Genomic DNA, 144,179 nt, shown 5'->3' on the forward strand with positions numbered 1-144,179 from the left:
TGTGTCACAGCGGTGGAATCCGTTGGATTACCATCAAGGTTCTCGATGACGAGTATTTGCAATTTTGTCAACATGATTGAACGTCAACTTCAACAGCTGCAGCAACTTAATGTTCTTCAATTCTATAATCAAACAACAACAACAACAACAATAACCACTCCTTGTCAGTTCTCTTTGCGGAAGGAAAAATATTGTAAAGATTTATTTACTCCCGCAATTTTATACAGAATACAGCCGATCATTCATTTATTGTTTTGAGTCCTTCATTGTATCCAAGCTAGCTGGGGTTCAAAGTCGTAAAAATCAAAACCTGCCCATAAAAGGCAGGAACCCCGTCTGTAACCACCACAGCTATCCAAGCACATGTTTCGGTCTTTTACCGAAATGCATCGCTGATTGCACGTCCGTGTCACTCCTCCTGTGAGAAGTTTCAGAGAGAATTTCACCTCGGAGCTGAATTAAAACTCAGATCCTCAAGATGGTCTGAGACTGCAAATTGCAAGCTTTAAGTTCAAGGAGCGTGGTTGTCGCGGCGACCACCACTGTACACGTATCTTGTGTATCTTTTGCTAAGTAATTCTGCTGGAAGTTTACGTGTAAAGCGTGAATAATTTGAACAAAAAGACTTCATAATAAAGTGTATTTTTCCGACTAGTATTATACATTTATATTTCCTTGAAATATAACATCTTTGTGGCAGCAGACTGAACCATAACAAAATCACGTGTATTAGAAATGCTATTATGCTAATTAGATACATGACCTTAGTGATAAATTATGAGGATAAACGCGGTTACCATCACGTGATATAAACATGAGCAGCGGCCTGTTCAGTGTATACTACGAAGCGTGTTCACACACTTACACTTTGGAATACAGAATCTCCTGTACACTCGAGTTTTGTTATTTATTTATTTACAACATATCTACATACATTTACATGTTTGTAAGTTAATGCGAGCATTGAACTCCTTTGATACCATTACACTACCTCCATGATGATACGATACATATACTCAAGAATGCATGTATACACACATCGTCCGCTCGAAGGGGTCCGTTACTTCACACGGGAAGCATACAGCTGCAAGAGACCTTGGCAGGCGAAGATGGTATATAATACACAAAGTGGCGTACTCTTTTACTACGGCTTCCTCGGCTGCGTCCCTTCTTCGATCCCATTATTCACAACTAATTTTTGTTAGCCAACCAATCACTGCCAATGCACAAATCTTCACGTAAAGCGGGAAGTTCACGCTTTTGTAAACACAATAAATAATCTTATGTTCTTAACCACAAACCCAATAAATTGACCCTTCCCTCTAAATCTGCATCGGAGACAGACTCCATGTCGTGATGATCAGGTATGTGCACGTTCAAGTTTCTCAACCTAGTTGATCTTCATTTTTTGGAAACTTATACATATTTGTTCAAGAGAGTATGAAATGCTGGGCTAGCAAGGCTATCATGCGTTTACCTAACGTAAAGATAGATTGAACACTCATCAATTATTGTATTATAGCTTATGACGTCATCATGCAGGCAAAACGTACCATCAGTAATATTTATCGATAGGGTCCTAACACTCGAATGACACAGCTTTAAATATATGCATTCGCTCTTGGTATTGTACTAATTAAAAAGCACACCGGGGTTTTTTGCGCGCGCCGGGTGCACATCATACTCGAGGTGTGAAGTATATTGTACTGAGTCTGTCCTGGCTATCTATATCGAATTCGTTCTATTAGAAAAACTCTCTTCCCGTGTAAAGAATCGAGCTCTTTTAGATGGAAGTCATGTTGCCATTACACTTTCCATCCATAATCATCGTCGGCATGGTACGTCTAAGATGGAAAGGAAAAGAATTCATATTGGAATAAATCCTTCCTAATAATGCCATTGTCTTTACAGTATTATATACTGAACCCACAACAATGGACTATTAAATCTTGAACTGAGGTTAGAAAGAGTCAAATCTTGGGGGAATCTTGAAGGAGGGTGGTAGGAGTTAAAATATTGAAGGAAGGTAGTCAGCCCTTGTTTAGTTGGCAAACCTAAGGGTTTTTTACCCACAATTTTTTCACAATACATACAGTCCTTTTAAATGGGCATAATTTGCCAAGCTTTCAAGCAGTACAATTTTCTTTGGACCAATTTTACTCTGCATTCCACAATACTCACTGTTCTGTCTGCAATGAGCAATTGAACATTTTACAAAATTTGTATTTTTGACACCCCTCAAGCAATTCAACCCCCCCCCCCCCCCCCCCCTCAATTTCAAGATTTAAAAGATTACTAAACTTAATTCTGTGGAAAATGTCAAAAAGCAGCAAGTCGAATCAATATTAAAGCTGGTATTCTTTACCTTTTTAATTCGCTAAAAAATCATTCTCTTGTTTTTCATCTGCTCTGCATTGATAGCTAAGAGTTGTTACAAGGTGTACTTTAGTATTGGTTCATTTAGGAACCATGGTGGTATGTGAGCAGTCAGTACACCTCTGTGTGCAAATTCTCACTGGTGTCTCCTAAGTCATACTATTGTATTTTGTCAAGGGTGATATGTGGTAAATTTTACCAGGGTTTCCCTTCATATATATATATTATATATATAATATATTATATATATATATATATATATATATATATATATATATATATATATATATATATATATATATATATATATATATATATATACACTGAGTCAGTGCTTGATAATGACTATTTACCAGATCCTTTGTAGTCCATTGAAAGTTTGGTTTATAAATTTGCTGAGAGATAAAGCAGATACAAACTTTGCCCTCTAAGTGCTTCAGCTCTGCTTGAACGGCATGGCTTGTTCCATAGTGACAGCAAATCATTGAATTAGCTGAGAAGTTATCCACTCAAACAACATCAGTAGCTATGTTTCAGTCATTTCAATCTACTTTTCATGACGTCTGAATGTTTTTCAATTAAAGAATGTGACAGAGAAAGTGCCAAAAGCATGTTTAACTTCTTGTACATTCTTCTATAAGAAATAGAATAACAAAACGGCGCCCGTGACAATGACACAATGATATTCTTCAGAAAGTTTACAAAAGCAGGATCCTATTACGATACATACTTTACCATCAATGACAACAATGAACAATAAAGACTGTAAGTGGACATTGCATCAGTGGTTTCATAAATAAATAACATACTTATTTAGACTTATGTACATTTATTCAAACAGAAAAAAGTTCTATTTTAATCAAAGCAACTTTAAATAAGTATCGGCAATGGGTAAAACCTAGCACGGAAAATAGAAATCTGTTCATATTCTTGGAATACACAAACACATTTGACAAGTTGTTGGACTATTCAATAGTCTTTCAAAGATACAATATCCTTCAGTGTACATTTTCCACTGTTTATTAACTGTACCTGTATATACCTGTACATACATATACCATTTCATTGTTCAATTAATAAGCTTGGATCAAATTTATGGTGATATTTAATCAGCAAAATGCTGTAGAAATAGTCATTTAATCACTTAAGAATGATTTTACAATATAGGTTACCATTGTTTTTTTGTCACAAGTTATCACATGGGTTTGGTTAACACTTAGTTTTGATGATCAAACAAAATTATTACTTGGTTGTTTTCAATTTTTTCCCCTTATGTGACTGATTCGTGTCAAAATTTCAAAGTTTATCGTTCACAGCCCGAAAAATTAATTTTATCGAAGTTTATACTTTTTGATGATGACCTGAATGACACAAGGGGACATGATTACAATATGGGAATGTCTCTCAATTATGCAGAGTGGAAAATAAAGAAAACAGAAACTACCTTGGACAATTAAAGTTTTTTTGTCAGGGGTTCCTGAATACTTTCATACATAGTAAAATGACTCAGAATTATATGTACACTATCTAAGTCAAATCTGATGATTGGGGAATCATCAAAACCAAACTGAGTTTCTGCTACTTCATAGTCATGTGATCTCACAAGTAAGTGTCAGTTCTCACATGTCAATTTTGGCAGATGATGTTCTACTTGTTAAGAAAATGTACAGTGCAACAGAGATTAATATTTTCTATTCCTGAAGCCAGAGGTGCCACCTTCATTGGGAGAAAGAGAATTACAACAATAGTGATAAAGAGATGTCAAGTAATGTTGAAACAAAGAAGTTAATGGGAATAAACCCTTTGAGTGCTGTAATTTTTTCCCACCGAAATTTTAGTGCAACATTTTTACCAATTTTTATGAATTTTTCTGTAAGTTTTTTGATAATTTTGGACCAAATGGATATCACATTTCATTGGCTACAGTTTTTTATCAAAATTTTGGCAAAAATCTGAAAAAAGTGACTGGGGTATTTCAAAAAGGCGGCAAAAATTGACTTTGGTGCTCAAAGGATCAAGTTGGTTCTGACTCATTGCTTATACCTCCATACTGAGACATGCCACACCACAGAAATGAAGTACAACCCTTCTTGTTTTAAAGGATATGCTTGGAAGTACATACTTGACACATTGGTATGACACAAGGGTTGAGTGGGTTTGCATAGCTTTGGCCAGATACAACATAGGACTAGTTTTCAAAATTGTACCCTAATAAGCTCCACACAAGGATATCTTACATCCAAGGTATCAGAAATGAATTACATACAAAAGCGTTACTTTGTGGAATAGAGGTAAAAATTTTCAACGAAGTTATGAAATTTTAGCGTATGTGTTGGTGAAATACAATGACAGAAAATGTGAATATGGAATAGGCAATGTCACTGTGAAATCAAAGGTGTTAGGTGTCTATGTTATTAGTCCTATACATGAAGATTAGTAATTTGAATTGGAGGTAGAAGGGTACAAGCATAGGCAATGGAAGACTTGCAATAGAATGCAAGACATTGTCTAATGTAGATACAATGGCATGGAAAAACCCAAATGGATTTTCACTATACATGTCAGTATTGAACAGATCAAAAATTGACAATATCGAAATCCTTGCATACTTCTGTTTATCCAGTAGCTATTTTATCTTGTTTCAATATCTGTATTGTCCAGAACTGCTGGTTGTCAAGTACAATGTACAGTAACACTAACACTTGACATCATTCATGAAAACATAAAGTTTTGAAGAGAACAGAAATTTATCAACTTTGGAATTCCATTCAATGTTCTTACATTTGCTGTAAATTTGGAAGCTGCCCTAAATCTTGTCTACCATAGGCATCTTTTATGTCTTATTTTTCAATACATAAATCATTTATAGATTTGCTATAATTATCATACATAATATTTTATGAAAAAACACTACTCAACTAGCCATTTGGATGCCTAGTCCATTAAACTGGAAGAAAATACAACATTCAATATACCTCTAAAAAGCACACTTGAAAAGTTGAAATATTTCTGGCAAATGAAACTAGATACCACATCATTCATTGGTCAATATTACTCCTCTTTCTTCTGGTGATTTCAATGACACTGATAAAAGTCCATGTGAAAATCACTATTGCACAAAACAAACAATACCTGAACTTTTCTGATGTTGAAAATCATTTGTGCCTCAGTAACTTAAATAATTTCTCTAATTTACATCTGAACATACATTCTTCAAAGCCATCATCCGCATGTTGACATTTTGTAACCCTCATGGGATAAAACACTTAAAGTTAGCCTCCATATGTAGACACCAGGGCTGTACGGAGTGAATATATATTACATACACAAGAAACAAAACATGTTTGTAGTTTAGAATACAGTTCCAATGGCTTAGAAATTGTTTCATATCTATATTGGTACCCTGTTTACCAACAGCATATCTGAAGATATCTGCATATTCAAAGTTCAGGTCATAACATCTTTTATACAACATTCATAACAAGATATTTCAGAAAAAAGGATTGGGCTGGACTAGAAATCATGTTATATAATGGTTTACTTAGTTTCTATTACTACTTGGAAATCTTTCTGCAGTTCAGACTGTTACATCACAACCAGTACTCATAGTACACTATGATTTGACCAACATCTTTGGATTAATGCTGAATTTCATTCACAAAGTTCAATTTTAGGGTTATAATTGTCAAACAAATATCTTCTTCATTTCTGAACAACTATTCTAGATAACTCATTTACCGTATATCCCCACAGGTCAGGAAAATTTGCAAGTTAAATTTTCAAGCAGTATTCTAGTACGTATTACAATCCATCTTGTGGAAAGAGTTCTCATCATAATGAGGTCTGGAAATTATTGTTTTACAAAATCAAAAAAGAAATCACCCGTCCTTCACAGCCTCATTAAAATTGCAGTCTCACTACAGTCTCACAAATTATATTTTCAGTTGACAGTCACTGCACTTTTCTGCAATTTTTAGGGTATTTCCTATTCCTATAATCTTCCAATAGTATCACTGTGGTGGTATATTACACCAGTCTACTTTGATATTGTACATAGTTTATGTAAACAAAATAAAAGCAGGCTGACCAGAATAGAAACTTGCCTTTTCAAAGTGAGCAAGATGAGATAATTATATGCCAATATGGACACTATGACAATATTACATATGTGTGTATAGTAATACCAAGCTGGCCTGGATCTACCAGGCCACTTCATAATGAATTTTCTTACAGAATGCATTCAAACAAAAGGGTGTAACAATTTTTACATAGGTAACATACGCAAGAGATCATGGCAAATGAGAAATAAAGCTTATCTCCATAAAAATTGTGAATAATGTTTGAAACGTAATATTTGTGGTACGGTAATTTACAGTGAATGGGTGAAACTGTGACTTTGATATTATAAATTATGTATTTTCCATTTTACGAACCCACTCAGTATGAATTCAATTTCTAAATCTCAGACACTTATATGAATTAGTGCTCATTCATTAGCTGAAAATATTTCCTATAATTGGTCAAAGAAAATTGAAGTCACAGATAATTTTTACAAATTTCACTTTCCAATCAGCGATTTTTCAATGATTATGCTGTGGATATAATTTACATCTACAGAAGTTGAAATAGATTATCTTCTTTTAGAGAATGGTTTTCTGAACACAGCGGCTGGAGAACACAGCATACCGGTACCTGACTCCATTGGTGAACAGCATTTTTTCCTATCCTGTCATTACAAGGTCTCTCACTACAGCATTGCCTGGTTGTAAAGATCAAATGAAACACTGTAGTCTACATTCAGATTCACTTTCAAACTTTATCTGATAAATCATGCAACTAAGATGGTACATTGGTGCTGTGTTCAATTTGCCAACCAAAGATTAATAATGAAGTCCATTCTGACTAAGATTGAAGTTTTCTGTGTTTTGAATTAGGTATATAGTTTACGAGACTGTGAGATTGAAATGATTGCAGATTCATTGAGACAAGTTGCAGAGGTACATATATAGATTTTGATAATTATTTGTTAAATCTCTGAATAACTTACAGCAGAATAGGGATACAGAAGACAAAATACAAAAAAACTCTTTTGGTGCTTTTGGCAATTATAATTTTGATTTTACTGATGTTTGCATAAATTAGTCAATATAATGAACTTTCAGATGGGTTTCGCAGACTGATCAACCAGAACAGACAAATGAATGTTTCATTTTGTGACAAATTTGGTAATTTATAGAAAGGGAAATTATGGAAATATTAATCTTTCATGGCAGTGTTTTGTGCATTCACAAAACCATAATTTTTTGATTGCATGGACAATTTCTCCACACCAACCATACAATATTTCAGCAACAGTGATGGCTCAGCAGTTCTGATGGCTGTAGCAAATTTAAAAAGTGGTAAGTCGCCCATGAAGGTCCTGCAAAGGGCTGAACTGTTGCATAAAATTATTACTAAAATACATTGTAACTGCAAAGTTGGTTAATTTTTTCAAAATTTTTGTTCTGTGTTACAGCCATATCTTCTTCACCATTCAACTTCACTTCAGCAAGGAAACTTTTGTCAACATTCAAAATAAATGGCAAACATACTGGCTGTGTTAATGAGCCAAATACTGGGTATTTCATGGTGTTTCAGGGAAGAGACATGGTAACTAATCTTACACATTGAAAAAATATTTCAAAAATGACAAAGTATTACAGTTACATGGATTTTGAAGCCAGGGACAACACTGAAAACAATCCACACACATTGCATTTTCATAGTACAAAGTATTTTACTACTTAAGAGTTGTGTCTCACTTCCATTGTCACTTTATCTTCCAGCTGTTGCCATTGGATACAGAGGAACTACTTCTCACCAAGTAGAGTATCAGCCAATGCAGAGAATGAAATAAGAGGTTGTGTTAAAGTGGATGATCCTGTATCAGTGTCCGTGTTACCATAATTACAAGCTGTACCTAGTTCTGGTGTACAAGAACTCAGAGACTGATTGCTGTATTCTACTGTTTCCTGAAATCAAAATAAAACCAGTCAGATGTTAATTATGTGTAATGTTTATAAATATAGCAAAGGAGTGAGATATAATTTTAGTATTGGAACCAAGTATAACATAAAAAAGGAATATTTGTGATGTGGCTGGTACTGCTAATCTTTTAGAAAGGTTTGATAACCGGCATTGTTTTACCTTAGACATGAACTAAACATTGGTGAATATAGGGCAGTATTAGCTGGGTTTCCATAGAAGATTCATAGATTGCATATAATTTCAAGAATACATTGAAATAAACCATATCACACTACAGCTAGAACACATCAAATGTATCCGAGGAAATTAAGCATATAGCATACAAAAGAAACGATGAGGACTTTTTTACCAAATTATGACCACAGAGTCTTTGATAAACTGAATCGATCAGAGGAGTAAAACTGTTAAACAGTTCTATTTATTGTGAAATAATGACATTCAATTATCTACTTATCATGGTAGTGTAAATAATATTCACAGAACTACAAATGTTATGGATTTGAACATTATTACTGGACCAGGTAATGCCAGGATAACTCCCCTCTCCACTGCTGAAACAGCCAGCTTGGTGTTGTCATGTTTATATCAAATAGAATCATAAAGGGCAGGCACTATTTGAAAAAACTTAAGTCACAAAAAATGGACAAATGCTTCCTTTCAGTGAAAAAATGTTGGTGAAATCATAAGAAACTATGGAAAGACTGGCCTGATGTGTTTGTTCAAATGCAAACACACAATTTCTTCTTATGTGGGTACAGGCAAGTGCCTGAACAGATGTTTATGAGCTGGTATGGAAGAAGCAATGACAAACGCCTGCCTTCAGTTTTGATATCTTTTACTGTAAAGGGATTGCATTTGTGCGTAGAATGCGGTAAAGTATCAGTAATGTAGTGACATGCATAGTTCAGCCCTTCACCCAAAGGTTTGCTATCAATCTACACTCTATAGCAAGACTTGCCTTTTCAGTAAGGAGAATGAAAAAGGTGATGATTTGAAATTAAATGAACTAATTTTTCATAACATTGATTCATAGATGCTTTAACAAAATTAATGCTCTGAAAGCATATACCGGTATGTAAATGTTGCAAAGTAATGTGAAATCTAGTATTTTACTGTGAAGTAGATTCTTGACATTAACAATACAACATTTCATAATGTATCAGAGTGAGATTGGATATTGCATGTTTTCTGGAAAACTGATCTGTTTGTAAAGATTACTTACACGAGGTGTATTGGCATAGCACTGGCCATCACTAGCTGTAATCTGCATGTATGGAACACTATTACTGTATCCACTGGGATAGGTATCTGCACATGCTGGCAGTTTCTCTGTTGTCCATACACTGCCAACAGTGTTGGTTGATTTATTAACACAGCAACTGGAATAACCATACTGTGAGTTTCCTTTTAATGTCTCACCATCTGATGGAGAGCTGCTTTTACATTTCTCTGATGTGGATTTCACTGGCAGGCTGGCAGGGCTGTTTATATCCCCTGTGTAACTTCCACCAGACTTACTATCTTCAAACCCAACCTGCTGATATTGACATGCTGACATTTGATTTGCTGTGCCTGGAGTGACATTCTGACCTCTTGTCTCCATGGCGACAAGATTCTGGTCTTGTTGGTGATTGGCTGATGGTGAACCTGTGGCTTCACTGTTATTTGCTCTGTAGTTTGGAGTGTTGTAGAAGTTCATGTGCATTGATGACATCATAGAATCAGTAGGAATCATTAGGCCACCCTGCAATGGTTGCACAAAGCTATTCTGAGTCTGGTGCCTGTCGCCATTGTAATGTTCATCTTGACTATATTGTTGTGTTGAGTAAAAGTTTCTGTAGCTAAAACCATCATTACTGTAACTGTAACTGTACGCGTTACCATAGTAACCCTGAGTTCCCATACGATAATCATGTTCCTGCATCCCTGTTGCCATGGTTACATGATTTGGCGAGGCATCTGTAATCATAGGTGTATGTAATGTTTGGTCTGTACAGGTGTTGTCTGCATTAAAACACATGTTTTCAACTTTGACGGCACAGTCTTCATAGTTTGGCAGATAGCTACCATTGCTAGCCTTCATGTGTGGAAAACACTCTGACATCTTGGATTGTCCTCTTCCATTTGGCAGTCTGTCTCCGGCTGGAGGAAATGGCAAATCTGCACCTGGGAAACAAAAGCAATGCAGTATTGGTAATCAAAGGATCAGTAACTGTAATTTTTGATGATATTTTTCTATTTTATTGTGTTTATTGTCAACTACACTTTCTTGTTCTACTCCTCAAAACACGGTAAAACACTTACAATTTAGCTTGTCAACACAGCATCTACACTTACAGAATGCATTACTATTGTTTACCCCTAAATTCTAGTCTGGACAAGAATTCACTTGTCAACAATAACAATTCTGTCTACACACAGTACAGGTTGAGTTGACAAGCTGATTACTGTGTATATTAAGATGATCTGGAAAGTTGAAAAAGAAACTGCAGTTGACATAAAAATCAAAAATAGTGAAAAGATAATGAAAATTTATAACCACTGGTCCTTTTCACTTGCTTGCATTGAATGCAAAACACGACACATTAGTACATCACAAAACCTATCCTAGCATTGACAGAAAAACTAAAATACCTTATTTTAGCATAGAAAAGTACTGAAACCACATCAATGTTGAATCATTTCATTTTGAAATTGGACTGAGATATAGAATATTCATTTTGCTTTTGGGATTCATTTTCATACACAGTAACTAAATCATAAACAAAGCCTTGGCCAACATTACTCAATCAAAACTAACCAAATTTTCAAAAACCAATGACTCAACCTGTAAACAATATTCTTTAAATCAGATAAGGATCATTTTGAGATCAAAAGCCCTCTACACCTGACATCATTGTAATTAATTATTGAAATTTGTTGGAGAAGAGTGATTTGAAAATGAACAACCAAAGAACTCTTCTCATAGTATGGCATAGAAGCCACTGTCAGGTGTAACAAACCAATAATCTCACTATACAATAGATAAAATATCTGTACCTCCTTGAACTATATTACAGCAGTATGCTAATTCCCATATTCCCAATATATTTTGTTCATACCTGGTGGAATGAATGGAGGTCTTGGTGGCTCATTACAGTTGTAAAGTACTGACTGTCCACTGAATGGAAATTTTCGGAATGAACCACGCTGTGTCAAATGCTGAGTACCTTCATCATCACTGCATAAATAGAAAACATTGCTGTCAGTCAAATTTTTGATTTTTCATATCTTTGTTTTAATTTTCATAGGGGCTTGTGTACATCCACATTATATATGTACAAATTGGATAGATATAAACACAGACATGAACACAATACTCTAGCTTGCTTTGCAAGAAATTCATATTGTTTATGCAAGTTAAACTTTGCTGATCTCAACTTGCCAAATACACTGAAATCATAAAAGAATGTGTTTATGCAGATAAAATAACACAAGGTTTTTTGTACACTGTAAAATACCATGCTGAGCAATACTGCATTGTAAAGTATGTGCTGTTTCTTGTGTTGATGCAAAAGAAATGTTAACATGAATAGTGGTATAACTGTAGCGCCCCCAGTGTCCTGGAAAGGAAACTCTCTGTCCTCTTCAGACTTTCTATAACATACAATGTTAGTGAACACGAACTTGCTTTATGTTCAATAACAGAGTGATATTTGACTATGTTGCCTGGCAACATGATGTATAATATTTTTCTTTTTTAAGACTAGAGAGAGTACTTCTCAGGACTGTATAATTGGCTTTCATCGTAGTTCTGAAGTTGTTCCACCTCAAACAGAACCAAAGATGAAGTGTAGCACTATACTGCAATCAGTTTTAGAAGTTCTATGTGTAGTAGTTTACAAGTATCTATAGACAACAAAAAAGCACTCAGGGACAGATATTCAGACTCTCAAACTGTTAATACTCTACAATACAATGTAAATATACCATGTATTTAGGTTCATTTTGATGCTCATGGACTAAATGTTTTAACCATATTGTTTTTCTGAAAATTTCCCCATACAGTTAACACATGGATGGTGGCCGTCATGAATTTCAAGTATTGGTAAATATTTGGTACTTAGTTTCTCTAGTACCAAATTTTGCAAGGTGACCCTGATTTTCATTCTTGATTTTGAAAGGGAATGGTTTCAAGATTCCTTGGGGAAGTTTGGAAAAGTTAAATTCAGTCTTTAAATTTTGAGGCAAACAAAAGAAAGGGAAGCAAGACAGTCAGAAAGTAAGCTTTAAAAGTGTCATAACTTTAAGGGCTTCTGACAACTATTACAGTACATGACAGTTTTGAAGTTTTTGGTGGTAAACCATTCAGCATATTGATTTGTATAAAGTAACTGAAAGACGAAATGTAGGTGTCTTTAGAGACAGAATTCTCTTACCTCATTGGTCTGTGAGTTGATATAATATAATCAGGTTTACTATTCTTAAATATAACTCTTCCCTTTGCCTGCACCCACAGCCATGATCCATGCTTTGTCATCAAGCGGAAATAAATAAAACCAGTCTCTCCTTTCTTGAGCACTATAGTGAGAAGAGAAAATAAAACTCTTGTTACTTGCAAAGTTTACATGATGAAGACCAGGCTTCATTAACTTGATATTATGATTGAATCCATACACAATACATAATGGAAAGTATGTTTCAGCCAGTGATGGCATCCTAATATTCATATTGTATGTGTAACACATATATTCATTAAAAGTATACAGTCACCTGTAATCTAAATATGCCCATATATGGTCAAAGCGGAGTTCCTTGGTATTCAAAATGCCCGTGTGAGGGCGCTGTTTTTAAAAAGCGGCCACCCGCTTAAAATCTGTGATTGGTTAGATTTTCTCTTTCCATGGTAACTTTGGCAAAATTGGAACAGGTGACAGTATACCTTAAAATGAATATACATATGAATTTGTATGATAGACTCTTCATCACATGATGGCATATCACACAATAGTGAACAATGTTACACATCCTTCAGGTAGAGTTATATATGTACATGTACAGGTCACAAGCTGATCAGTTATTGTATGTAATCATACAGAGCAACCCTTTAACTCAACTTCCTGCACCAGAGATTGAACATGTTCATGGAATCCAATGAAGTTTCACCACAATTTGATGCTGAAAGTATTAAATCAGTACAGATGTAATTCACCTATCAATGCTGTCCACAGAAAGTGTGTAGGGTAATGGGCTATTGATTGCAAAGCATGTCCTGGGACAGGGGAATTTGATTACCACAATACACAACATATCTAGAATTTTAACTGATATCAATTAGGTCCTGAATTATCTACATGTCGCCTCTATTTTCCCCCACCCTTGAGTACTTGACATATTTTTGTAGCCTGTGGATGGGAATTTGATGTAATATCACTGTTAAGCCCACACTCCCCTCCTTGGCATGGGTGGATACAAATCACAAAGAAAATGAAGAAGTAAGCAAAGAGTGAGAGAACCAAACTGGGATTTATTTTTCTCACATTCCTGGCCGCTGGGAGTGCGGGATCGACGGTGTGGGAAAAATCCATTCCACACTCTCAGAAATCGTCCCACACTCTGCAGTAAATATTACACGAGCTCTGATTGGATGATAAACAGCCTGTTTCGTTCCGCGCGCAAAATGTTATCCAATGGCATGACGAGTAACACACGGGCCGGAACTACAAAGTAAGCAGGTCAAAATACAGTGGCAGACGACAGAGTTGTCACAATTTTAGATAATGTTGTACGTGCCCGATGTGAATTTAACGCATTTTGTGGTCATGTGAGAAAAAGCCCCCAAGTAGCAAATTCTCACAGACACCATTATTTTTAAGAATATAGATTTACTAGAATATTAAATAAAAGTATTTTACCAAGGAAGCCAAATAAGGTGACTTTACATCGTATGTTGTGAAAGCTAGGAATGGTAAAACATGTTACTTACAGCTACCATGCTGCTCTGCAGTATAAAGTAAATCTTCATAATGAAGCATGTTGTATGCCGTTTCTGAGGAAAACTCCCTCTCATTGTATCCAAGATAATCAATGCCTCTGAAAGATGTGAACAAAGATGAAGAATATTTGAAAGATCAATTTTCTAAAGTCTGCCATATACCGGTAGATTGACTGATATTTTTGAAAACAAATTGAAGTTCTGTAAATCAAACATTTTGCAAGTCAGTTGACAATGTGTAATGTATTGACTTTCACTATTTTTGACATTTGTCATCCAAATTTATTACAAATTTACACATAAAAATTATCTTTCAAGGAATTAGATTGATATCACAAGGTAAAAGATGTTCTACATAAAATGCAAATTTATGTAGATTTGACGTTAGCGGTCTATATTGCTGTCACTATCAAGAGTGATGAAGATGAAAATGATGTGAGTAACAGTACAATTACCTTGGATCAATGGAAATTGGCTTGAAATCCAGTTTGTGTTTTGTGCGGAATATAATATTTCTTGTATGTATTTCAATAATTGACGGGGGTTGTAATGGACAGGCCAATGCAAAGAGACCAACTGGTGCATGATCCTCTACCACTACACCGGTGTCTTCATGGCGTCTTCTTTGACCGTGAAGAACTTTAACCCTACCTGTGAAATGTAATGCCTGTGAAAATAATACCAGAATATATATCATTTTTGTCAAAGATAAAGGAGACAACTGTGAATTTTTTACTGTTGATCCATTTTCATATATCTGTATTTACATTGATTGTTTTGCTGAATTCAACCATACAACGACACTCATTGGTCAAATACATATCTAAAACCTTCTGACACATAAGTGAGCGCCCTCAAACTCTGTAACAGCAGCTTCATTTATTTTTATAGTAATTCCCATCACCGGAGGGCTTCGTACTCTGTACAACGGTAACCACAAAAGCTTTCAGATACACCAACAAAACAGAGACAAACAACTGCTGTTGTCATACCTTTCAGAGATTTAGTCACAAGTTCAAGGACAACATGAAAATGCTTCTGTTTCCAAGCTATATGTATGGACTTACACACAAAGTATAACGTTGGAAAAGTGGAATTAAAGTATAACATCACTATATCACTGTAATATTAACTGTTGAATAAAACTATACCTAGTATTTTATGCCAAATCCCTAAAGCACATTAATTTAAGATGTAATTGGCAAGCAGTAAATTTGTCTCATGAAAATTCTGCATGTCCTAATGATGGCACATTTTGCATTCTTTAATTCAAATTTTAATATTAATTAAGAAATACAACCTTGAACCTTACACTCCCATTGCCATGTACAGAAATTACCCAAACTTTATCAGATAAAACAATTGGATTGGGCTCATTTTGAAAGGGTTACATGAAAATTTGGGAAGGTTGTAAAAGACTTGACTTACCAAAAACCCTGATGAGTTGTCAAGCAGACAGCGAAATCTTGTTACAAAGTTCCTTTCTGAAGAGAGTGTGGGTTCTATGCAAATGAATAAAATGTTATGTATTACAACTCTATTTGCAAAGACATAGTCAAAAGCTATAACAGTTAAAACTTAAATCACTATGACAAAGAAAAATGACAGTTCTTAATTTTGCTAAACATTTCATATTCTATGAGATAGCCAGAAATTGCATACACCTTACTAGAGATACAATGTTGTATTGGATAAAACATTTGTAAATTTGCAATTGAATCAACACGACTATCATAAATATCATTAATTCATTGAGTTTCTAAAGACTAAGACTTTCCTAAAAACTTTATCAATCCTAGAGAACTAGAATTCATTTCTCACCCTGCATTTGTATTGCACTGTTTGATTCTGTTGAATGCAAAATATCGGAACTACTGCCATGTGTTTCTGCATTCATCATGAAATCATGGTTGAGTTGACGACGAAATTCATTTCTGTCTTCTGTATGGATGATTTCATACACACTCTGGTTCATTACATCACTCTGTGTAAAAAATAAAAAAGTTAAGAAGGTGAAAAGGTAAAAAAGTCACAGATAGAAAAGATTTCAAAGTTGCAGTGTTTGTTGGCGTGATAAATTTTAAATTTTGGAGATATCTGTGGGGAACTTTCACTCAATTATCACTCTATGGCAGTAACCATATGAAGGACCATGTCAGTTACAAGTACAACGAACTCTGACGTACTGGTAAGTCAGAGTACAGTTACAGCCAACTGTACTCTATAGTCAAGGAGATATTTAAGAATTAACCTGGCTGTGTTTTACATAACTGCTCTTGGAGCATGCACTGTACTTTAAAGAAAATTATGTAGTTAGAAATGCTTAACAGAAACCAAACTGTAAATTTAAAGCAACAAATCTCTTTCAAACTACTCTTATGATTAAATTATGTTGTTTAATATTTACCCTGCTTAGAAAAGCAAAATACACTAGAACAAAATATGTTGGGTACAGAGCCACTTTGAGACAGATACAAAAACAATCAGTGAGAATACTAGCAAGATAATCCTGTGAACAAGTGACTGAAGTGAGTATTGATCAGTAATGGGAATAGCAAATCTAGTATTTCTTGTATAGAAACTCTCCCTAGTTTTGGTATGATACCAAAACTATTAGGGGAAACTGCAATGTATTGTGAATGGCATTTCTGTAATGGTATTGACAGCTATTCCTACTGGAACACTGGAACATGCAAGAAACTAAACAATTTCCACACTGTATTTGTCTACAAAATTTGCATCTCAGGGGTGGGTTCACGGTGAGAGTTTACTCTAAGACTAGACTGGCCAGTATTGTACAATTACCAATGGAGGCACCGTCTGTGTATAGCCTCATAACGCTATAGGTACAATGTATACCTTATACTATAGGTCATCAGCAGGGTTACCACAGTATGTTTTTCACATTGTATTGTACAAGTATACAAAATTGAGGTTTGTCCAGACTTAATATCAATATACCAGCATGTCTGTATCCCCAAAGGGTATCCAAATCTATCCAGAATGGTTCTATCATAGGTCAATCCCTACACACTATTGGTATTCTAGACATAAAACCCATGAGACTGCATGGACTAACATTTCCCACAGCAAGGCAAATAAATTACGCTGATAGCTGGAAAAGGTCTGTCAAAATGTGTTCTGTGATAAGGTACACCTCAATTATATACCAGTCTGTAATTGAGAAAGTTCTTTGACAAAACTTCCTTCCTATCTGGCTGTTGTAATGGCAAAGAGCAGATGGTGATTTGACAATATAAAGCAATGGTGATTTCTTGGACTGCTTTTTTCAGCATGGTCATTCTTCAAATTGTAAATCATTCAGAACAGTTCAAAAATCACAACCGAAAAAGACTATTTTATTGTTCAATAAATGGAAAGAATAACATACATTATGGCAGTGGGGTATCCTCATATTTCAATTATTTGTGTACATGTAGAATCAAGCATGTAATCATGATATACACAAGCTATGTGTGTACAAATACAGTTGTTAGTTTGCTGGTAGCTGTATAACTTTTGATGATTTTCACACTGATTTTGTTTTTTCATATCAATTGCAAATTCTTCTTCTACTTTCCAAAGCATGTTAAAATACCTACAATTTAGCTTGTCACCACAGCAACTGTACAACTAACATACACTGTTATTGTTTACATTTGAATTCTAGACCCAGCGACAATCATTTACTTGTCAACAATGACTAAAATGCAGTTGATACATGTACAGGCTATGTTGACAAGCTGAATACAGTGTACCGTACCTTAACATGTTTCCTTGGAGTACAGAAAGAAACTGTAGTTGACATTACAAAGAAAAACAGTGAAAAAATCTATGAAAGTTACAGCAACTGTCCTTTTTAAAAAATTAACTTACCTGGTGAAATCCCAGAAAGTCATGGATGGTAGGAGATGCATAGAATATAATTCCATCAGATGCTACCACCAACACAAAACCATTCAACGCCTAAGAAAGTCCAAATTAAGAGGAGTTATTGAAGTGTACACTACTTTCTAGCTGAAATTGATAATCTGAAGACACTGTTTGGTTTCAAATTATATTTGAAGATCAACTTTTGTCCTACTTTTCATAGAGCACAGCTAACCCTCTCACTACTCATCCAGTTAATCACTTTCCACAATCTTATGTTTTAACAAGTTCTTTATTTCATGTTTGAAGGAAGTTATCAAATACTTTGACAGGATTTTGAAATATTGAGAGTTTTGAAAACAGAATGCAGTATCCTGTATACTGATCATCACCACTGATATCACAACTGTTGATCAGTATACAAGCTAGCATTCAAGATAATATATCCAGCTTGTTAATTTAGTTAAGTTAGGATGCACCTCTTGGCCAGATACTTGGACTCTCAAATTTCTACAATTCTTATCTGATCTACCACTTGTGGGGGTTCATTTTAAAGCTCTTGTAGAAAGAAAAATGTTTGCTGGCTTAGTTTTTCGAAAATCCAAAATTTAATTCCCCCCAAACCCAACCCCACCCCACCCCATAGAGTTAATACAGGAATGGTGGCCATTTTGAATTTCAAATATCGCAAAATATTTGGATACTTTGTTTCACTAGTTTCAAACTTTGCACGGTGACCCCTGATTTTTATTGTTTTGTTGTTGATTTGTTAGAGAATGATTGAAAGTTTTATTAAGGAAAGTTTAGCAAAAGTTTAAGGCTGTAACTTTCAAGGCAATATTTTCCAGTTGAAACTGAAAGCTGAGAACATTTCACCTGAGGACAGAAGCATAGCAGTTTATTGTATGTAGCTAAATAGACAACTATCATATGACATAATACGTTTACATGTTCTTCTATCCTTTTAGGAGACTAAAAACTGATAATCTTTCACTGTGGACATGATACATCTTTGACTTACAATGTCATGGAGGTATTCTGATAATTGCTTACCTGTAATAGCATCTCCCTCTCTCCTTCAACCAGAGTACCATTTTGTTGAATGGTCGGTATTGTCTTTGACGGGTTACCATAGCAGTCTTTATTTGCAATACTGATTGTTTTGTTGCCTGCATAACTTGGTGTGACTTCTGCAAATAAACACATCATATATATCAATTAAAACAGAATTCAAGTAGTCTTCCTTGACCTCTTCACCCCTAATTCCTTATAGACAAGTCCAAAATGACTATTGATAACAATATAAAGTTTGGGCCAAACCATGGTGGTGAAAGGGTTCAAAGCATCCAGCTACACTTGTAAGATCCTTTGACATCTTTTGTCAACCTACATTTCATTTTTGCTGTCATTATTGGCAGTGTTAAATCCAATCAAATAGTCATCAATAGCAACTTTAAGTCGTACAAGTCTTTGAAGGAAATATCAGAAAGCTATAAGTTACCAGTGACATTGGTTGAACAAAACAGTACAAGAAATCAACCGGTGCAACTTCTTTTCACAAGCACAGTGTTTTGTTCATAGGTAGGTATTTATCTTAAAGAGAAGTTTTTTTAAATTGCCTGACAAACACAAGAAAGCAATTTCAAGCATCAAATAATACACTCAAAGTATTGATTTGTGGCAGAAAACTCAACAGCTTCAGAACAGGCAATGATGTGAGGAGGTGATTTCTGGCTTCTACTGGTATATCGCCCTCTAGGAATATACGGTACTCAACGTGACACCTTCTACTGGTATATCGCCCTCTAGGAATATACAGTACTCAACGTGACACAGCGATGTTACTTTGTTTTTATCTCTACCTTCACAGTCACAGATCACTGAACCTGATTTCAACAGCAGGGTAGAATCCTGAAAAAACAGCTGAGCAAACACGTGATTCGGTTGACAAACTTTTCATGATATCATTTAAAAAGGTTTCACAGAATACGCATACTATCATTTTATAGCTCCCATTTAATTTTTGACCAAAGTAAGAGTGTAGTCCTACTTTCAAATCAAAGTTGACTTTGTAATTTATTGAAAACAAAGGTTCATGTGAAATTGGATCCTGTATCTTTGTATACAATTCACAGTTTCAAGTATCTTCTACACTGATCCTCACACCATATTTTAATTTAGAAACATGTCTGACACTGATCATGGTTACTCTACCCTCCTCCCCCCCCCCCCCCCCCACACACACACATACCACCCCTGACTCTCCAGAGAGTAACGGTAGAGTGACCGTGTACGGATGACATGAATAAAGTTGGTGAATGCATCCAAACTTTAACAACAAATCCAAGCCCTCCAGCACTGACGCAAACAGAATTCCCCTATTGTGCACAATTTCTTGGGAAAGTTTTCACAACATAAGGCACAGAACCTTTGCTGGTGTATCCATCGTGCATTTATTACCCTAATGCTTTATGCAAAGAGTTCAACATTATCAGCATTGTTTAAAGTCAAGAACAACACCAACATCCTCTAGGGTAATATGCCTCACAGCTGTTCTTAATCATAGGGTAGTTACATAGAGGTATAATTACCTGGTGATTTAATACTTTTGATGAATTTGCAAGTACAAAAGATAAATGAAAGCTTGTTTGATGTCAGTAGCTGACACAAAGATGCAGGTTGTGCGGTTTTGTCACAGAAGCAATGGCCATCAACATATGTTTCATCTAGACAATGTCGTTGTAATTTCAAATGCGCATTTTCTCACGTAACCTTTCACGACAAACATCTCAACAAATTTAACTTTCAACTGCAAATCTGCATTACTTTTAGAACATTGACAGTTCCTATAGAAAGAACAAATATAAACCTTATATTATGAACTTTCTCATTAGATGGCAAAAACTGTTGAAAAGTTGATTTGACATATTATAATGTGAAAACTTCAACAGTTTATGTAAGTACTCTATTTGTCTATTTCACATGTCTTACTACACTTATTAGAATCCTAAAACATACCGTACACACACACACACACACACACACACACACACATATATATATATATATATATATATATATATATATATATATATATATATATATATATATATATATATATATATATATATATATATATATATATATATAAATATATATATATGTATATATAATTGTCACAATTTCAGAGAAAAAGTCAATCTTCAAGACATGGAAACATATATGTGTAAGGATAAAAATACCAGAACAGTTTTTTTTTCATTTATATTCCATATTTTAGTTTTCTTTACAGCTTTATCTGGTACAGTACAATATAGTATAGGGCTATAAAGGTCTTCTTTAGTGTTGTTGTGCTAGAATATTTTCATAACAAAATATCTCAAACAATATTTAAACAATACGGTTGTTTACACAGTGACTCTTGACTTATTATATTATATCCATGAGTGTATTGTATAATGTTGCAAATTATACAGAGCGCAGAACAAGTTAACCAGACACTCGTTATTTTTTCAAATGACAAATCTAAAGTATAAATTTCTATCATTGATGTCATAATCTCAGCACTGAACAGTTCATGGTTCATATATCCTACCATTCAACACAAGTTGCTGGTTCACAGGACATTCCATTGTCCAATGTCCAGCTGGCAGGGATGTGCAAATGAAGTCCATTAGACTTTTGTTAATCTCCAATCCAGTGCACAAAGACTCCACTAGAGAATTGTTGAAAACCAGTCAACTGACTCTGTTATGTCACAGAAGAAACAACTAAGCCAGACATGTACATGCCATGTACATACAAATTTGCCATCCAACACAGTAACACATTTATGTATCACTATCTGTCTGTATATATTTTATTTTAAAGGGACACGGACCTGCTAGTTCCTCCAGAACTATTTCTGTGACCTTTCACTAGTTCTGAGATTACTCTTGTCGCATATGTATATATCGTGTCTACATATTTCTGGTTAAATAAAATTCACTTCACTTCACATATCCGATGACCGATTTTCATGCCAAACCATACTGAGAAATCTCCGACGTCCGTTGAGTCTCACTTCATTGCTTTTTGAGGTGCATTAGGTAGAAACTGGAAGAACCATGATTGTTTTTTATAAATTTAATTTTTGTAATAGTTGTTACGTCAATATCTATGATATCCATTTCTAAAGAAGTTTAATCAATTAGCTGCAGACTAGATGGTAGTGACCCTGCAATTACCATAGCATGACCCTAGTAGTTACTATGACTTTTACAACTCTTCTGAAGCACAAAGTTAACAGCCTTTAGGGCATCACTTTAATTCCAATACACTCTAGTCAGGACAGCTGCCATCAAATCCACTGTTTTCATCTTTGGGTTAAAAAAAAAACCAATCTGTCATCTGGCTGAAACTCTGGCTATCTGGTTTTAGTGTCTGGACATAGCTTTGCATTATGATGACCAAGCTGCAATAGTGCAATGGCACTGCATGGTTATAAAGCTACTGTACAGTAGTCCAAGATCCCATAATACTCCTAGACTAGTAGTCCATGGAATTGCTAATCCCTTTAGGCTGGAAATGTCCAAGGGATGCAAAGTTGTTCAGTCATAGTCTACTGACTATGAAGAAATTTATATCTCAGTACAAATCCCAGTTACATGATTATGTTACCGGTATTTGTACCGGTACATTGAAGTTTTGTATCAAGATACATATTATATTTGGAATAGCTCTTGACAGAAGACTAAAATTCTTAATTCTTACTTAAGTCAATGATGTCTATAGACGCCTGGCACTGAATATCCATTCTGGTATAAAGGTCAGTTAAATCAGTTCTTCAGGTGACTTCCTACATGTGAATGAAAACTTATTCAATTGGAGTGGAGTCGCTCCACAGCTAATAATAATGTGATCTGAATTAAACTACCTTTGCCATTTTGACAAAAGCTAAACCATCCTTTGTAACTGCAAGGAGCAATGCAGTGTATAGGATTGAGGTATTGTGTAGGATTCAGGTTTGGTTCACACATGTATTGACACCAATTTGAGTTGAGCAATATCATTGGTGTAACACCATTGTACAGCATCCTGATGAACTTTTTTACTTACTCAATCATCCAAGGCGTGAGAAGGTGATTTACAAGATGAGCTACGTATCATATGATGACCCATTTCTTTCAATGAAGCAATGAGGCACTCAAGTATAGAATGTATATTGGTCCAGGGCACATGCAGCACTCAAGTTTAGAAGAAAGTATTAGTCAGTAAGTGACACCACCACACTGTTTTTTTTCTTAACACAGCATTTCATCAAAAGATGTCTGTTTACACTTTAAGCTGCTATCTCACATTTCATCAACATACAATGTTAAAACATGCATGTATATCATGTATTTGTAAATGAGAGTAGACTGAAATTCATGTGGTTTATACTGATTACACAAAGAAATGTTGAAGAGATACCTTCAATACTACACTTGACATACCAAGAAGATTAGCATCAAAGCATTGAGTCTTGTGTTAATATGTCTATGTCCATTTCTTTCACATAAAATTTAACCTAATACAGATTATCAATATCTTCTCATATTTTGACTTCTGCTACTCTTTACAAATAATATTTACATTTTTATGACATCTTTAAACTCAATTTGATTTTCTGATTAAACAGGCTGTAAGGAAAATATGATCAAATCATAGAAACAGATTTACACACAGCATATGAAAAGCTCTATCTACTCTCAGATGGACATTCTATTTAAAATTTCAATAACAATGAGTCAAATTCCCTGCCACAAATGAGAAAAAGAAGAGAATTGAAAATCTCCAGATGTTTGTATAAAACTCATTAAAAACAATATTGATCACAAGCTATCCTGCACTTTCAAATTTTGACAAAAAGTCTGGGAACGTACCGTAGGGAGGCGATCGGAAAGTTAAACACAATACTATGGGTTATGAAATAACAATACAACACGATAGAAAATGGTAATAAGTTACAGAGAAATAGTGTAATGAGGTTTATTATTTTATGTTGAACTATCTCTCTGGCACACTTTTCTTTGTACTAGTCAAAGAGCAACTTAACAGTGGTACATGTGTAGTGGTGTGCTGTCAAGCATACCAGGCTGTTCATTAATGTATTTCCCACATTGTGCCAAATGGGTTTTTAATTAGCTTTGTAAAAGAGAATGTGATTGGTTGGATACACGCTGAATGTAACAATGTGGTACAGTGCACTGTGGCTACAATGGAGCACAATATGTGATTTCAAAGAAAAAGACAGGAAGTTGCCACATTTCAATACAAGGCATACAGACACCTTTGTCATTGTGTATCAATATAAAGAAACTTTGTCCAATGTGACTGAAACAGGAAATGCTACAATGTTACAAAATTTAAATCAACATGCAGAATTTTCGTTATGTGAGTACAACTGGTAAATCTTTACTGTTAACACCATGGTTCATGTCTCCCTGTAATGAACAACAATAAATCATCGAAAAAAAATAAAAAAATTAGTTATAACAGCTTGTAAGTCATTGGATATTGTAGTACTCTGGTAAAATCTTGGCAAAATAATTTAACACCTGTAATACGGAACTTCAACAGTCCGGGTCAGCTCCAAAATTGGAGACGCTATACCATAATATTTTCCCCCACTCATTAGCCAATCAGCGACCAGTGCGCCATCAGTAAAAATTATATTTCCTGGCAACCTCCACATGCGTCCTTCGTTACGTACGCCATACTGTGTCGAACTCCCGCGACGTATTCTGTCATAATGTCGAACAGTTGTGTGGTCACTCTGTCAAAACACAATTTCAAAATCGCGTACCAGTTTTATTCTGGCTAAGACAACCAAACCCATATATCGCTGTGATTCCTAGACTCTGGCTTGAAGTCCTGCGAAATATAAATCGTGTACCTACACAGATCGTTCAGAATACCCCATTTGTATCGGAGATGGCAGCGATACAAATTCTACCGTATGGAGAACAGTTGTGTGGCCACTCTGTCAACACATTTTCAAAATCGCGTACCATTTTTAGTCTGCGTTTGACAACTACAAAACAGGTATCGTTTTAAAGCTCTGACATTGCTCTTCTTTCTTGCAAAATTTTATACGCGTACCTACACAAATAACCTTTATAACAGTATTTCTAATAGAGATGACGAACATCCACAAAATGATTCTCGGTACTTGAGCGAAATCGATAACTGGGGGTAGAAATGAATCGTCAATATTTCGAATATTTGTCCACTAATCGGAGTCCTTGTTGGACATGACCTTCTGCAGAACACGTGGATTATGTTGACTGTCGAAATTCGTCGAAATTCACAAGACAGGGGCTTAATAAGCGGCCCAAAACTGCCGATCACACTTGGTGGGTAATTTGTGACCCAGCGTGACCTGTACTTTATTAATGATGTAATCTGGTCGATGATTGGCTGAATGCCGGAATACATTATCATAATGAGTCTCCAATTTTGGAGCTGACCCGGACGGTTCAACGTAAGGTTTGAAATAAGGACCGACAATATTGACATACTGCTATGTTATGGCTCCCATGTGTTTAAAACAAGTTTGTCCTTTGGAAAGTATCACTGGAAACTATTACAAAGTTAATCTGTCATAGCCTAGTACATGTTCGTGAATAGAGATGTTAATATTCCATTTACAGTGGCAATTTATCTGTTTGCGACATTTTTTACACATTATTTTTTATGCCAACTGTCCATATTTGACCTTGAAATTATAAAAAGATTGTCTGGAATTAAAGGAAAAAGGGATAGTCAAGATGAGACGTTTCACAAATATTTCTGTGTGATCTAACTCTGATAGAGGAATGGTTGCTATAATAATAAAGATTGTTACTTCTCTAGGAAGTTCACAAAAAAGGTAAGGGACACAGCACTATACATCATGCCAAACCCTTCACTCACTCTGTTCACAGCGTGTTCATATTCATTATAGTTCAGAATACAAGAGTGTAACAACAATTGTTTGATTTTCAGAACTTCAAATCCAGAAAACCATCAACATGTAAACCCAGAAAACATAATTACATTTTGATGAAATATTGCAATGTGTAAAAGTGCATATGTGAAAGTCAAATATTATAATAATAATTTATTCGAATACTGTAGACTACCGGCCTTAAAGTCTTCCATAAATAATCAAAGCAGGTAAATATTAATATTTGTATTACAATGACATAATGAAAAGGTATTACAAAACAGTGATGAATACCTCTTTAACACCATAATTGTAACATTGACATACTGTATATACCAATAATTGATCTAGCAAGTGTTTTATTTCCCGCTGGTTGGTCAGTATTTTACTGTATTTGTTCTAACTTATTGCAATTTTTATCCTCTGCCTTAAGCACTGTTGTATCTCCTGTTGGTCGGCCGGTCGGCCAATATTTTACTGTATTCATTTTCACTTTCTGCAGTTTTATCTCTCCTTTGAGGTTGTTTGTAATTTTTACTGTTCTATTATGATATTGTCACTGATAAATTATAACATATACATGTAATAATAAACATAAATATAAAAATTGTAATGTAAGGTTAAAAAAACTTGGTAGTTATTATTATATGTTATTATTTTATCAGTGATAATAACCCAATGGAATAAGTGAAAGGCAGCTGAGAAGGCCATGGAGTAGATAATTTCTGTTCATGCAGTATGTCTCACACCATGGGAAATTGAAACAGAGGTTCTGGTAAAATGATCTATGAACCTGAATTACAACAAACAGAGAAAGAAACTTCCATTTCCTGACTGAAAAGGCAAGATGAAACCAATATTGACCACCAAAAGTCATTGCTGATTTCATCAAATTATAGCTCAAACCTAATCAGTTTATTGATTGCCACTGAAATCAAATGTGAAGGAAGATCTATGAATGAGTAAGAGCTGCCCTCTGGAGATTTTTTAACAAGTTTGAGAAATCTGCCTGGAGCCATCTAAGGCAATAAAAACTTTCCTTGTTGACCTCCCAACCAAGGACAATAGAATCAAACAATTTCTAATAACATCCACACCACTAAAAAAAGCAAAGTAGCCTGGAATATTCAAGTAAAACTGTCATACAGTATGCCCTTCTCATATGCACTGTTCCATTAGACATATGTGTTAACATATACCATTAATAATGCTTCTACAAACTCACTTAAATTTACTCTTCGAAAATACCAACTTTATCAATTAATTTCAATTATGTCATTCACTTTAAAATACATCAGTTTATGTCTGGTAAATCACTGAAACATCCTTATTCATTACACTTTATGCAGTCTTCCGTTCCTATCAGTACAGATGGAAACACACACACACACACACACACACACACACACACACACAAACAGAGGATACAACTATCTTAATTGTGTTTGTATGATGCAGGGACAGAAATGTTGATGATACTGCTATGAACCAATTAGAATAAAACATTTGAGGCTGTTGCTATTAATGTACATGTAGTTATCATTGAGTTTTTACATTGGAACATTGAATTTGATAGGCCATAACATGACATGGAAATGATTGTACCGGTACATGCCGTGTGAAGTTATGCAGAAATTGAATCTGATGAAGAGAATATGTACATATATCTGCCACTAAACCTGAACTGGAAAATTGTCAACTCAGAAAATAATTTTCTCAATCATAACTGTTGGAAAGATCCAGATGGAGAGTTATTATTGCGTGACAACTCAACTATTCTGTTCAGATCAGTGATTACCAAGCATAGAAATCAACCATCTCTTTCAACAAATTGACATCAACAGAGATATGACCATTTGATAACAAGACAACACATTTCACTTCCCACAAAATTACAACATTTTATGAATGTTTGACACCAGTGCAACCGCGCATGGTGTCACCATGGCAACAGGTGGAACCTCTTCTCTTAAAAAAAAATGTGGAACAAAAAAATTCATCGAAGGAGTGAAGAAAGGGGGACTTGTGTTAAAGCGGCACAATGGATTTGAAGATTTGTGAAAATGTGTTCATATGTGCAGGTAGTGGTGAAACATGAAGTCTATCTTATGACCAACACATATGGAACCCTGTATTCAATGAATTTAATGATACATTGATGAACACAAAGTTGAAACGGCTGTCACACAGGATTGACTTGATAGAAAAAATATCAAAAGAAAACATCCAAGTTAATTAGAGCCAATATTCTGTCACAATATAACAACCATATTTAATTCTTGTCAAAGCCTTGTCTGATTTATTTTTCACTGAATGAAGTTTACATTTCACCCTATGCTACACCACAAACTCAGTGACTATATCTATTGGTACTTGTATCCAAATCACCAGCAATACATATCTTAATCCTTCTTCTTGAAAGATAGAATGTACATGTCCTCACCGTTGTAAAAAACAGTCTAGACTAAGGTAGAATACAAATGTAGGCTAGATATTCTGACTCTCAAACTTTCACAATACTTTTTTGATCTACAACTTGTTGGAGGTTATTGTGAAACTCATGGAGTATCTTAATTTTTTGATTTTTGCCCATAGAGCTAACACACGGATGGCAGCCATTTTGAATGTAAAATATCTGTAAATCTATTAAAGATATTATTCATTTCCATAGTCCTCAGACTTGCATGGTGACTCCCTATTTTTATACTTGATTTTGAAAGAAAAGAGTGGAAAAATTACCCATGGAGAAAGTTTGGGCTCTAAAAAGTTTAAAACTTTCAATTTCCAGGTGCATGCTACCTTTAGTCAAAAACCCATTTTTTAAAAAATGTTCAGCTTACAATAATATCGAAAAAAAAGATTAAAACCTTATGATGAAAATAAGATTTTGAAGATGCCATATCATACCTTTTGTCATCTCTTGGATTTAAAAAAGGGCATAATTATTTGAAAAAGTTTTAACCCAGTACGAATGCATATTTTAAGCCTGCATTCAAATCAGAGCATAATGTGACAAGAACTTTTAACCACAGTCACTCTACCCACTGTAAAGTAGCCATGTTTTAGCTGTCATCAAAGACAGGAACACAATTACATCATAATTCCGAAAAATTCAATGTACTTTCCAAAGTGATCAGACAACTTTTGGATACATTTGAAGCAAACTATCACATTGTATATTTCTCACATAAAATCACTGCAACACAATAACTGATTATCTGAATAACTTTTCTTTGTACAACAAACCATGATTAAGTTTACCACTGATTTTAACAAATATTTTGAGAAATTAAAGATTTTTGAAATGGTAGGACTCATATAACTTTCATTGTGGGCCAGACTCTGGCCTAGAATTAAAGTTCCATGAGTCCTATTATTGTAAAATGCTGAATTTCATTACTGACACCTGTTGATCATCTCACAATATCTAACTCTCCCTGAGAATTCTGACACACATTCACTGCAATAAACACTACATTTACACCTAACACAGATTATTGAAAAGTGTGTACCTCTCCAAGCATCTATTGGTCTCTCGGCCCGGTATTTCTCACTTTTTTGAAAAAGCATGTGTATCTTATACTGTATCATCTCCAAATATTCAATAGATAAAGTAGACAGCTTATGCAAGTTTAACTACATACCGGCAGAAACAATTTACAGAGATGATGGTATGACAAGACTGCATGTCAAAATCATGAACTTGATCTCATCAAATTAAAATGCTGAGATCATTGGAGACTTTAGGGATCAACCATAGTGACCTTGGGAGGGAGTAGTCAAACATGGCCCCAAATTTTTGCATCCATGCTGAGTTTGGACAGAAAATATTTAAATGAAGGCCAGCCAATACAAAAGTGTACTAATTTTTTTTTTTTTTTTGGGGGGGGGGGGAGAATGGCATATTTACTGCATAAAAGGCGTAAAAAAATTATTTTGTCAAGCTCTGGAATGGACAAATAATTTGAATGTCAAATTCCTGACCAACCCATTCCCAAAATCAATTGGTACATCCCTTACTATTGAGCTCTGCTACAAGTATACATGTTTTGAGCTGTGCTACAAGTATATGTATATGTTTTGGAGCTGTGCTACAAGTATACATGTTTTGAGCTGTGCTACAAGTATATGTATATGTTTTCTATCATGCATCTAGGATATTTCACTTATTTTGAAAATAAACAACATACCACACATGGTCGCATGATATTTACATGAAAAAAAAATTGGCCAAAAAACATTAGAAATTGCCAGTAAATTGACGCAGTATATAATAAGCCCCTATGGATGGTATCTTTACTTCTGACAGTATACAACTGTGTCTTATGGAATGCAAACTCTGCCTTTGGTTTCTATACAGAAATCAGACATAAACGCCTACACTAGAAATCCATCTAGATATTGGTATGGACTTCCTTCTGCTATTGTTGGCTAGTCTTCTGGGAATTATTGAAATGGGTGTTAGCGGAAGAATCGGTATCTGTAGCTAAATAAACAGGAATATAATACCAAGAGAAGAAGAAATAACAGCTGGTCTGCAAAATGAAATAAAGTATGTATACATTCCATGACAGGGCTCTAGAAAACAATTCTTTTCTATGGCAATCATCTAGTTACATATTCAGGAGTAGGTCCTTTCATGTACAATATCAATTATCATTTTTCAGTGTCAACAAGGTTGTTGTTAATGAACAAACCAAAATAGAGCTTTTACCTTCAAATTTATGCTGAGCTGAAATTTTGACACATACAGGTTAAGGAAAATTTAAAGAAACCTCCCTGCGAAACTTCCCTGAAAAACAATGTACTGAAATGCAGGACTGATCAACTTAATACTAATGTTGTTTGTGAATGGTTTAAAAAGTACTCCATTAAAATGCAAAATACTTTTAGCATAAGATAATGATTTGTGTTTGTTATCCAAATGTTTGAGGAGTTTTTCACACTTTTCATTTCATTTTTGATTTGTTAAAGGATTTATACCTATATGTCCCTGACAATGCTTAGAGAGCTCATTCACATAAACTGTTTTCATTAATTTGGCTGGTCAAAGTAAGTATTATTGGTATTTGTTGTTTAAAGGCATTGTCTTGCCAGGAAATTTACTCACTAGATAACAATTTCAGTGGAAAACAAAAGGCTATGACACCTTGATAATCCTCTTACAGACTAGAACAAACTCAATCCCTGGGATCGATTCCCCTGCCTTTAAACTTGACTGGTTTTAACACTGAAAATCATAAGTGTAATCTTAAAATGCACGTCACATTTACAGGTATCAAGCAGATGTACTATGAAAAGATGACCTAATGTAGTCTGTCCCTGTAGAAGTGTCTTGACCTGTCCCTTTATGAGTGACTGGCTAACAGCTATACAACAAATTGTTGTAGATTTACACACTGTCCCTCTATAGAGGGACTGTGATTTACACTAATTGAAGTAGACTGAATGAAGTACTGAAGGAGATAGCAATCAAGTACCAACTGTCCTATGGTATGAGTGTGGACTGATATGCCAAAATTTGAAACATAAGCAAATGTTCACAGTTCACTGATTTTACATCCAGCAGAGCCAATCTTGTACCTCTTGCTCAGCAAACAGCAGAACAAAGACAGAGGGCGTTCTGAAGATTGATTCAATCATGTACTTAGAATTGCTGATGGTAGTAAAAGCACAGCCATAAATTAAGCTATTTATTCAGATACTGTACTTTACCATGTTGTAATTTACTCAGTGTCATACCGGTACTAATCAAGCTGTTTTGTGTCAAAGTGTTTTTACTTTCAAATCCCTTTGGACAGGATAAACATGGCAGTGAAATTAGCAATACATGTCTTCAGTCCGGGTTATGTCCATAGAGAGGATAGTACGATTGACCAATCAGCGAACCTGCCGCCGCCAACGTCATGAATACTTAACCATGCAAACCTTGGCTCGTACATTGCAACGAGTTTGGAACTTTTCGGCTTGATTTCGCCCTTTATTTTTAGCACTGGGTAGTTTTTAAATGTAGACGTTACGCACAATGTTCAGTGCGGCCGAGATGGTGACCGACACAAGTGGTTAGTACATTGAACATTACTTATTTGGATGAATTTCCTGGCCGGGTACGGCTCCCAGAAATCAGCATTTGACCCTTGTAAATCTACAGTAAGTTATTTGTCGCCAAATATCGCCTATTTTTGGTCAAATTTCAATTTAACCTTGCCATCTGCAGTATGCAGAATTTTTCAAGCTTTACAAAGATGGGTCAACTGTTTTAGTCGGTCATCGGAGCACGATGGAGCACGATTTTTTCGATCACCATGCGTTTCCCGGTACGATTGACCCTTCGCTCAGAAAAACGCGCGCCGGATCAATCGCCGAGAAGTTAACTAAAAGCTGGAAAAGAGAACGAAAAACGTCCAATAACTCTTTGTCGAATATGGTTAAGGGTAAAGAAACTCAGAAAACTATTCCTGAAGAAATCTTACAATTTTTAACACGGTAGAACGTCGCTAATCGACTGGAGCTAAGATACTTCCGGGTAGCCAACAGTCTCACTCGATCGGTGGATCTGTCAGGTCATATCGCGATCTGAACAAAGTGAACCAACGTAACCTTTGACCCTTGTTACATATACAGTACGTGATTGGTTCTTGCCTTAATTTCATTACATATACGGTATGCCATTGGCTCTTCCCTACTATCCTCTATATGGACATAACTCGGACTGGTCTTAACTCTCTGCTTGATTAGCATATAAAAAAGTTACAGAAATCCAAATTAAACTTGTCTGAAATGAAAATTTAACATGGAGATTTTTAGAACAATGATAAGATTATGCATTGGCCTTCAAGATGTCACTCAGCCCAAACACACATGTCCCTACTTCAACAATAATTCAGAGATCATATGGGATTACTTATTGTCTCATGAATATTAAACAATGTTATTTACCTCAATGCAGTCTATCGCTCTTTGCATCTTGTAGATTGTCATAAATTTGAACTTTAAGATGTCTTTGTTGCAGACATAATTGTTGAAAAAAAGCTACTTTAAGGTCTTCATCTGCATTTCCGTACTGCAATGGACAATGGACAAAACTTTCACTCTCTGGTTTTTCATTGTTTTTCTCATTGACATTGAAATGGTGTCTGTCCTTTGTTTTTCTCTGAAAGGTTTATGAAATTTGTCAATTTGTTTGGCAAAAAAACTGATATTAACCAGCACCTTTTACTACCCAATGAGAAACAGCAATGAGAAAATGGACAGTTTCCATGGTAACATGACATTTACCATCACGGCTGATACATGTAGTCATAGCTATCTGAACAGTTCATTCTCTGTACTGGGTTCTGCTAATTGCGGATTTTAAAAAAGTGATTAAATTTAAATCATTATCAAATTGTTTCAAGTTTAATACAATTCTGTGAGGCAAACAGTATTGATTCTGATCTATGATGTATATATCATAAAGGGCAGAATTTTTAATTCAGAAATCCAGGAAACAAACCAGATTACTCGACAAATGAAATGCTATCTGTATGTTACAACTGAAGACAACTGCAAGGCAATCACAATCACAAAGAGTAACTTTATCACACAGGTGATTCTATGGGTGTACATATATGATACACATTAAATTAACACAGAGTTTTGCTACATAACATTTAACACTAAATTCAAATGATGCAGTTTATATTTCTGAGAAAACTTCATTGCAGAGGTTTTTTCCGAACAGATTGCTCATAAAGCCATGGTAATTATACTCTGTGTCCAGTATTCAAAGCAACATTACAGTTTTGATCAGATTTGATTTGAGTCTTCCTGACACTGCCTTTGTCTCTTTTGACAGGCTAGGTCAAGGTTACATGTAATATTAAGCAAGATGATTATACCGCTATGTAGATAAAAGATGTGTGTATCTAATGGATCAATGCTGATTTAGACTAATATTAAACGCTAAAAAACTTTGCTTGGGTTGAGTTTTCCAGAAATTTACTAGGAAAGGGCTGAAACATTTTTCAAACTTGAAAGAACCATGGGAATACTACCGGTACATCTGCTGACTTCTAGTTATACAAAGCTGATTTTTTGCTTATTTGTCTTTGAGTTTATATTGTCTAGACAAATGGTACATACAATTCAGAGCTTTATCAACAACATGCTGTAAAATCTGTATGGCTCTCTGATATTTTTTAACATAATTTTTATGGCTTTATCACTTTATAATATGCTTCAGTCCATACATAAGCACATTTATTACAGTGGCTTGCTTACACGGACAGGTGACATAATTTTAATTTGAAACAATGCTCAAATGACAATATTTACTAATATTTACTAATGTAAGATGGAAATTTTCATCAAATCTTCAAAATTTAGCATGTATAGTAAAATAAAAGAGAAAATGTGGCTCGCCTTCAGCAATACTGACATGGATTGTAGCAGTAGAAGAAAATATCATTTAGAAACACGCAAATAATTATAGGATGTATATTTACTGTCAAAGAATATACTAAATCAACAGCTATCTATATTTTATTGTTCCAGGTTTTAGTGTTTTTAGTTTGACAGCCTTAAAACTTAATTCAGTAAAATCAAGAAATCAAACGATTATTCTCAAATGTTTGAAATTTAGGTTGAATTTAGGTTAAATCAAGTACATAAGGGAAGTCAATTTTAAAAGCAATGTTCTATCTATGGAAGAGTTGTCAGGTAGTTGTCAACGTAATGTATTATGATCACAGTCCAAGATAACCTGGTGACTAGAAGGTCTAATGTAATTTAAGATCACAATTTATAAACCTAAACTACTACAAATCATTTGCTCTTTATACTGCCACTATGAACTGAGGTAAAGCCATAAAATTATTTTATACAACTATTTGATAATGTGCTAGGGTGAAGCAGAGTGCTGAACCCAAACAGACCCATCCTATAAACTGTGTTTGTTTATCAGAATTTTGGCGACTACCGGTCAGGCTGCGGTATCAGTAATACATAGTAATACACTGGTGTTTACATCAAGGATATTACTTTCACATTAGGAAAGTCTTGGTGCACTAATGTATCATTAATCATGATTACAATGACAGCAAAGTAAACAAATGAGAATGTTATCAGTCATCAAGACTGTCTACAAACTTATTAAACTCAAGAAAAGACAGACCTTCAGCTTTTGAATTTACAGCACAAAAAAAAATAGAATAATCACTGATGATATCAGCTATAAGAGCCTTGCACAGACAACCCAACAACAAAGTTGTATAAAGGCTGTCAGAACTAGACTATGAAATAACTTGTCACAGTTTTCCGTTTGATCAGTTTTATAAAACCAAAATTAACACAGTAAGCATACAGGGGTACTTGTGCCTTTCATATTCTCTGACAGTTCCTGATCAGATTTACACAACCACAGATGCCCCCCTACCGGATCTGGTTAGACTTGCCTAAAGGTAAATGTATAGCAGAACAAAGCTCATGGGCTGCACCACAAGCTAGATCACTGAGCCGTATGCTACAATGAGCTCAGAATAAGAGCAGAAGAGAACCACTATGTGTATACTTATTGTGAGGAGCTGTGAGAGAGTCGAGTTGTACACTTCTGTTTCTTTCTTTGGCAGTGAATGTAATAGACCTGATTATCAAATCACAAAATCAATTTCTGAGGTACAAAATACACAATTTTTGAAGATTTTCATTCCAACAATCAATGATGTAACATATGACATGACATAGCACATCCAGTTTCAATTCAAAGTTCATGATACAAGTTTTTTTTATCTTCCTAACAAACAATGACAAATTACATTGTATTGGCCATGCAGAAATGTGTGAAAAAATATACTTTAACCTTGAATTTGCAAAGGTAAGAGTTGTTATTACTTCATTAATATCAAGTAGTATTCCAAGTGCCAACTAGATTTTGTCTCCCTAGATTCTGTATCTATTATCTGGGAAAGTTCCATTGATAGCTCACAAACTGCAAGGTTATAGATCTGCATACCAAATTTCATTAAGAATGCAAAATATAAATTGAATTTGAAAAAAAAAAATATAAAAATGACAGCAACTTTGACGCTGATTTCACCATCATGTGATGCAAGCAGTGGCAAAGTGAAAACAGAAAACAAAAAATACAAAATGTACTTTAACTGCTTCATGAGGAAATATGAACAGCAATCAAGCAGCTGTGGACCCTCATACACGTTGATGAAAAGTGGACTCTAGCATCTGTTATCTCTTTTTTTACATGGTTTTACAATAATTATAATTCCAGGCTACTGACATTTATTAGCCCTACACAGGTAATAATTACAACTGAATAAGCTGCAGTATACCATACTGATAATCGGCTCCTGGCAAATTAATGTTGTTAACATGTCAAAACTATCCTGCCAATTGTTCACATTGAGCAAATGTAAATTCTAATATTGCCTTCTCTCGATCCATACATGCACTTAAGATGAAAACCAAACCTTGATTTCTGAAAGAAGCAAACAACATTGTTCTTAACTTGAATGCTGTAAGGGAACATTCTCAGTTCTCACACATCTAACAGCTGGCAGTAAAGATTTGATAGTTAACACCTTCATGACAACTCCTGAGTGAATTCTTTTCAAATACCACTGCAAATGTCAAAGCAGTAAAGTTTTTACAGTGGCCCAGTGACTCAGCAGAAGTTTTTGATCAAACAAAAACTATTGCCGAGTCACGGCTTTGTCTGCAATGTTGTCTTTATTTAAAGCACTACAGGCCACCGCCCCAATGTACAGTATAGAAAAACAAAATACAAGATTCTAGTACGCTTAAGGTCAAATGTCAAATGTATGATCTGAATATCTTACTCTTGGGAGACTCTTCAGTTGCTGGGAGAATTCTCTTTAAATAATGTACCGTCCTACGGAATGTGATACCAGCACTTTCTCTACTTCTTAGAAGGAGAAACTGAACTTTCTTTGCAAATATTATACACAAAAAAGTTAAAGGATGGAAATTTGACCAGAATAAGTCAATACTGATGAAAGTAACCTATAGACATTTATTATACACTTCAGCTTCATGAAAGTCAGATATACAGGTAATAAAAGAACTAAACCCTACAAAGGCCTAGGCTTTTTATTTATTGCATCAATACTGACTCTAGAGTTAATTAAACTTTCCTAAAAAATAGATTATTAAAGTATAGTGTTGGTAGAACTAACTAAAGACTTTTCAAATGAATTAATTTAATAAAAACGATCCTAATGCCTTGTTGACATTCTTGCTGGCAGAGATCACAAATATTGTTTCCTAAACTTCATCTTAATTGATTTCATTTCAAAAATTGAAATCATATTTTATGCTACTTCCACAGATCAAGCCTTCTATTAGTATTAAAAAGTAACCTTACCAAGATATGAAGGCATTTATCGCAAATTTGATCGACATACTTTTGTATCATTATTTAATATATCAGAGTTAAGTCTCAGTAATAGCAACTAACTGAATTACCAGCTTATTTCTAATATAACACACTTGAAATTATTAAATTTGATATGAACAGAAATATTGGTACAATTAATTAATTCTGTAGGTAAATAGAGTGCTGTCAAAATTGAAATTTACACTCATGTAAGTTTTGTTGTCACATTAAAGCTGGTCAGTCACACTGAACACTTGTCTCTCTTTACTATAAAGCTTTGAAAGTTTTACTGTGTACAGAAACATTCTATTCTCTGCTTTGTTGTCAATTTCCCTATCTTTATGTCCATATCAACTAAACCTGACCACATTCTCTCTCTCTCTCTCTCTCTCTCTCTCTCTCTCTCTCTCTCTCTCTCTCTCTCTCTCTCTCTCTCTCTCTCTCTCTCTCAAGTTCTACTGTACCGGTACAAACATAAAGGTGTTAATTTTTTCCCCATAAAATTAAACTGGACACAACATTGTTCAATGTTACATGTTAAATATTATCAGCTATTTTGAATTATTACAAAGATATCCTCAAAATGTTATCAAAATTGCAAGCAGAAAATCAATTACAAGTACTCTTAAATATAAAAACATCATTTATCTAGAATATTGATATTATGATGTAATATCAGGACCAGATGAACCAATTGACTGAATTGAAATAATTGACTTAATCATAAAGTCTGCCATCTAGTAACAATCAGTGTTGACATTACTAAGGAGAAAATACAGAAATGTTGACTTTAAAAGGTCCAAAACGCAACATGGCATGACAACATCCCACATACATCTACAAACTGGTACCTGTACATCCACATGTATCTCAGTTTTTCCAGTTGCCAAATGTTTTCCATCTAAAAATACTGAATCCCTTTATCCCGTACATGTGATACTGGTATTGTCTTGCGTGCAGTTCACGTCTCAGTAAATAGCAGCTTCAAACACAGTTTTCTTATGTTTGTCAGATTTTGAATAGGTAATAAAAACAAGAATATATGAGTGTAATTGTTATGACCCGTACCTGTACTACTATGACACGTGGTACCATACTCTATAATATATGCTACGTGTATGGAAAAACTTTATGGGGAAACAAGAACTAACATTGAAGCAAGGTTGTCACTTAAGGACAAATCATATTTGGCAAACATTGTGCAAATGAATCTCCATCAAAAACCCTAACACATATCTTTGGTGTACGTCTGGGTTCTAGTTGCATAAAACAGTAGCAATTATATGGGATCTTATTAGTGCCTGTACCAGCATGCCATGGCACATGACACTCAGACAGTGAATGCAAACTTCAGTGAAACACTTGAATTTCCTGAATATTACGAGGAATGGACCAAATTTTCCAAGAAAAGACAGTCTTTTTCTAGTTGTAATTTAATTAAATCATAAAAATATTCCATAATTTACTGTATTGCATCCTTTACGTATCCACGTATACTTGGGTACATTACAGGTAGTTTCCATAGTGTCAAGTGAAATGCAAAGTTGTTCATGTTTTGTCCATGTGTGTGCATTTTGGACATCAAATATCATAAACTTACAATAAAAAATAGGTTGATGTCCCTATATATTTACGGTGAATTTTCCCTGAAGTTGAGCCAAGTTTCAATGAAATAGTTAAGAAATGTCTGAGAAAAGGCTGAAGACGGATTTGTGAATGGACAAGTGAACAGAATCATGGAATAAGCTAAATCTAGAAATCCGTAATTAACCCTTTGAGCGCCAAAGTCTATTTTTGCCCTTATAAAATAAACCCCAGTAAATTTATCTCAGATCTTTGCCAAAATTTGAGAAAAAACTGTAACCAATGAAATGTGATGTCCATTTGTTCCAAAATTATCAAAAATTTCAGATAAATTTATAAAAATTGGTAAAATTTTGCACTAAAATTTTGGCGGGAGAAAATTACAGCGCTCAAAGGGTTAAAGACTATAAATGCATAAACAACAATAAACAAAACGTAACAATCAACCTAGCCAGCCAATATAGTTCCTCTGTTAATTTTTATGAAAACAACAATAATATAATCAAAACATAGCAACTCAAAATTAAATTCAAGGAAAACTGACTTGGAAAGAGAAAAATTGCTGTTTTTTTCTTTGACGCAAACCAGTCTAATGATGTGTTGTCACATTAGATGGGAAGAGTGAGCTACCTACAGATGTGCATTCTAATGTGTAGTGTTCTGTACGTAGTGCAGGCTACTGATTGTAGTTTTGTTTATAGCATAATGAACTTTGCACTGAAGAAATGTAAAAAATTTGTACTTTCTACTGCCAAATAATAAGGAAGTGATTATGATCATCAGCTCAATGAGGTATCCCTTAAAAGTTAAATATTGAATTCCAAAGCTCTAAAACCACTGATACAAAAAAATTTTGACTGAAAAAGAGAAAAATAGCCTAAAAAATATTGTATTTGCACATTTGTTCATCATTTGTAAGAAAACTAAATTAAGTCATCCCTAACAGTTTTTTACCAAACTTGATACTGGACAAACACTTTCGACTGATAGCTACCTATTTGATAAGCTCTGCATCGCTAACAGCGGAGCTACACTTTATTTTTAAGGTAGTAAATTTACCGTTATCCATGCGGGACAAGATGTTGGAGGATATGCACTGAGAATGCAAAATGTGAACTTCTCTTTAACCAAACAAGCCATGTGTGAAGAAGGGCTGCCATGTCATCTCAAACAGTTGACCCACATGAATTGAAAAAGGGCTATTTACCTATATAAAGGTACAAAGACAACGTACCCGCATCATGAAGTTGAGATGATTAAGTGGTATACAAGTCATGTGTAAGTACCTTCAACAGGTATGAACGCATGGTTGTGTCGCCAAGAGGTCACAGCTAGACCCACACTAGCTTTACTGTACCGTAACATTGGTAGCATTCCATCTTTCTCAACTAACAAGAAATAGTCTTTCTCTTGTAGAAACTCAACATCTTGGAAATGTATTAAAAGTTAGAGACAAAGAAGATAACAAGCGTAATTAATCACCATACTGTAGGTATTCTTTGGCCTAGTACATTGTATACATTGTACATGGACAGGACACATACACAGTATTGCAGTCTGTCAAATTGAAGTTATGACTTATTTTGAGACTCACATGGAGACGAAATTTATAGATATCCTGTCCACACCGAGAAAGGAATAGTGAAAAGTAACTACAGTGAATGTACCGGTACATCATCTTCATGGCCAAATAAAGTTTCCATGAAATGAAATATTTCCTTTCTGAACACAAAACTGGCAAGCACACACCGTGAAAACACTGTCTTGGAAACAAGACCTACCATACATACATTTTCCATTGAAAAGATATTTGTTTAAAGTTTGACAGGGTATAGAACATCTCTGCCAATGTAAAACAGAAAATGGAGCATGAATTTGTGTGTGCATGATGTTGAAGTACTTTCAATAAAAATACCGTTAGTTGTAATAAAGTTAACAGAATTTATTGTTTATTTTGCTCTGAAAACTTTCTAGTGTACCTATCAAGTCTAAAGAACCATGAAAGCTCTCCTAAGCTGGACGTGATCATGGAAGATGTGCCATCTGATCAGTCTATTAACAAAATGGAAAGAGTGTATGGGTTACTATGCTATATCATTGGTACGATCTCCAGAGTTTAAACTTTTATTCATAGATTCTAGATCATAGTAAACAGCATAAACTTCACTCTAGTAAGTCATCTTGACTCCAGATAATAGCAATGATAATTTCAAGATATTTTTTTGGCTAAAATTCGTTTATATAATAGACATATGACAAAAACATTGAAGAGAGTGGTTACTATCGTCAAGCTTGACAAGCTTGCTGACCAGACATTGCGGAGCAATCATTTGCAAATTTGAAGGCCCTGCTTGTAACCGTATAGAAGAATTAAGCTATATACTTAGCCTTCTTTCTATGGAGAGCTCCCATCTTTTCTTTATTGAGGCAAATACAAAAAGTATTGGTGAAAACCTCTTCATTGTGATTTGAAAGATTCAATGGACTCTTATCAAAATACTAGTATCTAAGCTTATTAGTTGAGTACCATACAATCACAACTCACAAATGGTCAGCATATCAAATACACGTAAGATAACTCTGTTGTGACCTGCTCTACCCTCTGACTTTTAGGATTTAAGAACTCTCTTAGGTATGTCTTTATAGTTCTTTGAAGACAAACTTGCTTGACATTTCACGATGAAAAATGACCTTATTATGTCCAGTTACTAAAGTTGGTGATTTCGTAGAATCTGATAAAGCACAGTGATGGAGGGACTGTACTGGATGTTTTCTGGCTGTAACCGCATATTTCAAAATGCAGTATGGGTGATACTACCACTGTATATCAGTTTGAACAAAGAGAAAGACAGTAGTGGTTTACGAATTAAGTTGTCAAATACTACTGTTACCTGTGAACAATTTTGCAAATCTGTGATGTTTTGATCAAAAGACATGATAATATAAAGAACATTTTGTCAATACTTGGATGAATTAAAACACAAAAGCGCAATTACGACACAAAAGGATAAGTTCCTTACAGAACAGTTTTTCGTTGGCAAATCAGAAAATATGATGAAATACAAACACATAAAATTAATGTTAATTAGAAAAGGACTGGGTGAGGTAATCTTGGGGAATCTACAGAACAGTGCTATAAAACAAGAAGATTTAGAGAGACTAATTTTGGTTTCTACAAAATGACACATCTTCATCATAATTTAAGTAAACTTGAATGTGGTCATTCTTGCCAATCTGGAAAATGCTTACAAATATCAGATCACTTCTATCGGACAAGATGCTTTACTCAAAAATAATTATGTAATATATATAAAATAAAATATCACTGTTCACAAGATATTTGACCAAAAAAAAACGAAAGAAAATGAATTTCCGTGCTAACTGGTGTTTGATTCTTTATATTTAACGAAAGTATAATGCGTGTGCCACATTATTACAAACATTATAACATGGTAAAATATATGAGAAAGCCAAGTGTAGCAACAAATAATATCACACTCTAATATTGCAGTGTCAAGTCAGCACACATGAACACTGTTCATTGATAAAAGTACAGTGCTCAGGGTTAACACATACTGTACACTGTGAAACATTTGAAATAGTTTATGCACAGCAAAGTTATTCGTTCAAAACATATCCGCTAGAACAGTTTGTGTAAGAAGGGAAAGTTTTTTAACCTGACACAACAGGGTCCAACCCAGTTTACATTTTCTATTTATTGATTAGCTGTGGAGTTGAAATTATTGATGGACTTCTCTTTACAATTACATGAATATTGTATCAACTCTGTGACAGCTCTGTAATTATTTTCACAGTCTGGTAACTTTGAGTACTATTCATGTAAATTATTTTACATATTACCCAAAAAAGGCCAAGCATTTTATCTTTTGAAAAGAAACCCTATGCTATCAGAAAACATAATGACTTCACACTGGCAAATCACTTTGAACCAGAGAATTACTCAAGATTGCTTGCATTGCAGGTTGTAAAAATGTTGATATCCATATTGTTCAGTGTGTTTAAAATGACAGAATTGGAATTCAAGAAAATGACACATTTTCACTTGAAATCTTAAATAGAAGAGATTTCAGGTTGTTGCAAATTAATATACATTTGTAAAGTGCTGACAAGTGTATTGTTAGGTAGCTAGCTCAAGCTGTGGCTATAGCCTTTGTGTTACCTACTTCATCCCAACCTACATACCAAGTCTTTCATACCTTTGTTAATTCAAAACCTGTTTAATAACTAATGCCAGTTTGCTATGAAAGATATACAAATTATAGTATTGTTCTCCAAGCATCCTGGTCTCTCATCTATTATTATCTGCCCTGAAAGCCTGTGCAAAAACTTGTGAAAGTTGGAGCTTAACTGAAATTTGCTTAATCAAAAGTAAATTTTTCTATAACTAGTGTAATGAGTATTTAAAGACACCATTTGAGTTTGGGGAAATTATGCTTTGATATTCAAGACAAGTTCTGAAGCAGGGTTTTAATATATCACCCATTGAAGTGTGCAACATTAACTATACTCCAAATATAAAAAAGATTGTTAAACATATATTTAAGAATTCCACTTCATAGACCACCCTATTACCATGCCATGGAATATTACTACACTTAACAGTTTGATCCAATACAACTGGAAATTTACATTTTATGCAATTTTTCATTTATTTTGAGGCATCATGGCTATACTGGTACATTGTACTTAGGTAATGCCACATCAATTTACCTGGAGTCTACTGGTGTGCCACTGAATGCAAATTATGCCATGGGCATAACAATGAACATGAGTCAAAGCACAGGCCCTGAAGAAAACATGTTTCTCAATGTCATTTGTATTTGTCAATGCAGTCCACCTGACTGAGGTCAATGTAACTGATTTCTTTTGGGTTGGATACTAGAAAGTCTAACCCAACATGGAAATACATCATATAGGAAAGATGAAACCATGACTAAAGACATACAGGACAGATGTTACTTTCTAAATGCATTGTGCTCCATAAGATAGCTGATTTCAAGACTCATCTCCTCTGACAAATGTGACAACACAATTATCTGTCAGAAATTTGGTAGAGTTTCCTATTGTACCAATGGTACACACAATTTGTCAATATTGGGGGATTCTGACCCTGTTCAATGACCCAATGTTAATCACAATTGTGATGCTATCTGTAGACTAATTAAGTTCTGTGAAGATGAAATTTTGGCAAAAGATTATGTAAGAAATGTCAAAGTTCAACCTTAAAAGAATTAAAATGACTTGCATTCCCACGATTGAAATTCACCAAATGGTTGGCAGGCTCCGTTTAGTACAGCGTAACTGGAGTTTGCCAGCATACCTTACATCTCTTACTGTACGGTATAATCTGTACAGGTACAAAACTGATGTGATCATGTCTTTTCTTTTACCAGTGAAATCAAATATGGAATATTCATGATCATAGAACAGTATTTCACAAATTTAAAGGAAATATTTTCACATCAAGAGCAAGTACTGCTATGAACTCCAAATAGTTTACTTATTTATACTCTTAGAAACAAACTGTGTCAAGAAACTACTAAACATTTGAAATTTTCGTTTGTGAAATCTTTCACCTTACCGTACAGTCAGGTATACAGATACTGTAAATCATTTCAATTTAGGAACTGTATGCGACTCCTCAACCTCTCTGATGATTTATTCCCCTCTGCCAGCAATAAAAGACACTATCACATTCACTTATATTGCAATTGGTGTAGAAACTGTTTTCAACTACACATCAAGTGTAAGCCTGTCCACTGCATTGTACGATAACCATCTATAATTTCCCTCATACGAATGACAATGAACTTAACGTATCTAAAAAATAAACGCCATGTTTATTTCTAAGCTAATCAAGTCTAGTATGGTATATTAATTGTTTGATTGTTCATTATTATATGGAGACATATAGCATTTTATTTCAGACTTTTAGTGCAGGTAACATCAGATGACTTGTTTGTTCATTAAAATACGATGACTTTTCCATGTATCTACCTCTACTTAGTGACCAAGACAATCTCATCCACCGGTATTACCTGAGCCCTTTTGACTTAACAGCACTTGGCGTCTATCATGTTTGTTCTTAGAAAGTACTTGTTTTCACTTCCTACAATAGCATTAAAAACAAGGCGGCTACTCTAGGTTCCACTTGTGAAAGCACTTCCCTCTGACAAATGGATATCCATGCCTAAACAAACTTTTCTTATGTTTGTGCTTTGAACTTTTCTATATATACCTTTCATATTTCTGCAACACACCCTATACTGGTAACAAAGATACATTTACAGCATGGTTATATCACCTGCCACCTGTCATCAACTATGACTTGAAATAATATCATGAATATCAGCAACTTTTAGAGGAATCTTTAAACTTTCACACAAAACTCTTGTTGATTTCTATAAAATCATAATGAAAGCAAGTTGTATTTGTCCATAAAGTTAACAAAACATATTTGTTTGCACTGTATTGAAGTTAATCAATTAATAAAGAACTGAAAAGTACATAATTAGGTCCATGTTGGTTAGTTTCTGACAGATATTATGAAGAAATAAACTTGAGACCACCTGTCCAACTGGCCAGTCACGATGAATAAAATGAAGGTGGTCATTATATTTGTACTGAAAGTGCTTATGGTACATTCATTCAAGTGGGTGGATTGACACAAGTACCTGTACATTTACATGTACATAATTAGAATAGAAACACGACTTGCAGGATGTTTGCAAGACCATATACCCACATGTACCCCTCCATGAGAAACCATACAACAATAGTGAAACGTGTTTGAAACACAACCAGCTATCGTGACCATCATACCATTACCCATACAACACACTCTGTGAATGCCAAAGTTTATTGCTGATTGATAAACAGGAAAACATCTGCTTGCTGTCCTGTTGAACAGCTGTACATCCCTTGCTCTTCAAAACTTTTTCCTTCACTGATAACCAATATTATTAAGCATGATTTTAAGCCTTTGTTCTATCATTTCAATCATTTTGAAGGTTAAGGTAGAACGCACCTTGAAAGTGAAAGACTTAAACTTGTGCTCCAACTTTCCTCAAGGAATATTTCACCCATTCTCTTTCAAAATCAAGAATACAAATCAGGGGTCACCATGCAAATTTTGTTACTAGAGAGACAAATAACCCAAGATTTACCAATATTTAAAATTGGAATAAAATTTTCAAATTTCTAAAAACTAAGCCAGTGAAAAGTTTTCTTTCACCAAGAGCTTTAACCCCCACAACTGGTATATCAGAAAAAAATTGTAAAAGTTTTAAAGTCTGAATATCCGGTGACTACTGGCTATGTGGACATGATGTAAACTATGGTACCGTATGTAATATACCTGAGAAATATTAAAGACAGATACAACTTTCTGATTCCACAAAAATGAAACTGTTACATGGTGGTAGGGCATGTGCATCATATTACACTCTTTAACTTGACAGTAACAGTGATTATTACACCTCACGTATTATTCAGGTACTGTGATTGGCTGAGCCTCACTCACGTGATATAGAACAAAAAGTGATAGAACATGGCACAGGTGATATAGCCCTGTCGCGTGCGCTGATATAGCCCTGTCGCGTGCAGTGATATAGCCTGCTACCACGTTCTGGAATACCGCGCGTCCTTTCTGCGCGTACCACATCATCGAGTACATTTGCTTGGTATTTTCTGTGAAGCAATGGCTTTTGAAAAGGTACAAGAAATTAGCTCGACCTGAAGTACACGACGTTTAGTACATTAAACGAGAAAAGCTTGAACAACACTGTCTTTGTTTTTAGACGTTAATTCAACTTCATGTAGCATTGCGATCGAGGAACAAATCGAACGTTTCACTGTGGCGAGTCTCGATCGACACTTGACTGCATTCTGAGCAAAGTTTCGAAAACAAGTGTCTGTTCGGTGTAATAAATTAATAACACACGCCAGCACGGGCAAGATCACGATTTGTTGCCAGCCCTCGGGCTGGTGCTCATGACGGTAATATTGATGATACCCTCGCCTTCGGCTTGGGCATCATCAATATTACCGCCATGAGCACCATCCCTTGGGCGGGCAACAAATCGTGATCTTGCCCTTGCTGGCGTGTGTTATTATTTAACTATTCATTTTTGATATACCACTGATCAGACATAGGTATTTATGGTATTGCTGAAGCTTCCAAAATCCAAAGTAACAAGCTTGAAATTTAAAAGTGTACATTTAGTGCTTTTGTCAAACCAGGGTTTCCCTTAGAATAACAATGCAATTACTTTGGAGGACAACAGATACTGTATGTTACAGGATTCCCAGATCAATTATTAATATTTTCCCAAACCTTAGTAAAACACTGTACCGGTAGATGGCATATCTCACAATGCATGGTAGCTACATGTATAGAGAAAGATAAATTATGATTAGAATACACTTCTCATAGACTTGGACATGAATTTAATACTTTCAATTCTCTTTGCTTGAGATCTAAAGAGGAGACAGAACTGAATTTGTGATTTTTTGTATAGAAACTGTTAACATCAATCCTCTTGCCCCATCAAAGTTATTATACACGTGTTACCTGCGTTGGAGTTTTTCTGACGCATATTGTAAGTTGAAGTAAATAACTTTATGTCAACTGTTTGAAATATAATCTGATCTGTATCAAATATACATTGACATGATGTTGACCATCACATTTTGAAAAATAAAGTTCTGAGCTATATAACTTGTAACAAAAATAATACATCAGTGATATGTTAATGCATTTAAGATCCAGCTCAGCCTTGTCCTTCTGGAAATTGATCTTCAACAGCGATATATTTCATGTAAAAATAAACATACCATGGAGTGGGGTTCTTTTACAAAACATCAGTGAAGGCCGCTGTACAGGGATGATAGATTAGTTTCTTCTGCTATGGGTTAAACCATGCACAGTCAGGCCTCCATAGTTCTGCAAGATTTTTCAATAAGGGTCACCCGGTATTCAACTGTGTCCCCTAGTCATTTCATTGAGGTTCCCTTTGATTTATCAATCCAATGAGATTAGGGAAATGCAGAAATGTATTTACCCTGTTGCCAACTCTTAGCAAAACACTGGTTCTGAATACATGTACATGCATAGTAGTTTCATAGGTTACATAATTCTCTAATTGTGGTTTCACTTACATTCATTTGTACATTTGTTGCAATGTTCTCTTATCTTTTTTTTTACTTTCCTATTGTGTATAGTTCACCATCTATCTGCATTGCAAACAGCAGTAATTAGTTTAAAATGGGGAAAAAAATTAAGAAAAATCTCTGCAGAAGTAATTTAAACTTCCATTTCAACTTCAAGTTCCATTTATCTTGATATGCAGTCTATTCAGATAATGTTAGAGGCTTTTGTGCTACAAATATGTATTTATTTTAAATCTACATTTATGTTGTAAAGTTTTGATATGTTTTTGAAAAGTACAAGAATTAAGTGAAAATCGTTGAGACAAACTGTTTGCTTCTCAGATTGTAATAAACTCTCCTTGGAAGTGACCAAGAAAACCATTTCTTACTTTCAATTTCTTGGTGGAAATTGATAAAGTAATAGAAATGCCATGTCAATTTCTGAACACAATTACAGTATTTGTTAGTTTGACCGTGATGAACTTTCTAGCTAGCCATGACACAGAAACAGAAGTACCAGTAATATCCAAGATACACCTAAAAATTCAGACCGGTAACTCTTTCCAACTATGACAAAAAATTATCATTTTCAAAGATCACAAAATTCTTTTCTGGTAATTAAACATTTTTATCTTACTTACAGCAAATTTATTGCTTGTGAAGTTCCTTTTCATCAAATGAATATTTGTATGTGTTAGAATTCTTTGAAACCTGAATTTAGCAATCTCATTGTTCCGTGCCTGTGTCTTTACAAGGAAATATTAAGGTTTGTAAAGTTACATGCAGGTACCGGTAGTCTCAACACATCACCACTTACATCAGTATAAATCAAGTACAAAATGATAATTCTGGTTTTAATTTTCCAGTAATACACCTTATTCTCTGAATATAATGTCACTCTCAGACATGAATAAAATCCTTTTTACTCATTGAAAATATTGCTTCACAAGTTTTCTGAAAGACCAAAAAATGACAGAAATGTTAAAAACAAATGAACAAAACCTTGATCATACTGCCCCTAATATGGATGAAATAAAAGAACAATGATCAAACGAAATGAAATTTGAACAGTAACTTTGGCATTTAGTAATCTGTAAAGACTGGTTGTTTACTCTTAAATATGGGCACTCCGCACAAAATGCCTAAAAAAACCGAAATATTTGGAGTCCTAAACTTTGTAACTGCTTAAAAATTTTAAATTTGAGCATGAATATTGACAAGAACAGACCAATATTTGATTTCTGTAAAATCTGCAGGTGAATGTTTTCCATTGTGAGATAGACATACAAGACAGGTGATAGTCAGTGATAAATATTCCATTGTAAAAATATGATGTGTCAAGTACTGAGGTATCAGATAAGTGATGATACTAGAGAGAAATGGGAGTGTTTAAGCAATGCATTCATGCAAATTTAATGCAGACAGAGTATGACATTAATTTGGACCAACCCTCTACTTAACCAAAAACCATCGTAATCTAGGCGAATGTCACCCAGGGAAACTATTTAATAATGCAGGGATTGGGCCGGAAGATTTGTTCAGTTAAAGAGAACAAGCTCTTGATTTTCCACTCTGTCAGTCTAATTCACTTGGAACTTGCTAATGTGGTCTCTGTGGGGATGTAAAATGGATCTCAAGGTCCAATAGGACAGTCAATCACCAGTAAACTAGGAGTGATTATCACGTGAAATGGCTGTCAGTTTACAAAACAGACAGCAGAGTGGCAAATAATAGACCACATTCAACGCTATCTTTTCTATATTGCGTCTTTTCCATTGGGAAGGCGTTATGTGCTATCTAATTCAATTTCTTTATTTTGTCTTTTCATTGAATGTATTTCATTCCTAACTGAATCGTTCTAATACATACTATTCCAGAATTGAACAGAATAAATTGTGAAAAGCGCATAACTTACATGTGCATGAAAACTGATATGCAGAATTCAGATCTGTAGTCTAAAACCTACAGTAACTACCACCACCATTACCATATTACCATCAGTAACTGCTAGTCTTGGTCATTCCGCGAATGGAAAATAATTCTCTTAATTTTACTGAAAAGGTAGATAAAAAACTGTAACATTCAGTTTCCACTTCATGACATTTTCATAGATAAACTTTAGACAAGCTGAATTTATGCAATTATTAAAAGACCAGTAATGCTATCTTGATAATTTTTTCACTATAATTGTTTTTAATGTTGACAATGATTTCTTGTTCTACTCTCAAAAGAATGTTGCGATACACATTATTCAGCTTGCAAACTCAACATGTACATGTGTATACTGCATTGTTATTGTTGAAAAGTGAATTCTGGTCCAGACTAGAATTCAAATACAGTGCATTTTGCACATGTAGATGCTGTGTTTAAACATTGTTTTGGGAGTAGAAAAAGAATTTGCAATTGACATACACAATAAAAACAATGAAAAATTCATCAAAAGTTAGCATTACTGGCCATTTAAATATACACTTCAGAATATAAGATACACGTCGTTGGTGTAATTTGCTTAAAAAAAAGTCATTGTTGATGACACAGTCCCCACTTGTTAATGTGTACTTTAATTACAAGTCCTCAGAGAGGACTTGTAATTAAAGTTAGGACTGTGATAAAAATTAATTAGGACTGTGATAAAAATACTTTGATACAGATGGCGCTCAATGGCCAAGAATGAGTTCCATGGTACCGTAGTGTACGGTAAACATAAAACCAATGTAGGCCGCCATCCTAATTACAAAAGGTCATTAAATGAGTCAATTAGTAATTAATCAACAGGATGTTGCCAAACGTTTTTGCATACTATCCTAACACTGACAGATTATCAACGGTACCATATTTCATAAAGTTTGATGCGGTATTTACAACACTATGAGATCAACATCTGTACCAAGTTTCATCAAATGTGATGCAGTATTTGTGGATATATCACTCTAATTAGAAAAGTTCATTACATAAGCAATTACAAATTAATTAACATGACACTAATGTGAGCGCAATGTGTCTGTATCAAGTTTCATGAAATTTGATGCAGTATTTCTTGACATATCAGACTTATATAATTATGACACGAAATACTGCATCAGCCAAGTCAGTAAAAGCGGTTTTGAGCCAAAACACGACGTACATTGTATTTTCAACTACTTGGCTTGGTCTGTTATAGCATCTTTAGTCCAAAAAAATCAAGTTAACAGTATCATGTCAATTACTTAAGTTTCGTAATTATTATATTGACATGATACTGCTACATGCCGTGAAACAATTTGATGTGCATATGTATGAAATAGGTCAATGTCCTTGTACCAACTTTGAATGATACTGGTTGAAAAATGTCTGAGTTATGGCTCTGTACATGAAAAAATCGTAACAAAATGGCCACCGAGCAGCTATATTTGATCTTACTGTCAAAAAAATCAATATGCACATGTATGACATAAGTCAATGTCCATGTACCAACTTTGAATAAAATCGGTTGAGACGGGCCTGAGTTATCAGGCTAAGGACATAAAAAAATTGTAACAAAATGGCTGCCATGCGGCCATATTAGATCATATCATGAAACAAATTGACGTCCATATGTATGACATGGGTTAATGTCCTTGTACCAACTTTCAATAAAATCGGTTGAAACATGTCTGAGTTATGGCTCTGTACATGAAAAAATCATAATAAAATGGCCGTACGGCTGCCATATTGGATAGTATCAGAAAACAAATCCTCATGCATATGTATGACATATGAAGTAATCTTTGTACAAAGTTTGAATGAAATCGCTCCAGGCATCTCTGAGATATCTGCGTGAACGGACGGACGGATGCACGGAAGCATGCACGCAAGGACATGACCAAACCTATAAGTCCCCCCGGATGGTGTCCATGGGGACTAAAAAGGAATTGTCTGTATATGAGGAGTTTAAAAGCAGCATTCAAAACAATGCTCATCCATTTAGCTATGGCCTAGTACAGTACGATATGATAGTTGTAAAATGTACCGGTAGACGGCATGTCACTATTTTACTTCAAGAAGTGTATTACTAGTACTTTCTTCATTGATTGAAATCAAATAATAGTTATACATAAGCTGATTCCCATAATTCAATGCAAAACTCATGACTGACTCCCACAATTCAATGCAAAACTTATGACTGACTCCCACAATTCAATGCAAAACTCATGGCTGATTCCCACAATTCAATGCGAAAATCTCATGACTGATTCCCACAATTCAATGCATATAACTGATTCTGTGAATTCTATGCAAAAAGCTGATTTCCACGATTCAGTCATTGCAAAACTCACTGTGATGGCAGATTCCCACAATTCATTGCAAAACTCATGACTTTAGTTAGAATTATCAAAATTTCACAACCGTATTATAAGTAAAAAGTTTAAAAACTTAAATTATGTCATTTTGGGGAATCATTTGCTACTTTTGAGAACAAATTTCATTTTCTTTGGGTATTGTGTGACAATAATCAGAAATACAAGTACATCATACTACATGTATTGAAGCTACCAGCTGAGTTTATAATTAAAAATTAAATCTACCAGTACTGTATTTTGAAAAATTTCCTCTGTTTTGTCAGTAACCTTTCCCTGCTGGCGCTGATAACATTGCATTACCAAGAAACCAGATAGTCAGTGTAGAAATTGGTTTCAGCAAGGCAGTACATGTACAAAGTAACCTATGGGATGTCACAGTGGTAGATTGACATTGTCATAGATAGGCTATGTGTAATACCAGTGAATGCTCTATCACTGTCACTCAGCTAGTATTGTTACCAAGAGCAAACATTTTCCAAGAATTTCAGATCAATTTGCCGTAGCAATGATTAATTCATATTCCATTGTAACAATATTCTCCTGTTGGAGTCACCAACGTTTGTTTAACTGCCGTTTCTTTTACATTATTGACTCAACTATGTTGGTTCTGAGCTTGACACAGGGGGTGCTACTCCAGCATTCCAATGCTTTTACTCAATTTGGAAGTACGTTACTGTCATTGGATTGTTCTCACACTTTTTCAACATGCTAAATTTCTGCTTTCCAAATTTGATTTTGATTGAGTTGAAGATAGTCTCTCTAGTACTGTGACATTTTCATACCTTGTGATTCTCTTAGCTAAATTGCTTTCAATATCTTTATAAACAAACCAGCATACCCAGGCTTACATAGCGAGTACTGTTACTGTAAACTGTTTGTGGGATGTCCTGGCGTTTCCGTTACAAGATTTCTTAGTCCAATAGGAGTGTTTCCTCTTTGAGTGAAACAGTTGACAAAAGACAGGTCCATATGAGTACAGCTGCTGTACACATGATACAGGCCCCAGTCCCTCAACTCATGAGTGTGGGGAGACTGTATACAGGCAAAGGCTGTTATATACGTTATACAGGCCCCAGTCCCTCAACTCATGAGTGTGGGGAGACTGTGTACAGGCAAAGGCTGTTGTACAAATGATACAGGCCCCAGTCCCTCAACTCATGAGTGTGGGGAGACTGTGTACAAGCAAAGGCTGTTTGTATAGCGTAGTGGCTGAGCAAGCTACTCCTTATCCTCAATGAAATGATGACTTGACATTGACATTGAAATAACCTTTAATTATTTTCCAAATAACCAAATCCTTGACTGCAGATCTCCACTCTTTCTTATATTCTTTCATATATCATGAAACGCAACAAAGTCAATATGAGGATAACCATCAATTCTTACTATGAGAGGCGCCATCAAAGTACTATACACAATACCTGAGGTCAGGCACCCCAAATTATCAATCCAGTGTGTGACTGGCTCTACCATGATGCTTCCAAAGTCAATCATACCCAGTACAAGTTTTAAGATTATCACGAGGAACATGTGGGAGTTCAGTATATATGTAGCCTATATTTTGGTATGGCCGAAATACATTTCCTTGTAAAAGAAAGCTTAAAGGCTGAATAAGTGGAGGGCATTTCACAAGGCATGAAGTCACAGTGTTGATAGCGACATTCTAGGAGTGGCACCCCTACGAAAGGTTATGAACACTGCAATTGAAGGCGCAGTTGGAGTAGGAGAAATGCAAACAGAATAAAATGAGGTAAATCAATAGAACAAACATCAATTAGATTCATATACCATAATGGATGAAATAACAGTACATCTATCATGATACAGCTTCTTATTTCTTATCAATGCTGCTCTAATTTTCTGCCTTCAACGGAAATCATGTAACCAATTTTGACTGGCTCTGCTAACACTGGCTTCATATTTTGATTAATTTAGTTTGCAACTCCAAGCATTCAACTTCTTACATCTTCTGAAGACCATGTAAATTTGTATTTTGGTGACCTTCAAAAGGCTTTGATAGCTGTGACAATGTCAGAATTGTCCTGAAACAACATTACCTGGGGTTGAACGCTGTGAACATTAATTGGAAATAGAGAAACACACAGTAAATGAAGAAGAAAATAAATTGTGCAAATTACATGCATATAAAAAGACCTTAGTAACATTCTTTTGCTATACAATATTCAATTTGCTCAAGTTAACAGGCACTAAAAAAAATACAAAATGCCGTATTAAACATAAACACGGTACAGAATGGAAATTGCTAAATCTATTTCAGAAGGGGGAACTTTGTACAATTTTCAGAATTTGTATTCAACTGATAAGTGACTTGTGTTGGATGTTGTTCAGTAGGTATTTTGACAACTAAACCCACATATACAGTGTAATGTGGCAATTTCATTTGCCTGAATTAATACAAAGAATTAACAAACAATAATTGAAATGGCAACATGCTAACCAATTATCTACATGATAAGCAAACAATGTTCTAGACTTTCAGTGTTCGTAATACATAAAGGCAGTCACAGGGCATTTAATAATAACTCTTGGCAAGCCTTTCCTGAGTAATGCACAACTATAAGGGGCAGTCTACAAAGCTGTTCATGTAAAAGCTGTATTCATGAACAATTTTCCTGGCAATCAGACAGGGGAGTGAGAAAGCTGGCAATATTTTTCTCATTACTGCGCAGGGAGTTTCATTCATTTGCTGAGCAGGATAAAGGCTATAGACCAGGCATGGAATATGATTCAGTTAATATGGGGTTTGCTGATTGGGGAAACTGGGTACATACGGTACCTGCATCAGTTAATATGGGGTTTGCTGATTGGGAAACTGGGTATAGTCGGTACCTGCATCAGTTAATATGGGGTTTGCTGATTGGGAAACTGGGTATAGTCGGTACCTGCATCACTTGATATGGGGTTTGCTGATTGGGAAACTGGGTACATACGGTACCTGCATCAGTTAATATGGGGTTTGCTGATTGGGAAACTGGGTACATACGGTACCTGCATCAGTTAATATTGGGTTTGCTGATTGGGAAACTGGGTACATACAGTACCTGCATCAGTTGATATGGGGTTTGCTGATTGGAGAAACTGGGTACATACGGTACCTGCATCAGTTAATATGGGGTTTGCTGATTGGGGAAACTGGGTACATACGGTACCTGCATCAGTTAATATGGGGTTTGCTGATTGGGAAACTGGGTACATACGGTACCTGCATCAGTTAATATGGGGTTTGCTGATTGGGGAAACTGGGTACATACGGTACCTGCATCAGTTAATATGGGGTTTGCTGATTGGGAAACTGGGTACATACGGTACCTGCATCAGTTAATATGGGGTTTGCTGATTGGGAAACTGGGTACATACGGTACCTGCATCAGTTAATATGGGGTTTGCTGATTGGGGAAACTGGGTACATACGGTACCTGTATCAGTTTATATGGGGTTTGCTGATTGGGAAACTGGGTACATACGGTACCTGCATCAGTTAATATGGGGTTTGCTGATTGGGGAAACTGGGTACATACGGTACCTGCATCAGTTAATATGGGGTTTGCTGATTGGGGAAACTGGGTACATACGGTACCTGCATCAGTTAATATGGGGTTTGCTGATTGGGGAAACTGGGTACATACGGTACCTGCATCAGTTAATATGGGGTTTGCTGATTGGGGAAACTGGGTACATACGGTACCTGCATCAGTTAATATGGGGTTTGCTGATTGGGGAAACTGGGTACATACCTGAGACAAAGAGAGGACAGAGGGAGGTTTTCTAAGTCTCACAGGAAGTGGGATAGTTTCCTTGTAGGGAGTGGTGTCAAGGGAAACCTTGTGGCAGGGAAGGAGCCTCAGATGGGGCTGCAGACAGCTTTTCACTTTTCTTCCAAATTTGAGTTTGTTCCAGTTATTCTTGTATTGATGTGTAAAAGAACTCTGTTACAATCTCTGAGAATGTTGGTTGTACTAGCTGTTCCTGAACCATCTAATAAAAGCTCACTTGTATAATTTTCAAGCAACCTAAGTTACATAATATGCATTTACCTACCAGTACTCACTACTAGCCAGAGATCTATTTAACCTACAATTACAATTTGTCAACATTGGCACATCTTTTTTATTACTTTTGGATTGATAGCTATTAAAGACATAATATAACAATGCTACTTTCTTGCCACTGGAAGCTGGCATTTTCATGTAATAATATGCATAAAAGCACTGCATAAAAATAAAATCGGCAAACCATTGCTAATAAATTAACTGCACAATGTACCTGTTTACCACTTCTCAAAATTTGAAACTTTTAATAGTACTGCCACTTCACAAGATTTGGTCTAAAAAAATTGTCAAAAGTTCAAAAATTTGACGAAATGATACTTTCAAAATACAGGATATCCAGTATGTGCATGATGTCAGAATGTTTTTTATCTCTTTGAAACTAAGTAAAATTATGATGACAATTACAGGGTATTTGCCCTTTTTTTAATGCAATACTCCAATTTCTACATAAGTATATTCACAGTTGCTTGTATTTCTCCATTGAACCATTTCAAAGTTCACTTCATTTGAAAATGATGTTCATTTCCCTGAACTTAGGTATTATGTCATTGAAACAAGGCAACATCTGACTATGAATTCAGTAATTATCGACATTAAAACAAATGAGTTCATTCAAACATAGGAACAGGGCAGGCAAAGAAAGAAAATGATGATATATCATAAATATTAACAGATGACTCAAAGTTACCAGTATGCCGAATGCCACACACCAGATAGGATTCAATAATAACTTGTCAATGATACCAACGTGGTCATCATTTGACTGAAAGTGATCCGGAACCATTTCCAACTTGACAACGTTACTTTGAGATTTAAAAATGATTAATTACACAATTTTTCATTGAAGATAGCCATTCGTAACGTCATCCACCAATATTGACACAGGGAATTCCGTGTTTACAAAAAATCAATAGACAGCCCGGTAGTGATCCAAATATACTTATTCACCATTCAATGATGAGATTGTTTTATTGTTTACTGGTTATCCTTTATCATGTAAGATACATGTAAACACCAGCCCTTACACACATGGTCCATTGCTTGTTTTGTCATAGACCCTAAAGCGTCAAACGGTTTATTGCAGGCAGACTGTTGTAAAGATGGCTACAAACTTCTGTTCACTGAACTTCACTGAAGCTCCATACTGAGAAGAAGAAACAAATCTGATGGCATTTCCTTGAGATAGACGAGGTCTATCAACCAATTTGTCTGTTGTGTTGTGCAAATGTCATCACCAGACTGAGAGAGAGTTGTGAAGGGAAAGATGACAGAAGTACGTAAGCCTTACTGTTCATGCCAGTCACCTTTCCATACAAGCACCGGAACCAGTCTGGTACTACACAATAAATCATGGATTCATTAAAGGAAAGGACAAACAGGTGACATTTTATTACGGAATAGCAAACAGGAAATTGTGCAAATTTAAGACAGAGCTATGGTACCAAAGCCATGAGAAGTACCGGTATTTGTTTGGTACATTAGACACAGGACAATGGGAGAGAACATTTCTTTGTGGATCTTTGAGACAGCTTAATCTCCACTCAGTACACAAACTCTGAACAACTGAATGACTGATAATTCTGTTATGATGTAGATTAAAGCCCCATAAAGAAAATAGTTTTCTCAAGTTGTCTGATGACCTTCCTTGGCGACATGTTCAGTAGCTGCAATAATTAAGATATCGCATAAATAAATACACTGGTACCGTACAACTTCATCATTGTCACTGCGATGACAAAAAATTTCATTCAATTTCAATTTGAATTGCATATCATTTGCTTTCGAGGTAATTTAAGACACTTAAAGGGGCAGTCTTTGATCCCTGGTTCTCACATTAGTACTCGTTGATATTGAATTTTTACATGCATAGCGTTAGTCCTTTGTTTTCCATTGAAATTTTTATCAAGTTGGTCAGTTTGCTTTTAGATAAAGCTGATCAATAGCCTGCCCCTTAAAACAAAGGTGTCAGTGATTGGTAAAAATGATTAAAATAATTCATGCTGCATTGTTTTGAGGAGTCATTGTCTGTGAGAAAAGTTTATTTATGTATTTACTTTAAACCTGCAAACGGACCGTTTCTGATGGAGATACAATAGATTCACTGCAACAAAACAAACTTGATCAAAAAAGTATTGTTATGTACCATGCATTGGATGGTAGCAATGTATACAATTTTACAATATTTTGATTCACTTTTTCATGGTCCATGGGCATTAATTGCAACTTTTGTTCAAAGGAAAGGCTTGTGGTTCTCTCTGCTATATTTATAACACATACTGGTATAACTTATTAAGAAACATTATTTTTGGAAATCTTTAAAAATATCATATTTTAGAGACTGGTCATGTGATATGTGCATGGATAAAGCAGTGATTCAGTGAAAAAACATGAATATTGTTACTAGGATTTAAAAATTCTATTAGCAGTAACTCACTATGAATTTTACAGATATTTTTGTTCTATTTTTAAAATACATGTTCTGTGCAGTCATGTTAAACTGCCTCAGTTGTGTGCCAATAGTCAATACAGTCTGTATGAGTGTATTGTCCTTATTATTGTCAACAACTGAATTTTGGTCTGAAATGGAATTCATTTGTCAATAATGACATGACATATTGCAAGGCTTTGGGGCAATGTGTTGCTTTTTATTTCTACAGATATTCAGGACTGGACAAAAATTATGAACTTCTTAAAAGACAATAGCAATGTAAATATTATCAAGACTTACAGCTCTTCCCATGAATACATACCAAAAATCATTATGAAATGTATCGGTACACATATCATACATACAAATTCATTTCTAATAGTCACTTTCAGTATGATATGGTTACTTATTTTTCCCCTGAAAAAATATTTGGCAAGTGTTAATATATAATGAAAATGACTGTATTCCTCCAGAAAGTAATTAAAAGTGAAATTAGCGAAAGATGGTTCTAATAAATGCAAGCTGTAGTTTATTTTATTCTATCAGATCAAATTAGAAGTGGTTTCCCATGATTTTCTTTTACAAGTATCTGTAATCAGCTTAGAGTGAAAACAAAACAAAGCAAAATTGAACTTGATATTTCATTTTTCATCAAATTCAAGTTGAAAGAGAGACAGCTTTCTGATTCTAAACCAGATCTCTTGGACATCAAGTGAGTGCTAGCTTAGCATTTTATGTCATTTCAAAGTATTTTCACAGATTTGTGCATGAAAGTTACAGTTTTCTGGCACAGCTATAAAATCAATGTACTTTAGGCAAATGAATAACTTACTACATAACATGCCACTAATGAGTACAGAACTTAGAAACCCACATTAACACATTCACTTACAACCAGTGTATTGGTAAAAAGGTTTCAACATGTGCAATTTCACTCCATTTCTTAAATCTTTCACCATAGAGGCTGTTTTCAAATTACAAAATCCAGATATCATATTTACCTCTCAAAATGAATGATCTCAGACCATGGTGATAATTATTCCAAAACTTTTGAATTTTCAACTAAAATGCAATGTTTCAAAGTCTAAGAAGAAAGATGAAATTTTATAGTGAACCATCAATAACTATATCCAGTGCCACATTTGGAACTTGTAATGTAAAGGTTGATCAAACCACTGACTTAATTAAAGGTGATTCTTTTAAATCACTAATTAGATTTTTGCAAATTCTTTAAAACTCTCCAAAATTTCATTTACTTCCAAATCTGTAGATCAACAAAGGAGATAATGATGTTTGATCAGAAAAGTGTTTCCTCATTCTGGTATTGATTATTTTTTCACAGAAAGTAATTGATCTACTGGCTTTGAGATTTCACAACGCATCTTGTTTCAAAGATTAAAGTATAATTATACAGTATATGTTTGATCAGTTGCTTGACATATCCAATATTGGAGTCATTTTCCAACATTTGCATCTGAAATCTGGGTTTTAAGTTATTTCAAGATTTGACAGGAAATGAAACTAATAGCAATTATGTTTGTACATTTTCAGATACGTTTTCAGCATTTTCTCCTGATTTTCACTTAATGTATAAATGACATGTCACACAGACAAAAGCTGCTTCATACTTCAGCCTATCAGTAAATTGTCATCAGAAAATTACAGAAATGATGGCTACGATAATTTGAAAAAGAAGTGTATCATTATACCGACATCAATGATATAATTGTCTGATTAGTTAAAGCAATTTGGGAATGAGACTGAAATAGAGAAATGCATCATGGGATTGAAAACTCAAATCTAGATTCAGAAAAATATTACATAATGGTGAAACATTTGTATCAATGCAGTATAAGTGCAGAGGAAATCTGTATCATAGCCAAGTAATGTAGTTTTGCAACTTGTACAAGAATGGACAGACAATCTCTGATGCGTTTACCAAGTAGAGTCGACTGACCTATGCCACTGTAAAAACTTATTGTGGCAAATCACTAGGACACAATCTGTCACGACTTTCTGTCAAATTCACTGTACCTTTGCAATTGCTGCAAAGTAAAGAGGACAGCGCAACAGCAGTTTGCCTGAAGAAACCTTTTTCTGAGTCTTAAAACCAGTCACATGTGAAAAGCACTGTTCGGTCTTATTAGCTGATTTGTCTTTGTATGTCTAAGACAAGAGATATAATGCCATTCATTTTGTCAGTTTGTTGTCCGGTGACATCTCTGATGTTTTGAAGTCATTTAAAGCAAGTAAGTGCACTGCCAATAGCTATACCCTTACAGCTGAATAGACCATTAAAATTAATGAACTCCAACCTTGGAGATACATAAATCACAGCGACTGGCACATTTTATTTAGAGCTAATGTTCAATTACACTAACTGCCGTAATCAGATAAGCATAGTGTCAACACAACAACCATCTTCAATAACACGTTACAAACTGACTTTTTAGAGACAAATTTATCTATCAAGGAAAATGTGACTTCTGTGTGTCACATTTGATGTTTCAAATAGCCCAGGGTGTGTAATTTCAGTCACTGAATTTCAAATCAAAGTTTAATGAAAACTGCCCATATCTCCGAGCTGACAATTAATCACAGCATTTTGCCAGTTTCTTGATTAATTTTAACCATTTACACCATTAATTTTTCCATGTGTTGTATCAAATGTCTTGACTTTACATTTACATCATTCTCAGTATACCTGGTGTCATGATGATTCATCAGTCTAGACGTGTGTGCTTGCTATGATGCAGTGATGGGCACAACCTAAATGTGTTTTGATAAAATCTTTCACAGTTGACTTTCTCAACTTACCATAACATTCACTTTTTTATATTATTTTTATGGCGTATGGGAAATGTAACGGGGTAAATGTGTGACCTTGTCAATTTTATCCAAAGAAATCAACAATTTTGATATTTTTGATATTTGTGTATTTTAAGTATGAATCATTAGGTAAAATTGTTGCCCTGCATTATAAATTAAGGAAAATCTTACTTTGCAAAGTGAAGCAAAATAAATGGAACTGGGGTAACAAAATTCCTAGATGAACTTTTTTTAACTTTGCCACTTCACTGTAGAAATTGGTACGAAAGTGAACAAAAACACAATCCAGAGAAGTTTTTTCTTTCACTAGCTGAGTTTGGGTATTCTAAGTAAATGCGTAATCCATTGCTGGATCATTTTGTTTGCAGAAAACAATGACATAATTTTGGAAAGTTCTTTTAACAAGATGTGTCAATGTAGTACATACTGCAGACAAATTGAATAGTAACAGTATGCTAATATTGGAAAATGCTGAAATTTGCAGAAAAAAAAACAAATAAAACTCTTTACATTAGACATAACAGGCTCTCTCTCACTCAGTTGGCCAAGCCATGAAAAAATGATGTTAGTGTCATTTTTTTACCAAATTACTGAAAGAAAAAGACCAAATCTTTACACCTATGATCAACATTGCCTGCATGTAAACATGGCTATCCCTACTTGTGAGTGACTTCTGTCACTTTGCCAACAGTTCACTCTTAAAGAAATCAACTTAGAATTCTTTCGTGACATTTCAACTCCATGACAACCAAACCAGTTACCATTGTTTCTAATGTCAATAGATCAGCGCACTGCTTGGAAAGTTCAAAACTGTTCAAATGCCCTCTCTGTTCTTACGTCTTTTCATAATTTTTTATATCCTTTATGTCGCTACTAATGAGAAACTAGTCATTTGCTGTATGGAAATAACCAGAATATGAACTGAAATTGTTAGCTTTGAAAACTATCTTCTGTAAATGAGTTGAGATATTGTACAAAGACATTTGTGCAAAACAGCCATAGTCTGGCATCTTGCTAGGTTGCACACAAGGCAAAGCAATGCATCATGTCTGTAGAATAGAAGGGTCAAATACTAGGACATCACTACAATAAAGGTCTCTTTAAAGGAAACTCTATTGAACAATCCCAGTATTGTCTTTCACAATATTGGCTGTTCTCAATAATCACATATTTTGTCGTCGAACCCTGGGCTTTGTGGACGATTAAGTGAGCTACAGTCAAAGTAATAGATACCTTGTTAATTAATTTGAAGTAATTATGTGTACAATTATAGATTGAAAAAATCCTGAGAATGCTATCAAAGTTTACTGTGAATCCAATATAAATACATAGATACATATTTGAACATTGGAAAACTGACACTTGTCCCAAATCCATACATGTTTAGAGTATGGTGCTCATAGAGTGTAGCGTTATGACTCTCTTCAAATTCTGCATGATAATGTGAACTTTCCTCAATCATCAATGATTATGTGAAAATATGATCATGTGATGTATTCATCTGGCAAATGAATTCCGACGCCAGCTATTCAAAGTAGCTCAGATACAATGCTGTACAGACAGTAAAAAAAATCTGCTGTTCATCATTATCAATGAAATAAGAGAAAATGTGAATGAGAGCACAAATACAGAAGGATTCACTCAGTCAATGTAAAAATATTCATGGACAGACCTTCCTGTCTTATAGGGTAACAAAAACTGTGCTTTTTATTGAATATAATTAGATAGGACTTGTGATATGACAATAGTTGGTGATAAACATTGAAACAATAGCAACATATGATTAATCATTGCATAGCTTCCCTTGTAATACATGTACCTGTACAGATAATCTGTAATCCTGAAAATATCAAAAAATCTTCAGCTGAACTGTTAAAGACTTCCGTTTTGAGAGAAAAGAGATAAAAGATGGCAGTATCTAGTTGAAGCAGTGACTCACATCCTCGCTATTGATATCAAAACCACATTTCAATGACCTTCACTTATTTTCTTTTTTTCCCTAATCAGTTTCAAATCAAGGACACATGTGTAAGTGTGTCATCTCTTGGCTGTATTTTCACAGAAAAGCAGAATTATATCGGAATTTCAATGCCCTTCAGTCATTTGTCCTATTGTCACATTCAATTTTATTTTCTTCAATACATGTATGCACAGACTAATTTTTCAAAGTGTTTCCTTTCATGAGCAAAACTTTGTTTTGAATGAAACAAAGATAAATTTATCATACATTATTGATTACCATGGAATGTCAAAGAAATGGAATTTCATCCTGAGATTGAAATTTTGCAAAATAATAACCATCAAAATTCAACAATAATAGCTAACTCAAGTCTGTTTTGACGTGATGCAAAGCTGAGTTTTAATAATTTCATTATGACCCCATTCAATTCCATTCAGCATTGAATTGTTGCTAAATCTTGTCTGTTACAATTGACAGCTATTGTCCATGACTTTGCAAGTACAGAAACATGCAAATCCAATGCTACATACAGGTCAAGTTAACACATAGTGTGCAACGTCACTTGGAGTGTTGTACAATGTGTGTTGTAAAACAATTGAACAGTAAAGAATCTTTCCACACACTTTATATTTTGTGATTTAGCAATGATTTAACAAGTCAAACATTTTATCATCAGATCTGTTTTACTAAACTGTTCAGTATTTCATAGATGTAAATATTGAAAATTTTTGAAATGTCTATGGCTGCGGTTCTCAGCATTACACATGACAGACATCTGCATAATATTGAATATTTTATAATCTGACTTCACATGATGATTCACAGCTGTCATGACTGAAAAATATGGTGAAATCTTCACACATCCACAGCAGATAGTGTGCAGTTTTTCCATACAGCATCTCCATATGTATTGAACACACTATGAAAATCTAGCATGATTTTCAGTTCTTTACTCGGACACTGAAAACTACACTTTTAATCAATCTCTTGTTGAAATGCTGAGTATATCTATACGTTTAGATTTCAAAACTACATCATTAGTCAATGAAAATTACAAATATTGATTCAAATCCACCAGTTTGTTGTTGTTCAAACAGTCTACATCTATTAAACATTTATTGAAATTTCACGTGTCAGGATAGCTTTTTATTCTTTTGTTTTCAAGACAACTTTGACTCCATCACTGCATTCCCCTGATATTGGTCTGAGCAGACAACTGAAAAATATTGTTACGTACCAACCTCTGGTCAATATCTGTAAGATAGAGTAATTTCATGTGGCAGTCAAAATAAATGATAGAAGTTTTGGGAAATGTTTGTCTTTAGTGACAGTGACTCAGTACCACAACTATAGACTTTTAACTCTTGTCCCTTGCATTGCCTGCACTGACAGAGAGCAACTACATAGTTACTATTTTACATTTTACATGTACATGAGTTAATATACTTAAAAACTGAATTCTTTAAAGAAAGAATATTCGAACTATAGAAATAAGACACCTGTTCTTAACCGTCAATCTGTTTAGACGGAATAAAACACCATCTTGCATTGAAAAAAATACTTTTACAATTACCAACACACACAGAGTTAATGTTCTTCATTTTTAGAAGTATACTTTTTTTGTGGAAAGCAATGTTTCTTGTGATTCAGAACTGATAAATTCATGAAGACACTGTAATGTTTTAGCCAGAAGGTCTGCTGGGCTATTCGATGATCAACAGTATTAAGGTACATGTACTATGTGAATAAAATTGAAAAATTTAAACATTTGCACAAATTTTGCCATCCCTATGTTAACTCTATAGCGAAAAATTAAATTTGAATTTTGCAAAAAATAAGCCAGTGAAAATTAAGTTGTCTTACTCCATTAAGCTTGAAAATTAGCCCCCACAAGAGTGGTGGCCCAAAAGAGTAATGTAAAAGTTTGAGAGTCTGAATATCTGTCCCTGAGGTGTATTCTATGTATACAGACAATGTCACGACAGTTGGCAAAAAAAGTGTGACTGGAATTAAGAATGACAAAAACTTTGAAATGGAGCAAAAGAAATAACAATCACGACAATAACAATCATGACAGTTATAGAAACTTATTATGAACAGATGTCTGTTTAGGTTGTTGAAGTGAAATCTTTACAGACAGTTTTAAGTAAAATAATATTTAAGTTGGAAGATAGATTAATATACAAAATTACAGGCAGGATTAGAGCCTTGTCAATTCAATTTTATTTCATTTAGTTTCATGAATTTCTGCTTATTTTCTGAAACCAAAAAGTATCAACTGGACTTCAAACAGAGACAGTTGACAAGACCACAACTTCATCACAACAGTCATTTTTATCTCATTTCCCGCCCTGTACAGATACAGTCTTGAAAACAATGGCAAAGACCACACTTCTATCATAGTTTTGTGGTTTCAACTCTGCCAATAACAAGTCATGAGTGAAATATCCACTCCATGAAACACATACAGGTTTCTCAATACAACACTGCCAACACAAAATGAGTTATTAACACACTGTTACACACATGACATCCTAATCTGAAACACAGCAATGTACTTAGACTTGACCATCTGCACACTGTATTTGTTGTCTGGCTAATTCATTCTGGATAAGCCATTCCGTTTGTGTTCAACTTTCCGATGTCAATCCTATCACAATTACATTCATCAATAAACTTTTATAATCCCGGAAAACTATCTCAGAATATGTTACAAATAAGATCTGCAATGATTTCCATATACTTAGTTTTTGCATGATTTTGTATATCAGGCAGCAAGTCTACCAGCAGAAATGTAATCTTTTTATGGAACAGAAATGTTTCTGCTGTAAATTTCTAATAATTCAATCTATGGTAACATTCAACCATAGGTAAAATTTTATAGCTACTGCAGATTACAAAGAGTTTCAACTAAAATATTAACCATGTAGATATCTGAAAAGACATTTTCAAATCATTAAGATTATTACAGGGGATATTATCAGCTTTTACTAGATGCCATTAATCTGTGAACTGACCAATCTACAAATCAGTCATAGCTGACAGTCTACCAGTAGAACACAATCTTATATCGGTCTATGTATGTCAATCTACCTATTTGTAAAAATTTATGCAAGCCTCTTTGCAAATGCGTTCACTTTTTTGTTTTTCTTTGCTTTAAGATTTTGTAAATCGTTATTAGAGACATTTCTACAGCTGGCAATGTTCAATCTAGAAGAATGCTGGTTTTTTGATAATACCAGTAATCATCTACTTGTCCAATTCTAATATCTGTGATCTGTTGTTATAGTAACAAATTACAAATAGCCAGAATTTTAAGCTGCATTGTCTCTACACCTTGGTTTCAAAGTGTTCAAAAAGACTTCCGTGCATCAGTAAACCATGTCATGTCTTGGACTCTCTTTCTTAAAATCAACATATATAGCTAAAAAACCGTAAAAAATTGTATAATAAATGGCATTTTGTTTCATCTGGTATAAAACAAAAATAAAACTGTCAATGTATTTTTACATCTGTCATAAATTGGAGAGTCGTGGAAGTAAAGGAAGTAATAGCGTTGTAAAAGAAAAACTGGAAATAGACTTTTAATTGCTACAATGGGACATTTCAATTCACATGAAAATGCTTTTAATTTCTCTTATTACAATTTATTTTTAATAAATGAATGCTGATATGAATTTACAGAATGTGACTCAGAAAGATATCTGATTGCAGGTTACTACTGTGAGCTTGGACATAGATTGACAGTATGACAGATAGTTACAGCAGATTATCCATTGTAACAAACCAACTGTCTACTGACCTTACAATGCACACACATACAAAGCATTTAACTCAACCTTGAGATTTGAAAAGCAACAGAAGCAACATTAGAACTACAGTAATGTGCTGTCACATGATTGGACGACGATTGCCATGTATTTTCTGCATATCTATTTCCATTCAATAGATTTCAAGGACACAAACCAGTTTCCTTCTTACAAACTTAAGCTGGAGATATTTCTAGGTAAAAAACTGACAAAAACCTGACAGTTTCAGCCTAAACACGTACTAAACACTAACTCTGTTTGCATTTAAATTGCTGTTGTAGAAACATTCCTTATAAAACTGACAAACATGGACAAAGAAGCAAATGGGACATTCTATGGGATAAAGATTTATGTAACTGAGGGCAAAAAATTCAATACTTTGATCACCTTCACCCTAGTGGGTGGAGGACAGGTGCTCTCGTATGAGATTTATATCAAATAGGATCACATATTAAATATTTGGGTACGTATTCAAATAAATAGAGACTAAGGATAGTACTAGTAAGTAATCGAGCAAATACAGGGTACATCATAAGTCTTAACCCTTTGAGTGCTGTATTTTTTCCAACCAAATTTTTAGTGCAACATTTTACCTATTAATTTTTCTGTAGTTTTTCTGATAATTTTGGACCAAATGAACTCAACATTTCACTGGCCACAGTCTTTTATCAAAATTTTAGCAAAAATATAATAAAAATTGACTTAGGTATATTTTATAAGGGTGACAAAAATTGACTTTTTAGCACTCAAAGGGTTAAACAATTGAGTACAAATCTAGAGATAGAGAATATGTGGCCTGCGGTGGTTTACTAGTTCAGCAAAGTAGAAAATCACCCTGTAATTGTTGTTTAATAACCCTTTCACCACCATGGTTTGTCCCCAATCCTTGTTTTCTATGGTAAAGTTGGACCTGTATACAGGGAACTGGGGGTGAAAGGGTTAATGTGATTGTTAAACTGCTGACTGTCCCAACAATAACCCCCATATATCTAGGACATATACATCTTAACTTGCATGTCAACTTTGGTGACTGAAGGAGACATGATGTCACTGAAAAAATGGTAGAGGGGAGATTCACTTTGTAGAATGTGATAATGGGGGGGGAGGGGCTGGTGGTTATCTTATCCTAGATACATCTCTGGTCATGATGTTACATAAAAAGTGGAGAACAAGCGTGTTTCAAACTTCAGATTTGTCACTCATGTCTGGCCAATGTAAGTTTCCCATTTCATGATACAAATACCGGTATTTTGTTCATTCTTTTTGGATGTGGATTTAGCCAAGCAGTTTTGACTGGGATGTCTTTTCTAGTTGACTAAGTGTTGTATCATGTTGTGAGTTGGAAACTGATGGAGATACAGAAATCAGACAAAGAACTAGTCAATATATTTTCAAATGTGACTTGAAAGATTACATCAAAAGCAACATTCCCTCATAGTTTTTCTATTTGTAATTGTTCACATTTTCTTCTTTGTGAGCCTACACCAAAATTCGTGTGCAGTGCTGTTCCACTCCATAAAGGTGTAAATAAATAAAAAAGCTGACTTTGTGTTCAAAGTGCCCGTATTTTGTCAAAAAGTCAAACAAAGGAACCAGTGTTTAAAGCAAAATGAAGAATATCACGAGATCAACTTTTCACTGACCATCAAATTGTCCATGACATATACTGTTTTACTGTACCAAAAACCCAGTAAGCCACAACCCTAATGGTGTTTCTATTTCCACACTATTTAATTTTGATAAGTTTTGATTCAGAACACATCTACAGATTTCACTCTCACACATTTATTATAAAATAGATGCTATTGTCAAACTGTACTAGTTTCTTGAAAGATGTAGTTGAGTTTCTCAGACTCAGTGCAATGACCAGCTTTGAAATCTTCACTACCGGTAAGAGGACAAACAAATTTTTCAAGAGTTTCTGTACTCAGTTCATTGGTAGTTGCTGTTGTTTTCTTATCTTAAATGGCATAATCCAAAAGACACGTTATCACTTTGACCCTGTTGTGCTACAACTTTTTACACTTTTACGAAATAGATCCAAGCAATTGGCTTGTCACAACAAAAACATCAGCAGATTTTATATGGTAAGAATTTGTGTTGAAAATGTGGTAAACAAATGACTCAAAGTTGCAACTAAAGCTTTCTCATACATGCAATGTTGAGACATCCTTCATGAATTATGAACTCATGTATATAATATATACCTTGCTCACACAACCACCATCTATGATTATTGCACTGAATTTGTACTACATTTGTTCATCTGAAATTCCGTTGTAATAATTGAAAAATCTACTGTTGACTGCAAAGTTAAAACTCAACAAGATGAGTTATTCACGTCTTGTTTGGTATGTTGGACAATACAAGCCTGCTTATGGCATGTATATGGAGATTTAATACAAATGTTGACAAAAAAGATTTGAAGGTAAAAAAGAAACAAAAGCAGGCTAAAAAAATAGAATTGATGAGTTGTGATCACCCACTGATATATGTACTTGCACGCAATTGTCTCAAAAAGTTGAGAAATTATTGGTTTTATTGACGGACAGGGTGATGTGTCGTGAGTTAGAAACTAAATATCCGCCTTTGCATACAATTCTACTGGTAGACAAACAGTTATAGTCTACTTTGTCTAGTTATAACTTTCTGATGAATAGATCAATTGATTTGATCTGTTTGTGGTCACTCTGCTGTGACCAATGCCATTTGCTGCAGTCAAACAGCTGTAATATGACTTCAGGCCATCATTAAAGCTCCATAAGCTATATCTTTTTGACTATTTTTTCAGAACTTTTGTTTCTTGGTTTCCCTACACTTTCTGCATTGAATCCCTACACTGTAATTTTATGCCAAGTATTTAGCATATCAACATCTATATTGTTTATCATAATCTACATTGTTATTATTGAAAATTGTATTAAAGTCCCGACTAGAATTCATTTGTAAACAATAAACAATGATCACTACACACATACAAGCTGTGTTGACAAAAAGAATACTCAAATTTCAGCATGACAAATGGATTAGGGTCAGACACGGTAGTTGATATACAGAAGCAGAATACTGAATACTTGTCACAAGTTACAGCTTATGTCCCTTTAATTTGAAATCAACAGACATGATGGTTTGCATGGTTTCACTTTACAGCATAATAAATGAATGGAAAAACATAACATGTTATGCATATTTGTCTGACATGAAATAAAATTGAATGTATTTGAAAATCAAAACAGCACCTTGAAATTGTTAATGTACTGAAAGTACCGGTAGCTGTGACCCAATATCTAGTTTGGAAGTTTTTAATGTACGAACAGCTTTCAAGGAGAAAGCCCACAAGCATTACTTTGGTGAGGGAATATACAGGGCAAAGAAAATAATTTCTCAAATTGAAGTTCCTTAGGCTGTCTAAAAAATGCTTACAAGTAATATTACGAAAATAAACATTACGGTATCTTGTAACAGTCAAACTGCTGTGTTCTGATGAAGGTTTATGTCAAGTAAGTTTTATAATGGATTCAGCATTATACTGACTGCTTTCTGATGCACAGCTCATTTGTACCACTGTTTATATGCCAAAGATTATCAACAGCACACTTTAAATACTGACATTTTGTACAAAAAATTCATGAAAAAGCAAAATGCCCAGGGCTAATCTGAAACTTGCAAACAGTAATTATTGTACGCCACAAAGATCAGTCAGCTGGATGTTAATGCAACCTTGTTACACTAATTTTGTTTACTTTGTTTATCAACAAATTTATGAATGACAATTTTCATTGAAAAATAAGTCTCCCAATGTGACAAAAAATAACAAATGCATTGCTAGGTGAGATACGGGAAAACAGATGGAAGCTACAGAATTTGAAATGACTTGAAAATAACATTTTTTACTGCCATTTAAAGTGAATCAGAACCAAATGGGCAAGTTTCCGAAATTCGTAAACTGCAAAACCTATTTCTAAAATAAGTTTCCACCTTGTTTTGAATGTACTCTCTGAACTTGTGTATTGTGAGAGACTCAAGCCAGAGTCAAGTTCATAACTTAATTGTTTGCAAGATTTGTGAACATAGTTCCCTCTCCTGAGAGGTGTAAATGAAGCTATTGATCAAATCTCAAACACATCCATTTCAAAATCATGAAAGATTACAATGTAGAATTAACAGGACCATTCTATGCTGAACTGCAATAATGATTTTCACATCCAAAAAATATTGACCAAAATGACAGCATGTGTGTTCAGCACAAATTATGGTAACTAACTATGTTATGTTTCATGTCTCTGACAAGTAAGAAAAATTCACAGATCCATGATTTAAGCATCAGCTCCCCATTCCACCGCAAAAATGATAAATCTGGCAAGGGGTCTGGACGTAGTAATGATAAGGGCAAATTAACAACTGAGATCACAGAAGGCTAAGGTTAAGATAAGATACGAAATCAAAGCAGGGCTATGATGGAAAGATTAACCAAACAAACACAAGTCTCATTTGAATTACTTCAGGTTGGTAAATGCTTGGCTTATTCACAGAGACACACAGACAGATAACAAAGGAAAGCCAAAATATCAAATGGACCATATCTGGAAGGATAACAAAAAACAAAATTGTACAACCACATGGAAATATGCGTAGACAATGCCACCTTTTGGTCTGTTTTATCCTCGTGATTGAAAATAATTATTTGTTTTTATTGACAACTGAAATATTGTGCAAAAATGAAAGTACACCTTCCATTGGCAGAAAACAATTGATATTTGGTCTGCCGATTGGCAAGTACATAGAGATAACACCATTGACAGACACCACATGAGAAACTCTTTGCACTAAAACAACAAGGATACATTGCAAAGGGAAGACATTTGATAGAGAATGATCCATGCATCCTTACATGAAAAGATAAATTTGAACTCATAGAAGGATTTTTAAGAAAACGCAAAATAAAATCATAAAAAGAGAAGCTGGACAAAACATTAGAGTCTTCATATCTTCCTGTATCATTCAAAAAGTTAGATCTTTTCAAAAGATTAAGAAATTCGGCCCAAGAGAATGCATTTCATGTAAGATTCTTCAAATACTGAATTGTCAAGATGAACATATTACAATGCTACACTTGTTCCCTAACTTAAACAAAGTAGAATTTCATCTTTCATTCATGGTACTATTTTGTACAGTAAAAGCATATCATACTTGATGTAATTTACTAGTAAAGATTAATATCACAAAATATTTTCATGTCTTTGGCTAAATCAAATAGATTATGCAGAAAGGAAAAAAATTATGTAGATTTCACAGGTGTTTACATAAATCAAGTCTTACACATAAATTTTGAACTTGAGGTTTGAATCATGGCAAGGCATGTGATACTTATGAGTTTCAGGCAAAGACTGTTGACAGGCCAGTTTTCAATTTTGAACTCTGCAGCAGCCATTGCTGCCTGAGTCTAGATATTTATTTCTGGGCGTAGCACGGGAAAGCCTTGTGTCCTTTGTTACACAAAATACATGGGATGTGTAGATCGTCTTGGATTTGCTTCATTCATTCTTAACGATCTCGTAAAAAGTTACTTTTTATGAATGAAATCAGTACAGCCCCTCCGACAACCCTCTGGGCGGAGCCTACATCTTGCTAATACCGCTAAACCACACCACCCACTCCTCCCACAATATTCTGAGTATCGTCTGCAACTTTATGTCCTTCTCTGATTTTAACTAGAGACGGCCGGTTTTTTTTACTACAAAGCCGCTATTCTATACATTTTACGCATGGAATTTTTAAATCCTAAAAGGCGGAACATGGACGGCTCCAGGCCATGTTGAGATATGAATCTACGTTCCGATGAATTTAGAAATACTGAGCGCAGATATAGCGCGCAGCATCCCTTGCGCTGTACTGCCAGCACACTTTTACGTTCAACAGCAGGTAACGATGTTTTTGTATTGAGCGTAGGTAGCGACAGGCATTGCCGTTATCCGTGATTGTTTTAGCAAACACTGCGACATGCTGCTCGGTAGCACGATACAGGCAATTTAATGTTTGTTCTGCAATGATCGTTTAAGCAAATATCCCAATAGAGTGCAGCCGGTTTGGTCGTACGTCGGCTACTGCACTTGTCAAACGACAAACTGAACGCTATGTGGTTTTGTTTTTTCCTTCCCGACATTCCCGATGACAGAACACGCGAAACGTGTACGAAGTATGAAATAAGCTTACACAGAACAGAACATCGACAAGTAGAAGTGAAATAAATAAAACAGAACACAGAGTACACATGTCTACAGAAAACCTTACGATTTTATAGGCCATGAATCTTATTCCAAAGAACTAACAACATCATCAACACTGACCTTGCATTTTTCGTCTCTACGTTACAACATCACAGCTGATTAGCCATGACGAATATTGATCTTCATTACGCAAAGTAAGATTAACACACGCAAAAGGGGAAAATATTGACACAAGACAAATCAATTCGATACGAATCGTTGCATGTGTAACTTCCAGCAGGGCCATCTGACACCAAAGGTATTTAGGAAACCGTAGGACGCAGTATAAATACTGTGAGCCGATGCCAATGCATTGCTGTAGGCCTGCCGAAGGTATATAACTATTAGGCACATTTTGGCGTAAATCAACATTCGACAAACCGCCCCATCTTGCAGCGGCTAACAATTTTGTTAGGGTCCAGGAGAATAAATACGTTTAAAAAAATTCTTTCTGCCAACGACTAAAACATGGGAAATAGTACCGTTGATAGGGCAGACGGAACTTACATGAATTCGAGTTTTCAGTTCGACTTTGTGATGTTTCAAAAAACGAGATTCGAGCACTGCATAGTTCTGAGTCAGGGTTGATGGGCCATGCATTAACAATAATGTTGTCAGAGAGACAGGTTCCGTGTCTTTGCACTCCATCGATACGCTGTCAGGTACTCTTCCATCGATTCTATGACAGAACCACCATGGTTATCACCCAGACAAAATATGTGTAGGTACGATTGTGTTCGGGCAAGCCTTTTTCAGATTGTTCTCTTGTGAAGTGATCGCCCGAGGCGCGGTGCTTATGTAGTTGAACAGCTAACAAATATCGCGATGATTTTAAGTACAATATGATCTTGATTTCCGAAGAAAATGTAATTTTTAGCACTTATTTCATTTGATGATTAAAGTCAACGATTTTATGCAATATGTTTACTGTTTACCCTTGCCGAATAGAACCCACGGTGACTGTACGAGTCCATCAAAGCTGGGCATCGCAGCACACACTACACACGGCGCAATGTAACTTCCAATGCATTTGTAGACTGCAATGTGGAGGTAAAAGCCCGCAAGGTACGGGGTCGACCGCGAAAGCTACAGATAAGCATTTCAAAGCACACGCACACCGTCGAGAAACAAATATTATCACTTACTTTGAAAGAAACTCTTGTTTCGCAGGTAACTGACACTGAGTCGCAATATCGACAGCTTGTCCAACTTGGCAATGACATCTTCCTCGAATGGTAGTAGAGATGCAAGATTGTCGAGTTCCTTGTTCAGCCGATCTCGATGTCGCTTACTCGGGTTCGACTTGACTTCAACATTGCCTTGGTTAGGAGGAATACTGTTGACATGAAATGGGATTACTGTTAGCACGCGGGCTTTTGCAAACCAGATATTAAATCTCTATATTGTATGATAATTTGCAATTTCATTCTCACGCTATGGGTTCTTAGCGTGTTGACGGAGCTTAAAAGCGATCAGTTGCAGACAAGGCAAGCTGGCAACGTTTTAGTCACTGCTCTACTGTATGTAAACATGATGCAAACAAGACGTGTACGGCTATAGTGCGTTTTGTCACGCAAGGGTCGCTGGCTTTGCGTTTTAAGAACCAACTGAACGCCACTAACTGGCATACAACCAACTGGAAGGCGCGCTGGTGAGATTCTAGGACGAAGTGCACTGCGCACCATTCTTACCGTTTCACGGGTCGTCTCCTTTTGCGGCCAGCGTACATTTTTGTGCGACCGACCACTCCAACGGAGTAACACTAAAAGCAGAAGATTTCTTTACAATCGAGTCAAACTTCAATGGCGGATCTACATGGACATGGAAACGCTAGTAGTAGTATATTTTCGAATGTCTTACGAAACTTCCACGCACAGAATTGTCCGAATATAAAACTCTTCGGAGTTTTTTTCTGTGCTATCAACTGGTCGGATTCTCTACGCCAATCTTATCAGCCAATCACGTGCAACAGTGTCGCAACAAATGTACCAATTTCCATGGAAATAGCGAGAAATGTAACATGTGTGGCAACCCGAGAATGGGGCTGTTGGAAACTCCCACCGTTTGATAGGCAGACAAGACGGACGAATTCACTGTTTATTTATCGATGCTGGAATCTGTATCAATTACGAGCCCAACCTGACATTTTGCTTTAACCAATCAACGTTCTTTGAAGGTCATGTGGGCCTGTCAATCTTCGTCAAATGACATCACTACCAGCTTTGTTCGTCTCGGGGTTATCTGGGGATACTGTTTACCAAGGCCAGACGAACACCAGGCTTTAGCGGAACCCCGCTGATGACCGCAAACAATTTTTATTTAGCCAGCGACCAACAACTGTCTTGTGGAAACAAAACACTCTAACGGGACGTTAATAGAGTGAATGTTTGGCTTCATGCTGCACCACTGAACCCGTGGCCCTGGCTCTATTTAAACCGCAACTGCTTGAGATGGGCCGCGTTAACATGAAAATCACCGAAATTGTTTTGAGTTCCATCACTGTAAGACAGACATACGGCGTCCGTATTTCAAGTACGTGTGAAATTCAATTAAAATGAAGGGGGCATAAAAGCAGGGGGGAAACCCATAACGATCACCTATGCTTGCCAACATACTGGGCTGGCATAGCACATACAAAGATATTTTATCGTTGGCAACTTCAAATTTAGTGTTGCGAGCGATCTGGGCTGATGAAACACTGCACAGGTGCTCGAAAACGTATTTAACAGACATGCAAACTGGGGCATGCCTGTACATGTAAACGTTTTGCCGAAACAGTTTTTTGCGATGTTTTATTTCTCAGCGTTCACAAAGTTAACTGCATCGGTTAATGACGAAAGTGTCTTCAATTGGACTAGAAATTGCTAACCACCTATTAACGAGTTAATAGCGTTGGACACGGACCACCCAAATTTCAATACGCGCGCGACATAGCTCCAGCCGACCGTACGCACGTACACCCTGCGAACACACGGCGTTGTGAAAACACCGTCCATCGAGCATCAATCAGTAATTCATATGCAGAGTACGGGCGTCCGTTCAGCGCTCTGCGGCAAACGTAATTCACACCGCCGGTCGCGGTCAATGTTGCAAAGCTTTCTATTACTTTAAAACCATATCTTGTGCGGACCATACTGAGAAACTCTCTCTTGAAAACATAGAAGCACACACTGGAACTACATTGCAACTCTGACGGGTTCAAAAATGGCCAGATTTTGTGTCCGATAGCGCTCTTTGGAACAAGGGGCGCTACGTGTCTGACGGTTATTTTCATTCGGAAGGTAGGCTTTCTCTCTGTTGAAAGAAAATGAATGACATCCTTTTAAGAAATTTAAGCCAGCTTTGCGTTATACTTTCTTATTTTGAGCAAGTTGCATATCATTGTAATCGGCACTTTTAAACGTTGCTGGATCTTTTTTCATAAGAAACAATTTCATCGGTTACACAAAAAAGCACACCCCCTACAATATCCCCGTTCGATTGATAAATAATAATAAATTGAGTGACGAGACAAAACAAAAAATGAGAACTTCAAGCATCAAATGAATGCAGGAACCAATGTTGACGTTTTCTTAAATCACCTCCATGCCTGAACACTGTCAATGCCAGTATCTTACACTCATTTCATGAGGTACACGGTAATAACACTCCATGAGGTCCTGGTAAACTTTACACCCTATCCAATGTTCATTATACTCTTTTCAAATATCTTTTCAATATAAAGTATAGGAGAAATTTTTAAAACAATCTTTACCTTACACTAATTTGTACATTGACATGTGAGTCTGTGAACCTACATGAGTTAAAAATAGAAGTGTTCTCTTGAGTAATTTCTCTGTTCAAGTAGTGAATCTTTATTATATTCACTGAAATTTTAAAGGTTTGCTGGCCAAAGTTCTCTCTCTCTCTCTCTCTCTCTCTCTCTCTCTCTCTCTCTCTCTGTAACTTTCTGTATCAGTCTTTTTTTCCTTGTCCCTTTGTCATGAAGGCAAAGCTTATTATTTTAACCATAGACTGTAGAGGGGGGAGACGGACATGTCGCACAGTAGCAACTTCTACTTCAGTCAAAGCTTTGACATAGCTCTAACCAGTCTTCACAAGAGGCAACAGAAATTGACATGACAATACCTGATATTTATGGTTTAGGGATTATCTCAGGGGATAATACAGCTGGCTGGAGATCAGCCTACATCAAGGTGTTAATGTGTGTGCATAACGGATGTCCATTACACTTTCATAACAAAAATATTATGCATCAGGCCAATCAAATCTTAGACAGTAGAGAGAGGTTTCTCTTCTGTCTATGGTCAAAGCTACCAGCAATGATTGGCATGCTTTCAAGGTATACTGTCACCTGTTCCAATTTTGCCAGTTACCATGGAATTTTGGAAAGAGAAAATCTACCAAATCACAGATTTTAAGCGGGTTGCCGCTTTTTAAAAACAGTGCCCTCACATGGGCATTTTGAATACCAAGGAACGATATATGGGCATATTTAGATTACAGGTGACTGTATACCTTTAAGGATGGACATTTCAAAATCTGCGGTAATGATGATATTTGGAAGATGGGGGAATACATAGTGGGTACCTAATAATATGAAAAACCCAAAGTGACATATGGCATGAATGTGTTCAATAAAATGTTCAGCTACAGGTATCACAGACATGCAGGTGAATTTCAGAGCCAGCCCTAGACCCTAGGGTCTATGAACCAACACAGAATTAACCTATTAAATGAGCAAATCTACAATGTACAAATTTCACTTCTCAAATCAAGGAATATAGGTTTACACAACATGCAACAACAAAAAATCTTTGCTTAGAAGATTATTCTAGTATATTGTGCAGGTAAAAAGGTAGAATCACTTTGGTCCTCCAAAGCTGCCCTTTAATGGCTGTCATAAATATCAATAGTTTTACCACAGCCTCTTTATCAGTAGTTCGGATCACAGTGTCTCAATTGGATTAACGGACCATCTCTATGTTACTTCTCCTTGTGTTGTTTATAAAAGCACAATAAACCATTTGCAAGGACATTGACATAGTTTCTCAATGGTTTATGGCAAGCATCATGCATTTATTTTTTTAAACTCTCAAAATAGAAACTTTGTGTGAATCACTGTGTAATAAGCCCCAGCAATTTTAACCCTATAAATAACCAGTCATGTTCTATTGTACAGTGATGACAGACCATCACAGTTATATCTATTGTGAAATATCATAAAATGATCCACTTTGATGGAAGTAATTAATGCCTTTGCAGTGTTGCAGTCTGGAATTTCAAACCAGGGCACACAGTGCCCCACTACCGTTTATTTTGGGGGACATTTTGCACATTTTGAGGACAACGTGTCAGCTGTCAATCAAATTTTGTATTGTTTTATTATAAATTAGTTTTACAAATAAAATTCTAATTTCGGGCAATTGTAACAATATACCATATCTGCCGCTGAGATCTCAGTCGGACTATAACCAAGTGCAGCATTTTAGTTACTGTAATCACAGCTTTGAAAGTATTGATCGTGTATGGAGGTAAAAACTTCCAAGGTTACGGCATAGACCTCAAGAAAACCCATTTTTCTTGAGGCAACAATTGGTCAAAATCGAGTGGTATACCCATTGCTGAGGTGGTTTATTGCTATTACATCATACATGTAATATCACATTGAAATTCTGGCATGAAACGTCAAAAAGGGAATACTTCTCTAGCTGAGAGCTCATGCCTGTTCCAACCATGCTATATTGCAAATATAGCACAGTTATTGTCACGTCTTGACCAATCAGATTGGCAGTATTGGCTCATGCCTGTTCCAACCATGCTATATTGCAAATATAGCACAGTTATTGTCACGTCTTGACCAATCAGATTGGCAGTATTGGCTCCATCAACTATATTGGTATGATATAATTAGTAATCACAATTGATGTTTTTGAGCCACGTAATGATTACCGTTTTGGGCTGACCCCTTTGGTGTATTATGTCCAGACACAGTCCCTCTATCCAGAGGATAGAGGGACTATGTCCAGAGCAGTTCATTATCAACAATAGCACTAGCTGTAAATACACAGGCTGTGTTGACAAACCAAATACTTGGTATTGCAACCAGCTTTGGAAGAGTAGACTAGTTTATATCAGTATGCCCTCTAAATAAAAACAAATGAATTCTTTAGGTCAGCCCTACACACTCAATTCTTGGATTGGACATATGAAGATTTCCTAAACTCAGACAGAACTTTTTTAAGTCAGTAATATGTCAACTCAGCTTACCTAAGACATTGGTTCCTACATGAATATTGTCTCTATCTATGTTACCAGCAAGTCAGTCCTATAATATTAACAAAAATAATGCCACTCGAACAGATGTTTTGAGTCAATGAAATTCAGATTTTCTATTTTGAGGGATATAAATCTCGACACATTACAGTGTGGCTGAGTGTATTATAGGGACAGATTCTGAGAAACTGTAAACGTCTCTCCACCATATTGGCTTTGTATATATGACATTAGTTTGAAGCTAGTAAGGCTAAAATTAACAGAATTACAATGGTTTGACCATATTTTTGTGCCAGTTGGTCAATATAGAATCATTTTTACAAAATATGTAGTGAAAATATGGTAACATTTGATTGTTAATCAGAAAATTGTTGACTATCAGACATTCTGTCTGATGAAATATCCTAACCTTCAAAAAGTACATGTACACTGCAGTAGCAGTCTAATTTTGATACACAGTGGCTGAGATGATTAAATGTAATATTCTGTATATAAAGTACTGAGAGCAGAGATTCAATTAAAACAAACATATGCGTATCTTAATAGCATTGTTGTATACCACCATTTGTACATTGGTAATAGATACTTGTATGGCTTGATATGCATACAAAGTGACACAATATGCAAATTAATTATACTATGGATCATCACTGATCAAGGTCAGTATCCTAGGTAACAACTTGTTATGTTCAATGAGTACATTGAATAATATAGCCAGTAATAACGTACCCTCACATTCTATCTCCCCTGGGTCATCCAATGCACAAACTTTCCCCGAATTCCTTTCATAGTTGCTATTAAAGTAAATATCACTGCTGGGCGATTGTATCCAATAATCACCTGGATGATACAAATCATAACAAGACTTTCACTATTTCTATACCGGGGAGGTACTACTTAGCAAACTGCAATTTACTAAATTCCTACTTATTCAGCTTGTAAACTTGCCAAACCACAATGCACACAGACAAAATGGGTATACATAGTATCTATTGTAATTCTGTTGAGCCACTACTAGTGGCTCAACAATTGTCTTTCATGTTAAGATCAATGTGAAATCTATAAATTCTATTCCTCTTTCATTCATGACAATGTTGGCAATTGTAATTTTACCAACTGATCAAAATCATAACTTTTATTTGCCAATATTTTTACACATTCCCAGTACCGGTGTTAGCAATTTCTGCAAATAAAACGTAGACTTCTAAGAATAACTTGACATTCCATAGTCATTACTATTATTTCTTGATACGGTCAAACAAATTTCTTTGTCAATTATATTCTGGCTTGTCACTGAATAAAGGTCTATATACACACCATTGAAATCAAATAACATGAACATGCAGAACAATGAGTATGAAAAATCTCAATGGTTTTAATTCCAGCCTATCCCCGATAGTTATAGATTCTTTATTACCTATGTGTCAACATTCTAAGCCAGTATCATATGTTTACATCAAACAAGTCTAGACTTAAGACATTTCTAATACAATACGGTTACATAGATTTACCTTTAGCAAACTGCATTAAAGATTGTATGAATATGATCAATGATATCTTTATAGTCTTTTTTAATCCGATATGGTTTCTCTCTATTTCCTTTACTTTCTTGCTTGTGTTATTTTCTCTCTCTAACCTATTGAGTTATTTGTATCATAAGGTGTCATTGCCTGTGTATTTGTATGATGTGTAACCGTTGTCCACCTTACTCAGGGTAAGATACAGGTGTTATGATAATATAATACATAAATGTACAAGCAGACAATGCTTGAGAAATAGCACAGAGACATACCGGTATATAGAGACAGATAGACAAATCTACTCCCAAAAAAATATGAAAAACTGCTGAAGTGAAAGAATACAATTACAAATCAGATATTTGACTGTCTAAGGTAAAGTTACAGTGACTACAATTGTTAAAGAGAAATTGTTGTTGTGGCCATGACTAATAACCATTCCTATAAAGGGGCCATTTGTACCTGCAGTTCCTTGGGGCAACTGTAGATTGTTCAGCATATACAATGTATACACATACAGTGCTCAGCTAACAGTGCAAGCTTTGAAGTTCACTTAAAATCACCTCAGCTGTGTGTTAAATGTCTAATGAGCATTTAATATACCATCAAATGAACAGTTGTAAATACACACAGAATAGACAAGGGTATAGGTAATGTAATTACATCATCTGCTCCTGGTTTATTGATAAGCACTATTTACATAATAAAGGGTCAAATTACAAATCACAACAAATTCAGTTTCTCATTGCATCTCACAACTTTTTTATACATGGTAAGAAGTCTTTAAACAGACAATTTCCGAAACTTTCGAAAAGTTTTTCACAACTTCGTCCTATCACTGACTGTAGTGCTGCATATCACCATATTTGGTCTACCGGTATGCCATAAACTATGCGTAAAAAATTCGTAAAAATGTAAACACATCTTACAGAAATATTGATAACATGCTCGTTACAAGGACTGGTTCATCAATTCATCTGAAGTGAAAATACACACACTGCATTAACATAGCAAATATATTGGGTATTTCAAAATGTAGTGGAGTTACCAGATGGAATTATAAGGTATCTTTATACATGGAGTGCTTAAAGTCTTCAATCTCTGGTTCTGGCTTTAGTGGTCGTCGACATTGACTGATTGTGTGATTTTAGTCCTTAGTTCTCCTTTGAAATTTGTGCACAGTCGGTCAATTTGCTCAGAGACAAAGCTCAGATAGAAAACCTGCCCCTTAAAAAACTGACAAATTTGTTATGGCAAGGCATGTGTGCTCAACACTGTCTGATGTAGACTTGCTCCAAGTCTGTGGGCATATAAATATCAAAAACAGAATAAGAATGGAATAAACTTCAGCAGACTGTCAGACTAGATCGTGGGGTGAATGCCTTGCCCCAACACCTTGCTTGGCCGGACAGTAACTGCTCTGATAACATAGGCCAAGCGACTGGGGACCAGTCTATGTCTGATGCTATAATCTACTGGGTGTGTAATCAGGATGATATACCACAGGACAATAGCTATAACTTTTGATATACATCAGTTATTTTGCTCTTTGTTTTTCTCCATAAGGCGCCTTGAAATACATGTAGTAAACGCTAACTTATCAACTGACTGCACTGAGTTCAATATACCGTCAAATGTTACCATAGATAACACTTTACCGGTATAAGTTCTTGTCAAGGCTCAATTCATATAGTTTGTATTGAAAAGTTGACAAATGGGCATTGGATAGTGTCAGAGAGAGTAAATCAGAAAGGGATTGATTTTCAGCATCCATTTTAGAAGCCTCTACCAAGAGTTATCTTTTGTTCATATGTGCTTCCCCCTCCCCCTTCCCTCTAAGTTTTGTTGTAAAGTTACAACTGGTGTCTATTGTACAAATGTTTTCATAATACAGAAGGTGGGTTCATTCAATACCAACTCTTTTTATTTGCATGAGCTGCATACAATAAATATAGTTTTATTATTCCTTTCAAATGATATAGAATCCAGTCTTCTGTGGTCAAAAACAAAAAGAAACATGTTTCAGAAACAACAGTATAAATCTCATTTGTGAATGTATTGTTGACTTAAAGTATAGGTCAATGCATACTGCATACAGTGCAGTGCAGGTAGCTTGAGGTTTTGTCTGTTTATTCTGTTCAACCTACATGTACAGCACTGCAGCTAGTCTATACTTTGACAACCTTTCTTAACCCTTTGGCCACCATGGTTTGGCCCTAACCCATTGTTATCAATGGTGATTGTGGACATGTTTACAGGGAATTGGGGGTGAACAGGTTAAAGTATACATCCAATGTTACTATTACTTGCCTTGATAAACACTATTTAATGTTACCTTTTATTAACTCTTTGATGTGAGTAGGTCGATCACTACCAGTACACCAGTAACACCTCAACTGTCAAAACAAGCACAGGTCATCATGACACAGTTCAGTGTTTTTAATCGGTACAACAAACATACACAATGTTTCACCAAACTGCACAGTGTGGGTGCTGAACAAATGCACCTTATCTATAAGCAGCAAATATTCTGATGTAATAAAGCAAAGTTTCACCATTCCAGGATACACATTTAAAACATTTATAAAAAAAAAACAAGGCAACCCCTATAATGCATGATATATTATGGAATAGGTATTTAACATGTTTGGAAAGACTTTTTATTGGGGAGAGTATAAATTTGCAATGTTGTTTCCGATAAAGTATTTTGCAAATTTTTTCAAAATCAGTTTTTCACATCCCTCATATCTCATCATCATTTCTCACTGATATTTGAGATCTCAATGCCAAGAAAAATAGTTCAAAGTCATTAACTTACAACACTTCTGAGCTTAAATTAACACTTGAAATTTCTGGCAATCTTTCTGTTTCAATCTTACACCAGTACATGCCATATGGACATATTAAAGCATCAAAAAGCACATTCTCGGGTCAGTTGCATGTGACATTGGCATGAAAAAGGCACTGGTTAAGATTCAATTGGAGTGCAGGAAAAAGTTTAAAAGTTTATAGGATGATACAAAGATTATTAGTCTTCTTTGTACATCAGTAAAACAGCAGTAGAGTTATCAAGGATTGTACAGAATAATTATTCTGCCAAATATTTACAAATCTGGCTTTGCTGAGGCACATGATAAAACTCAAAACAATAAAACCATGCTTTGTGACTAAATCACAACAGTTAATAGATATACATGTACTGTACATAAAATGCTCACAGAGACTGGCATCAAATTTTCAGTTGAAATTCGTTGTGAGGTACATTCCTGTTAAGATTAAACAGAAAGCAATTTTTTTTTCAACAAGTTTGAATTCAATGGAAAACACAGGTTTCCAAGGTGTGAATTAGATAGGTATGCACATAGAACAGTTACCGGTAAGTATTTCAGGTCAAGAAATATGTGACTTTAAATCTTGTATGAGTGAATGTTTGCCATATGAAGACTGTATTTATTTCAAGTACTAAGTGTTACTGGTGAGAAAAATTCAGCAATATACCAATGACTGAATTTTCATATATCTTATACAGAAAACCAGATCAATTCCAGTGTAACCTTTCTACTTCTGGTACAAGTACCACAAAAGAGAAAAAATGTCTTTAATACACAAATGTTCATGAATAATAAGTTAAATTATATTTATTTTGAAACTTTTGCAGTGAAAAATGTCCTTTAAAGGTGTCATTATTAAAGTACATGTATCTGGATAGACAGATTTCACCACACTTAAAAAATATTTCTCACCCACTGGTTCATAATCTAAATTCTACATACAGTGTGAAGGCCATCTTGTGTAAGAACATTTGACAGAAGAAGGTTGATAATATATTGATGATGAAATATAGTTTTTGGTTTTCTTTCAATTTTATGATCACTTTTTCATTTCATACGAAAAGAGTAATAGGCTGTGTGCTCATCAAAAGAGGATGATAAAAGGCAGAGTGAGTAGGGCTGTAACAAGGAACAAAAACCTCAATAAAGCATATCACAGATGCTGGTAGGCAACTCCCGTGTAACTCCAAATATTCATATGGGTTATAATTATTAATATACTGAAACCAACAATAAAACCTAGGAAATGCAATTATTTGAGTGACATTCAGTAAGATTAGTTTGTGTACAAGAAAAAGCATTAATTACAATGCAGAAAATTTCATTGAATACCTAATAATTTATTAGGTATGAAAACTGATGCTGGCTGTATCAACTTCGGGGGTGTGGGTATTTGTACACAGTGTTGATGTTGTTGTATTATATAAATGAACAAGGATTGATAAGATTAAATTTTAAAAAATAAGCAGAAAAACAAGCGATCGACAGATATATTTCTCTCCTTTTTAAAGGGTTAACACATTGTTTTCTTGCAAACAAAAGGTAATATTTTGCTTTATATCAATACGCAGGAAAATATAGATTTCAAACTTCAACTTGAAATCTCAAGGTCAGTATTTAACCTGATAGAAAAGATATATTATTCTGAGCTTGCAGTACGGTACTTAACTCAAGACATACTGAATATTTACAAATATAATATGATTTGAATAATGTATGTAATGTTGTAATAGCAAGCATTTTATTAGTAGAGAGAATTCACAAAACTTTTGTATTGTAACTGCATGTTATACCCTTTATAGACAACAGAATGTGATGAATACCATAAGTGGTTCAGAACGTGAGTCCATCGTGAAAGTTAAACATGTCATTTCTAAGATGCAATGTTAAAATTTTGATGAGTTAGAAGATACCTTGCTAGTACTGGACAAAACAGAACTACATTGTAATGCGAGTGGGAGTAGATATAGTAATATCTACTCCCACTCGCATTACATATAGATTTATAATTTATTACCACAACTTTGATAATCTTGAGTTCCTCAAACATAATATCATCTGACTCTATATCATATGCCCAGGCCAATATAAAAATCACCCTATACATTCTAACACTATCATACTTTACTTCAATCTTTCAATAACAGGGACATTTGTCAAAGTGAAATTAACCTGATATGAAAATGAATTAGAGGTTATAAACGGCAAGCGAGGGTATTTGGTTGCAGATATAAGACCTCTGGGGTGAAATTAGCATATTTGGCGGGAAATAATCACCAAGCGAAGCGAGGTGATTATTTCACCCAAATATGCTAATTTTCACCCCAGAGGTCTTATGTCCGCAACCAAATACCCGAGCGCACCGTTTATAACCTCATTATAATATGCTAAAGTTAAAAACGAGTGGGCAGTTTCGTTATTTAGGGCCGAAGTTGGAACGAGAGTTCAGGAGCGCTCAGCCTCATACAAACTCTAAAAAGAAAGTTTCAGAACGCGTGCGCGTGCACAGTTGAATTCATAAAATACGGTTACGCAACGCATCGATATCGTGATTAGACATCGAACTTGAAGAATTTTACTTAAAAAAAAAACGCTCAAAAAACTTTAAAAACTCATGTTGTTGTTACATAGCCTCCGCTCCTTACAGAAACTCTTCATTTGTTGGTTCGTAAAGACTAAAATTTAACAATCAAAATCAATCTTGAGGCCATAGACTTGTTCAACATTATGGTGCGTTGAGCTCTCAAGTTGGCGTTCAAAATTTGCGCGAGCTCAAAAATGGTACGCGGCGCGCAGGTCTTCTTGTGGAGAATATAAACCCCGGCTCCAGCCAATCAGATTGCCGGATTCCAGCCAAGCATATTATAATAAATAAATAAATAACCAATGAACAATGAAATAAGTACATGTGGTATGAGAGACATTACATTGTATAATGATTTTGTCATGAGAATTGGCGCATTTTTCTTTTTCATTTTTGATTCTGGTATTCCAGTGATACTAAGATTACTGTTGACATAATGTGAACAGAATTGGAAAGAATGTTACCTTTAATTTCATGTGATTTTGTTTTGGACTTTCAGTGACATCTTTTGTTATGTTTTGATACCAAGAGTCAATATTGAGTCTTGCAATTATGTGTGGATTTCAAGAAATCAACAAAAAAATAAGTTTTCAGAGAAGCTAGTTTGCATTTTGATAGTCCACTGAAGTGCAAGTGCTGAAGATTGAACAGTCATCAGTAGCACTATTTTGTAATCTGAGCTAGGGAGTTCAGACACAATGTCAACCCTTTTAGTGTATGATATTACAGTGGTGGTGAGTTATCAACTGCTTATGAACTCCTTAGAATCGTGCTACTTTTTAGACTAACATACTTTCGGGTTGCACCTGCTAAAAATCAGAAATAGTCATGAGATGTTGGATTTTGAGTTTTAAAACAGAGAGCACTGATGGAAAAACTGATATAAGTATTTGTAAGATGATGTGCACTACTGTGTTTTACATATTTCCATACGAAGGTTCCCAATATCTAATGAACAGTATACTGTTACATTTATTGGTTACCAGTGCATTTAAGACACAACACACCTCAGGGACAGATATTCTGACTCTCAAACTTTCACAATATTTTTTTTGATCTACCACTTGTGAGGGCTCATTTTGAAGCTCATGAAGTAAACATTTTCGTGAAAATTGAAAATTTTAATTTGTCATCATGAATTTTAAGTGTAGTCAAATATTTGGTAATTTGTTGCTCAAATACCAAATTCTGCATGGTGATCCCAAATTTTTATTCTTGATTTCAAAAGGGAATAATTTAGAGTTTTCTTACAGAAATTGAGCAAAAATGTAAGTTTTTCAGTTTCACAGCACTTTCTACCTGAAGCTGATTATTGATTCCATCATTATAGATAATCCGGCAATGCTCTATCATTAATACATATGCTGGTACTGTATTTTATGGTCTCTGTGCACTCACACGTACAATTGTTTTGATAATCAGACCAAAGTGATGAACTTCATTCATTGATAAAAAAAAAATTCATAGTGAAAAGTTCCCAACCAGACAACCGGAGGAATATTGTGGACAAATCTTACAAGTACTGATCAAGATGTATATATACAGTAATAGTGATAGAGATGATTTGTACAAACAAGTTTGGATTGATTTTTTTTTTCAATAGCATATTTTCCCATACCACCTCATAACAATCTTGAATTCTTGACTTCTCATTTTTCAAGACTTTCACACTGACAATATCCAATACAGAACAGTCATTAATTCAACAAATTGTCTCATCAGATAGTGCATAGAATATAATACCAAGGTAACTTACATCTTAAAAAGCCCAGTATTGTACACATACATGTATCTATACTGATGTATAGTCATTGCAGTTTTAATACCCAAAGTAGTGAATTTCAGATGATTTTATTACAAAGTGTGAAAATTACATGAAAGTTGTGTAATTTGCACTTTAACACCAATACCTTTACATGACAATTACTCTCTAAACTTGCATGACCCTCACCTTACAATATGGTTTGTTTTCTTGACTATACCATGTATTGTGAAAGTTCAAAGAAATGCCTCGCAGAGGCGTCTGCTAAAAATTGATGTGATACCACCAGTACAACATTATGTTCATGTCAGGAAGGCAGGTACAAAATATTCAGATATCAAAAAGTGGTGGCTACTTCAATGTGGCAATGTTCAAGCTTGTTTATTTGATTTGACATGAAATGAAAAGAAAATCCAAAAAATATAACATGTACAGATAATTTTCACTGGGTATAAATTGTTGCCTGTCATTTTTAGCTCACGTGTTCACACACCTGGGCTAATGTCGCAGCAATGTCTGTCTGTCTGTCTGTCTGTCTGTTGGCTCAAGAACGGCTTATCGGATCAGAATCAAATTTGGTACATAGATTCAGTTTGAGAATGGGAAGAACTAATTAATTTTTTGTGGTTGTGGCTTATATCATGCTCATTTGCATAATTAATGATTTTAGAAAAAAAAAACGGACACACATTGAATTTGATAAGCTTTGCTACAAATATCGACCACACAAGGATTTATCGGCCATGAAAGACATAAGGGTGTGACTTAAAAGTTAATAGCTAATTTGTATATTTGATGAACTTTCCGAATTCGGGATATATATCTCAATTGACTGTATCAAAATTGAGGAAACTTGGTATGTATGTTTGAATATACTATGATTTAACATAACTAAAAGTCGTTAAGCATTTTAACTTCAGCCAATTCCTAATTTGCATATTTAATGACTTTCTTAATTAGGGTTATATATCTTGATTGCCTTGACCAAATTTTACCAAACTTGCTATGTACATGGAGTATACTATGATACAACATTATTGGAAGTCATTAAACATTTTTACTTCAGCCAATTACCAATTTGCATATTTAATGAACTTTCCTCATTAGAGATATATATCTTGATTGCCCTGACCAAACTTGACGAAACTTGCTATACACATAGAAGATACTATGATACAATATTATTGAAAGTCAGTTTGGATTTTTACTAAAGCTAATTCCTTATTTGAATATTTAATAACTTTCCTAATTTGGGGATGTACCTGGATTAACTTGACCCATGTTGGCAAAACATGGCAAAAATTTAAATTCACAGACAACTGCAATATATAATGAAGCAATATACCATATACTGAAACTAGTCAGGTGAGCATTTTCAGTTCATGCTTTGTTAACATTGGTGCTAGACATAAGACGTCTGATTATAACATGACAAGGACATCATGTGCATTGCTTGAGTATACTTTCTGTGTATGCGAGTAAATCTTTCTACTGTATGGGGAAGTAGGGGAGTCTGGCTGCAAGTCCATAAATCATCTATGATGTAAGGTGACATGTTTGGTATTGCCTGGATTCATACAAGTAGAGGGGAAAGCAGTGCTTGACAACTTGAGAAGTTTTATGACAACGAATCTTGTGTTAAACAGCATGTTTGTTTAACTTCAAGGATTGGAAGATGAAAGGCTGTACCGGTACTGACTCAAAGAATAGCATTGGGGCAATACGTAGGTTGGATCATAGAATCAACAAGAGATTTGGTATAACACAGAGGGACTGTGGGTATAGATCATACCTTTGGCCCCAATTGACATGTTTTCTTGAAGATGAATAACTTTCTGACTATCTCCAAGGATCCCCGTTCAATTCTACTGGAATTCTTGTACAGTCTCTTTGTTCATCCAATAAATTACTTCTTGCTAGGCGTGACACAAGGGGAACTACTGGTATGATTAATTATGGTTTTCGCGCCTTTTCCGTTGTTGTGGACAGAGCTTTCTCTCAGTGCTCACTGTCTTGGTTGTTCTTGTGAGTCTTTTCAACATCATCTTAAAAACCAATCTTTTTAAGGAGTGTTGGTACTTTAATTTTTATCATTGTCATATGCAGAGCACTGAGACATAGTGTAGTGCACTTTTCAATAATTAAATATTATTAATAATATTTCCCTTTAAAAGTACATCAATCTATTGTACCATGGGAAGTAAATTAATTTGGTCTAATGTGATTCAAACATTGCTATTAATGTAAGTGATGTGGTTCTCTACTCTTCTGTACAAGTTCTGTCCTTCATAGTGATACCGTATATCATACTCTATGGTACCTCTCTAGTTTACTTTTCATTGGCATAATGGTAAAGTCACCTGTCTGAGAAAAAACAGTACTTTCAGACCTAAAAGTGGATCTGTCCTCTCTTGTCATCATTAGAGAATGGTAGAATGTTCTTTTTAACGCCCATGTACCACATTTCAAAACTTGTCTCTAACAAAAGCCCCGACAACTTGGGTCCAACTATATTGTTAAATATCATACAAACTTTTCTGTAAAGGGTATAGTACTACACTGGACTATTGAATTATTATATTTTATCAGCCGTACATCAAATGACTTATCCTATGCACAGCAGCAAAGATGATGTATGAATTTTGCAAAGCAAGCATTGACAGGATCAAGGTACTAACAGTATTTTCCTGCATGTAATGCACCTGTCTGCTGAACCTCTGATAACTGATCACTTGAATTCCAATATTTTGATAAGTGAACTCTCCTAATCTTTGCCAAAATGCAATGATGCAATGCATATATTATGTCATGACCATTATTCAGAATTTGTAAAATGCTAAATAATCTTAAAGAATACATATAAAAGTAAATCTTAGTTTCCTAACTGGTCAAAAGTGTCTTTCATAAGGCCTCCTTAAAATCAACTTGTACACTGTTGACAAGGAGTGTATCTACGTAACATTTAACAGCTTAATTTACAGGTATGTCAGGATGCACACAGTTGTAAAAACTTTGACTCAGTCTAATACTTTAAAATAACTGCAAAGTTGATTTTGTACCAGTATCCATCCAATCCTGGCTTAGGCAAAGTTTGTAGGGATGACTGCCACTGATGATGAAAGAATTGTGGCTCGGCTTTGGGGAATTTTTCTTAGGCATTTAAAAGTTGTGAAATGGTTCCAGATGAGAGCTGCCAGATGGACCACAACAGTCACACAGGGTGTTTGGATTAATAGAATCTCACCCCTAAGGACCTGGGATCAGATTTCTCACACTCGTTGGGGATATTTTGTCTCACAGGCTCATGTGAGACAAACTATCCCCAACGAGTGTGAGAAATCTGATCCCAGGTCCTTGGTGTGTGAGATTCTTTTTGTCACATGACCACAAAATGCATTAAATTCACACTGGAAACATTGAATGTTTAACTATATCAGCGACAATCCTACTTTGTGGCCATCTAGTATTCAATGTCACTAACACGAACTCCGTTGCGAGTTCCACTGCCGATACTTCAACTTCCGTGCTACGGACGAGATATTCGACAAAAAAAATTGGCTATATGTTTCAAGCGGCCTTTGTTAACCAGTTATTTGAAAAATTGGCTGTTTTTTGTGAGTCTATCACTGACGACGTACAACATTATCCAAAATCACCGCAACGCTTACTTTGCCCCATACTCTGACCTGCTTACTTTCTAGTTCCGGTCAGTGTGTTACTCATTGTGCTATTGGATGATATTTCGCGTGTGGAACAAAAGGCTGTTTATCATCCAATCAGAGCATGTGTTATATTTCTGAGATTTCTGATTTCTGAAAAATCGATCCCACACTCGAGTGTGGGATCAATTTTTCCCACATCGTTGATCCAACACCGTCCTCCCAGTAGCCGGGAATGTGAGAAATTCTTTCATATTACATGTATGTTTTATCAACAGTACTCAGTAGACAAATGCTGTCCTCTCTGTATTGTGTACAGACCTGTTACAGCTGTGCGGCACAGGCACTCGGAGTGTCCAATTGTGATAAACACTCCAGCATCAGTTTGTTCTTGCCAATGCCCTTTATCATGCATTATAACAACACAACCTCCTAGAACCCTGATGCAGACAATTTTATTAATTATCAATTTATCTGTTTTTTATGTGTGCATGTATCAATATCTTGAGGATACAAAAGTATCATTAGTGTCATTCAGATTGACCACTTTGCATCGGTTTCGCACTGGTGCTGGGCCCAGGTTGACGTAAAATAACTAATGTGGACACGCTGCGTCAGCCAAGGGCTCACATAAATTGGTCCTTGCAAGAAGGGGGTTCAAGCCAAACGCAAATTCCCGTGTGTTGACACATTGCATCGGCCATGGACCCATTTGAGCAGGCCTCCGCCACATGGATCAAAGTTGAACTAGTCACCCGAGGCCTATTCAAACAAAACAAAAGGCGTCTGAAACTAAAGTTTACACTTATCAAAAGTTTTCAATCCAGTCTTTATCATCCCATGTACGCAGAACTATATCTTCAACTGACCATCTTGCCACCAGACCATTTCATTCGATTCACAGTGCATGTGGTTAACAACGATTTAAAAAATGCCACGCACTGGTTATTTCTCCTCCGTACCACCACCACTGTTCCGTATATACCCAGTATACCCTACGCTCATCCAATAAATAGTGAAGATCTCTCTGATGATTAAAATGGGGAGTGGTGGTTTTATTTGCCCTTCTTGTGCGTAAAAAACAGTAGAATCCGCCATTTTGAACTTTGACAGGTCAGAGGTCACAAAGGACGGTAAATTTAAGTCGGCCCTAATTCTGGTACGGTATAAAGTGTGGATAAGTTCGGATGCGGCCCAAATCTATTCCAAAAGGACAATTATTTTACGTTTACAAACTTCATGTGGATTGCAAATGTGAACAAAGTAATTATATCAGCGTGTCAGTCACACCAATGTGTGTTGCTCTGATTGGATGAGAGCTCATGCCAGCCATGGTAAAAAAACTATCTTACAAGTGGTAAAACAGGCCGCTCAACAAGCATACAAGCTTCATGTAGAGACAGACAGCATTGGCTGGAAAATCAACTTTAGAACAAATTAAATGGTTAAATATATAGATCATTATAAGAGTAATTCAGAATACTGCTTTCAGAACTACCTTTCTAGAGCTTTGGCTCCGGTTTCAGCAAATCAGAATAAACACTTTTTGTGGTCTGCATCACTTCCAAGACCATAGCCAAGTATACGTCCCATATGTATCTTTCCTGTTAACATTGCTCTGCCACAGTCACAGGCACTGAATTTCCATTCAATGACCGTCACTCAATATTTGATTTTGATTTCTCTTGTTTTGGGAGTTCAATCTATTGAGAAGATGTTTTAATACCATAAGAAAAATGTTATAATAGTGATAACATAATCCGCAGGCAGCTAAAAACTTGATTCGGGTATAGTGTTCTCCATATAGCACTCGTCAACTGGCTTATGCATGGTATTTGACGTTCATTGTCTGATTATACCCAAATCTTATGATACATGTAGCCACCTCCAGAGGGGGGTTATTGCAAAATTAATTTCTTATCAATTATTATATTTGATATGATCACAGTTTGATACCAAATGACTGCACATGTTCAAAATACAATTTTTGCCACTCCTTTGTATGAAGTAAACAGTGTGAGAAACCATACATCATTAAAAAATAACATTTACAATACAATGTTTAGAGATGGATTAACTCTAAAGTTCCATTTTACGATTTTTTTCAATCATCTTGATCACAAAGGCAACAATATAAATGATACATTGAATAACAAATGCACGAAACATTACAAGAATTATATTAAAAGTATGACATTTCTGAACATATTCAATCAGTTAAAACTCCAGTACTCTTTCACAATTTGTCAGGGCAGATTTCAGTGGTGAATTAATCCATGGGATAGAACAATAAAGTGAAAATGCCTGAAATAATGTGAATTCAGTCCATCAATCATGTTTTATAATTTGTTTTTTGTGATTTTATTGCTCAGACACGTGATGTCTACAGGTACTGTAAATATTTTAAATATGTACTAACATCAGTTTAAAACTGATTCATTAAAGTTTTAATGCCATTACTTTTGACAAAAAACTCCAAGAAAACCTCAAAGACTTGGAAATTAAGCCGATGAATCTTTGAAATACGTGATTGCATCACTTTAAATTTTAAGACCATTATCTCCAAAGTGAATTAAAACTATTTAGTAACTGTTTCAGCTCACAACTTATGTTATAAAATATTGGTTCTGCATGTTGCCGTTTATACTTCGTCGACATTTGATTGAAAGTAACACTCCTTTTTGGAATTAATGTTTTTCTGTCAATCTAAGTATGGACTGAGGTAAAGTTGTGAAATAATTGAAAGAACAATTCTAGTTTCCTACATGTATTTGTGTACAACAACAATGTCCTAAACAGTTCTATCACGTAACACTGCAGCATCATACTGTGGATCAACTGAAGTTCAAGTGCAACACGACCTTCAGATGAAACATGTTGCATGAATGTAAGAAAACTGTCAAGTAACTGCAACAGTTTTGACAATTTTTTTACCAATGATTGATGCCAATGTCATCAATAGTTTCTAGGTCTACTTGCTAGTGTGTTGCAATACCCAGTATTCAGCTTATCCTCCATTGTTATTTCTGATTGAATTCAGGTCTGGACTTGGAATTCATTTGTCAACAATAACAATGCCCATCACAAGCTGATATACTGCACTGACAAACTACCGGTACATACTGAGTATTTCAAAATGTGTGAAAACGTAGGTGATATATGAAACAAAAATACTGAAAACGCGGTCAACAAAGGAAGCAACAGTTGTTGTCGCTGAGAGACAGAGAGAGAGAGAGAGAGAGAGAGAGAGAGAGAGAGAGAGAGAGAGAGAGAGAGGAGAGAGAGAGAAAGTCAATGAGAGAGTTCGTGAGACTGTTATCGTCATACTGTACCTAAGAACAGCAAAACTGGTATATTTCGAATTGCCATACAAGGACTAAGAAGAGCATGATCCCACTTTTGTTTTTTATTTTATCCCTGAAAGGAGAACATAATGTCAACGATTGTCTTTCTCAGATTTCACATACATGCATGGACATCAAAACATTTAACTTTCTTTAAAGATTGTCATACGGCTCAGGGAAACATCCCTATTCACACACTCCCTGCTAAGCCTTATAGCCTTGTTTTGTCTCCTTCAATAGCTTATATTCCTTGGCAAATGTCTATAGATGTTTATGCCTATACTTAGTTCATATATTGTAAACTGTTGTTTTCAATTGAATTTCAAATCACTTGAACCGATTTGCTATCTGCTTTATCTCATCAAGAATATGCCTATTATCCATGGTATAACTAGTTTTTGATATGTTTGATGAATCATAGCTACAATATACGGGCATTCAATACTCTTTGATATAAAGTTGTGACTAATCAGAATTGCACAACACCACTGGTGGAAAGAGAGAATTTCACTGTTGCAAGATATAGTCTTCAAATTCAGTTACTGAAATAAAGACACAAAAAAGGTCACTTGGTACACACGTCACAGCCCTCATATGTTCTAAAAACAATATAATAACTTTATCAAAAGCACGTAGTATCATGACTTTCCAGGATAAAACCACACACGACACAGTACCTTTCACCCATATTTATATAATGCATACATTTGCAGGACATAATAAAATTTGAAAATGCTACCTGTTGACATTTGCCCACACTCTACTTCTAATGTCTATAACCCAGGTCATATACCAGTATCAGTATTTACACAGAAATAAACCCCTTTGGTTACATCATAATTTATATGGTTCCATGTCAAGCATTCTGTTCAAAAGTGACCTAAAAGGTGCAACCTCTATCACTTACATCAATATACCATATCCCGCATCATAAACCTGTACCGTACTTTGTTACCCGGAAGCAGAAACTGAAATTTACTTAGTAAATACCCTTAACAGAGTTACTTAAGGACTGGAAATGAAAGACGTGAAATGGCTCTAGAAGTAAGAGCACTGTAAATGACAAACTTTAATGTCAATTGCTTGTGCAATAAACTACAATATCCCAAGTGACAGGTACATGAGATTTTGACCAGGATGCAAGAGCAATACAGTGAGTGCATGCTTGCTGTGAACTGGTCAAAACTGAACAGCATAGTAATATTTCCACTTGAAACATTGTAAAAATAAATTCATTTTTCATCAAACCTCAGATGAGACTTTTGTGCTTTAAAGGCCCCAAAATGTGATTATTTGTGATTGATAATGCAGATTCCCACGAACAAATAAAATGTTAACAATGTGTTTATATGTCTACAGACATACAACATTAACTATAAGACTCGTACTGCAGACTTCATAAATTTGTGTGTTCCTAGGATCCTGTGAAACTTAAGTTTTACTGTAATTATTGTATACTTAAAGTTGATTCCATTAATACGTTTTAGTACGTAACTGCATAATTCCCTACTTAAACAGTGTAGATTCGTATCATGTGTACTTGAACAGTTTTGAACTAAATTGCATCGCGAATACAATCTCTATTTCTAGTACTATTAGTAGTACTATTATTTCTGAATGTCTACCAATACAATTGCTGGGTTTTTACCATCAATATGCTGGTACAATGGAATAGCCTGCATTCTCATAATGCTATTTTCTGTGTTTGGGTGGGTTTTGATATCAAACACTTACAGCTGAAGAAATCAGTGTTTTTAACCACTAAATGGTCCTTTTCACCACTGTGCAGTGTGCACTACAAACATCATTCCAATGAATTTTTCCAAAATGTTCATTTTTTAAAAACATTCTGTGTACAGTTAAATAATGCTATATCACTGAAGGCAAAAGAAGCAAATTACAACAGCCAAAAAGAGTACCTGTACACAGATTGTAACAGATTTCATTCAACTTGAATGAAATCATTATTCAACTATTGGCAGGATAGTTTCCATAATATGTTGATGACACTTCTCAGTATGATACAAAGTAAATATAAAAGTTGTTAAACTTTGTTAATTGCTGCCAAAGGATCTAAGCCTCTGAAGATTTCTATCTTGAAATTTTATAAAACAATAAAGTTGTAAAATATAGAACTTAACTTCATTTTGGCTGTGTCCTGTGATCACATTAAACATTATAGCAATACATGATGTTACATTTGCCTCCATGCAATAATTTTGTCAGATTGTTATACAAATTTTGTCAATTCATCCTATTACCTCTATAGTTCATCCCCAACTTGGTGAGGAACTGTTTCTTATTTAATCTTTCAGAATAATAGTACATGCATTCCTATTGTGAGAGAATAATAAGACAGAAAACAGAGGAGATTTCTCATGGTAGACTTTCAACTTTTCATGTCACGTGTGAGAATGCATAACAAAACATTAGAATGAAGATCTGTACATTTATTCTGCCTTCTTTGAACTTAAAGTTTTTCTTATTAATAGTACAGGAAGATCATAAATCCTATTATACAGGTCTAGGCTGTATACCTTCACTCAAATCCCTTTTCCAGTATTTTTTTTCTAAAGCAACCAGGCTAACATTCCTTTAATAAGTTTTGTCCTAAGATATTGTAATTTTTTAACAGTGAACTCCTACCACTGAAGAACTTTCCATTCCATGACATCAAAGGGAATGTAAGTTCTCTGAAGTCCACTTCATTTTCACAAAATGAGCAAATCTAACAATCTACAGTGACTAGTGAACATTCCCAGTGCCAGCTGCGAAATTGAGTGGCGCCCCCATGATACTTTCTTCATATACTTTTGTTTTATGTACAATCCAATTTGGAAAAGTTTGTTTAAACAGGAAATTACAAGACCGTGGGTGCACAATAGGGGGATTACTGATGACGCAGCCATGTGCATACACTGGGTGGGAGTTTTTGAATTCTCATAGCATCGCTTTGACCGTGTGATAAATTTGAATAATCATGATGGGCACTTCTGTGACACATGCAAAGAGGGATAAAGTGGTCGTACAGGGAACATATTTTGTTTCACACGCGTTCCCCGACAAAAAAACAGAACATTTTTTCAGTTTATGTTTGACTCAAGTTTATTCGTTATATATTCACAGACACAATATGCAATGTTCATTGAAAATGAACGCCTGAAACATGGCAAAATTATGAGATTCTGGGACCAAACACGTCCTATAAGTAGCGTTGCTTTTTTACATTTGCATAGATTAACAATAATCTTGCTTTTATAGGGGAAGTTCCTGTTTAAGACATTGCACTACCAGGTATCATATGTACCTACATCATTTTGTTGTTATGTAAACTTGTCTTTCTGACGTAAAAACATTAGGGTCAGTAAAAAGTCCCCATACTAGGACATTATATCAATATTCTTAAACCTGTGAAAGAAACATTACATTTTACTTGCTAAACAACACCTAACCTAGATGCACAAGGGTTTTAACCTGTGTACATTGAACTTAACTGTGGCAACTTTTAGAAGCGATACGACAACAATCTGCAATCAGTGCTGCCATCAGAGGGCCTCTGTTTGGTCTATACTAGGTATAATAACTGTGGCAATAACCACTTAGAGCTAAGGTATGTTCAACAAGCCCTACAACTGGATTCTTTCAACCATTACCATTGACCCTCCAAATTTGGAGGATCCATGCCATTACCCAGTGTTACAGATTATTTCAATGTTAGTACTTGTGGAAGCACGCACTGTACAGCCATCGCACAACAAAAATTCATGATAAAATAAAAGATTTTGTTGCTCCATAAAAGAACAGAATCAAATATTTCATTTAAATATTCACTGCCAGGAAAAGTCACCAGAGTAATATGTATTTTTGTTAAATTCTGTAAAATGATATAACATAAAAAATTTATGAATGCATGTATATCAATAAACAATTCAGATATAGTGGCTTTTGGATAGACTGCATTTGGAACAACTGAGTGGCAACTTTGATTCCTAAAGCAGAAAATAAAGTAGCAGTGCCCCAGTGGATGCTGGAATACTAAAGTCCAATTTTTCCACCCAGGAAACAGTACATTGAATTAGCTTTTTTGGGGGGCACCTTGACACATTTAAAAGAGCAAGGTACATCTGGTAAAGGTGCAACAGGCAGTTATAGCTGTTATAGACAATCGATTTTAAGGTAGAATGCGCCTCAGGGACGGATATTTGGACTCAGAAACTTTTACGATTTTTTTCTGCTCTACCACTTGTTAGGGTTCATTTTGAAGCTCTTTGTAAAAAACTTTTCACTGTCTTACTTTTTCAAAAATTGAAAAATTTTTGATTTCAAGTATCAGTAAATCTTGGATATTTGTTTCTCTAGTACCAAATTTTGCACAGTTATACCCGATTTTTATTCTTGATTTTGAAAAAGTAAGGTTGAAAGCTTCCTACAGGAAGGTTGAGCAAAAGTCCTAGAGGAAGGTTTGAGCAAAAGTTTAAGTCAGGCGCATACTACCTTAAACTGATGCATTTATTGCATTTATTTATTTATTGTTGTTTACTGAGAGAACCTGAAGGCTTGAGGTACGGTACTGCAGGAGAAGTTGCTGCAGTTCCATAGCCCACATCCCGGTTACTTTGTGTGGGGAAAGGCAGAGCTACAGAACTTGAGCTGTGCTAGCTTTGTGTAACAGGGGTGTGTGTTACCATGGAGCTAGAAACGGAGCTCCATGGTGTTACAGAAACACCTGCGTTGCAGAGCTGTGCGTCGCCTGCACAGGCGCGATGGGAACCGGGTTGCAGTTTTCATAGAGTTTATGCTGTGAGCTTATGCTACGTTCCGACGTTCTAATACGTACATACTGGTTGCATCAGTGATGGTTTACCTGCTTGAGTCGAATACCTGTGGTAAAAACAAAACCAGATCTGGTTTTGCCTTTCATTCGACGCACAACCGCAAGCAAATCGAACTACACATACTGACGGTACAGTACTGGCAGCTGCAGTGGAATGCAGCCTACCGGGCAAAATGCCAGTACACTTATCGCGACTAAAGACAGGCTTATTGCCGTTAGAAATGGCAACTGAAATACAAGCCGTAGAGATTGGACCGCTGCTGGTATCGATTATAACTGAATAACATACCGTTACTCACCTGACGGACGCTCTTTTGTTGACATATTTCAAATTTGCCTCACAATGGCAGCCATGTTGGGTCATCCTATCCTTTGTCTAAAAGTCTTGAAATAAAGTATACTTATTCAATATTATTGGCAAATTGTAAGCATCCAAAACTAAAAGATACATATAAATAGCAATTAACTTTGATTTCTTACCTAAGCTTAACTTTTGAAGTGTATGCCATTGAGAAAAACACGTTAAATGTACAATGTATTTGAACGAGGATAAAAATTAAGCCAATCAGACGCTATGAATTGTGTCACATGAGTGCCCTTTACATTAAAAAAATTACTGTCATAAGATGAACTGAAAGGTGCTAAGTGTGTCAAGAATACTGCTGCCAAACTGATCGAAATTATTTTTTGCGAGGCAAAGTAAGGTGGGTTGGAAACGTTCAAATTGATTAGCTCCGGCTTAACGTGACGATTATACACAATGATGATATTTTCGGAATGAAAGCATTTGAAATACATCGCATCAGACTATGACTGAAACCTAACTGTATTAGCAAAACTTATGCCTGATACTAAATAGGTACATATTGTGTTCAGGAAGTTGAGGTCGCAGCATTTCAGTCCCGACCGAATTCGTCGATTATCAAGCCCCTTTATATTACAAATTGAAAGATTTCCCAAGTATCCAGGAACGAAACGTGTTGTATTATTAGAGAGAAGGGTGTTGTATTTGTCATATTGAGATGAGCCATTCATTGAAGATGATCGATGATGTCATATTCCAAATCTAAAGATTACCATTCAACCCATGATGGCATGATGGAGATCATATTGATATCCTTCTTTGTTAGGCCATCACTTCAGGTCAACTCTGCAGTATGCAGTGTTGTTTCAATAAAATATTTCACAGCAAAACACAAGGAAGCAAAATCACATCTCAACTACATGAAGCATGTGCAAGGTCCCTGTGTGTGAGTGTTGCCTTGTAGTCACACATACAGTCCTCCATTTCTTTGGTAAACAGTGTTTGAGGACTATCTACAATTTTTGTGGTCTTATTTACCAGTAGTTGGATCCAGAGACCATGTAACACAAGCACTTTTCATGCTTTACGAAGTTTATGACAAAGCTGTATCCAGAATCAGTTATAGTAATCTCTAGTACATGCCATCATCCCAATAAATAAGTATGTTATTGACAGTGAAAATATCCTTGATTCCTATGCAGTGCATGTTATGACTGACACATGGTTTTGTTTCCTTGTATTTTTGCTCAGAAATATTTTTGTACCTAAGGCATTGACTTAGTAAGTTATGAATACTATGATCATGTTAGAGTGAAATAAGAGTAGCTTTGCAGCACAACAATGAAATGTATGTTATTGATTGTGTCATTTCAATAGATCATATTGATACTTAGAATGATTCAGAATTTCTTGTACAGATCCAGATATAGCGTAAAGGTCCCATGACATGGTCTTACATGTAGTTATACACACAAACATGACAATAGCTCCTTTCATACAATATGTTCATTTTGGCAGTTATTGGTCATGTTCATTTGCTGGATACCAGACAAATAAATATGTGAAATTGACTCTTTTTTAAAGTTTAACAAGTCAACTTTTGTGCCTTACCTTAGATTGCTCTTTAAGTATGATAAAGTTTTTCACATCTCACCTCACTGTGACAATGAGGCAAGGCCCAGGTTTATAAATAACATTGTAAGCTCGTTTTTGATGAGAACTATGTCAGTTTTGTCTATAAAACCAATGATTTGCTATAAGACAAGGGTCCATTACCTACTGCTGTGTGCCAGTGTGTAGTCCACTACAACCAGCCATGCCTTACCTGGTGCTAAGCTCTGTGGCAAAACTGGTTGATAGCTGAAGTGTTATCCATAAATCACAGATTTTGCCAGCCACAAAATATTTTGCTCAAATTACAATTATTTACTTCCTGTAAAGTTATTCCGATTCATTTTATTGTCTAGTGCATTGGAATAAGTGGACATTTCTAGGGTATGAGTGATTTGATACCTGGACTTTTAGTCGCATGTTATTGTGTTTCATTTCAGAAAGAATCATCAAGATGAGTGAAACACTAGCAGAGATCAGTGAAAATACCAAAATGGGACGTGAATATGCACTCCTTGGTAACTATGAAACTTCACAAGTGTACTACCAAGGTGTTCTACAACAGATACAGAAACAGATGGTCAGTGTTAAAGACTCAGCAAGAAAACAAAAATGGCAAAGAGTGAGTTATCTTTCCTCCAATATTGTGATCACTTTAAAGGGCCAGTAGCTGTAGATTTGGATGATTTTTCGCTATGTGTATCTTTGGTAGAAAACTCAGTGTTTTCCTATACCGAACAAAATAAGTTTTTTTCAAAACAACAATGCTATGCTTTGAAGGATTGTTCATTAGCAAAAGTGTGACCTAATATTTATTTTTTAATGACCACTATCTTTTTCATTTGAACTGCCAAAATATACTGCCCTCTGGTGGTCTACTTTGGACCATCATACCACAATTTTGATATCAAAACTCTGCTGAAGTACATCAGTTGAAGTAATAATAATAATGATAATATTTATTTCTTTAAAGCGTACTACACATATGTCTCAGTGCGCTTTACACATTTAAATCGATAAAATAATAACAAAGCATGACAAACTTAAAATGTAAAAACAATCAAATTAGGTTTAAAATGTACATGGTTAAACTTTGATGAAAATTTCTGCAGAACAAAAACAGTCAAAGTAAAAAAAAAAGATTAAAATTCTACAGAATAAGTTGCAGAAAAACGTTATAATAAATCTCGCATCAACGGTTACTGATAAATGGCGACCTTTCCAATACATTAGTAGTAGTTCTTTAAAAAAGGTGAGTCTTTAAATTGTGCTTAAAACAGTCAACAGAGCTAGCATTAAGGATTTCTGGAGGCAGTGAGTTCCATAAAGAAGGTGTACAGACAGAGAAAGCTCTCTGCCCTTGCCTTGTTGAACATTCCATGCAGTGGCACTAAACATTATTAATCACTCGATCTGAGATCTCTGGAAGGGGTGTATATCTTGATCAGATCCATGAGATGAAGTGGAGCAACACGATGAACTATTTTAAAGGTCGTCAACAAGATTATGAATTTAATTCTAGCTTCTAGGCAGTAAATTGTGCTATAATAGAACATGTATGTATGCAAATACAAAATCAAAATCAAAATCAAATACCTACAGATACATGTATACATGTAAGCAGAGACATATAAACTGTGTCACTAAGTATTGTGAATAATAAAATAACACAACCAGTAAAGCTCCCAACTACATTTACAATATTAACCTTAGGATAGTTACTGTCCTAGACTGTATTGCGTATCCTTAGAGGTACCATACAGTAAGCTCTTCAATTTAGCTGACATTTAATACTTCAGAGTAAGTTTTTACAGTTATTCATACATTCTGTAAATTTAAGTTGATATCAAATATTAATTGTGGATGAAATGAGCATTTTTCAGTTTCCATTCAAATTTCTATTGTCATTTTACCAATATTTTTGGTTTTGGGTGACATAACTATACCAGTATACATTGATACAGCTAAGCTTGACAAATCTTTTTATTGGTCTGTTTATGCATTTATGTGTACAGGTATATCCCTTTTCCTGCCAAGTCCATATTTCACCACCTGGTCAAGATGGTTAAAATTAATGAAACACAACATATTCCTCCATATGGTTTATTTTAACATAATACTGTACATTTGACAGCTGTTGAAAACAAAAATACTGTAAACTTGATTTTTTTGGACTAAAGATGCTATAACAGACCAAGCCAAGTGGGTGAAAATAGGTCATGTTTTGGCTCAATACTGCTTTTTACTGACTTGGCTGATGGGGAATTGATACTGTATGGCAGGAAAAGGGTTATATATGAACCCATACCTGCCAATCTTCATATACAGTGGTCTGTTGTTTCATGTATTTGTTAATCTCACAAGCCAGTTCAAATGTTTGTTCTGTTGACGTGGCCATCCCTCCTTATTAGTCCCCACGGACACCGTCCGGGGGGACTTATAGGTTTGGTCATGTCCGTGCGTCCGTGCGTGCGTCCGTCTGTGCGTCCGTCCGTCCGTTCACGCAGATATCTCAGATACGCCTCGAGCGATTTCATTCAAACTTGGTACATAGATTACTTCATATGTCATACATATGCACGTCGATTTGTTTTTTGATACGATCCAATATGGCCGCCAGGCGGCCATTTTATTACGATTTTTTCATGTACAGAGCCATTACTCAGGCATATCTAAACCGATTTTATTCAAATTTGGTACAAGGACATTGACCTATGTCATACATATGCACGTCGATTTGTTTTGTGATACGATCCAATATGGCCGCCAGGCGGCCATTTTATTACGATTTTTTCATGTACAGAGCCATAACTCAGGCATATCTCAACTGATTTTATTCAAAGTTGGTACAAGGACATTGACCTATGTAATACATATGCACGGTAATCTGTTTTGTGATACGATCCAATATGGCCGCCAGGCGGCCATTTTGTTATGATTTTTTCATGTACAGAGCCATAACTCAGACATGTTTCAACCGATTTTATTCAAAGTTGGTACAAGGACATTGACCAATGTCATAGACATGCACGTCAATTTGGTTTGTGATACGATCCAATATGGCTGCCGTGTGGCCATTTTGTTATGATTTTTTCATGTACAGAGCCATAACTCGGGCATATCTCAACCGATTTTATTCAAAGTTGGTACAAGGACATTAACCTATGTCATACATATGTAAGTCAATTTGTTTCATGATATGATCCAATATGGCTGCATGGCAGCCATTTTGTTACAATTTTTTCATGTCCTTAGCCAAAACTAGGGCACGTCTCAACCGATTTTATTCACCGATTTTATTCAAACTTAGTAAAAGGACATCAGACCAAATTCATGAAGAGGACTCTATCCTCTCTGAGGACTTGTAATCAAAGTACCCATTAACAAGTGGGGACTGTGTCATCTACGATGACTTGTTATTTATTGTTATGAACTTTGTAATGTGATGGCCTTTCATCCTGTCAGTGTAACCTTTCATGTTTATTCAGTGGAAGTCAGAATGCCCTTTGTCAGTTCTTTCAAAGCTCTTTGAGTGTTGCAGGACAAAATATCACATAGGTCATTGACCATTGAAATGTTTATTACTGCTTACAAAAACATCAGTGTTAGTGGGTGTGGTTATAGCTGAGATAAGGGTTGATTCTTTCTGAAAGAAGTAATATTGTAATATGGTAATTCTAAAACACATTATACACATTAAAACATAATGATTAAAAATTCTCAAACTAAAGGGTTTTAGTCTTTAGTGTATCGATATACACTCAGAAATAGATGCCAGTGCTTTCAATGTCGGTGACTTTGTTGTTCCTTTGAATTAAAAATTTAGTTTGATAATGAGAAAGACAAGAGAAAAAATATTTTGCATTTCACCTCAGACTAATGATATTCAGAAAACTATCATCAACTTGAAAGAAAAATTTCTGTAGAAAATAAAAATTCAACTTGCTTGTAGATATTTTGCCATCTCAGGGCAATGGAAATCTACAACTAGTCACTACAGATTGTACATGAATTTTTCAACCATTATGATTTTAAATTTGTGTGAAGTGAAAGTTTACATGTACCGGTAAACACCAATATTTTAATCAGTAAATTATTTTTCATTTATATTCAGAAAACTATCATCAACTTGAAAGAAAAATTTCTGTAGAAAATAAAAATTCAACTTGCTTGTAGATATTTTGCCATCTCAGGGCAATGGAAATCTACAACTAGTCACTACAGATTGTACATGAATTTTTCAACCATTATGATTTTAAATTTGTGTGAAGTGAAAGTTTACATGTACCGGTAAACACCAATATTTTAATCAGTAAGTTGTTTTTCATTAGAATTATGCTTTTTATAGAGTTGGATTGCTTGAATGTTGCAAGTTAGAAGGAATGATATTCATTGGCTTGTTTACTTCTGTTCTTTCTAGGCAAGACAGCAGATAGCTCAGGAGTATGAACTAGTCAAAGATGTTACCAATACATTGAATGCATTCAAAACCACAGGAGATTCTGCAGAGCGTATACCCAGTGCACTAGTTCGACAACCTGCTCCAGCCAAACATGATGTACATGTACCGTCCAGAGATCCAGATGTGTGGCCACCTCCAACACCAGTGGAACATAGGTGTGTATGCTATGTCTAATAAAGATAAACCATGCAGAGATCTTGTGTGACCAATTATTCTCAATAATTCTGAATTCTTTGAATCAGTTTAGGAATTTCCTGAAATTTCTGTGAGTCATCTCTGTACCAATACATTTAATATGGAAACTTTTCTTTAGTTAAAGAGAATGCTCTTTAGTCAGTAGCACATCAAATTAACTGATATGGTACACTGTAGAGCTATCCTTAGTTGACAGTAATCCAAACTTATTTGCAAACGATAAACCTAATGTGAAAAGTACCCCAGTCATGTTATTATCATGTGTAACTCTTGTTTAATAAAAAATGCTGAAATCTATATTGCCAACAGAAAGCTTAAGTGAAAAGCTCAAGATTTAACAAATTGTATTGATATGATTTGAAATTCTATGTAGACCATCTCCTCAATACCGTGGCGGTGGTCGGAAAGAGCCGTCTCATCGTCAAGACCACAAACCACAAGTACACCGCGGAGGAAGAGATCAAGGTCGCAGGGATCAAGGCAGAGGAGGACCATCTTACGGCAATGTTGATAGACGAGGTGATAAAGACAGAGGTAGAGGTGATAGAGCTAAAGGTGGCAAAGGAGATAAGGTATATACTAATTTGCATTCAGTGATTGATAGTAATATCTTGTTTGAAAATGTTGCAGAGAATTTGTACTTTTATAGGTATTTGTGTGTGTTGGCGGGTAGTAATTTGTAGTACAGTGGTAGGAACATGGCTATCAGGACTGTCGATTTTCTCTGTTTTGTTGCTATATTGATGGCATATCTTTGTATTCAGATCTGTACACAAGATTGACATGTTTCAGTTTCAGTCAATCATAGGTTGGACACAATGAAGTTTTAGGATAAGCTTATATTTCAGTTTTGAACGTACAGAACTGTCTTGTTCTTAAATACCAACTGTTTCCTTTACATTTGGTATTCTGTATTGCCCATAGAATTTCGACATTGCTTCTGTCGTAATTCTATTTCCAGTTTCAGTTAGGTTAAGAACAGAGTTAAACTTCCTCATATGAAACCTTCATGAAATATGGATAATTTTCCAAAAGCTGTCAATACGTCAGGTTCTCTAGCATCCCTTTCTTTATCTCTTTTTCACACAGGACAAGCGTAGTTCACCCACAGAAGGTGAAGATAAAGAAAAGAAATTTGATCCAAGTGGTTATGATAAAGATCTGGTTGAGAATCTTGAAAGAGATATTGTTCAGAGAAATCCAAATGTCCATTGGTAAGCTTAAAACTTGATTGTTTACCTTATGCAGATGTATTGAAAATGTCAAGTTTTATCAACCAATTCTTATAATGATATTTGAACAATATAGCAACTGCATTTGAGGTCACTGGTTTTCTAATAGTTGTACAGATGGACGATATGAAGTACTGTCATCTTTACCCATATACTGACATTTGACATATTTTGCATTCTTGAAATTGATCATTTTGAAGAGCTTTTTAGACAGCTAGACCAACACAAATGAGTGACAATCATGTCTCCTTGGCAAAGCATGCTATGACCACTGGAAATCAATTGATGGTGATCTAATGTATGTTTTGATACCATCAGGGATGACATAGCTGGCCTTGGTGAAGCTAAAAGATTACTTGAAGAAGCTGTGGTGTTGCCTCTTATCATGCCAGATTTCTTCAAGGGTATCCGTAGACCATGGAAGGTATGTCAAAGCAGTGGTGAATATTTACACACATGAAATTTTACATCATCATTCCAATCTCTTTATGGCTTTACAAATCTTGGCAATAATTTGAGAGTTTCAGTATTGTTCCATAGTAAATTTTTATCTCTTTTGCTGTTTTGTTGAGTTGCTGTTGTAGGTGAGAAAAGTCTTAACATTTTGGCATTTTATGAAATTTCTCACCCTGATGATATACTATATATCTATGACATTGGCACTTTTAATAACTACCTGTTTTATGTCTGGATAAAAGAACAATAAGGACATACTATTATTCATTGTGATATAAGGAAATGGCAACATTGATGTTGGTAGTGTTCCACTGAGACAGGGCTCACACCAATTAAACCTGAGTCTTGATAACTCTATGATATTTTAGTATGTAAATGAGCATGTGTTAGATGTGTGTAAGAATTCACATCATATGTGTAATTAAGATAGATGTATGTAACAATCATAATGCATAAATAAATTCTAAACTACCGGTAATCACAATTTATGTATACAGCCACACCCTTGTACATTATCAGTAGCTTTATCAGTATTGCATGTGTTTCATCACAGATAACCAGGTAATTATGGTTGGTCATTTTGCTTATGGTATCTTTCCTTTCCATAGAGGTGTATCAATATCTGATGTCTGTTTGTACAGTTTTCTGTCATGTATGGATCAACATTTGATTTCCTAATAAATGTACTGTGCAGTCAGTTTCTTGCCATACCAACATGAAGAACATCATAATTGCAGACTTGTCATAAAGTCATTGTTGTGTGTAATAAACTAGAATGTGCTGTAACCATATGACCCAGACAATCTGCCAAATTTTAATTGTGGTCTCATGATTTTAAAAAGTTTGTGTGACTTTTCATTACAAATGAGAGGTCTTCTCTTGTAACTAATCTCTTGTAATGATCAATGTTTTACGTTCTAGGGAGTACTAATGGTGGGCCCTCCAGGCACAGGGAAAACTTTGCTAGCCAAGGCTGTAGCGACTGAATGTGGCACCACTTTCTTCAATGTCTCGTCTTCCACACTGACGTCAAAGTGGCGCGGTGAATCAGAAAAATTGGTGCGACTTCTCTTTGAAATGGTATGTGCCTTCATTGTCGTTTTATTTTTGTTCCTCTAGGGAGTCATGATGGTTGGACCCCCTGGCACAGGAAAAACACTGCTGGCAAAAGCAGTAGCCACAGAATGTGGAACAACATTTTTCAACGTTAGTTCATCATCATTATCATCAAAATACCATGGAGAATCTGAGAAACTTGTTAGGCTTTTGTTTGAAATGGTGAGTGATGGCAAAATTGTGTCATTTGCCAGACTAGAGTGTGCTAAAATTGTGACTCATCTTAGAGTGTGCCTGAACATCACAAACCTAACGTATCACGGCAATGGCCTTAATAGCAGATATTATAAAAGCTCTATTATCTATTTAATCACTAATTATTAAAACTTAAAATGTGAAGATCTGATGGTAGAACGTGTGCACCATATCATCCATCCATCCTGGCATACACATCCATACATTTAGATGTACCAGTATACATACCGGTACAATGTGCACACAGACATACATAGATAAATACATACATGCATACATACACATTATACGTACATACATGCATGCATGCATGCATGCATGCATACATGCATGCATGCACAGGGTACAGATAAATATACACATATATATCAACAGACATACAGACAGACAGACAAAAGGAGACATACTTCCAAGCATATATTTCAACATCAACTATGAATACATTCATGTCATGAATCCCAGTGTTGAAACAAGCCATGGCTGTATCAGTGTATCAGTAAATATAATCTTTCCAGGCTTCTTCAGCTGACATCTAGCTGTCATTTAGCTTACAGAGTTACCCACATACCTCTAATCCAGTGACTCAGCATTTATCCTCCCACTCATCTTCCTTCAGCCTTCCACCACTCTACCCAAATCCAAGCCGGCAATTCTCTTAACTCCAGCCCTCCACCAATTTATCTAGATATCAGATCTGTCTCACAATCTGCCCATCAAGTCATAATCTGTCATCCAACCATTTAATTATCTCTTCACCTGTGTATCCAGTCAATATACCACGCAACAAAATCTTATTCTTGTACACATTATTCAAGATAGCATTCTGACACACAAATACTCACAAGAACAATTCTAACGGAGTTGACACAACAGCTCCATACATATTTCTTCCAATCTACATTGGTTATATTTCACAGACAACAGTAATCTTTACATCACCTTGCTATGAGCCATCTTTCACTGAGAAGCCCAAGTATTGCTTTATAAAATTAATTGATACAATATACTGCTAACTCACAAAATTATAAATGGTCATAACCAGACAGAGCTTAGTACTATGGCGGCTGCTTATTAATGTATCACAAAGGATAAAACTCATTCTGCCTTCTATAGCCTGTACCATGCAGTGGTGGCTATATTCAGCACTGAAGACATCTAAATTCCCTATTAATTTCCACAGAAAAATTTTCCATTTTAGTATATGGACTACGAAATCATAACTGGCAAAGTCATGATCTTGTTCAGTTTTTTGTTGTCATATTATGTTAGTTACACAAGGTAATTATTGCCAAGAGAGAACTACTAAGAAGTTGCCACTTCTTAGGAAGCTCTCTGTTTGTTTCATGATACAGTGTTGAAAAGAATTGACAGTACTTGTTAAATGTACAGAACAAAGCGTTGAAAAGAATTGACAGTAGTTGTTAAATGTACAGAGTAAAGCATAAAATGCCAGACAAGAAATTTTAATCAATTGCAACATTATTGCTAGCCTATTTCTAGCAGCACCAACAAGTCTTTGGTTGCCCAAATTTCCAATTCAAAATGATGATTTATCATACAGGCATCAACAATTGAAATATTTAGTGGATTGAAGAATCCTTATTATCGAAGAAGACACAAAAAAATTCCCCTCAAGGGTGTGCAGGATTTACTACCGTTACCGGTATTACCAGTAGTAGAAAGTTGCAGTGTTTGGTCACAGCGCCCTCACAAGGTGTCCGTTGTAAATGATAGCTCAAAATGTGGAGACATCATGTAGCCAGTGCATTGTAGTTGATCCAAGACAAGCACAGAAGAAGTAGCCAGTTACATCTCAGCAATGGTTTCATGTAATGTTTGTTTGCACAGTGCATTTCAGTGATTTAACATGAACATTTTACTTGTTTTGACAGGCACGTTTCTATGCTCCAAGTACAATCTTTGTTGATGAGATAGACTCTATTTGTAGTCGAAGAGGAACATCATCAGAACATGAGGCCAGTAGAAGAGTGAAGTCAGAACTCCTTGTACAAATGGATGGTAAGTTTTTGGTTAGAATGACTTATACAATATTACCATTACCGTGTAGCAGAGATATACCTTTGTGTATTTAATGAGAGTTTCAATCAAACAGACACCTGAGATATGTCATCTTCCAAGAATAAGTCGTGACATGGTCTTTCATTATGTATCAGGACTAGCAATAGCAATACCCTCTCTTATAATGTATTTCTTGTTCAAAAAATCTCTATGAAAATGAAAACAGGAAGCCATTGTTTTCTATGTATTTGCCATGAGTCAAACATAAGTAAAGCCTAACATACAATATTGCTATAGTGAGAGATGAACTGGAGACACATTTTAAATGGGTGAAAAATACAAGCAACAATAAACAACTATTGAAAACTTTACAGTTACATCTATATGAAAAGCACTTGTCTTTTATTTTTGTCACCAACAAAACCTCCTTAAAAAACATGTTTTATGAATTCTTCAATACACCACACTTGCCTCTGATGTGTGCATAGTAAGGTTTGCAATGAGTTTTGCCCATAATTTTCATATTTCAGAAGCTGTCAAGTACTGACAGTACTTTAGCATGTAATTTCAAGATACTAACTGAAGGGAACATATAGCTCATACCTCTGTGCTGTAATTCTGAATTATCTGTGTTGCTTTAATCCATTTTATCCTGTGAGAATAGATTTTCTGGCACAATATTTCTAGTTTATCCTGTGAGAATAGATTTTCTGGCACAATATTTCTAGTGTCAGATCGGCATTTTAATAATGAATATCTTTCACTGGTTAGGTGTGACTGGTGCTACAGGGTCAGATTGTCATTCTAACAATGAGTGTCATTCTAACAATGAGTGTCTTTCACTGGTTAGGTGTGACTGGTGCTACAGGGTCAGAAGATGCATCACAGCAAGTCATGGTATTAGCAGCTACTAATTTCCCATGGGATATTGATGAGGCATTGAGAAGACGTCTGGAAAAACGTATTTACATTCCCTTACCTTCAGGTTAGTACACCCCTCTGATTATCTGCAATAGTGTGAATAATGACGGTGAATGTCAAATGACATCAAACAGATCATCAAGTACATTGGAGATTCAAACTATAGGAAAGAATAGACTGAAAGATCCGTCACCTGAGAGCGCTTTCTACACTACCGTGTGGAGAATGTCCTCGAACAATAGATCTTTCCATCTATGGAAAGAAGTACTGAAATAGTAGTCACACAAGTGCCAAAACAACACCAATTCTTTCTAAAGCGTAAATACCATGCCATGATTTTACTGACTGCATTAGTGACTCAGTAATTATAATGGTTGTGTACTTTATTGTTAGTCATAAAAATCACAGTTCCTACCCAGCCATAGTTGTAATCACGGTCCCTCCACAAAACGGTCAAGAAACGCCACCAGTTTCTTTTGTTATAGTCCGGGTTTCGATTGGGCTTTCTGTTGATTTTACTGATGGGGATAATCCCGGATTATCACGCGCGCGGCGGAAGGTGTTAACAGTTACGTGCATAAAATTATCGTAAGCAGAAACTTAATTCTCCCAGAATGCATTCTGATTATTGTCTGCGCATGCGTTTAAAGGTCAAAGTTTGTTTACATCTGCCTGCCATATCTTCCAAGAGAGATTACTGCGCACCTTTGAGTCACGCAGCGTGAACTATGTACAAGTTCGGAGACGATTTCGTCAATTTTGACGACTCCCATGTTGATTGGGACTTCATTTTGGAAGATAAAAATCCTGCGTCGACACGTACTGCTGCGAAACCCAAGCCTTGCGTGGTCTTCCAATGTCCACAGTGTAGCAACCGATACAATCAGTTTGTATATAAATACCCATCGAGGGCTGACCACGGGCTCTCATGGGTAACATACGAAACATACGAAACCCATACACGACACGATTTGTATCTCACTTGATCCTCAATCTGGAAAACCCATGGCAGAGAGTTGGGCGGCCAGGCTTGGGGAGTTCATGTCACCAAAACGTCGCGACACTTGTAGGGTTTCTAGATTCTCTAAATTTGGCGGTCTGAGAATTCGAAAGGTCGACAAAATCAAAACATTGGGTTCGGCAGTAACTTGTGTTTATAAGAAAGAACAGATTCCGTCATGAACATGATTGCCTACTTTTGAGAAGACTGAACGATCGATAGGGACGCACTTGACACCTCTCAGAGATCGAGAAAGGAGAAAAAAAGGGGGAAAAAACGTTGCACTATTACCATAACGCCAACTCTCAATGGGTCGACGCACGGTCGATGGGAGCACCTTGCAAAAACAAGATCATCGTAAGAGTTCCATGATTTCATGCATTGAATTTTGTTGAAAACGATTAAAAATTTCAAATCGAACTCTCAAAGTTTGGAACTGAGGAATTATCATGTTAAATCAATATCAAAAGGGAGTAAAGGAAGACATTTTAGAATTTTCCCATGTAATGCAGATACGACTCGTCGATCCCAAGCGACGCCATTTTGTTTTCAGTTGAAAATATAAACGCGGCAAAAAAGACTAGTTTTCTTGTCGAATTAGGTTTCAAAATAACAACACAACACGATTCCCTATTTTTTCGAAGTCTTTGCCTTGTTAGGAGGTGCATGACTTACTTTTTTGATGAAAGGTGAAAAAACAAACGGGGGAGTAAAATTCACTGTGTTTCCGAAATGCATGGCGTCGGTCAAGATCACCTCATGGCTGAACTCAGCCATAAAATACTATCCAAGATTTCTCGATAGTGACCTAGATCTTTAAGAAACTGTTTTACTCATCTTCTCACGTAGCCACAAAAGTCTTCAAATACATGCGAAATAGTGCAGAAAGATGAAAATAAAGTAGCTTGATTGACTGAAAATCGTAGAATACCGGAGCGGGACCGTGTCACAAGACGCCACTGAAACAAGACGCTAACATGCCTATGACGTCATTCGCTTCCTGCGTCCACCGCAACGCGGACTGTTGCAACTGTGTAGGTGATTAGCACCTTTGAACAAAAGCGTTTCTTGACCGTTTTGTGGAGGGACCGTGTTGTAATATACAATGTGCTGATAACATACATGTAAACTGTTCTATTGGACATTGTCACTGTGTTGTATTATTAAATTAAAGTAAGTGTTAATAGGGTTCTATTATACTGAAAGGAAATGCAGTGAGTAAGATAATGCGTAATTTTTCACATTTGTGCAAACAGCTGAGGGCAGAGAACAGCTACTGAAAATCAATCTTCGAGAAGTTCAGCTTGCTGATGATGTTCAGATGAATGCCATTGCTGAAAGTTTAGAAGGATATTCAGGTGCTGATATCACTAATGTCTGCAGGTATGTTTATTTCTCATTCTTCAAACATATCAATGTTAAATTTTCTCAGAGCCAACTTTACCTCGTCCATCTCCATTTAGTGTCTTTGGTGTAATGTACATAGACAATAATTAATTATTCTTTGAAAAGCAAAAAACATTTAATCAAAAGTTTTTATCACATTTCATCTGTAAAGTTAGTGCAAACACAACATTATAGGTTAAAATTATGTACTGTGAGGATCAGTTGTATTACAGGAATTAATTACCTATTGGAATTCTACCTGCATGGAATAATAGAAAGGCAGAATTGTTCAGCTTTTCATCCAGCAAACTTGCTAACAAAATCAACACTGATATTTCAAGTTATAATATGGTAATTGCAAGTAAATGTAAGATGCAAGACTAGCGTTCAGAGCTCCTGTGATTTCATTTTTAGGGGTGTTAGCACCACCAGATTCTGAATGGAACATTGAAAATTATATTTTCGGTTTATACATATTTTCATTTTGTCATATTTTTAACAGGGATGCATCAATGATGGCCATGCGTAGGCGTATCATGGGTCTGCGTCCTGATGAAATACGCAATATTCCTAAAGATGAATTAGATCTGCCAACTAACATGGCTGATTTTCAAGAAGCGATGAAGAAAGTTTCCAAATCTGTCGGCAAAGAAGATTTAGAAAAATACCAGAAATGGATGGAAGAATTTGGCTCTGTCTAGTTCCTGCCCCTTTTTGAAGCCAGCTCTTAGCATCCAAGTACTTTGTGTGTTCACAGTGAGACAGGTCATCTTTATTCAGACTGTAGTATTCTACAAACAAGGTGAAAACCGCTCATATGTAGTCTCTGTGTTTTCATCCTCATGAGAAGCTGCTTTCAGAGAGCCATCAGTGCTCAAGACTGTCCAGACTCTTCATCAGTTTTAATGCCTATACAAAGAGGTGCATATTTAGACTTTATACTCTGTTGGTAAATATCTTTGTGTACAACCTGACATTGTCTCTGTTTTCTAATGATATGGTGTGTGTTGCACATTGCATACAATATACTTCAAGATTTTTGCTTTCTAAGATTTTTTTCAACTTCCAAACATTGTGTCTCTGACTCAGAGTATATTTTGATGTTTATTTTTGCCATGCCAGCATCAAGTAAACTGATAACAAAATCCAAAAGTTCTGAATGAATAGATTGAGTGTTTGATGTGATTTGTTGGAGGCAATGCTATAACTTGAAAGTATTGGAGGCTGATTTCAAAATATTTGAAGTCTAATCATGATGAAATATGCTGTTTGAAGTTCCTTCAAAATTTGGAATTTTTACACCTCACCAGCTTCTTTTGCTGTCATCTTTATCAAAAATATGTGATGTCGGCTTTGGAATTCCTGTTTTTGTGTGAAAAAGAGCAGAATGGCAAAAATGTCAGTGATTTGTTGACAACTCCAGACTTGAAGTATGTAATTTTATCCTTTCAAGTACAAGGTGTTTTATCCTTGACTTATCATCTCAAATGTCACAAACCACGCCATTTTTTCAGTACATAAACAGTACTGACAGATTTCTGTGTTCCATAATTTGTTAGACTTGAGGATTGTCATTTTTGATCTTCCATGAAAGAATGACACAGGCTATTTTGAAATGCAAGCTTATCAATGACTGAAATACACCGACATAATAACCAATTCAGTTTTTCCAACCATAAAGTCACTTTCAGTCTTTATTAAGTAACATGTTGATAGATTGTATGTTCACATTTTCAAAACAAGTGATGTCTGTCCCAGTTAATGCTGCATTTTAACATTCTGGCTTTAAATAACAAAGTCAGGTTATATTAGCCAAGTATTGCCAAGCTGTGACTGTCATTTTCCCAATGATGTTGGGATACAATAGCTTTATCATGAAATAATATGACCTGATTGGTGACCTTTTGGTACACAGTACAGCCAACTCACAGAGTAAGCGTTAAGTACTCTAGTAGTTGTCAGATTGGAATCTGACTTCTTACTGTAAGTTTATCCCTTCCCAGGACACCATGGTTTTCCCAGATGCAGGTTTTATCAGTGAAATGGGCCGGGACCACTATAAAAAGAATTATCGGTAGTTACGCTTAAAAAGTTATGATCCTCTTGAAAATTTACAGTGAAAAGTATGTGCATATTGCTTTGTGTGAAGACTGACAGATTGGTCATTCTTATAATATGATGAAGTACAAATGTAGTATGAATGAATTTGACCCTATTCAAACTGCAATAAGCTAATTTTGACTTGCTTCATATTACTCTGTCCTGTGTTCATCAAGTATCATGTCATTGTTTTGTTATTTACATATGTCTATTTTTTTTTCTGGACTTTGTAGATATTGCAACATATAGTTTCATTATGTGACAGCTATTCCTCAGAACGGTGGAGATATTGTAGTGTGCTCTGTCAGAATGAGATCATCATAAATTACATATGAACCGATAGTAGTGTAATCTCGCTAGTGGTCTTTCATCAAAAAATGATGTGAATGTCAACATCAAAGGAAACAATTTCTCCCTTCTGGTAAAAGATATCGGCACAGATTTCATAGAACTCAGAGAGAGTGAAAGTCACTCTGAAATGCACTAAGATGCATGGATACATGTAGTGGCATGTACACATGATCTGTCATAGATCTTATGAGGCTAACCAAATAGTTTCTCTGAAAACCCATTTAATTTTGCAAGATTTTATAAACTGTACAGCATTGTGACAGTTTCATGTACCACCAGTGTTGATATCCAAATGTTAATACTGTTTGAAAATCACTATTTTGATATCGGCACCTCACCAAGTTATGAACACAAGCAATAGTGTAAAAGCTGCCAGTAGTTTAGAAAATACGAGTCATGCAAACAATACCCATAATAACATCAACTACCATTCAGCTCTTTTCAATACTACCCATCATATTTACTTTTCAAATACTTTGTCGATTTCACAATGATTCATTTCATTTTTTGTCTTCTTGAATTTCATGAAATGCCTGTAATATATGTTGTTTGATTTTGATTTTGCATCATTAAAAAATGAACTGTGTTGACAGCCAGATATGATTCTCTTGTTTTGTTTTATTAGCTTACAGTTGCCATATTAAATATTAGTGGTAGCCATCTATCCTCTGTCTGTCTGTCTGTGTGTATGTATGTATGTATGTATGTATGTATATGATGGTTTCAATCGGGTTCAAACTCACAACGTACGGTATCCAATCACCTAGCACAAGCCATGCACGCATGCATTCACGCAAGCACGTACGCATGCATGCATACATTTATGTATGTATGTATGCATGTATGTATGTATGCATTTATGTATGTATGTATGCATGTATGTATGTAGGCGCATCCATTCTCTTAGCTTTCTTGGAAACAATGGTACTTGTAAGCATACAGTTTGGTTTGTATTGTATTATTTCAGTGTTATTTGTCAAGGATGGAATTTCGTAGGTGTTAATGGTAAACCCCAAAATTACGCGAATGAGCTCAATAAATGCAGAGACAATTAAAAACTAACATCAAAACTACAGGACCTAGACTTTTAAAAGTGTGCAGAAATGGCCCTACTGGGTCAAAGACCTAATTTTTTTCAAACCATGTTGTTTACAGAGCTACCGGTATATGCAAATGATGTAAATAATGTAAAGAATTATCCAAAATCTTGAACTTAGCACTTGCTCTAGGACTTGAAATTTTGGAGAAATTTTCTTTTTTTATGCAGATTGTGGTTTTTTGAAACCAAGTTGATGATCACATGACTAATCTGTCAATGAGCAAACATCACCCAGTACCCTAAACACTTGTGAAACATTCTAAACTCAGAAAGTGCTATAAAATTTTACATTTTGTTGATATATTCCCAGCAACATTTAGGTATGATTTTGTTCGAACCATAGACTATTTCTCCACTATGTTCAAACCATAGTTATTAGGATGACTGATATGCAAATGATGAGCAATATACATGTGAACAATGGTAAAAAAAGAGTACAAATGGTATAAAAGTGGCCCTAGGGCTTTGAAATATAGTAGGTATATCCCTATGTGGTGCAAATTTATGTGCTAATCAAGTTAATGAGTATTGCATATGAGCACAAATCTAAAAAGGCCAGGAATTCTTAGCCAAAAAAGTCTATTTTTTACCTTAAAGGGCCAGTGATTGGGTCATGATGGAGTCACCACAGGCGGACGTTGTTACCACAGCTCGGAACCAGCCTAAGTCAAAGGGTACGACCTCATTAGCTAATTAATGGTCCTACTACCATTACTGCCAGAATGTACTTATTACAAAGCGATATTAAAATGGTAAAAATTGAAAAGTTGTATTTTTCCTGAATATTTGTGGTATTATTCAAACATTGCAACACCAGCATTTTTAATCACTGCCCTCTGTAATTGAAGGCATGTGCCCATATAAATCTAGTTCAATCTCTAATATAAATATTTTGTTCAAGGTTAAAGTCCCAATGCCAATTTCACAACCTCTGATCTTGTTCATTTTTGTCTCACTTTCTTATTTTTATGAAAGTGAAATAATTTTAGAAAAACCTTCATGGGTCCTTATGAGAATAAAATGCATGTGGCCTTAAGACAGTCTGTGTTATTTGAAAATATCTTCTCTTCATACCTCGGTTTTCTCAGAAAGTCATTATTGTACAGTTTGCACATTTTGCTTGTTCATAAAACGGGCTTTACCACGATATTATTTTAACTTTACCACGATTCCGGTACATAGGTAGTTATAAATGAAAGTACACTATGATGATGGAGATGTTACATTTGCATATCGACAGTGTACATTTCATAATTAATAGTACATTAATAACATAAACATTTTAAACTTTCGTCTTGACTAGTTATACCTTATGGCTTTACCATCATCAAGATGAGTAATTTAAGGCTGATAGTCTCCGAGTCGTTTATTCTGTTCTTGGCCAAATTTCGAAACTGAAATATACTCCTCATTTTGCTTGAAAGTGACTTTTTGATCGTTTTCAGGTCCCTGGCGTCTTTCACGCCCTCCCAGTGATTCGTCGATAGGAATGTGAAGCAATGTAAATTTCCACTATAAAGGTACTCGATACCATCAATACATTATTTATGCCTTGACAAATATGGATTTAATTTCTCGTTCTCGAGGCGATGGAAAAACGTTGCTGTAGTTTAGAATTTTCTGGTTCATATTATCAGGATATGTAAGCAATGGTGAAAACCAGGAAATTAGACAGTGTCTATTAGAACCTGAAAGCGGGTCACCAGTCGACACGACTTCGTCCACGAGTATCGCAAGTTTTACGCACCTGTTAAACCAATTCACAGATTAGCCTAACAATACATGCAACGCAAAGAAATTGGCCGGCCATGGATCTATTCTGAAATTCCAGCCGGGTCTTTCGAACATTGAACATGCCGTAAGAGGTTAAAAGTGCAACAGAAAATATGTTACGATGAGTCCATAAATTTATGCTAACCTCTCTCCTTGCGACGTTGTTCATCGACCACGTCGTGTTCTGAGTGCTACAGCTCCACCTGAGGATATTTGTGGTTCACTGAGTATGATATTTCTGTTCATAAATGTCAGTGACACTTCTCAAAACTGCTTTCATTTACCATGACTGAGATTAGCAGAGTCCAAGTATTACCACATCAAACAGATCAAAGACAGGAAACTACCCATGACAACTCTACTAGTAAAACTTTCAAAAGTTCGACTTTGACCTGTTGCAATGACCTTGTCACGTGTCGCCCGAAGATCATATGGAGAAAACGGCGTATGATGAACGAATATACTGTTGATATTACTGTTTCTGTAATTAGGGTGTCGAAGGCTGACGAAAACGATCAACAGGCTATGGATGAATGTTTCGGAAAAAACTGACAATCATATCGTAGTACCGCACCCGGTACATCTTTCTATTCAGATGAGATAAAAATCCAGAGCTATAACTTAAAGTTTTCTTTGTTGTCGAACGTACCATAAGATTAGGGAAAAAGATCTAGAATGTCTATCGAAAGATCCTATAATTTTCAAAATACAGTGACTTCATTTCATTTCAACTAATATTGACTTTTGCACGCAAATGTCCTACCATGTTTACGGTTGACGAGTGATATTTTGATCACCAAAGGAGCTAAAGAAAAGTGTACTTTTCTGTTCAAATGTTTTTGTTTTTACACAGATGACACATGTAACTACACTAGTATATAACATCAAAGACAATAGGAAAGGTTCACGTGATGTTTGCTTTGATGTAAAGCGCTGACGCACTACGCATAAAATGCTGTATAGCACAGGTACAAGCAGCGTTGTTTGGAAAGTCGATCGAAGGCCTGAGGCTAAGCCGAAGGCTGGACCTCGGTGAGCTGAAAGAATGGAAGGTTTGACACTAAAAATGTCGGCAAGAAGTCCCAAGTCGACCAAATAGAACAAGTCGATGTTCTTTTTTTTTGAGGTTGGACGTTTTATTTTGTTGGTTTTGGACTTCTCGCCGATTTGTGGTATGAAACCTTTTGACTATCTAATAAGCTCGGGCTTCGGCCTAACAGCGGCTCCTGTTCTTAGTTCTTCGATCGACCCTCCAAGCATCGCCGCGAGTAACTGTGATGTACAACAGTAGAATTAAGACACTCAATCAACCTGAACGCTTGCTAATGGTGTTATATTTTCACTGGACATGCGAGATTTTACGACTTAACGTCAGTCAACAGAATACAGTACAGTGTACAAGTATTGTGAATCAAAATCTGTATCTATATTACATCAATTGAGCTGACAAGCGACAATACATGACGTCATCTCGAAGGTAATATTATTTGATAAACTTGAATTTGCACTCCTTAAAATAGACTGGAAGATCGGTCGCTCGAGGGGGCTCTCAACGCTCCCCGGTCAGTCTACCAGTGTCCTTAAATCTGACGAGACCCAATTAAAGGGACAAAGTCGGCCATTTGTCATGAATATTGTTGAATGCAAGATACTTCTTATATTGTTTGACATGTTGAAAGATACTGAATAAATGAGTGACCATGCACATATTCGACCCCGGTTTTAGGCAAATTAAATGAAACCATGGCGAAAATGAATAATGGTCATGACCATTAATTCATATTCGCGATGGTTTCATGTATTGTGTCTAAAACCAGGGTCGAATATATGCATGGTCACCCATATCTCTCAACATGTCAAACAATATCAGTAGTATCTGGTATCAAACAAAATTTATGAAAAATGCCCGACTTTGTCCCTTTAATAAAGATGATATTTTTGGGACAACATTTAACCATGGAGGTACCAGAAGACTCCATGATTTAACTGATATGTCTTAAATCTTTTCGTTACCATCTTTCCGTACCGAGCTGATCACCAGTTTCATCGATTTACAGGCTAAATTGGTTATCAGACTATTATCCATCATATTGGGTTGGTTAAAGTGTGTCTGCTACCACATTGGGTTTCATTGGCCACTATAGGGACATCCAGAAGAATGAATGGGCTAGGATCATCATCTAACGTACAAAATTGATGCACATTTGTTAATTGGTGTGTATGCATACAATTATATGTCTACTTCGTCAAAACAACCGAGGAATCTGCTATAATACCTGACGTACAGGTGACTAATACCAGTAAGCAAATGCTTGTTCGCATTTGGCGGAGACCCTCAGGTGACAGAATCACTTTCTAATTATTGTGTCTGTGAAAAGTCATGGTCAACATACAATTTGTCTTCCAACATTATTGCGCTTTTGGACAAATCTACATAAAAATCCCACTTTTCAGCCAGAAACGTTCTCTGTAGCATGACAATACATACAATCAGATTTGCATTACTCCTGTCTATCACTGAAATACTGGAACCCAGTTCGAGTAGAGAGTTGTCCCTCCTTGTAACCTTGACTTAACATCTCACAAAGTCGAGGAAGTTCACCGACAGTTTCAAAGTTGAAACTCCGACATGCTTGATTTGCTAAACAGATGTGCGCACACTCGAAAAGAGTATGGACTAACACACTGTTCAATAATGGAGATGTGTCCATGGCCGCCTGATTATCACCTCCTACGACGTGATATAAAGCAGAGTATATCTTAGGTTTTTCTTTATCATCGGTTGATTCTGTCACTGGCGTAGACTTAGAAGCACTAGAAGCGAATTGTTGTACCGTGGTAATGCTTGTGAGTACGGCAATGTTTCCAGTTGCTGCATGAGTTACTGTGCCGACAGTCAGTGTTTCAGTATTGGGCCGAGACGGGGGCGTCTCAGTCGCCGTTATAGAATCTGCAGATATGACTGTGCTTGTGGGAACGCTTACAGATGTTTCTGTTGCAGCAGCTACCTGTGTTGTTGATAGGGCTGTAGAATGTGTTGTTTCTTCTTTTGCCGGTGTCAAACTGAGAGTTGCCATAGCAGACGTTGCTGTGGTTACGGGTGACGTTGCATTTGTCAATATATCTGTTGTCAGGGTATTGATTGTAGAAAGCAGATTAGAAGATGAATACGACGAGGAATGTTGAAAATTGAGAACTAGATAAAATAACAAAATATTTCATAGTAATATGCATCTCCAAAATATATAGGGTACATAATAAGAACATCTCTAGTCACAAACTACTGGTATCTAAGTATAGGTAATATGATTGTCTGAAAGAAATCACTCAAAAAGTTTCGAAAAAACCACTAAAACAACCTTACAATGAATTTTGTCTTAATAGCTTGCGAAGCGAGCTGCCGAGGATGAAATATATACTGTCAACAGCTGTCATTACGCCTACTTGTGTCAAGCGTCACCGTCCCTGAGCAGACATCTAACATTTCTGTACGTAAGCATGGCATCAGCGCAGTGAACGCGATGTATAGGATAAAGCCCGAGCGTGAGCGCTGGGGATTTTTATGTAACAGCTCTGGGCCTAACATGCCACGGGCCTTGTAATGGATTTCTATTACGTATGACACATCACTTTCTTTAGTTATAAATAAAGCATTTCATAAATTCAGTTCTTGTGCATTTTATGATTTTAACCCGAATTTCCCTGTGTTTCAACGACCTCCCCACTATATTGCGATTTGCATTGTGATCGCCACGAAGGGCCTCATGAACAGATGAAGACACGTCCGAATGGAGCATTCTGATTGGTCAATTACCAAATTATAGTTTTTACAGGTAAGTTTGGACCGAAATCACGATGACTCAACGACAGCAGGGTTATTCTACTACATAGCATTCAAAAATAAATTGTTCACAGACTTGTGGCAACTCTACTGCGATCCGAAAAGTACATAGACCCAAAGTGTGTTTTATAATTACCTGTGGTATTATGATAGTATGCCTGAAACCCCATCCTGTTATTAAACTTGCTTGTCACAAAGTTGATATACATATAATTGTCTGTAGTTTGCAAATCTGCTGGGAGGACACTACCGGTCAGGTTGCCTAGTAATTCATAGGTGTCATCTGGTCCATCGTAGACGTACAAATTGTCATAACTATCCTCAAGATCAAACTCACAGAAGATAAGCCGGACCATCTGAGAATGCAAAAAAAAAAAAGAAAGTTACACGATACTATACAGTTAGAGCAAGTGAATTCTGAAATATCTAATTTTCTTAAAAATCATGTGTATATCATTATTGTTTGCAACCCCAAATTTTTTCAAATTTTCATGAGAAACACGAGCTGTAGATTGTGTCCGGTGCAGGTATTATCTTAGTAGCTGGACAGCTTGTCGGAGAATGGAAACCCAAAGAAAGGTAGTAACAGGTGTGAAAATATTTGCATAAAGATATACTGATGGACACTTCTTCATGAAATGTGTTTGCATGAGGCTGGATAAAATCCTCTTTCATCTTGTCATTCACACCATTACTCGTCTCGTCTACTCGTCAAGGACACAGTCCCATTTATACAACGCGATTTGTGATTTTTTGAACAGACTGCTTGTCAGACTGTCTTTTCAGAAGTATATTTACGCATGCGCATAATACTCATGAATAGTGCTTAGATGGAAGGATGTCATTTACCTCTGTCTGTTTATTTATATGCCTTAACAGTTCAGCAAGACTTAAAGGTATACTGTCACCTATTCCAATTTTGCCACAGTTACCATGGTGACTGTATAAGTAACAATTCACCAATGATCTGATACAGTTCAAATTATGAATCTTAAGTACTCTCCGTTTACATCAGTAATCGATGTGTTTTGATATGACGGCACTCTAAACATGTCTCTTACATTGAAAAGCAAAAGCATTCACTGCGAATGTAGATTTATCCCCAACATACATTTTAGCGTTAAACAACCATCTGTTGAAATCGTTAAGAACTCTTCAGTAGCGGTAATATTCGAATACATAGGATTTGGTAAACGCTATTTATTCAAACTTTCGAAGGCAAACCCTCTTTTGCGATAATTTGACCAGGACAGTATATGGTGAAACAAGTACCTTGTGAAGTGGCTGGTTGGTGAAGAAGGGCTCCCTCTACCGGTATAAAATGGCCACCCAGCTAGCAAATGTTACAAGTTCAGTTAAATTATTCAAATTATTCATGTTCAAAACAAACTCATTTTTCCATCATTAGACAACTAGGCCATAACAACGCATATTTGAAAATATTTTGAAAATCATTTGAAAATATGTTGAAATACTTTTTGTATATGAAATGATATCAATAAGTTGTCCGAATATTGTACAATCTTTGAAGAAACAAAATTGTAATTAGGTCACAGATTGGATCTTTTGAGGCATTGCTACTGTTATTAAGCATTGCCACTGTCCTGATAAGACTTCATTTGCATAAAATACCTCCGTGTTAATTATGAATGAAAACGACATGGCCAAGGACATACATTCGTCGAATATTCCCCACTAATTCATGAATTTAAATGCAGCTTGGATTATATCTTCTCAGCTGAAGTTGACTGCGACAAGAAATTATCTTTACATTCCTTCAGCTAGATTAATTAGACCAGAAAAACTCCTTTCCAAGAACGATATAGTGAAGTGTAAACTTTGTGAGCATCCCTTTGCTAGGAAAAAATAACGATAAGAGAAATTGACGAGTTGATATTAAGGTACAATGAAGCTTTGGGACAGATATTCCGTTACTAGCATGGTGACAATATTTTTCTGGTCTGTTAGTGGTACAGGCCAATTTTGAAGCCTTTGAAGTTAATGAAGATTTCATCGTTTGGATTTTTTAAAGTAGAAACTTTAATTTTCCAAAACAGGAAACGTCAAATGTCAAATATGGGTAAATTGATGAGTAATTTTGTGTTTCAAATCCAAAAGTTTGCAAACCGACCCCTGATTTTTATTTTTGGTCATGAAAATAATATTTAAAGTTGAGGAAAGTTCGAGCGAAAGTTTCTGGTAAATACAGACATCAATCATTGGTCATTTTTAAGACCTTGAACGACTTACAAATCCGATATCGATACCGATTTGCCAATTACACATACTCCAGCCGTCGTACAGTCCTGGAAAATTCATACTTGTAATGACACCAGACAGGTCAGTTTGATAACGTGACGAACCACATCCTGAAGCAGATCCTATCAGAGAGAGAGAGAGAGAGAGAGAGAGAGAGAGAGAGAGAGAGAGAGAGAGAGAGAGAATATAATTATATCCATATGGTATACTTACATAATATCTGTTATCACAGGACATAAGACAAAGATTACCATAGTGATAATTGCGCTACACATGATTTTTGTTTCAAAATAATTATCCGAAAGAACGGCTTTCATGCCAGAATTCCTCTTAATGTCTTGTATAGATAATTTGAGTGATATTCGCCTTATATAACTCTGTAAAGATGACTCTCCAAAGAAGACCTCACACGCACCAGCAAGTAGTCAAAACAATGAGTCAAGGAACTCCTTGCCAAGAAGAAGTGCTATGTTCAAGTACATGTAAAACATGCTGTCCGATGTAGTGATGAATTGATTCAAATACAAATCATAAAGTGATTATCTTATTTTGGATTACAACCCCCAAAGTTATACAACACGTAACCCGCATAGTGAGTAATATTCTGAAAGGCTGTTTCCTTGCAGGATGCCAAAGTTGTCCTAAACAAAGGAGAAATATTTCCAAACTTTCAATATATGGAGAAATGTCTACCAAGTCCCTACCTCTCGTTGTAAACGAAGCCATGAAACCATTTTTCAAGACTGAATAATCTGTGGTGAATGTGACAAACATTTGATTTGAAGTACTGAAGACATTTCCAGGTAGATGCGAAGTTCCCGAAAACGCTGCCAGATATGTTCCGTTTACTTTATCTTCTGCCCGATTGTACACCTTAACAAAGTCACAGCAGGTTTCTGTATCAAAACTACTGAACGTCAAGTACACCTCCTTTTGTTGAAAGGGAGAAATAAACTATTTTTACTGGTGGGCAATATAAGTCACGGACAATGGCTACCACAGGGGATGAAATACAATTCTGACCTTTGTCACGTCACTTTTCTGCTGATGTGCAGCGTGCTAATAAGGTTATCTCTAATTGGTCCATCGTCACTATTCACAGCGACTTAGGGAGTCTATTTGCATTGTTTTTCTATAAAGGTAAGATTCAGCTACCCAGTTGGATAACAGCTTCTTAGATGCTGCACATTAGCCCTCACTTTTTACTGATGATGATTTGAACTGGAGGTTGAATCCTTAGAAAAGCTGAACAGAAAATGTTTCTCCTTTACAGAAGAGGAGTATTGAAAATAAAATACGCAAATTGAAGTGAGGAGTTGTTTTTGATTTAGTAAATCGCGAGGAAAGTAAGCCTTGACTTATGTGAATTATATTACTGTGACAAATGTTTTCCTGTAATGAATTTGAAGTACCACGGTTTCTAATAACTACAAGTTCTTTTAAATATATGCAAACAAGCATGTATTAATGTTAACATACAAAATTATACCGTCACTAAAATTGTCAATCAAAACTTTAGAGTAACCAGTTCTTTCGTGGGTTTGCATGGAAAGGAATTCTGTATATCTTAGTATATTTTCAAATTTAGCAAGATGAAACTATTGTTTAATATCACAATAATGGATATGACTTCTATCAGTTTTTCATAGGAACATGTAGAAAATGACATTAATACAACAGTATTTCCTTACCTCTCTAACTGGAACTGTTATAACCCATTCACAGTTCAAAAAGTTTGTATATGTATTTGGGTAGTTGAGACTCCAAAACGTACCATTTTCACCTGTCAAGTTTTTGGCATTTCCACACCCAGAGTCTTCATCCGTGTCTGAATTCGCACCAGCTACACATCAATTTCAGAAAACCAAACAAAGGAAAACAACAACTACACACTTGTATGCAACACTGTTTGAAAATTCAAGATTTGTTAGGGTATCTGACCGTACTCATGCCATCACATATTCGGCTGTGCACTCAACCCGTCATAGTGTACGCAAATATCAGATAAATGACGAGGGCAGATGACAAGGGTAGCCAATTTCAGGAAATTGCAACCACTGGTGGTTTTTAACGCTTACGTGCTATTCTTGGATATTTTGGATGGTTTTTGACCTCCAACTGCTAATCGAATTATTTCCCAAACCCACTAGAAATCCCTTTTCCCCAAATTCCCATATGAACTATTCCCACTGACTCCTCAGTCTCCTCTTTTAAAATAGCCGCCAAATTTTCATGTAGTCTGATTTTGCCCTCCTCCCAAGCAAAAACCCTCGACCACTTGAATGCTATTACTTTGCAGCCCTCCTCAAGTTCCAGTGTGCAAAAGCAAGACTATTCCTTGCCCGCTGATAAAAAAAACATCGCTCCCGTTCTCACTGCGTTCGCGGACACGAAGAAAACGCCTGCCCGCCAGGAAAACATACCTTTTAATAAGGAATTTGCTTTTTTCCATGACAACAATCGTTTAAATAGTACATATTTTCAATTTCTTTACACCCGTAGCAAATATAGTGTGTGATTCTAGTGTATATGGCAGCGCTGTTTGATTCGGTTTTTTTCATTCGAGGAGAAAAAAAAAAACGTCTGCAGTGATATAAAACTCAGGGGCTCTTTCTGTGGTGGACATTCGAAGGTCAAGTATATTATCTATTTTCGCTATGTAAATACTTTATATAGAACATCCTACCTTTGGTAATGCCATACAAGAGAACTAAAATTAACAGAGCAGTGGTTTCTTTGAATATCACCATTTTCTCTTTCTCCTTTCCTGTCTGTCCGCACTCTTGAAAGATCTCCAACCAAGTGGAGCAATACAATAAATATCGTTTGATGACTTCAAAGATAAATGCAGACTCAGACAAATCGATTACAATATCTAATACATGTCAAACAGATCAATGTTATCAATGAGAATGTAAATTTTAGCGATATGTTTTATTGTACCATTAAACCAACACCTACAACAAAGGTAAAGATAGTTTCTTTTTTCATTCGGACACTGTTATGCCCATCACAATATCTAATCGATTCAAAGAGACATTTGATGGTACGTGACAGGTAGAGTATGGTGATGTTATTTAACTCATGTCATTGTTTCGTATCATCAATGAATGCCGCCCAATGGCGCGTGTCAGCGTTAAGAAAGCTATCACTTTGACAATTGAACTGCTATTTTATTTCCTCGTTGCGAGGGAAATTCTGTAAACATATTTCCTCATGGTTCATGCACTAACAGAGTAATCTCTCTTGCATACAATTCATAATTCTTCTAGCAACCATAACGTCCTTTAACCAGTAAACGAAAGCTCGTGTCTTACTTGTACTGACTTCCCTCGTAGCCTTAGACAGTACAATTAAAATTGTTGCCATAAATCGATATCACAATGATTATCATCGCAATAACAAGTACTTTTTCTTCTGTCTTGATCTTTCGAGAAGACGGGTGACTTTTATGAACTTCTCTCATCTGAAACTCTAGACGATAATAAATGGTGACCTATCCGCTCATAAATTGTCAATCAGTAAATCTGTTGTGATTCTTTTGCAAATCCTCCCAGCTAACAAATTCGGTAGACTCGGTAAACCACTTGTGAGTCTGCCATTGTTCAAACTGCATCCATTATAACTCCCTGCAAAATAGCCTGTGTCTCATGTCAAACTATAATAAAGTGTCAGATTTGCAGCCAGCCTTGGAAGTGTCAAATCGCCAATACGTCCATCGAATCACATTGAGACGCCCACAGCAAAGCGATTGAACTGAGCGTCAGATTTGAGAGCTCTTTCACCGTTGTCAAACTTGGAAGTGTCAGTGCAAAATAACTATGAACAATTGGTAGCATCTTAAGAGCAAGTTATCCTAACATCACCTAAGAATTCTGGCACTGTTATAATGTGGATACAAAGTTGTTGGAAGTAAATCGAAAATTTCCCAAAATATTTACACACCCGAAACACACGGTTGTTGAAAAGGAATGTTCTGATAACAGACAGAGATCCAACGCATATTTCGTTGACTATTTGGAAAATTCCCTGTGCACAGTAAACTCCGGAAAGAAAAATATACGCAGTTTTTTCTTTCTGCCATGTCCTGTTCCAACTCACCGCAACCTTACCATCCAGTTTCCATAAGATTTTGTGTCTCATTGTAATTTCTGTTATCGTTTAGTCCTTTACGTGTCATGTACTATTGCTTATTATGTTTTCAATTTGCAGACTTCGTAGTTTTAAGTTCACACAAAGGGGAAAGTCATGTACTAGTACAGGCAATTGCCAAGTGTATCTGAATTGAATGTAGAAAGAATCGAATCAAATTGAAATGTCATGAAATTCGAAAAGAAACAAGTTGCCCAGATGACTACACAACGTGCATTGACTGTAAGTTTGTGAGGACATATTTGAGCGTTATACGTGGATCCAGTCGGAGGGGTTCAATCACTGACGGACACAATCCAACAACTGTTACGGTAAAGGAAACCTTATTTTGGAAAATATGTGATAAAGTTTGTTTTCCTGGATAACGCCATTTAAAGAAAATTCTTTGTTTGCCGTTCTTACCAGCCAGGCAGGGAAAAAACAAACGCAAACAAAAACCACAAGTCAGGTGTATTAACATTAGCTGAATTTTATTTGGTTTCTTTTGGAAAAATAATATTTTTATTTGTAATAGTGTTGACATTGTGTTTGTTTTCTTAATTTTCTCTGAAAACCTATCAGCACGCGGACGGCAAACAAAGAATTTTATTTAAAGCGACTGATGTTACGTCATCTTACGTTGGCGGCTGGAGATTGTTTGCTGCATTGAGGTAGTCCAGAAATGAATGGTAAAACTTTACGAATATTAGTCTGTCCTCGGGGCGCGTTCTACCTTAAACGGCACTGAACTCACTAGTTTGTCATTATCACGTCATTAAGGCCATAGTAATTTTTAAAAATTGCTATACGACCAAATTTTGAAAAGTAAACCGTAACGTACGGTTCAGAACAAACACAAAATATTCGACACGCTTCATACCTACTTCATTGTGGCCATGTAATGTGAGTGCCCATGTAAGAATCTAGGCAAAAAACTTGCATTTCCAAGATAATTACACTATAATATGACACTCTGCAAGCAGTTAGGTGTTTTTGGTACATTTTATAAAATTTGTAAGGAAGAAAAGTTATGCGTTAATGTCCTCTTGAAATATACAGTAGTTTTCCCCTGAAAAACTATGCACTGCGGGTTTGCAAAACAAAAGATCTAAATAACTTCGTCTTAAATAAATTTCGTGGTTTATCGCTCAGCGTTATCTTTTGGTGCTAGAGGGCGCTCATTGATGGCACTTAACGGTATATATTTTTTCTAATTTACTAATCTATTTTACCGAAGCCTGCAAAATGCAACTTGTCGGATACATAGCGATATTACACTGTATCAATTTACGTGACGAAGTTCAGTAACACGTAAGTACGTTCGATCAGTGCGCATGGCATCTTGTTATGCGTGATAACCAGACCTCACGTATCGACGTGTGCACAGTGCACTGGTCTGGTATAGAAAGTGCATACGTTTTAATTTAGAATGTAGCAATGCCCAATTACTCATCTTAATTAAGGTAGCGAATTCTTTTGATGAGTCATCCAACACAAGTGGGCTTAAACAAAAAAAAAATATCGAAATTTTGTTCTGCGTCTACATCTGTGGCAGATTTACATATCTATAGCTGCCAAACATTAATTTCGAACTTTACCTGTCGATGAGCCAGCAAAATTACAAGGCTGACATCTTCCCTACCAAATAGCATGAATGGATGTATTCCCGACATGACTGTTTCGTTTTAAAAGTCCATGGATTTAAATATCGATGGATGTGACATATGACCGATATATCTGAACGCATAAAGATATAGCGCATTAAGTTTGAATGCAGACGACAGACAATTTTACCGAGTTACGGTTTTGCCGGGAGACATTCGCTCATCTTTTATTTGTTTTGCTGGGTCAACCAAGTATTATGATTAAGGTTCCAAGACGAGAAATTGACCTTTTTAATCTAACAATCCTCTTGTGCACGTGGTTAATAAGCTCTTGGCCTCTGATTTTTGAAAGGTTATGCAAATTACCTGTCACGTGATAGTTATGTAAACAATGGTGACACTATGTTAACCAAACTGTTCCCCTATATCTAGGCTTTCCGAAAATATACAATTTACGGGGGTTCTGAGCTTCTTAAACACTAGAGAATTGTTGGTTTAAAATGGTCAATTTCTTGTCTTGGAACCTTAAATAGCTGTAGCTGCCAAACATAAATTCAGAGGAGTTTTTGTCGTAAGTGAAATTTATCTTTCAATGAGTCAGCAAAAATTATGCAGTTGAAAAGCATCTAGGTGGGTACGTGCGGGACTATACTATTTGGCTTTTTTTAATGTCTGGTCGCAGTCAGAACTCGACGACCCTGCTGATAGAACCTTCAGAAAGCCTCGTCTGCTCCCCAGGCTATGAGAACAAGTGTTTACAGAACAGGGCTGTAGGCGCCATAATTTTCATAGTAGTGGAAATTGGGCGACGAATGTTCTAGTTTCAGGCTTGGCAATACCGTCAACGATATAAAGAGCAGCGTGGATTTGAAGTCGGGCAGAGACAATTTGGACGGATTTATCCAATAAATAGCCGACAATATTCCGTATGCAAAGCGCGAAGAAGACAAAAGTGTCCGATAAAACACTGACAGTCTTTTGTACAAAAGGGTGAGTAAATTGTGATGTCAGTGAACGGGCAGCAGGCGACAGATGTGCCTTAGTAATGGCTGGCAATCTTCCGTACTTCAAGTGCCTAGAATTTAATGAGAGTAGACGGGCGGCAGGTAACAGGTATGCCGATAAAAGGGCTGTTAATCTACCGTACGTGGAATTGAATGACCGTCAGTGAGCATAAGGAGGTTTGCCAAAAAAAGGGCGAACAATCAGCCGTACAAAACTGCGTTAACTGTTATGGTCAAACACGGACAACAGGCGGCAAGTGTGCCTGATAAAGGGCTAGTTATTTTCCGTACCTAAGTGCGTGGATTGAAATGGTCGTAAGAGGGGGGGGGGGGGAGACGAGTGCGTCGCTATACGAACCAGTATGAAGTGTGTAGATTCATAAGCCATGCTCGGGAAATGGGCGATGGGTGTTCTCATAAAAGGTTTGACTATGTTTCGTTTTGAAAGTCCGTAGATTTGTTTCTTTAAAAGTCCGTTGATTTGAATTGAATATAGATGGACGGAAAAAGATGACGGACGTACGTGAACCCATTAACCAAAGATACAGTGCATAAGTTTGAATGGAGACAGCGGACAATCATTAGGCATGTCCCATAACTGAATACAAATGTTTATTAGAAAGCTGAAAATGGTGTACTAAATGTATCATTCTAAACAGATCTTACTTTGATACAAATCAAGAATAACATGTGTTAACTATAATATGTTTTGTGCTACATAAGCCCATGTATAATGTATATGCTAAGTTTGCACTTTTAGTTTGCGTAACTTCAGCCATAGCATGCCAAGAACCTGCCATTCCCACTCTGCTTGTAAAAGCTGGTGTAAGACAAGCCTACAGACTGGCCAAGACAAGAAGTTGGTAAGACCGAAAATACATGTACTTGTATACATACGATGTTGAATTGACTTCAGAGAATGGAACCCATGGAGAATCAGCTTTATTTCTGGAATATTTTATAGACTGAGACAAGGCTTTTTGACAGAGAGGACAGTTTTGAAAATTCAGGGACCCCCCCCCCCCCCCCCCGTGTGATGTTTGAAAAGACATGACCCCTTTGCAATTTTCAACATTCAGGTGACCCCTAAAATTTTGTCGGCCCATAGTAACTGAACGCTCTTTAGAATAGTAAGCTGTCAGAAATATTGGCCAACATGAAGTGAGTGTGATGTAGCGGTATCCGTCTATGCCCATAATAGTGGTTACCAGGCAGCGAGGATCTAAGCCATGATAAATCATTTCCTTCTCTTGAGCTCTGCGACACATTTAGGTTGTTCTGATGGTAACGACAGAGTCTCTTCAAAAATATGTACATCAGACACACATTCAGAAATGGCAAAGAACATTGTATCAGCCTCTCTCTTGTATCTCGGCCATTGTTTTCTGCCAATCATCCACGTGGCTTCCAATTTTATGATTCAGCTTGCCTTTGCCATCTTGAAGGAATCACGACCGATTGTTTTATCGTCACTGTTTCCGATGCTGTAAGACAGATGCAGCAGCTGGACGTGACACAGACATAGCAATATTTTCACGATAACGATATCAAATTCTGCATGTTAATTAAGTTAATCCCGTTTTATTTTAGTCTGCATCTTGACTCTTCCTTCGCTTTTAATACCCTGATAGGTCGAAAACAGAATGAACATTTACAGTTTGTCCATTAGGTTTTTTGCTTAAATTTTTTCTCTGGAGTTCAAAAGTCGACGTTCTGTTAGCTGTACACCCACAGCTAATGTGGTGTTCTGACGGGTCTTTACTCACGACCACACCGATGGAACATTCCACATAGACGAGCAACTTTGCAAGCTGATAGTACGCATGATTTTTCGACCTATTCGTATCAACTTTACAATTTGCCAACTCTTATCGATAACCTGGTTAATTAAGACTAACTACGACCAAAATCAAAGACAAAATTCACCTGTATACCACTGTTCCCCTATTTTCCTCTATCTACCCTTGCGCACGGATTCGTTTGTTTGTCCTTGGAATCTATCGTAGCTGTGATGGCGGCGTGAAAAGTTGTCGAAGTCAAAACCATCAAGTAAAAGACAGAAAGCCCGTCAGAAAAACAATACCACAGCTATGGAACCACTGCTAACTTTCTGTAACCTTGATTCCAAAAATGTTTTACGTCTCCATCTAAGTTATCTCATATCAAACGGATGAAAGTCGCTTACTCTGTAGAGGTATACGCTATAATGTTACCTTGTTATTATATGCGTGTAATTGTTTACCCGAAAACGAAGTTTAGTTGTCCCGGGATGGGGGACTACCGTTAATTTCTAGCCCTGACACAATTCATAACTGGTTACCATAGCTTTGCTTTGCTTACGCAAGGGACGCTCAGTGCAAACACAAGTTACGCAAAAATCCACAGCCCGAGGGGATGATAGCGAGTCAACACTGCCGTGCCGGTCGGAAAATGGTTCATCCCATGTCACATGATGAAAGCACCAATATTTGCGTTTTCCCATGATTCATCTTTATTCGACTATTGTTTTACCCGTTTGTTAGAAGAATGCGCGAGTTATATATGGCAAAAATAGCGTTGCCTGTATAACAAGACTCAAAGCTAGCACATATGAAAACACCATCCTTGCTGAACTTTCCTGGTTAGCTTAGATAAATCTCTTGTTGAAACTAGTATTTCACCTTTGGCTTGCTGTGATCACGTATGTCAGAATATTGTGTATCATGCTCTGGATGTTGGACAAGCTATGTTGTTGAGTGTCGTGCACTATACTCTCGTTTTGTTTGTGGTATTTGCTTTTGATGTATCTGGTCTTGTTTGTGTTCTTTTCGGACCCTGAAGCTAATAATGTGTTTGATTTTCTTCCTATCAAGCCACTCTATGGTCCATTCAACAAACCAATTACGGTCTATCAATGGGCCACCTGTTTATGCGTAGCATTGTATGGGCTATTTCGGTAAAACAATCACATGATCAATTAGGTTAAAGGTTACTGTCACCTGTTATCGCCCTCTATCTTTGTAAACATTGTATTGTCTCTTCTGGTAAAAGTTTTCTGAATAGTGTTCTCTAAAGAAGACTTGGTATGCTGTCATTATAAGTTGCCTTGTTCCTTACTTATTCTTGGTCAACTCTGTGGGTTTTTTCCTCAATGTCAAAGTTCAATCGCAATCGTGGAAAATGCAAATGTGAGAAAATGTAAAATGTAAGATGGACAGCTAACAATCCCGATAAGCTGAAGAATGAGTCAGATCAGAAGCAAGGTACAGTCGTTAAGTGTACAGAATCACTTTCCCTTTAAAGATGACCACAACAATAAGTTACACTCTTATAGAGAATACCTGTACCAAGATTGATTCGTTTTCTTGCAAAATCGAGTGAGAGAGCAGACATAGAGAGATCAAACTTTCTCTGTGAACAGAAGCATTGCGATCCTCGCCATCACTTATGGAATGCATACAATTAGATAACGGTAAACCGTTATGATGGGACTAATTTCATAAATTGAGTTTTCAGAATCGGAGGAAATTCATTTACTGAACGTACGCTTTTCTTGGAGATTCTAAGCCTTTAGATGATGGAAATTTACCGTAGTGAAACGATATGGGAAAGTCATTAGTGACGTCACATTCATCTATCATTAAATACTGTAAAGCAATTGCGGTTAAACATTCACAAATAAACTTGTAATATCAATCTTATTGCATGGATTGTCTGACGTCTCAGTTCAATGTTACTGTTACGATGTTTACTCTGCCAATGGGATGAAAGACAGAGTATATTGAATTTGAATCTTTTTAACGCCTAGGTGAGTTTGTTAAACCTCATCGGGCGGTTAGAGAAATTACACTGAAGTGAGTACTTGAAGTTAGTGCATTCAAAGTCTGCATTATTTGGCGATTTTGAATCCTGAAAGTAAGGTTTTCGGAAGAGGACCTGCAACAACACTGCGAGCAGCTTTCATTATTCTATTGACACAGTGTTGACAACTGATAAAATGTTAGCAGCCAGTGAACACAACTGCATCACTTCAGGACTCGTTTTGTCGTTTATTTCATCAAATAGATTGTTTAAATTAGAACCATTCCCTATGTATCTTGTCAAATATTAAAGTGCTACAGTGTGACAAATAACATAAATTTCGTCGCTTGTAACTTGTGACAGTATAAAGGTAACGAGCTTATAGCTATAAAATTATGCGGATGTTTTTTACAGAACTTGAATGGGACAACACAGAGAAACTTTTCCCATCTTCTAACACGCGGGTTTGAACTTGCATTTAATTAGGTTGCAAGTTCTATCATAGTACCTAGAATGTGTACTTTTGTACTTCACTTGTGCAGAATTTCGTAAAGATTCTCTGTGAAATTTTACTCGTGTATTTTTTGTTATTTCTTTAGTTTTTCTGTATACTTTTGCGAAAAGGTTTGATTTTAAGATATCTATAAGCTGTCCCAGATATCATTGCAACCAAAAATATTGGGAAACAGCAACTACCATGGCAGGGATGGTTTACACTACTTTGACAAATAGCAGGATACTACAAGTATCCCAAGGAGATGTCTCTCTCAAGTCAGACTCAGCAAATTTCCTCTGGCATATTTGGCGTATTTGCGTAACAATTAGCATGACAATTTGCTAGTTGGTGTATTTTTGTGACAATTCCGTTTTGTGGTCAACTCATAGGGATGGGCGTTGAAGTAATCATACGCAATCACTCCATTCCCTACTGGGCATGTTAGTCAGCGTACTAAATCTATGTTACCGTTAACAGGATAAGTGATGACCCCAGGGCGTAACTGTTTTCAGGGCCAACAGAAGCTCGTCACACGAAGATTGTTTGTTTCTGTCATCCTAGTTGGATGAAGTTTAATAAGTTTTTGTCAAGAAAATATTGCTGTTAGACAAAAACGAAATGAACATTTTTGTTCTCGTCAGAAAATTAATTTCTAGATTACTTTTCACGCGTTTTCAGTATTGCACACTGAACTGAAAAAATCTCATGATGTGATATGGAGAGCAAAAAGACTCTGCTATCAATACTGATATGTAAATGGTATCTACTGATTTGAGTTCTAATTGTGGTTTGATTGAAATTGATTGAGGGCGCTGCCCTGCTAGCTACAACAACCTCGACAACATGAACATTTCTTGGAACATCCCCTCATCCCCATGCGGATGAATCTTAGTATTCGTTGCTGTGATAAGCTAATGCAGCTAGACATTAAAATAAGTCCTATTACGATGTAAATTGATATAAATGTTGTAGTTTTAAGTATATTGTTCGCAGAATTTTCGTAGTTTGGTATCAAGTCGCCAAATCCAACAGTGGTGAAGGTGATTGTACTGAAATACACGCAGTCCAGGAATGTCCAGTGGCCTTGCGATACGTTCAGCAATGCCGCTCCACCCAAAAGATACGTTATCTGTAGCATCAATAAAATGGATATCGGCACTTCTACTCTCCTTTCTATTGGTTTCGTCATTGTCAGGGTTTCCGTGATTGCTCTTTGGCGAGTATCTCCGTTCATTTCTTTCTTGGAAGGAATGACCAGCGTACCCTGACTTGTTTTGATCTCTTTTATCGATGAGTTCATGTTCTCGGCAGTATTATTTTGTATCTTATTTGCCTCTCTTTGCCACAAAATATCGTCTGTTTGCGTTCCGATAGTCTTCTGTCTAACCTCTGAGAACAAACTCTCCTCATCATCTAGAGCTTCAACTTTGCAAGAAATGTCGTCATACTCAGGAATACCCGGAAGTTTGGCTTCCTTGGTGCTAGATCCATCTTCAAGTTCCTCTTGTTTGTCCGGACTTTCACAATTCATTACATCTTCATTCATATTGTGCGCAAAAAACGACATGGTACTTCCGAATCTGCTGACGCTATCTGCACCACCGTTGCAATCACAATCCGGGCAGCTCGTACAAGATTTCATGATCATGCTGTTAATCTTACGTAAGGGAATTGCAACGAGATGTCCAGCTCTTGCCAAGAACATGAAGAACAGTGGGATTCCAAGGATTGCGTATATTATGGCTGCCAGTCGACCTGATTGTGTTATCGGTGTGATGTGACCATAGCCTGAAATATACAAATTGGTATCAATAGTTATTTGAAGGAACGAACGAACGTAGGAATGAACGAATGAATGAATGAATGAACGAACATAGATGACTGAATAACGTCTGTTTGTTATTCATTAGTTATTACCATCATTTGAAATATTGGAAGATTGGGAGATATGTGCATCTGAAACGACTTTATTTATGAGAAGTTACAACAATGATAAATTGTACGACTAGTACCACATACATACAGATGTTTGTGTGCGGCGTTTTGACTCAGAAAGTTTAATGTTACTTAAAACTTTCCATTACTGGATTATGTGCGGATAATTCCCCTCAGTCACTTTGTTGTCGACAAGATATATCAAATGTGGACGACCACTTGTGAAGACCTGCTTAATTCGCTAAGTTGCCGTGACTAAGTAATATGAAATGACTATATCGTTAGATGTTAAATTTATACAGTAGCAACAGCGCCTGCTAAAGGATTGTCTGTAAGAAATATATATTGACCCAGTTTTGTGTCACATTTGTTGTAAAATATTGATTGAAAGGATCATTCGCAAACACTTAGCATAGACGTTGTAATCAGAAAATAAAAATTCATTAGCAGTGGTTATGAAACATCCGGGCACTCTTGCTGTACATCCAATACAATTCAACGTCTGATATGGTTTTCTCTAGACTGGGCCTTGTCGGCAGCAGTTGCTGTCTGACGATCGTGTTCTCCCTACGATCTATGCAACAGCTTGCCAGCATAAATCGCTTCAATTTCGCGATCGCCTCAGACTTGAAGCAAGTCTTAGTTTTTTCTCTGATCATCAAGAAGTTCTTGTTATGCTGTTAAGGTATCGAACAAATATTTGACTTTCAACAAATGCTTTGTGTGAAACGTCTTTGTGCGATAGTGGTGACCGTTATATGCATTAAATTGTTGACACAATTACAGATGACCCTTAGTCCAGTAAAATATGAGCGAAAAGTGATGTTTTACAAATTAAAGTATATGTACATTTATTGAATCTTAAAGGACGTTAAGAACATGCTCAGGAGACAAGTTAACAGCCGATGACGAGTGAGTATCCCGTTACGTCATCATTTGATGGTCTTATCTGACTTATCCAGGTGTTGTGTCACATAAAGGCTTTACATTCGTTTCCATTTAAATAGATATATCCCTTTCAGTTATAATATGCACAGTATGATCAATGTCAACGGAAGACTGGAGCTTTGAATTTTCTTTTTCTTTTTTGACGGGGGACAGATTATCCGTGTTTTGATGTTCACTTTGTTGCTACCTAAACACCAGTTATGGCAACCAGGAAAACAGTGACATTGTCTGTGGGCCAATATCAACTACACCCAACACAGTTTGGTATCTATAACAATGCTTGTCACATTTCATCCAACGCTATCATGCCCTTGGCTTTTGCCTATCACTTTTGTTTTGTCTCTCGAGGCTAAACAACACTTCTTAATGTAACTTTCTCAAAAGGAAAGGTTAGGCGTCTTTTGTTGCCACAAGGCTTACTAATAGATACATAACGGAGTGAAAGTCCAGAGTGTGACACCAAAAAAACATCCTTCAAATTCAATAATCAAAGAGCGACGGGTATGGAAACTCAGGCGGTAACTTCCGCACAGTCTATGAAACAGGTAAAATTAGCGGTACACTTAAACGTAATGTCACACATGATCAAAGGGCACATAAATGTCTAAATTTTGTCTCTGATCAGCGCTTTATCGGTAGACTGTTCACCATCTTTTATGCCGTTAATCTAGGGCACTATAGATTGGTTGATTTTCTGTTATCGAACCGTGCTGGTCCCAAAATAGACAGCCTGGCATGGTATTCATGAATAAATCATTTGTCTTTATGTCGACAAATCGTACCACCAATACACAGTCCGTCTTCGTTATGAAACCAAAGTAAATAAGATCAAATTGTACAGAGGGCGATCTTCTTTGAACTGCGTGTTGAGTTTCATCAGTCTGAGAGTATTTGATCATTGAAAGGGTGTCGACGATTTTCATTTGCATGAGTTCAACGAAAATGGAACAGTGTGTGTACTTTGAGGATTATCATCAGAGTGACTTGCATTTGTTAGGTGGTCAAAGTTCACGGTGTAAGTGGCAGCAATCACTATGTTTATCGGATCACCTTGTAATGTTAAATATCATATCTCGCATCGATACGGACTCGCGATTCGCAGCCATTTTCTCGGAACATGGTTATTTTACAACAGTGCAGAAACTTTGAATCGATGAGAGGTTCGGGTGAGAATAGCTTTGTTTCGATTGGACGTCAAGCGTGTGGCGGGATAGGTCTTGAACTGTGATGGGACGGATTGGTGCGGGATACGCTTGGCTTGGCTGGTGTGAGATGGCTATGTCAAGTGAATTCAGAATAAAGAGCAAAAAATGTTTAGAATGAATGCCATGAATTGGATATATGATAAGATTGTGTTCGAGTATGATGAACCAACTCTACAAAAATTTGATCTCATGATGATCACTCTTTAGTTTGTAATATTCATTCTATTTTCACCAATCATTAAACAGGAATTGTTTCTCGTAATACGTCACACATCTTGCGCCAAATTCACCCCAGTTGCTACCACTATCACACTGAATGACGTCTGGATATGTTAACGATGGCAAACAAAGTCATTTGACAGAACTTCTACCACAAACAGACATTGTTTCTGAGTAAAGAATATAAATTGAAGACGTTGAGCGCTTTTTGAGAAACAAACTCCCGCTGCAATAATAACAATTAGCTTTATTTCAGGATATCATACCAAAAAAGTACGCAATCCCATAGACTTTTAAAAATACACAACACACAAAAAGAGGTGTTAGACTGTAGTAAAAAAAGAGCTAAAACTATTAAAAATACATCAGTTGCCTATACATCAGATAGATTTTAGAATGCAATACAGCGCCCGACTTGAGGACGGTTAAAATAACTAATTGAACAAAAACAGTTCAACATGATCTGAACAGTAAGAAAATTTACGAAGCAAGGTATTTGCGCGGATATAAAGGCCCCTAGTCTGCCGCGTAATGCCGTTCAAAAATAATTTCACTAATAATTTAAAAAGTAGACAAACATAATACTGTATGTTCAATATTTAATGAAATGAAATCGATAGGTCTGACTGAACATGTGAACATTTTCTGATGATTTCTCAACACGACGTCGACATCAATAGAGCAAGAAGATGAAAACCGAAAGATTATCTGAACCCAAAGATCCATCTCTGTTGCCGTCGTGGGATGTGTTTCTGAACTAAAAGGCCCATCTGTTCAGCCTTTCTTGATATTTATGAAGCTACAATGTTACTTGTATTTCATAGACAAGAAGCATTCGACATTTAGACTTTCGTTTCGTGGAAAGGGGTCAGTGCAACGAATGTTTAATATTGATGATACTAAATTGTAGTTGCTCGATACGTGTAACAGTCTAAAGATCAGACTAGTACATTAAGTCATATTGGTAGTACGAAGGAACGCCGTTAAATCGAAGGATTGAGTATTGAGACTTTGATTTCGCGTGAATTTCGACTGGAAAGGACTTGTGGTCAATTTACAAAATTTACAAATGTACGGACGGATATCTCGGTCGAAGATGACGATATATCATGGTTACTACAAACATCCGTCCTCACTTAATACCGCATTAACATGGAAAAAAGTCATACTGTCGTATTTCTTTGTGAGCTCTAAATGCTTTCTAGCGACCTTGTGTCACGATTAGGACAAACATCTCGATGCATTGTTACGTTGTGTAATTTGCTTGGGCTGCTTTTTGTGTGCAGCCGTCCACCAAATCTATATATAGACTCGAAGAAAAAGCCTTTGTCCGTTTTCGTGCTCATCTTCTGTCATCCGACGATTTCAAATGTGTGTGGCAAATAGTTTGTACAAATTATCAGACAGACGTTGTCAATGGAACACATCGTGTTAGAAGAATACCACGTCTGTACGTGATAAATTCGGATAAATTTTATGCACTCTCCGGAATCAGGAAATCAAATATCTTTGCGTAGCAACCTACATACGCAATTAATCCTACGATGACGTCGGGGTTTCATTGGTTTGTTTGATTTACTTACGATCAAAACTGATCGATAGTAAATATGTAAACTCTTAAAATTGAAGGTTTTGTCTTTTGCATAAATAACTTATTAATTTCGAAAAATGTTTTCATCGTGGGTCAACCATACAGATATTATCATTTGT

At 35.8% G+C, this 144,179-nt stretch overlaps 3 protein-coding genes across 7 annotated transcripts in view; 1 reads left to right on the forward strand and 2 right to left on the reverse strand.

Moving 5' to 3' along the window:
* Positions 1-2,910: 2,910 nt before the first annotated feature.
* Positions 2,911-101,213, reverse strand: LOC139141795 (aryl hydrocarbon receptor-like). Of its 2 annotated transcripts, none has more exons than XM_070711453.1 (12): positions 101,127-101,213; positions 75,166-75,356; positions 19,301-19,437; positions 18,254-18,343; positions 16,199-16,361; positions 15,806-15,879; positions 14,833-15,044; positions 14,369-14,475; positions 12,822-12,963; positions 11,505-11,623; positions 9,626-10,569; positions 2,911-8,387 (listed from the first exon to the last, which is right to left on the reverse strand). In XM_070711453.1, exons 1-12 carry the CDS (start codon positions 101,189-101,191, stop codon positions 8,226-8,228), a joined length of 2,406 nt encoding a protein of 801 aa, XP_070567554.1. In that variant the 5' UTR covers positions 101,192-101,213; the 3' UTR covers positions 2,911-8,225. The 2 variants fall into 2 exon arrangements, with proteins under 2 accessions (XP_070567554.1, XP_070567555.1); XM_070711454.1 differs by lacking the exon at positions 101,127-101,213 and adding an exon at positions 75,712-76,086.
* Positions 101,214-101,412: 199 nt separating this feature from the next.
* Positions 101,413-118,771, forward strand: LOC139141796 (katanin p60 ATPase-containing subunit A1-like). Of its 4 annotated transcripts, none has more exons than XM_070711455.1 (11): positions 101,413-101,531; positions 103,183-103,364; positions 107,163-107,359; positions 107,773-107,971; positions 108,489-108,613; positions 108,950-109,055; positions 110,009-110,167; positions 112,291-112,417; positions 113,268-113,402; positions 115,595-115,721; positions 116,227-118,771. In XM_070711455.1, exons 2-11 carry the CDS (start codon positions 103,197-103,199, stop codon positions 116,423-116,425), a joined length of 1,542 nt encoding a protein of 513 aa, XP_070567556.1. In that variant the 5' UTR covers positions 101,413-101,531; positions 103,183-103,196; the 3' UTR covers positions 116,426-118,771. The 4 variants fall into 4 exon arrangements, with proteins under 4 accessions (XP_070567556.1, XP_070567557.1, XP_070567558.1 ...); XM_070711456.1 differs by lacking the exon at positions 110,009-110,167 and adding an exon at positions 110,207-110,365; XM_070711457.1 differs by having other exon boundaries at positions 101,429-101,531; positions 103,187-103,364.
* Positions 118,772-138,701: 19,930 nt separating this feature from the next.
* The window catches only part of LOC139141797 (potassium channel subfamily K member 18-like), a 9,812-nt gene continuing 4,334 nt past the window's right edge, over positions 138,702-144,179 (reverse strand). Inside the window, exon 2 of the mRNA XM_070711459.1 lies at positions 138,702-139,950. Coding sequence (XP_070567560.1) covers positions 138,983-139,950 — 968 coding nt within the window. The 3' untranslated portion in view covers positions 138,702-138,982. The remainder of the gene's footprint in view (positions 139,951-144,179) is intronic.

The sequence above is a fragment of the Ptychodera flava genome, chromosome 10 (genome assembly GCF_041260155.1).
Source record: "Ptychodera flava strain L36383 chromosome 10, AS_Pfla_20210202, whole genome shotgun sequence".
Lineage (NCBI taxonomy): Eukaryota > Metazoa > Hemichordata > Enteropneusta > Ptychoderidae > Ptychodera > Ptychodera flava.

Coding starts and splice junctions, on each gene's coding strand:
- LOC139141796 (XM_070711455.1), top strand. CDS start 103,197: ATGAGTGAAACACTAGCAGAGATCAGTGAAAATACCAAAATGGGACGT. Junction 109,056..110,008: donor GTATCCGTAGACCATGGAAG/GTATGTCAAAGC, acceptor TTTACGTTCTAG/GGAGTACTAATGGTGGGCCC. Junction 113,403..115,594: donor TTACATTCCCTTACCTTCAG/GTTAGTACACCC, acceptor TTGTGCAAACAG/CTGAGGGCAGAGAACAGCTA.
- LOC139141795 (XM_070711453.1), bottom strand. CDS start 101,191: ATGACCCAACATGGCTGCCATTGTGAGGCAAATTTGAAATATGTCAAC. Junction 75,357..101,126: donor AACAAAAGAGCGTCCGTCAG/GTGAGTAACGGT, acceptor TCATGTCAACAG/TATTCCTCCTAACCAAGGCA. Junction 14,476..14,832: donor CCAATTTCCATTGATCCAAG/GTAATTGTACTG, acceptor CACATCTTTCAG/AGGCATTGATTATCTTGGAT.